The 136538-nt window shown below is 60.7% G+C and overlaps 4 protein-coding genes and 2 pseudogenes across 10 annotated transcripts; 2 read left to right on the top strand and 4 right to left on the bottom strand.

The window, feature by feature from the left end:
- Positions 1-147: 147 nt before the first annotated feature.
- Positions 148-25744, bottom strand: MICALL2 (MICAL like 2). 2 transcript variants are annotated; one of them, XM_009202482.4, is made up of 17 exons: positions 25431-25744; positions 16205-16253; positions 14554-14695; positions 13467-13657; positions 12221-12336; positions 10658-11440; positions 8443-8735; positions 6771-6864; positions 6101-6261; positions 5140-5295; positions 4590-4654; positions 4398-4521; positions 4191-4281; positions 3668-3741; positions 2550-2664; positions 756-797; positions 148-372 (listed from the first exon to the last, which is right to left on the bottom strand). In XM_009202482.4, the coding sequence occupies exons 1-17, from the start codon at positions 25571-25573 to the stop codon at positions 165-167; spliced, it is 2847 nt and encodes a 948-aa protein (XP_009200746.3). In that variant the 5' UTR covers positions 25574-25744; the 3' UTR covers positions 148-164. The 2 variants fall into 2 exon arrangements, with proteins under 2 accessions (XP_009200746.3, XP_003895696.3); XM_003895647.5 differs by having other exon boundaries at positions 187-372; positions 751-797; positions 25431-25743.
- A 10665-nt stretch (positions 25745-36409) lies between these two features.
- On the bottom strand, positions 36410-74774 carry INTS1 (integrator complex subunit 1). Its single transcript, XM_031665877.1, has 49 exons — positions 74671-74774; positions 70360-70804; positions 69944-70042; positions 68942-69232; positions 65926-66122; positions 65640-65777; positions 65233-65392; positions 65016-65121; positions 64736-64922; positions 64459-64604; positions 64111-64252; positions 62824-63000; positions 61699-62088; positions 61172-61344; positions 60608-60706; positions 59568-59725; positions 58841-58937; positions 55516-55607; positions 55272-55332; positions 54068-54265; positions 53628-53757; positions 53230-53409; positions 52896-53045; positions 51881-52060; positions 51689-51793; positions 50688-50855; positions 50478-50589; positions 49172-49333; positions 47812-47958; positions 47309-47407; positions 46828-46952; positions 45992-46246; positions 45284-45443; positions 44924-45064; positions 44359-44542; positions 44156-44279; positions 43410-43534; positions 43184-43271; positions 42885-43111; positions 42602-42725; positions 41047-41180; positions 40497-40689; positions 39880-40007; positions 39462-39574; positions 38489-38602; positions 37728-37798; positions 37290-37381; positions 37007-37116; positions 36410-36847 (listed from the first exon to the last, which is right to left on the bottom strand). Exons 3-49 carry the CDS (start codon positions 69999-70001, stop codon positions 36732-36734), a joined length of 6927 nt encoding a protein of 2308 aa, XP_031521737.1. The 5' UTR covers positions 70002-70042; positions 70360-70804; positions 74671-74774; the 3' UTR covers positions 36410-36731.
- Positions 74775-100552: 25778 nt separating this feature from the next.
- MAFK (MAF bZIP transcription factor K) lies at positions 100553-113050 on the top strand. Of its 2 annotated transcripts, none has more exons than XM_003895649.5 (3): positions 100553-100740; positions 109239-109318; positions 110002-113050. In XM_003895649.5, exons 2-3 carry the CDS (start codon positions 109283-109285, stop codon positions 110434-110436), a joined length of 471 nt encoding a protein of 156 aa, XP_003895698.1. In that variant the 5' UTR covers positions 100553-100740; positions 109239-109282; the 3' UTR covers positions 110437-113050. The 2 variants fall into 2 exon arrangements, with proteins under 2 accessions (XP_003895698.1, XP_009200749.1); XM_009202485.4 differs by lacking the exon at positions 100553-100740 and adding an exon at positions 105662-108543.
- LOC103882717 lies at positions 103867-104582 on the bottom strand (annotated as a pseudogene).
- On the top strand, positions 110588-113050 carry LOC103882716 (annotated as a pseudogene). The gene has a single exon (XR_644651.3). The product of XR_644651.3 is annotated as an uncharacterized LOC103882716 (transcript).
- A 3714-nt stretch (positions 113051-116764) lies between these two features.
- On the bottom strand, positions 116765-127594 carry TMEM184A (transmembrane protein 184A). Of its 4 annotated transcripts, none has more exons than XM_009202489.4 (9): positions 126848-127594; positions 126066-126284; positions 121400-121565; positions 120891-120981; positions 120708-120783; positions 120455-120546; positions 119148-119317; positions 118282-118479; positions 116765-117715 (listed from the first exon to the last, which is right to left on the bottom strand). In XM_009202489.4, exons 2-9 carry the CDS (start codon positions 126282-126284, stop codon positions 117486-117488), a joined length of 1242 nt encoding a protein of 413 aa, XP_009200753.1. In that variant the 5' UTR covers positions 126848-127594; the 3' UTR covers positions 116765-117485. The 4 variants fall into 4 exon arrangements, with proteins under 4 accessions (XP_009200753.1, XP_003895699.1, XP_009200755.1 ...); XM_003895650.5 differs by having other exon boundaries at positions 126905-127594; XM_009202491.3 differs by having other exon boundaries at positions 126811-126887.
- Positions 127595-136538: the final 8944 nt, after the last annotated feature.

The raw sequence follows: 136538 nt of genomic DNA, 5'->3' as shown, positions 1-136538 counted from the left end.
GCCAGGCCCCGAGACAGTCAGCTCCTGCCCGAGGCCACAGAGCACGTCCGTGCTGCAGGCAGAACTGGGAGGCAGCTGAGACCCCGGGCAGGTGCGGGACCGCCCAGGGGCACCGAGGCAAACACAAGGACGCGCAGGAGGCCGGGGCCGTGTGGTCCGTTTCTTTATTGAGGCCACAGACGGTAGCGCAGGTCCCTGCTGTCCACATGCCCCTTGTAGGGACAGGAGGCCCTTCCTGAGTCCAAGTCTGAATGCCGGGTCCGGGCCGAGCCCACGGCCCCACTGGCCGCTACTGGGAGGTGCTGCTTTTGCTTTTGCTTTTTGGTGACCAGATCTTGGATAAGCGGAACTTGGACTTCTTCCTCTGGAGGCCTAGGGCACAGGTGGACAGTGAGGTCATGCTCATCGCCACATGGCCGCAGCCCACACAAATCCCCCTGCCAGAAACATCCTTCCCTTCCACTGGCCACAGTCTGCCCTGGGCCTCCGAGCCCGCAGAAAGCCCTGTGTCCTCCCATGTGAGAACCCGCCCCGACTGGGCGCCCTGAGGGCTGGTCCCCACCATGACCACATGGTCACCAGCCGCCCCTGGCTCTCTTAGTGGCGGGAAGGAGCTCTCACCCTCAGGGTGAACCTGCCTGTCCTGTCACCAAGGCTGAGGGGGGCCCCGACACCTGCCCCCCACCCCAAGCTGGAGGCCCGGCCCACCCAGCCAGCCAGCCCAGCCCCCAACATCCCCGGCCCAGTCACCCAGCTTCTCAATCATGTCCCGCAGCATCTGATCCTCCTCTTGTTCCCTGAAACGGGACCAGGGTGGCCGTGAGTGACAACAGCAATAGCAACGTGCTCTGGAGGGGCCACCGGACAGTCTCCAGCCAGCCTCACCCCAGTGAGTCTCCAGCAGCCGTACCCCAGCCCCGAGCTCCACCTGGACCCATGCCACCTGCCCCTTCCTGCTGACAGGCCTCACGTCGAGACCTTGCTCCCAACAATGCCAGGTCCCTGTCCTCTCCAGGGCCAGCCCCTCAACAGTGACCTGGACAGAAGGCCCGGGCCGACCACACCAGGGACCTAGACAGGAGGGCCTGGGTCAACCACACAGGTGACCTGGTACAGGAGGGCCCTGGGACAACCACACCAGTGACCTGGACAGGAGGCCTCGGCCGACCACACAGGTGACCTGGACAGGAGGCCTCGGCCGACCACATCAGTGACCTGGACAGGAGGCCCGGGCCAACCACACAAGTGACTTGGTACAGGAGGCCCGGGCCTATCACACAGGTGACCTGGACAGGAGGCCTCGGCCGACCACACAGGTGACCTGGACAGGAGGCCCGGGCCAACCACACAGGTGACCTGGTACAGGAGGCCTCGGCCGACCACACAGGTGACCTGGACAGGAGGCCTGGGCCAACCCATGCCAAGGCCCCTTCACGCTCCCAGAAGGTCTCACAGAGGTGGACTTCAGCTGCCGACCCTGCGTGCCATGTGCTGGACCCCTCATGAGATGACATAGGAAAGCTGTCGGGGATGGTCACACAGTCCGTGCAGGAGCCAGGAGACGCATGTGGCCTTGGAAGTTCAAGTTAAAAACTAAGGCTTTGGCCGGGCGCAGTGGCGCACGCCTGTAATCCCAGCACTTTGGGTGACTGAGGCAGGTGGATCACGAGGTCAGGAGATCGAGACCATCCTGGCTAACACAGTGAAACCCCGTCTCTACTAAAAATACAAAAAAATTAGCTGGGCGTGGTGGCGGGCGCTTGTAGTCCCAGCTACTCGAGAGGCTGTGGCAGGAGAATGGCGTGAACCTGGGAGGCAAAGCTTGCAGTTAGCTGAGATTGCGCCCTGCGCTCCAGCCTGGGCAAAAGAGCGAGACTCCTCTCAAAAAAAAAAAAAAAAAAACCTAAGACTTTATGGCCAGTTACAGTGGCTCACGCCTGTAATTCCAGCACTTTGGGAGGCCAAGGCAGGCAGATCACCTAAGGTCAGGAGTTCGAGACCAGCCTGGCCAACACGGTGAAAACCATACAAAAAATTAACCAGGCATGGTGGTGCGAGCCTATAACCTCAGCTACTCGGGAGGCGGAGGCAGGAGAATCACTTGAACTCGGCAGATGGAGGTTGCACTGAGCCGAGATCACACCACTACACTCTAGCCTGGGCAACAGGAGCGAAACTCCGTCTCAAAAAACCAAAAACAAAAAAAATTAGCCGGGCATGGTGGTGTGGGCCTGTAATCCCAGCTACTTGAGAAGCCGAGGCAAGAGAATCATTCGAACCTGGAAGGTGGAGGTTGCAGTAAGTCAAGATCGTACCACTACACTCCAGCCTGGGGGACAGAGCAAGAGTCCACGTCAAAAAAAAAAAAAAAGGACTTTGAAAAGTTCCCAATGGCCACATGTGGCCCCTGGCTGCTGTACCAGTCAGCACAGACGATAACCGCCTGGACAGAAAGTTCTACAGGGCCGGCTGACCCTGAGGGCTGGGAGCATGGACCAGGTGACCAGTCCTGGCCTGGCTGGGAGGGGACCCTGGCGCCTGACCCTCACCGGAGCCGGTCCTCGTCCAATGAGTCCACGATATCACTGCGGTCATTCACGGTGCTCACGTACCGCTCCAGCAGCTCCTGCTCCCGCTGCCGCTCCTGTGGGGACTTCAGAGCCTCTGCGGGGACGGCTCTGTCAGCAGGAGCCCCCCCGCCCCGCTGCCACTGCCATGACCCCACAGGACACAATGTCCCTGCCACCCAAGCGCCAGGCTCCTCTTTTGGAGGAGGAAGGTATGGTCTTGGGGACACCCGGAGCAGAATGAATGAGTGAATGAATGAGTGAATGAGTGAGTGTATGAGTGAGTGAATGAGTGAATGAGTGAATGAATGAATGAGTGAATGAGTGAGTGAATGAGTGAGCGAGTGAATGAGTGAATGAATGAGTGAATGAATGAGTGAATAAGTGAATGAATGAGTGAATGAATGAATTAGTGAATGATGAATGAGTGTATGAGTGAATGAGTGAATGAATGAGTGAAGGAGTGAATGAACGGATGAGTGAGTGAATGAACGGATGAGTGAGTGATGAATGAATGAGTGAATGAGTGAATGAATGAGTGAATCAGTGAGTGAATGAATGAGTGAAAGAGTGAATGAATGAGTGAATGAATGAGTGAAGAAAGGAACCGCCATGTCAGAGCCCGAGTGTTGGGACCCTTCCCCGACATCTCGCAGAAACACCACCCGCTACAGAGATATGGACACTGAGGCCCAGGGCATTGTTGTCCCCGCCACACAGCAAGGAAAGGACAGAGGCGGATGGCCACGGCCTGCGCCCTCAGCCAGGGCACCGGGCATCACAAGACAAATGCCCACAGCTCACCCTGACTGTTGTTATACTAAACATCTTAAGTGAATTGATGTGTTTAATCCTCACAACAGCCGTGTAAGGTGGGTACTGAGAGCATTCTCACTGTGCAAAGGCTGAAACCCAAGCACAGCAAGGTTAAGTGCCTTGGCTGAGGACACACAGCCAGGAGGTGGGAGAGCTGAAACTTGAATGCAGGCCCGCCTGGCTCCAGGGAAGGTCTCACCACGGCCCCCAGGCACTCTGGGCTCTGCGGCATCCCTGGCTGGGGTGGGGCCCCTTGGCTTTTGGCTGGCGCACAGGGGACGCACCGGGCTTGGCCATGAGCCGGCGCAGTTCGCCCTCGATGTCCAGCTGCTGCTCCTCCAGACGCTGGTCCTTGGACCTGCCGCACAGACATGCGTCTGAGGCCTGACTCTGCCGCCCCGTCCCCTGCCTGGCCCGCCCAGTCCACAATGAGGGCCTGGACCTGTCACATAGACACGCATCTGAGGCCTGACTCTGCCGCTCCTGTCCCCCACCTGACCCACCCAGCCTGTGCAAGGGCCTGGACTTGCCACACAGACACGCATCTTAGGCCTGACTCTGCCGCTCCTGTCCCCCACCTGGCCCACCCAGCCTGCACAAGGGCCTGGACCTGCCACACAGACACGCGTCTGAGGCCTGACTCACCACCCGTCCCCCACCTGGCCCACCCAGACAGCAACAAGGGCCTGGACCTGCTGCAGAGACACGCATCTGAGGCCTGACTCTGCGCTCCTGTCCCCGGCCTGGCCTGCCCAGCCTGCAACGAGGTCCTGGCCTTCGATGAGGGGCACGCGGCTGGGCTCTCACTTGTACATCAGCTCTGACTCCTGTCTCAGCAGAAGCTGCTTCTCGTGAATAAGCCAGAACCAGTCCACCATGAGGCCGTCCTCAGCATCATCTGGGGAGAGGAGCCAGCTGGGGCAGGGGAGCCCACCAGGGTTCACGGCCCCTAGCCCCAGGACTGAGGGTGTCTGTGGGAGTCGGGCTGGCCCAGGACCAGGCCGAAGCGCTCACCTCCCTCGGCTGCCCGCAGCCGCTTCTCCAGCTCCACGCCGCGGAGCTCCAGGGCATCCAGCCGCCTCTCGATGTCCTGCAGCTGCCTCTGTATCTCCTCCGGGGAGAGGTAGTCGCGGTGCAGCTGGGGATGGAGGGGCGGTGAGGATGCCGGAGGGCTGGGCCCCTGCCCGGCTCCCCACCGCTACTCACCCTGACTGGGGAGGTCACCGTCTCGCCAGGTGGAGCAGGGACATTGGCCGGGGACAAGGGTCTCCCTGGAAAAGGGGCAGGGTGAGCCTCCGGGGCCTCGGCCACCAGGCCCTAAGCGACCAGGACACAGCTTGGAAGGGTCCTGACCTCAGCACAGCTGGCCTCAGCCCTGCCTCCTTAATGACCCGCACACCCACTGGGCTGCCCTGCCCCAGCCCCACCGACATCTGAGTGGCCTCCAGGCCCGGCCCCACCCTGCACCCTGCCCTCCTCCGGGTCAGCAACACCCAACCACCCCAGTCCCTCAAGCTGCCAGGAGCAGACATTCCATGATCATCAGGAGTCTGTGACAAGGTGCTCTGAGACAGCTGGGTCTCTATTCACGAGGGAGGGCCTAGCACACAGGGCTGGGTCCTTCCTCCAGGCTATCCCTCCATTCTAGGCCCTGTGAGCTCCTATGCATCCTCCAAAGCCCCAGCAGGCATTACCTCCTCAGAGGAAGGCTCCCCTCACCTACACTCCAAACAGCAGTAGTGTCTCTGGGGCTGACCTGGTTTGCCCTGAAGGTGAGGTTTCTTCTCCTCCTCCTTCCAGCTCTGCGCTCGGGCTTCCTGTTCAGGGGGCTCCGGACGAAGCCAGTTGTCAGAAACGTCAAGGCTGGCAGGGATGGCCAGTCTCCTGCGGCGGGGTGGGGAGGGGGACCTGGCTGCCCCCAGGTGGGGAGACAGAGCCACGTGTCAGAGCAGGGCCACTGGGAGCCTGGGGTCTGTCCCGGCACAGCCAACAGCTTGCTGGGTAGCCCAGTCATCCCTGTGCCCTGGGCCCCCCGACTGGCACAGGGTTGGCATCACAAGGCCTACACCCACGTCCTGCCCAACCTAGCCATGTCTCCCCAGGGGGCTAACCCAGGGGGATGCTGGCTGCTCAGGGTCACACAGGAAGTGGCACCAGAGCTGGATATGGATCTAGGGCACCTGTGAGTGCTGGGAATACACAGAGAAATGTGTGCACACACATGCATCACACACATGAACATGGGTGCACACGAACACACATGCATCACACACATGAACACACATGCATCACACACATGAACAGACATGCACATGCATCACACATGCACACATGCATCACACACAACACAGGTGCACGCACTGACACATGCATCACACACATGAACAGACGTGCACATCACACATGCACACATGCATCACACATCAACACAGGTGCACGCACTGACACATGCATCACACACATGAACAGACGTGCACATCACACATGCACACATGCATCACACATCAACACAGGTGCACGCACGGACACATGCATCACACGAACACAGTTGCACACACATGCACACAAGCCTGCCCAGGACCACCAGCACCTCTGGCTGACCACAGCCCCTTCCCACACACCCCAGGAGGTGGCACTACAGGTCCAGTCCCGGGGCCCCACCCAAGGGGGATGGCCAGCTAGGTACCTGGGGGCCCCTGGGTCCCATCCAGCAGTACCTGGGAGGCTGGGTCCTGGGCTGGCTGGGCGCGGCATCCTCTCAGGTCTCACGGGGGTCAGGGTGATGTGGACACTCCCCGCAAAGCTGCCTGAGACCTTCCCGGGGGCCTCCCCCGCCCTCAGCTCTGCCAGGGCCCGTGGTTCCTTGGGCTTCAGAGTCCTGGGCAGAAGGCATGAGGTCGGAACCCGAGCTACCAGCCCCAGGCCTGGCCCACCTGGAGGGGCTCCCAGGCCATGTGTAGAGCAGCTCGAGGGAGCAGGTGGCCTTCTGAGCAAATACCACCTCCCAGCCCACCGACTACATCTGCTGGGACCCTCCCACAGACACAGGTGTGTGCACCACTACCTGCTGTGGTGCGAACCAGACTCCAGGCGTGAGCTCTGGGCCCCCACGGGACCCACACACAGAGAGACTCCACCCCAGCTGCAGGCGTGGTGCGTGAACCCACACGGGGGCTGCCGTGCCCAGGTGAGGCACACAGAAACACTGTCCCCAAACCAGGGAGAGCGGCCCCCATGTCCCTCAGGTGGGGTGACTTGGCCTCTGCTACTCACAGGGAGGTGCGTCCATCCCTGGATGGGCATGTCAATCGGTCGATTACATACTCACTGCATTTATTAAGCACCTATGGTGTACCAGGCCCTGGGCCAGCCCCACCCATCCCTAACCTCTCAGCTGGGCTTCTCCTGTCCACGGGCTTCAGATTCGCTCTCCATCCTGCCGGCCCATCCTCCTGGCCTTCCTGGGGGCTGGCGCTCCTGTCTGGGTGGGAGGCAAGGGGTCTGGGTATAAGGAGGGAGTGCTGGGAATGGGGTGTCTGCAGGGAAGGCTGTGCCTCCCCCTGCCATCTTCCCACAGCCACTCCACCCTCAGACACCCCCACAGCCAGCTGGCCTGTGGGCATCAGGGGCACCACGCAGGGGGTCAGGGGAAGGGGCTCCCAGCTGGGTCTCCCGTGCTGTGTCCCTGGGGGAGTCTCTCCCTGCCTCTGGGCCTCAACTTCCCCTTCTGCCAAATGGGTGGGGACATGGCAGGGTGAGCCCCATGGACTCTGATCCTCTGTCCGCCTGTGCAAGGGGAACACCTGAACCGCGGCTGCTCGTCTGCAGGCTTTCTTGGCTCCTGGGTCCTGTTCAGCAGGGCTCAGGGTGTGGCTTTAACCATGAGAACTCAGTTGAAGGGAAGGATCTGGAAAAACCCTTTGCAGCCCAGTGTGTTCTCAGCCCAGCTTGATAAAGCCGCGGGAACCTCTAGCTTTTTTCTAGGCACCCCCAGATTGCAGGGACGGCCAGTCTCCCATGGTAAAGTGGGGAAGGGGACCTCGGCTGCCCCCAGGTGGGGAGACAGAGCCATGCATCAAAGCAGGGCTGCCGGGAGCCTGGGGTCTGTCCCGGCACAGCCGACAGCTCGCTGGGTAGCCTGGCCATCCCCGTGCCCTGGGCCTCCCGGCTGGCACAGGGTTGGCCTCACAAGCCCTACACCCACATCCTGCCCAACCTGGCCATGTCCACGCAGGGGGCTAACCCCTGGTGGGCTACCCCCAGGTGCCTAGAAAAAACCTAGCTCCCTGTTCCCAAAAACATGTGAGCCCATAAAATAGGACTGTGTGGTCCAGGGAGGCCCCAGGAAGAGCTCCCAGCCCAGGAGGCACCAGAGCCCTCAGGACACAGGGCATCTTATCAGGACACCAGCCGTGGGGGACACGGCACAGGGCACCATCACTGGGACACCAGCGGGGGTGGGGGTGGGGGACAGGGCACAGGGTGCTGTCATCAGGACACCAGCCAGGGGAGCAGACAGGGCATAGGGCGTTGTCACCTGGACACAACCTGGGGGGCGGAAGGGGCACAGGGTGCTGTCACTGGGACACCACTGGGAGGTATGGGGCACAGGGCGCCATCTCCAGTACGTGGCGACACAGTGCCACAGCAACAATGCAACGTTGTCAAACAAAGCAACAGGCAGAAACCGCAAAACACCAGCGGAAAACAGGAGGCCCGACCACAGCAAAGCCAGGCCACTGTGAGCCGCCAGGTGTCACTGCCAGACTGAACTGAGTGGGATGCTGCAGGGATGGGCTGCAGGCATCTACAGGAGGTGCGGATGGGGTGGGGTGGGCTGGGCAACAGTGCCGGCGGACAGCATAGCCCTGAGGACGTTTGCAGCCACTGCACAGAGAGAGTGCCAGGACCCCAGGAGGCTGTGAGCAGGTGTCACAGAGGACAGAGACAGAGACGGAGACGGAGAGGAAGGCGGGCGGGGCTGATGGTGAAACTGGCCAGGGGAGAGTCCCAGAGCTGCAGGCCCCCATGGCCTCCTGCGTCCCAGCCCCTTACTCACCCTGCGTTAAGGTGGTGCTTTTACCCTTTGCCGTCAGCGCCTTTGGCTTCGGCCTGGAGCCAGCACCCACCCTGCCGACCCCCGAGGGTTCGGCCAAGCTCCTCCTGCCTGCCGGGGGCGACACGGATGCCTGAGGGGTGCTGCTCGTGCTCAGGGGGGCTGGTGGGTCCGTCCTTGAAGGGAGGCCAAAAGCCTGGGGAGACGTGGGCTGTAATGGCTTGGCTAAGGGACTTGCTTGTGGTGTTTCAGTTTTGGGCTGAGAACTGGGAACAGGGGCAGTGGCTGGGGAAGGCCTGTAAGTAAAAAAGCATGTATCAGGCACCCCAGGCCACCCTCTACCTCCCACCATCACCCCAGGCACCCCCTCCGCCTTCCCAGCAGCTTGCACCCCATGCACCACCCTCCAGACAGAGTCCCACCATCACCCCAGGCCACCCTCCACCTCCCACCATCACCCCAGGCCACCCCTCTGCCTCCCCGACCATTGCGCCAGGCCACCCCTCTGCCTCCCTGCAGTTTGCTTCCAATGCCCAGCCTCTGGCAGCAGGATGGACCACCCTGGCAAGGGACGGGCCACAGACACCTGTTTCTGGCATGAGCATATGCGGTGGCTGATTCTACTCTCTCGTGAAATCCAGTGTTGGCTGAGATTAAAACATCCGCCCCCGAAACACATCACACACCCAGGCTGGAAGCACCTGAGGCTTTGTCAGAGCCTGGGCCGGCCTGGGCTGCCAGGTTCAGTCCTATGTGACACAGTCTCTCCAGCCCAGCCAGACACACAGACACAGGGCCAGACACGAGGCCTCTGTGCCTTCCTGCTTTCCCTCGGGCACATGCCGGGAGTGAGGCTGCCAAAGCTGAGGTGGGGGCACCAGGTGCCTCCCCATCCCCAAGCCAGTGCCTCCATGTCCCCACCCCGCTCGACAACCAGGTTCCTTCCCCCCTTTCCCCCGACACCGGGCTCAGGGGTGACCAGACCGGCTTCCCCAGAGGAGCTGGGCTCCTCCCCAGCCACACGTGCCCCCCACCCCCCACCTAGGAAGCACTCCCTGGAGCCCCCCACACTCATCCTCAGTCCCTAGGATGCCCTGGACACCCGCCAGTGCCAGAAGGAGCAGAGCGAACTCGCTCTTCTCCTGCCTGTGGCCACCCTGGAGGCTCTGGGCACCCCCTGCTGCCCAGTGTGGGGGCAGGAGGCAGTTCTGAGCAGGGGACGCCTGCACCACCCAATACGGGGCAGCAAACAGCGTTGCCAGCCAGACCACAAGTGTCCTCACTCGTTAAGTGACTGTACTTGGTTGAATGGTGACCCCTAAAATTCACGTCCCCTGGGAAGCTCAGAGTGTGACCTTATCTGTAAACCATCTTGGCAGCTGTAATCATGTTAAGATGCACCCACGCTGGGTTAGGGTGGACCCTAGTCCAACGACCAGTGTCCTTAGGAGAGACAGAAGAGGAGAAGACAGACAGAGAGAAGGCCACGTGGAGACGGAGGCAGAGACTGGAGGGAGGCGGCCACAAGCCAAGAACGCTCAGAGCCGTTGGGAGCTGAAAGAGACAAGGACAGGTCCACCCCTAGTGCCCTGGAGGGTGCGTGGCCCTTCCCACGCCTCGAGGTCGGACTTCTGGCCTGCGGAACTGTGAGGGAGTGGATTTCTGCTGCATAAGCCGCCCAGGGAGGGGGTCTTTGGAAACTGACGCAGCGCCCCCCTCTACCCGTCCACGTCATCTGCCCAGGGTCCAGGCATGGGCAGGCGCGGGGCCCAGGCATGGAAGGTCAGGGCCCGGCTGGACTCAGACAAGGTGACGCTCAGCCTAGCCAGTGTGGGTCCTGCTCGCAACCTGTCCCTGCATCTGTGAAATGGGCGTAGGGCCCTTGTGATCCAAGGGAGTGCGGCACCGTGAGCCCTGGAGCAGCAGCGCCACCTCACCGATGATGCCCTCGAACACAGGTAGACACCAGGTTTTCCGTAAGGACCCAGCTCCCACCATCCTGACCACAGGCACTGCCGTCCTGGCTCCTCCTCCCCATTCCCCAGAGGAGGAAACAGGCGGGGGAGGTTCAGTCCCCAGGGCCACGCAGCCAGGGAGGGGCAGCGCCCCCAAGCCCTCTGGCCTCCTGGGGTCCCTCTGGCTGGTGCATAGAGGCCACACCCCCCACGCCACTCACCTGGTGCATAGAGGCCGCACCCCCGGTCCCCACGCCACTCACCTGCCAGGCGTCGGAGCGCCAGCCTCTTCCAGCGCCGAGAGGGCCTGCCTGAGGAAGTTCCGTGCCTGCTCCTTGCTGCTGTCCCTGGAAGGAGCAAGCGACGACGCGGGACCCCTGCCAGCAGGGCTGGTGCCGGGGGGCACTGCTGATGTTTGGAAAAACTTATTCCGGGCCTGCTGGGTCCTGGAGGCAGATGGGGTCCAGGCTGGGGGGTCCACGGTGGCTGCAGACGTGGAGCTTGAACTGAGCGTGGTTTGAGGAGCTGCCACTCGGGGGGCTCCCCCGCCCTGGGGTGTGGCCGGGCGAGGGTCTGGGGCACTCGGGGGCACAGGGGGATGGGAGGCGGCCACTGCTGTGCGCTGGGCAGCTGACGACCAGCCCATCGGGGAGCTGTTGGTCACACGAGGGCGGACTTTCCCCTCCAGGGGAATGGGGGCCGGGCAGCTCTCAGAGGGCCTGGCTGGGCTCCTCACACGGACAGAGGCGGCGCTGGTGCCTGGAGGGTTGGGTGTGGTCGGAACGGAAGCCCTAGCAGGCGAGTTGCCTGCAGCAGGCTCCCAGGCCGACGGTCTGGCCTTGGGCTTGTTCGCCTCCTGGGCCTTCTGCGGGGAACAGGGGGTCCTGGAATTCACAGCCATGGCCCCTGGCCGTTGGGGGACCAGACCGGGCAACTTGGGGCTTGCAGAGGTAGTTGCAGGGAGGTGACTGGTGCAGACGAAGGCGCCCGGCTCTCCGGTGGCCCTGTAGGCCCCCGAGTGCAGCGTGCAGGAGCACTGCTTGCACCTGAGGGAGGAAAGGCACAGGAGCCCCAGCTCAGCACTGCCCGCCCCGCCATGCATTCACCATGTGCTCCCAGAGCAGGCATTTCGGACTCCCGTGTCCACTCGCGAGGTCGCCGATTCATTCAACAAACGCCTCTTCTCAGGGTCCCTAACCCCTTGAGTCACAGACCCCACCAAAATCCTTGTTTGGGGTACAGACTCCAGAGAGTGCTCACGCATGTCAGCAGACACGCACCCACAGGCCACCCCAGGCCCCGCTTCAGGGCTGACCCACCCCGGCCCCACAGACTGGGGGATGGAACTGGGGGGACTGACCCACCCCAGCCTTGCAGAGCTGGGGGACAGAAGAAGGGGGAACAGCTCGTCCTTAAGAGCCCCCATCCGGTGGCAGGGAGGGGCTGGGGATGGCCACTGAGTAAAACACCCCAGTGGGATGGGCTGAGGCACAGGAGGGAGACCGAGGCAGTGCGTGTGGAAGGACACTCGGGAGGGCATCTCGACAGGGGCACTGGAGGATACTGGGGCTTAGTGAGGGGCCTCAGGCCCTGGGTGTCTAGGAACAGCAGAGCATCTTGGGCTGTCAGCAACAGAGCCCGGGGTGGGGAAGAGGGTGAGGAAGGAGAGCAGTAAGGAGAGAAGAGTGAAGAGGAAGGGGGGGGAGGAAGGGGAGGAGGAAGAAGAGGAGGAGGAGGATGCGGCTGGGTGGGAGGCAGTGGGAGCTGTGGGAGGGTTCTGGGAGGGGAGGTGCATACTCAGGCACGCGGGTGGACAGCAGCCCCACCTGAAGCAGCTGCGGTGGTAGAGTCTTCCGTCGGCCAGGTGCCGCTGTACCAGGTGCACGTGCTTACCGCAGATCCCGCAGATGCTGCTGACCGAGCTGCCCACTGACACCTGGTCCTGGGGAGGATGCCAGCACCTCTCAAAGCGGCCGTCCACCCAGCCCTCCCTCCTGGCGGCAGCCCACAGGAGGCCAGAAGAGCCCATCTTTTTTTTTTTTTTTTGAGACAGAGTCTCACTCTGTCGCCCAGGCTGGAGTGCAGTGGCGCGATCTCAGCTCACTGCAAGCTCTGCCTCCCGGGTTCCTGCCATTCTCCTGCCTCAGCCTCCCAAGTAGCTGGGACTACAGGTGCCCGCCGCCACACCTGGCTAATTTTTTGTATTTTTTAGTAGAGACAGGGTTTCACCGAGTTAGCCAGGATGGTCTCGATCTCCTGACCTCGTGATCCGCCCGTCTCAGCCTCCCAAAGTGCTGGGATTACAGGTGTGAGCCACTGCGCCCGGCCTGGAAAAGCCCATCTTATAGATGGAGAACTGGCCGGGAGAGGAGCTGCCAGCAGGGTGTGGTCACACCCAGGCGGGAAGCAGCCCCAGTCCAGGGACTCTAGCCCAGCCCTGGGGAGGGAGCTGGGACCTGATGCTAGTGGTCCTTCAGTCAGGGTGGGGGCCAAGAGACAGATTCCAGGCCTCCTGCCCCGTCAAGGGGCATGGATCCCATCCAATTCCCATCATCCTGGGAGCCTGGAGTGGCAGTCCAGGGGGAGCAGGGGGTGCCAACCACCAGCTATTCGCCTACCACCTTCCACCCCAACTCCACTTCTGAGAAGTGGGGGTGCCTGGATTCACTGCAGAGCCGGTCTTGGGTACAGAGCATAGCCCAGCAACCCTTCTCTCCCCAGGAGGGAGGTGTCCTGGGCCCATCTAGGTTCAAGCTCTGTCCCACCTTTGTGTCCTCCCTGGGACTCAGTTTACCCATCTGTACAAAGTGGGATCACAACCCCTGGCTTGACGGAGCCCTGGAGAGCCGGTCCCGGTGGCTCTTGCTAAGACTGAGTCCTGGACTGGGGGAGCCGCATCCCCGCCCGGGTCTCGTGGCTTAGGGGCTGTACCCCCTTCCGGGTCCCATGGCTTAGAGGCCACACCCCCTCCAGGTCCCGTGGCTTAGGGGCTGCACGTAGTCCCACAAGCCCCCTCTGCACCCGCAGGTGGAAAACCCAGGGAACCAGGGGGAGGGCAGGCTGGGAGCTTACAGTCTTGGGGGATGGACCCTCTGCACCCCCATTCCTCCTCTGGACCACAGGGTTTGTCTGGGCTGGAGATAGTGGAGGCTTCCGGGTGGGGGTAGGCGACGGCAGCGTGGCTGGCTGGACTGGAGCCTTCTTCTCAGACGGCTCCTCCTCAGAGTCCTTCGAGGCCCTCTTCACGCCTGCCATGCCCCCAACTGGCAGGAAACAAGCAGGGGTTGGGAGGGTCCCAGGCCTGGCTCTGAAAGGGTCTAGGTCCCTCCAGAGGTCCCAGTGCCCGGCACAGGCCTTGGTGCCCGGGGGAGACCTCGGGGCCCAGGGCTGGGGAGAGGTAGCCCTGAGGGCACATTTTTCTGGCACAGCCCCGAGTAGGTCCCCACTCCTTCCCTCCCCACTCAGAGCCCCAGCTGGGGTCAGGGAAAAGGGACTTTTCTGTTTCTCCAGCAGGCAAGGCAGGCCCTGTGCCCAGAATGGTTCCGGGGATTTCTAAACCCTAGAAGAGGAATGTGGGGGTGGGGGGTGGGGAGCTGAGCTCTGCACACACAAAGGCGGGGCCTGTCCCTCCCCTGCCCAGTTCTCTCTGGGGGCCCCACCCTGCCAGGCCAGCCTGGCTTCCATAGGGTCCAAACTCAGGACAGATGAAGGCAGGCCCAGGAGCTGCCCCTGGTCGGCCAAGCCACCCCAGTGGGCACAGAAGCTCAGGGGTTCAGATGGGCAAACAGGCCCAGCGAGGGGCAGGGCAGCAGGAGCTGCTGGTACACCTGCCCCTCGGGGAAGCAACAGGGGCAGCTCAGCCTGCTCTGGGCAGGTGCCTGCGTGCGTCAGGGCCTGGGGATCACCTGCAGCAGGAGGAGGGCCCCTGTCCCTTTTGGTGAACACACAGCCTGGGGCTTTGCATGGGGCTGGGGTTGGGATGGGGGGCGCCCGGCAAGGCCTCTCGCTGCTTCACAGCCAGTGCACAGCCCCGGTGCCCATGCCAGGAGCCATTCTTGGGGGGGCTGGGCATGGACCCCAAAAGGTCCACAGGCCTGGGAGCCGGGCCAAGGGTGGGGGCCTGGTCCTGTCTGGCTCGGCAGGCGCAGCAGGGACTCACTGGGGGAGCGGCCGTGGAAGTAGTTGTAATACTGGGACACGTAGGTCAGGATACTCAGCCGGTCAGGCACCTTCAGGGCCACCATGTCCTCGGCGTCCAGCAAGGCCGGGATGCCCAGGTGCTCCTCGGCCACGCGGAACGCCTGCGGGAAGTGGGAGGGGGTCAGCAGGGCAGCTGGGAGCCCCCTCCTCCTCCTCCAGGCCCCAGCTCACCTCGACTCAAAGATACAGTCTTGGAGCCCAAAGAGGCATGGGTTCGAGGCTGGAGCCAGGCTCCGCGCGTGTGGCCTCCCAGCCTCAGTTTACCCATCGGTGCGGTGGGGGTCACGGTCCCATCTGCACAGGACTGAGGTCGCCAGGCCTGTGGGCGCTCGAGGCCCTGCCCGGGTGAAACCTCAGGGGATCCTGCCCCTCACCAGGAGAATCCCGAGCCCCACCCAACCCAGACTTATCCGGTCTTGGTTGGAACAGCTCCCCGCAGGAGCAGGGCTGACACCCACAGACCGCCGAGCCCTCCCCAGGGCCAGAAGAACACAAAAGCGGCCGTACCCAGGGCTCCCAGGTAACAGGTGGGGGCTGCTGGAGGCTGAGACAGGGACATGATCCCCCGTGCTGTCCAGCCCAGCAGCCAGTGGCCAGGACCATTCCTGTGAGTATGGGAAGTGTGGCCGGCACGCCTGAGGAACTGGACTTGTTTATTTATTTATTGTTATTTATTATTATTTTTTTGGAGACAGAGTCTCACTCTGTCGTCCAGGCTGGAGCACAGCCTCACCCCACTGCAACCTCCACCTTCCGGGTTCAGGCGATTCTCCTGCCTCAGCCTCCTGAATAGCTGTGATTATAGGCACCTGCCACCACGCCCGGCCAACTTTTGTAATTTCAGTAGAGATGAGGTTTCACCGTGAACGTGTCATTTTAGTTCATTTTAATTAAGTTAAAGCTTAAATTCAAACTGTCCCTGTGCTGGCCGGGCAGGTCTGACCGTGTCTTCAGTGCTGACTGCTGGCCCTGCTGAAGGCCAGCTCCAGGGGCAGGGACGTGGCCGGGGCCTGCCTGGCACAGCACAGGACATGCCTACAGGGCGGATGGTGAGTCTGCTGGTGCCTCTGCCCACGAGGGAGCATGGAGCTTATTCTGCAGCAGGGAAACTGAGGCTGCACACAGGGAAGGGCCTGGAAGCTGAGGAGGGCAGGGCAGGACTGGAATCCTGGCAGGGCCGGGAGGCGAGTCCCATGCGGAGGGAGTGGCAGCTGGCCCACTAGAACCCATCCACAGCCCCCCATAGCTATCCCCAGACCCTTGCTCTGCCTGGGCAGACTGGGCTGAGTCCCCTGCAGTGAAGTAGGGTCCCCAGCCACCTCCTGCCACCTTGCTCCCCAACTGAGGAAAAGTGGAGACAAGTATGCCCTGGACGCCAAGATAAGAAGCTATTTCTAGAACGCTAGGGTCACCCAGCCCAGGACACGCTGCAGGGCCGGTCAGAGAGCCCCCGCTTCCCAGGCAGGACTCCCGAGGCAGACGCAGGGCCTGGCGGGGGGGTCCCTGGGTCCCTCGGTCCCTCGGACGTGGGTGGGGCTTGGCGGGCCGGCTAAGCCCGCTGTGAGGCCAGGGCGGGGAAGGAGGAAGGGGCCGGTGCGGGGGCCACTCACCAGTTTATTGTTTTCATAAATGTTTTCCTTCTTGAGAGCATTGAAGTTTCTGGAAGATAAAAACATGGTGTCCAAAGCAGCTCAGAGTCCACGAAGGGAGGGGCTGGAGGGCCTCAGAGGCCATCTTGCCCAAATAGGAAAACTGAGGCCAGAAGCAGGGCTGTGAAGGAATGAGGTGGCACAGGAACACAGGTGGGCAGAGGCCAGGGCTCCCGGCCCTGCTCTGGCCACAGTGATGCTGCTGGGACCTGGTACGGCATCAGACGGCCCCAGCTTCACCTCCTGGGCCCTGGACACGCCGCCCCTCACCAGGGCTCCTGCACAGTCAGAGGTGGCAGGAAGCAGGCCCAGGAGGTGAGGTCACCAGCCCAGGGTGGTCCAGCACAGCTCAGCTCGGAGGGGGCTCCTCCCATCACAATGCTCGGTGACCAGGTGGGTCGCAGAGGCCCAATGTCCCTGGAGGACCACAGGGAACGGACGAGAGAGGCTCCCGGGGCAGGGGATGGTGCCATACGCAGAGAGGGCCAGCCACGCTGTCCCTGAGGGCAGGACAGGCCCCGGATCCACCTCGCCCCAGCTGTCATCACTTCTGTTGTCAGAAGGCTCACTGCTGTTCACCCTTCGGTGCCCTTCTCAGCGCTTCACAAATACCAACCTAAGGCTCACACCCGATGTGTGGAGCAGACACCGGTTATGACCGCATCTCACAGAGACAGCGGCTTGGGGACCTGCCCCAGGTCACACAGCAGGGAGACAGCCGCCAAGGCCACGGAGGTTACATGGTTCTCTCTTTGGGTGATTAAGTGGCCTTCCTGGGTGCTCAGCAAGGGCCTAGCCTCACCCCCAACTCACACACTAGACCACAGGGATGCAAGCGTCCCAGGGAGTTCCCGAGGTGAGGTCCCCAGCCGGCCCGGACAGCAAGGCTCTCCTGGGGACACCAAGAGGACAGCCCCACGTGGCCTCCAGCTGGTCCTGGGACTCCTCATGGGCACCTTGGGAGGGTGCTCTGGGCAGAAAACATACCGAGATCCCACACAGGAGGCCACAGCCTAGCCCCAGGCCCTCCGACAAAACCCGCCAAGCTCCCAGCACAGGCTGCGGCTTCCGGAAGGGAGGGCTGGTTAAATCGTGATCTGGAAGCCGGGTGCAATGGCTCACGCCTGTAGTCCCGGCTACGCAGGAGGCCAAGGTAGAAGGATCGCTTGAGCCCAGGAATTCGAGGTCAGCCTGGATAACACAGTGAGACCCCGTCTTGGAAAAACAAAAATACAGTGATCATGACCTGTCTGTCCACATTGCTGCCTGTGGGGTCCTGGACAGCAGCTGCTGCCACATCAGCGTGAACTGGACTGTTCTAGAAGCTTCCTGGCCCCACAGAGGGAGCTGGGGCTATAAGCTATGTCCTGCCTCACCCCAGCCTGCATGTCTGACCCCAGCAAGCCTCAGTCTCAGGGCCTCAGTCTCCCTGTCTGAGAGGACAACCGCAGCTCCTGGTGGTGAATCTGATGGCCGTGGCTGCAGCAAACAGGAAGGCTAGGCAGGTCTCAAACGGAGAAGTGGGGACTGAGACCCCTGTGGCCACGCGGCCTGCACAGCCCTTGCCCGGCCCTGATCCCCATAAGAACGCTCCGAGGCCTGGACAGTGAGCCCATTTTACCCATTTCACAGATGGGGAAACTGAGGTCAGGCAGCTGCCATGCGGTGGGGTGGGGGGAGCGGGATGGGGGCTGCACGTTGCCCACCTCCCTCCTTAGGAAACCCCTGTCCCGTCCGCCTCCAGCCCTGCCGTCCATCAGTCCTCTGCTGGGCTCCCTGAGAACCCTCCACCGTTTCCAGCTTGGACCACCTCCCAGGTAACAGGTTTCAGATGGCAGGACCACCCGTCTGCACAGGCAGAGCTTCTGCACACAGGACAAGAGGGGGCGCGGACTCCTCCCCGTCTGGACGGATGACGAGGAGCCCCCCTCCCTGGGCTCAGTGGCAGGGAAAGGGGTTTCCGTCTCCTCGGGCCTGGGCCGATGCCTCTGTCTGCCTGGGCTTGTCCCCAGATAGGGTGTGACTCAAGGGCACGTGGGTGGCTGTCTATGCTCAGGGACTCTGCAGCCATGCTAGGCCTCAGCCTCAGCCCCCAGAGCTTAGGAGCTGGCTCTCCCTCCCTCTCTTCCCATCCCCAGCCCTTTGAAAGCTCAAGCTCTGCTGCAGACCTTCCCCAGCATCGCCGACCAAAGCGGCCGTGTCCCCGGAAACAATGCCCCGATGACCAGAAGGGCCGTGTCATTGGCGGCCAGCAGGGCAGTGTCACAAGTTCTGTTTTTTCTCTAAACAAGCAGGAGGAGGAGGAGGCCGTCTACCTCCCGCATTTGCTTCTGTCCACCCCAGGGGCCGGCAGCGGCTCTGTCCAGTGGGTTTCCTAGTAGGGCCTTCTCTCCCTCAGACCCATAGTCAAGCTCTCAGAGCTCCAGGCAGATTGGGGCACCCCAGGCCCTCTGGACACATCAGGGCCAGTGCCCACACAGTGCACAGGTCTGGGCTGCTAGTTCAAGTACCACGGCCTCAGGACGAGGTTCAAGCTGCATCCCAGGCGTTTGAGGCCTCTTCAACTGGGCTGCACCACCCTGGCCAGTCCCACAGCCACCACCTGTCCTGCCCCAAGCTCTTTCCCCAGGGCCAGCCCTCCAGCCTCCAGACCATGGCTCCACGCTCCTGGCACAGAACGGCTTTTCCCGCACTCTGCCCGATACACCGGCCAGGCCCTCCCTAGAAGCACCTTGCCTCGCCGAGCTCACACCCCCGGGATCCCTGAGCAGCTGAGCTCAGAGGCCCGATGCTGGCAGAAATCGCAACCAGAACCACCTGGCAAGCCCACCGAGATATCGCCAGGTACAGACCCCACTCGTGTCTCCAGGAGCCCGCCCGAGAAAATGACGCCCTGGAGCCCTAACCTCCAACTCCCCCCACGTGACCTCATTTGGAGACAGGGTCTTTCTGGAGGTGAGAGAATTCATTTTGTCTCCTTTGGAGATCAGAGAATTCAAACAGCGTTCTTAGCGGGGAGCCCTGGCCCCGTGACTGGTGTCCTCATAAAAGGGAAAGGTGGATGCAGACACACACTGACAGGGAAGAGGAGGTGAAGGCACAGGGCAAAGACAGCCACCCCACAGCCAAGGAGAGAGGCCAGGCACGTCCTCCCTCCCACCCCCAGGAGGGCCCAGCCCTGCCCACACCTCCATCTGGGACGTTGGCCTGCAGAACTGCGGGAGGACACTTTCTGTTGTTGAAGCCGCCCGTTTGGGGGACCTCATGAGGGCAGCTTGAGCAGGCGGACACCCCTGGCTTTGCCGGACAAAAATGCATCAGCTTCCCCCCACTCCGCAGGTGACCAGCTGCCCATGGTGAGACGGCCGGAACTGGGACACAGCCCCAGCCACCGCTACAAACCTGCAGGTTGATGGCCCGAGATATGGGACCCTCCGGGGTTTAATCTCTTATTTGAAGCCTCAGAATTAAAATCAGGTATGCCATGGCCCGGCTCCAAGACACGCACCTTGGGGCCAGGCACACAGTCGGTGCCCTATAAATGCTTGTGATGCATTTGTTCTGTGCTTGGTGAGATTTCTGTGGCAGTCACTTATTCTTTCAACACTGGCTGAATGAATGAATTTGCCGAGTCTGTGTGTCGGTCACAAGATTCGCCCTGGGCAACTCTCCGCCGTGCGTGCCCCTGCCCGGCCATGCCTGCCCCCACCACCCCTCTAACTGACCCACGGACATCAACTTCAGCCCGTGCAGTCCAGCCGGCCTCTGCCCCAGCGCCGCTGGGGGCTCTTGGGAATGTATACCCCCCTCCAAATTCCTGGGTGGCCGACATCACACTGTTTATTTCCTGGAACAAGATTCGGCCATGGAGTGGGGAGGGCGGGTCGGCGGGGTGCACGACTTGGAAGGGAAGGAGCCCCAGCCGAGGCACATCCAGCATTGAGAAGGGAGCAGAGGGAGTGGGGAGAGGCAGGCGGACGGACAGCAAGAGCTGGAGACAGAGACGAAGACCCCAGCGAGATGGTGGAGGGAGGCCCAAGAGAGACAGGGACCAGACAGCACAGTCAGGACAGCAGAGAGGTGACTTGGGCAAGGAGCAAACCTCAGAGACAGTGAGGACATGGCCAGGCAGAGCTCAGGAGAGGAGGGAGTGAGCAGGGGACGGTGACAACTGGGGCGGGGGAGGCCGCAGAGCCCCCACCTTGCACACCGGGCCTCTGGAAGGAAAGTGTGGGGCCCTGGGCAGTCCCCCTGCAGTAAGCGGACAGGCAGCCCCGTCCGGCGCCTGTCCTGGAGGGTTCCGGCCAGAGGCGGCCGCAGAGGTCTGGCTACAGGCCCTGGGGCAGGAACAGAAGGCCTCTGTCCACAAGCAGCTTCCTGCTGACCCAGCCCCGCGTGGGAGGGGAGGTCAGCCCACCCTCAGCTCCAGCCCAGGAAGCGAGGGCACTGCCTGGGAGCTTCTGAGTGGGAGCCTCTGCGTGAGTCTCTCCCCTAGCCCCCAACAATAGTGGTGTCTCGGGGAGCCCCACCACCCTCGAGAGTCACTGCCGGAGGGCTCCATGCACCGCACAGTGGCCGCCCCAGCCACCCCTACTTCCTGGCCCAGCCCTGAGCTGGCCTCCAGAGCTGCAGGGACCTGGAGAGAGTTCAAGGGACCCTGCCCTGGAACTGAGGGTGCAGCAGAGACCCAACTTCACAACACCCTCCCCAGACCTGGCCACAGATCCGACAAATGCCTCCAGCCACGACCCCCAAGAAGGAGGCCAGCAACGTTCTCCTACCCGCTGGACGGCTTCCTGCGCCACGCACGCCTGCCCTCTCTCCAGCCCCACTCCCTCCCAGCCCAGACACGCTGTACCCACTGCCCCATCTGCTCGAGGGCTGTGCCTGGAGACCTGCTTGGGCCCAGGAGTGAAAGCAGCCAGCCCATGGCTGAGCCGCTCCAGCCCCGACAGGCTGACTGGCTGAGGGAGGCGAGGCAGGAGGTGGGGCTGTTTGTTCTGGGTGGTTTCTGAGCTCACCTGGCTGCCGGGCTGCCCTGTGGCACCAGTATGGAAACAGCACCTGGGGGCAGGTGCCCTGAGGCCTGGCTGCAGAGAACCCACAGCCGCAGGTGAGACGGGGCAGGTGGGCACAGGCAGGCTGACCAGGCAGAGGACCCGTCCACCCTGCCACCTCCTGGTGGGCGTGGCTGGGCGATCCTGTTTCCTGGCTGTAAAGCGGAGATTCGGACACCGCTGTGTGCCTGTGGGGCTCCCCAGTGTGGTCACACATGGCTCAAGGATCCAGGACGTGGTACACAGGAACGCCCGGATCCCCGCCCCCTCCATCCGGGGTCAGTAAGGCAGAGGCAGAACCAGGAGCCCGGGTGCCCCACCTGGCTGGCCTGGCGCCCGAGCTGGTTCCTTCACAGCTGCTGTCCCCTGAGGGCCAAGCGGAAGCACACTCTGTGTGCAGCAGGAAGGACTAAGGCCAGACAAAGGGAAGGCCTTCCTGGTGGCAGAGCTAGAGACACAGAGACAGGACGTCCACCCTTCTGCTATCAAAGGGTCTTCACTGGAAGAGGAGGGGAATGAGGTGGCAAGGGCGGGGCCTCACACAGTATCTGACTTCAGCGCTGCCTTGAGAGGACAGCCGCTCTGTGCCTGTCCTTCACATGTGTTTCCTCCCTTCCTGAAGACTACTGGGGACAGGGGGGACAGCCGAGGGCTGCATGAGGAGACCCCCACCCCAGCCACCACCTCACCCAGAGGCACGGCAGGGAGCAGAGGCTGAGGGCACAGGATGGGGGTGATGAAGGTACAGCAGGCATGTCCAAAGAGCCAGGGGCCAGGCGTGGGGGTTCACGCCTGTAATCCCAGCACTTTGGGAGACTGAGGCAGGAGGATCACTTGAGGCCAGGAGTTCAAGACCAGCCTGGGCAATATAGCCAGACCCCATCTCAATAAAAAAGAAACAATATGCTGAGTGAAAGTAGCCAGACATAGGCCAGACACAGTGGCTCACGCCCACAATCCCAGCACTTTGGGAGGCTGAGGCGAGCAGGTGGATCACTTGAGGTCAGGAATTCGACACCAGCCTGGCCAACATGGCAAAACCCTGTCTCTACAAAAAATACGAAAATCGGCCGGGTGTGGTGGTGCACCTCTGTAACCCCAGCTACTTGGGAGGCTGAGGCAGGAGGATCGCTTGAACCTGGGAGGCGGAGGTTGCTGTGAGCTGAGATCGCACCACTGCACTCCAACCTGGGCGAAAGAGCGAGACTCCATCTCAAATAAACAAATAGATAAAATTAAATTAAATTAAAAATAAGAAAATTAGCCAGGCATGGTCCCAGCTACTTGGAGGCTGAGGTGGGAGGATGGCTTAAGTCCAGGTGTTCAAGGATGCAGTGAGCTAGGATGGTGCCACCACACTCCAGCCTGGGCGACAGTGCGAGACTCCAACTCTGGAATAAAAGCAAAGGGCCCAGGCACCTGTACGAGTGCGTGTCCCCACACCCTGGTGCACACCCAACCCCCATGACACTCCTGGTTTTCCATCAGCCAGGGTCTGCAGAGGCCCCCACACCCCAACACCTGTGGAAGCCTATACTAGCTTCCTCCTGCTGCTGTAACAAATTTCCACAAACTCCAGGGCTTAAAACACCAGGAATTGCCGGGCACAGTGGCTCACGCCTGTCATCCCAGCACTTTGGGAGGCCGAGGCGGGCGGATCACGAGGTCAGGAGATCGAGACCATCCTGGCTAACACGGTGAAACCCCATCTCTACTAAAAATACAAAAAATTAGCCGGGCGTGGTGGCAGGAGCCTGCAGTCCCAGCTACTCAGGAGGCTGAGGCAGGAGAATGGCGTGAACCCGGGAGGCGGAGCTTGCAGTGAGCCGAGATCGCGCCACTGCATTCCAGCCTGGGTGAGAGCAAGACTCCGCCTCAAAACAAAAAACAAAAAACAAAAAACAAAAACACACCAGGAATTTGTTCTCTGGAGGCCGGACTCCGACGTCAAGGTGTGGGCTGGGCCTTGCTGCCTAAGGGGGCTCTCGGGGAAGGTCTTTCCTGTCTCTTCCAGCCCAGGACACCCTTGGCTTTTGGCTGCACCTCTCTGATCTCTGCCTCCAAGGGCACATGGCCTTCTCCTCTGTCCTGTACATGGGCACCTACTAAGCTCCTATCATACCTACTGAGCCCCAACTGAAAGGCCCTTATCTGCAGAGCTCCAACCATGTGCTGGTATCTTCTGAGCCCAGCTCCAGGCACTGGGGATGCAGCAGTGAACAAAACAGAGCCCCCAGCCTCTGCAGCTGACAGTCCAGTGGGGACAGACAGATAAGAACCAAGTCAGCCACAGCTTGGGCAACTCCACACCTGCTGGAGCTGGGGGCAGAGGGCCTCCTCTCTCTCCTGCCTCCTTCCTGTTCTGGCCTCTGCACTCTCTGTAGCCACCCTGAGCTTTTATTCATTTACTTGTTCCCTGTCTGTCTCTGTGACCAGAACATTGCTCCCTGCATCTGGAGGCTGAGGGGAACAGGTACAGGACTCATGCTGGGTACACAGCAGGCGCTCAATAACTGTCAGTGCACTGAGGAAATATACAGCGCCCACTGTGCCAGTACATGCACACACATGTGCACCTGTGCTCACCCCTGGGCATGGCATTCAGGCACACCTGAGCCAGCAGGGAGTGGAGAGAAGCTCCCCAGGACTAGAGGGCCCCAAATCTCCGGCGACACCAGTGATCCATGAAGCTGGTGGTCAGCAGCCAGCAGCAACAGCTCTCCCCGCCCTGAAGGCTCTTCAGGCTGGCCCCGGCTTGGATGCCTGGGTTCAGCCACCAGCCAGCCTCACCCAGGACCCTGAACCCCCGGGGGTGGGGTCTTGCCTGCCTTCCTCCCCATTCCAGGTTTCTCCCAGTCTCCGGGTCCCTGGCCCTCTCCTAAGCTCAGTGTCAGGCTTTCCATGTGGAAGCACGTACCCTGCACCCAGCATCTTCTGCCTGCAAGGGCAACAGAGGCACGTTCCTGACGAGGGAGAGCGGCTGCTGCCCAAATGCCACATGGAGGCCTCCGACAGCTCCACAAATGCATGTCACAACCTCAGGGCAGGGGTTGAGGCTGTTGCTCAAGACCCCAGCTTCCTGCAGAGTGGGACCGGCGGGACAGTGTCCAGGGCACAGATGAGGAGCACCAGATCTGCACAACAGGCTGGGGCTGTGTGACCTGAGCAAGGATCCCTCCTCTTAGTTTCGGTTCTCTGGTCTGCACAGCTGGGGCCTGACAGAGGCCAGCATCCCCAGGTGCTGCCTGTGGCTCCTCCCAACCCTGAGACCTTCCCACCAAAAACACACCCAGGAGAATGCTTTGCCCAGAAGGTGCCTGAGCTGCAGGTGGCCTTTGAGGGCCCCCCTTCCTGAGCCTCTGTCCCCCTGCCCCAATGCACAGATCTCTGTCCCAGCAAGCCTGGTCCCAGTCATTCGGCCAAAGAGCGTTTGCTGAGTGAGCAACCGACAGAGCAGATCCAGGCTCGAGCCAAGATGCAGCAACGGGCAGGGCCAGCTGCCCAGCTACACACGCCAAGACCCTCCTGGGGGGAGACAGCCTAGTCCTCATCCCCTGCCACCTCCTGCTGCTCCCAGAGATGGGGGCTGTTCTCCATCTCCGGCCCTATCACTCGGGGCCTCAGAGGCCCAGCCGACAGCAGCACCAGGGGTCTGGGGGCTTCCTGCCCTGCACTGGCCGCTCCCCCACAGTGGCCCTGGCTGCATCCCCTCAGGGGCCTGAACAGGATGGGGGAGGGGCAGTGTCCACACGAGGGGTATCCCAGGGACCCCATCTGGTGGCCAGACCTCAGGGCAATGAGGGCCTCAGAGGGCCCAGACAGGCAGCTCTGCCCGCCTTTCCCAGGGACACAGAGGGGGACTGGACTGAAGCCAGGGCCCAGGAGCCGCCCTGAGTCACGGCTGACTCAGCTGGCGGGCGGGGGAACCCAGCTGCATTCGCTGTCCGGGCACACTGAGGCCACTAGAGACAGTCTTGGGGGGCGCACGGTGGGCTGTGCCTGCAGTGCCCATTTCCGCCCAGTCCCATGCCTCGGCTCCCCATCCCCAGCCGCCCGGGCCTCAGTTTCCCCGCCCGTGTCGGCGCGCAGCCGAACAGCAGAGGGGTCAAAGGGCGCCGGGCGGGACTCACATGAGGTCGGGCCGGTGGCGGTGCAGGATGGCGCAGAAGGCCAGGCCGTCGCGGAACGACGTGGTCATGTTGCAGATGTTCACGTCGCGGTAGCCCTCGCACTGCTGCCGGCACCACTGCTGCAGCGCCCTGATGGCCGCCATGTGAGCGCCTCGCCCGCCGCTCGGCGGAACCGCCCTCCGACACCTTCCCGCGGCTGTGCCGCGCCCGCCCGCCCGGTGAGACAGACGCTGGGGCCGCTACCGCACCGCCAGACCCGCGGCGCCCAGCCCGAGCTGAGCCGGACTGAGGGCGACAAGCGCCCGGTCCCGAGAGAAGCCGAGCCCGGCCCCGCCACCGCCGGCCCCGCCTCCTGATAGGCCCCGCCCCCAGCCGCCAAATCCTGCCTCCGCATAGGCCCCGTCCTTATACCTCCCGGCCCCGGCATTGGCTCCCGCCCAGGCAGGCCCCACCTCCCAGCAGGCCCCGCCCCCACCCGCCAGGTCCTGCCTCCCGACAGGCCCCGTCCCCAGCCGCCGGGTCCTGCCTCCTGATGGGCCCCGTCCCCACGCCTTCTGGCCCCGACACAGGCTCCCGCTCCAGGCAGGCCCCGACTCCTGACAGGCCTCGCCCCCAGCCTCCAGGTTTTGCCTCCTGATAGGCCCCGTCCCCACGCCGCCCGACCCCGGCACAGGCTCCCGCCCTGGGCAGGTCCCGCCTCCTGGTAAGTCCCGCCCCCACGCCGCCGGGTCCCGCCCCAGACAGGCCCCGCCCCCCGCCGCCTGACCCCCTACCCAAGCCCCGCTCCGCCGCTGCTGGCCCAGACCTCCAACCGGGGAAGGGGCGCGGGCTGCTTGGTGGTCCTGGCGTTCTGGACCCCTGCGGAGACCTGGGATTTTCTTTCTTTTCGCCGCCCCACCTCCTAACACCATGAAGAAGATACAGGGAAGGCCGGTTGACAAATGTGGACACTGAGGCTCGAACAGCCCTGCCCTGTCTGGGGCCTCAGCCCTGGGCAGCCCGGCCTCCCGGGGAGCAGCAGGCGCCCTGTATGTCAGGGTTTCAAACGACGTCCGCATCTGGTTTCTCTTTCCAGGCCACTACATGCCAGCGGGGGTTCCAGGCAAGGCAGAGGTGAGGCCTGGGCATTGCCAGAGGAGAAACTGAGGTCAGGAAGGGGGCCATGGAACCAGAGTTGCACAGCTGGCCTGTGCTTTCCTTCTGGGGGCCTGTGGGCAGGATCTATTCCTGGAGCAGGAGATTCCTCAGGCTGACCTGCAGGGTAGTTCCCAATTTTCCACTCTGAGATGTGACACAATAAGGAAAGTCCCTCTGGTGGGGCCTTAAATTATCCCAGACTGGCCCCTGGCCCTGTTCTCCTTGGGGAACCTTGTCTGTGGCCAGGACTGGACGAGGGCGGAATCACTGACACCAGCCATGTGAGGGGGCCCTACCCTGCTGGCTGTGGGGCCAGGGCTTGTCCGGGCAGGGCCTGCAGGAAGGAAGGTGTTTTCCCGCAGTAGCCCCTGGCAAGGAGTCAGGGCAGCTTCTCCGTGCCCCTTGGGAGGAGCAGAAACTGAGGTCTTCCAACCCCATCCACGCCACTGGTGCTGTTCCAGCTCTTTCTGAGGCTGGGCCCTGGTGAGACACCATAGTATGCATGGCTGGCTGCCTGTCAGTAAGGTCTGTGTGTAGGTGGTGAGCTCCCCGTCACCAGGGGCATGCAAGCAGCTGCTAGGCAGAGAGCCCTTGTGGCCTGGGATTGTGACTGGCCCTAACCACTGCTCCGCCACAGTCCCTGACCTGTGGATATCGTGCCAGGACAGCTGGAGCTGGTCCTGGCACCGGGTTTTCTTGACTCCCAGGGCAGCGGTTAGGAGAACCGGAAAAGCTGAAAAATAAGGGAAAGATCAAGAAGCAGAAGCAGCGGGGTAGTGGGAGGGGGGAGTTAGTGGGGGATGGGGGACACAGGGGTGGAGAGGCACTAGGGCCCAGGTCCCTTACAAGGAGTGGCATGGGAGGTGGCCTGAGTTTCACTTTCATCGTGAACTTTTAGTGCTGCACGCTTAAAAAGCCATCTCACTGGTCACCCCGTGGCCCATCCTGCACGGCCCCCCTCTGGCACCAGTGAGCTGGGAGGCAGCATTTGTGGCATTTCCCCACCAGCACCTCACACAGCACGTCCCTCCAGGGTCCCCGAAGCCAGGAGCCAGGACACCCCCAAACAAATGGCCCCTTCTCCCCACTGCCCACGGCTGCCACCCTCCTATCCAGACCTGTCCCCCCGCCTCTGCCCACAGGGCTGCCTCCTGCCCCTCTGGCCACCAGAGTCCACCCTCCCCAGCAGCCCGAGGGATCTTACTAGAAGGCCTGACCAAGCCCTTCCCCTGCCAGGAGCCTCCCAGGCTGTCCTTCGAATAAAGTCCAGGTTGCTTATCAGACCTTCAGCAGGCTTATCACGCCGCATCTCCCCGGCCGCACCCAGCCACACTGACCCCAGAGCTTCGCGCCTGCACTGGCCCCCAGCACCCGCCCCTCCTCCTCGTCCTCCAAGACCCCCACCCTGAAGCCCCTCAGAGTCACCGAAGGCTCCCAGGGTCCCCATCTGTGCTCCCCAGGGCTGCCATGTGGACTCTGTCTGCACACGCCTCCCCCATCCAACACGGAGCCTCTGCCCGGGGAACCTGCTGCCTTCCGGCCTCACCGGGAAACTGCCTTCTCTTGGGCTCAGTTTCCTCATCTGCGAAGTGACATCATAGCCCCCTTCCACCAAGGATTACCCCATGGCCAGGCACACAATAAATGCAGCATCATGTACCCAGGGGTGGGGAACAGGTAAGAGCGGTGTGAGCTCAACAGACCCCAGGACGGGGACCCAGATGGGGGCCCAGACTTCAGGCCCTTTAGAAATGATGATGACCTCAGCCTGAGACCAACAGAGAGACAGAAAAAGGGGAGAAAGAGAGAGGAGAGGAGAGAGAGAAGATGGAGCAAGAATCTCCCTAGGAAGGACCATGAACTGAGACCTGGAGGCTAAGTAGGAATCACTTTGTTGGAGAGGAAGGGGAAAGGGCAAAGGGAACAGGAGTTGCAAAGGCCCTGCGGCAGGAAGGAAGACTTGAAGGTAGGCTGGTGTCGCTGGTGCAGGGGACCAGGAGGCGGCGCGGGGCTGCGGGAGGAAGGGGTGCAGGCAGCAGGGCCCAGCCAGGCCCCTACTCCAACCTTTGCCACCAATTTCCATGCCTACATTCTCATTTGATACTTAGCCACCCTTTAAAAGTGGCTCTGGGCCAGGTGTGGTGGCTCATGCCTGTAATCCCAGCATTTTGGGAGGCTAAGGTGGGAGGATCACCCAAGGTCAGGAGTTTGAGACCATCCTGGCCAACATGGTGAAACCCCGTCTCTACTACAAAATTACCTAGGCGTGGTGGCACATGCCTGTAGTCCCAGCTACCTGGGCGGCTGAGGCAGGAGAATCGCTTGAATCCGGGAGGTGGAGGTTGCAGTGAGTTGAGATCGCACCACTGCACTCCAGCCTGGGTGACAGAGCGAGACTCTGTCCCCACCCTCCACCCCCTAAAAAACTGACTCTGGGCCAGGTGTGGTGGTTCATGCTTGTAGTCCCCGCTACTCAGGAGGCTGAGGCGGGAGGATCACTTGAGAACAGGAGGCTGCAGTGAGCTGTGATCACACCAGTGCACTCGAGCCTCAGTGACAGAGACATTAATGTGTGTGTGTGTGTACACACATACATATATGGGTGTGGGTTGGCTGTGGGTTTAAAACCCAAGATGGGCTGGGTGCAGGGGATCATGCCAGTAATCCCAACACTTTGGGAGGCTGAAATGGGAGGTTTGTTTGAGGCTAGGAGTTCAAGACCAGCCTGGGCAAAATAGCAAGACCCCACCTCGACAAAAAATACAAAAATATTAGTCGGGTGTGGTGGTGCACACCTATAGTCCCAGCTCTCTGGGAGGCTGAGGCAGGAGGATTGATGGAGGCTGAGAGGTCGAGGCTGCAGTGAGCTGTGATCATGTCACTGCACACCAGCCTGGGTGACAGAACAAGATCCTGTTTATGATCTATAAAATAGGTGGTTCTATTGATTCTGCAGCTCAAAAAACAGGTTCTGAGAGGAGAGGAGGAGAGGGGAGGGGAGAGGAGAGAAGAGGGAGGAGAGAAGGCCCCCTGATTGGCCTGCCCTCTCAGGCAGCGGCCCTGACTCTGACACCAGGTGAGGTCCGGGAGAAGGTCAGCCCAGCTGGTGTCCTGCCTGCGTGGCCACCCTGGTCCAGGACAGGACTTCCAGATCAGATGACCTCAGTTTCCCCACTTCCAGCCTCCACGTGTTCTGACCCCCTCAAAGACATGGAGGCAGGGAGAAAGGGGTCTCTCAGCCCATCAGGGTGGCAGGGCCCATGCTGAGGACCGAGGGAGGACACAGCCCGAGGCATTGTTCATTTCAGTTCAAAATGTCCACCTGGGCTTGCATTAGCTTAGCTCCTGGAGGACGCGCTGGCTGCTGGGTCCGGAGGGGCTGCAGAGGTGGGGACTCGAGCACCACAACTGGAGGGGTGGGGTGGGTTTATGAGGGGTTGACTCCTTCCACCAGTGTGGACTCAACCCTGAACATCACCTGACCAAGGCTGCTGGGCCAAGCTGGAACGGAACTGGCTCCTTGAGTCCGGGAGGCGGGGGCGGTTCGGGAATGCAGAGGGCGTGAGAGAAAGAACCAAGGGAGGTGTCCTGGCTGAGGGGCGTTTCCCGCGGGACTTCTCAGAGCCTTCATCGCCTGATCTGCACCTCCTCTCCCCTGGCGAGAGGCCACACTACACAGTGGTTCCCAAACTGACTTGCCCACAGGACCCCTGCGGACGGTCGTGGGGGACCACGTCGGCCCCACTGCAGAGCGTGGAAGGGATGTCGCCCTCCTCCCCACCCCAGAGGCTGCCGTCAACCAACGGCATCCCTACGGCCCCCGGCAGGACAGGGAGCGGGAAGCTGTGACACCCCATTTTAAGGGGCCACCCATTAATTAATTAGGGTTCATGAATAATACATGCCACCTTGGGTATATTAATAGCATATTTATATGGTGTGCTATGGGGAGTATACATTCTCGTCTGAACACCTCACAAATAATTCACGATGTGGCTCTTTCCCCAGCCTCCAGGAGAGCCTGGCCGGTGCTGCGGCTGGGGCCACTGGGCTGCTTCCCACAGCCAAACTCTACGTTTCATTATAAATGGCTTTGCTGGGCATGTCGGTAACTCGTGCATTTCCATCCACTTTATTATTAATGGCTTTCCTGAACTGTAGCAGCCCGACGCCGTGCACAATGCGTTATAAATATTTGATCCGGCATCTATGGTCTGCCATTTATCATTTATAACGGGTTACAAAAACATTATAAAACATTTACTGCACATTTATAGATCATTCTCGACTACCACCACGATGTGTTATAAATACATTATTAATCCTTTCCACGCCATTTATAGGAATCCCTTGTAACAGGGCCCAGCCCCGCCCCACCACCTTCGAGGAGCACAGGGCTCGCACGGGGGCTGACGGGTGTCGCTGGGTGGCAGGACCGGGGCAGAGAAGCCAGCCTGCCTCTTAAGTGCTGTGTGTCCTTGGCTGGATCATGGCACCTCTCTGTTCAGAGAAGAGAGGTAACAGCACAGATGCCTGGTCCTCGACACCTGCTGTGTGTCACACAGGTTGTTCACTGCCCCCGAGTCTCAGGCAGTTTTTTGTTTTTATTTTTTTGAGACAGAGTCTCACTCTGTTGCCCAGGCTGGAGTGCAGTGGCATGATCTTGGCTCATCGCGACCTCTGCCTCCCGGGTTTCAAGGGATTCTCCTGCCTCAGCCTCCCAAGTAGCTGGTATTACAGACATGCACCATCACGCCCAGCTCATTTTTGTATTTTTAGTAGAGACGGGGTTTCACTATGTTGGCCATGCTGGTCTCAAACTCGTGACCTCAAGTGATCCACCTGCCTCAGTCTCCCAAAGTGCTGGGATTACAGGCATGAGCCACCACGCCCAGCCTTGTTTTTGTTTTCTGAGACGAAGTCTTTTTCTTTCACCCAGGCTGGAGTGCAGTGGCGCTATCTTGGTGATCTCAACTCACTGCAGCCTCCGCTTCCCGGGTTCAAGCAATTCTCCCACGTCAGCATCCGAGTAGCTGGGATTATAGGCACACACCACCATGCCCGGCTAATTTTTGCATTTTTAGTAGAGACGGGATTTTGCCATGTTGGCCAGGCTGGTCTTGAACTCCTGACTTCAGCTGATCTGCCCACCTCGGCCTCCCCAGGTGCTGGGATTAGGCCTCCCCAAGTGCTACGATTATAGGCATGAGCCGCCACACCCGGTCTCAGGCATGACCTTGATGCCCATTTCACAGGTAAGGAATCAAGCTCAGAGAGGGGCAGCAATTTGTCCAAGGCCACAGTCCAGGTAGGGAGCTGGTGTCAGAACCCTGGGGTCGGTCCTGCCTTGTGTCACCCACCTGCCCGGGCCTGCAGCCACAGGCTATGGCCCACCTGACTGGACTCTGTGGACAGGGCCTCCAGGGTCCTGGCTGGAATGCTGACTGGGGATGAAAGAGGCCTAAAGGGTGTTTGGGATGCAGCAGCCCCTCCACCGTACCCCAGCTCTGGAGGCCCCCGGGCCCTGTGTCCCCAAGGACCCTGTGTCCCCCACAGCTGGGGCGCCACCAGTGGCCTGGTGTGCAGAGTACTGTGGTCAGTGCCGCCCTCACCAGGCCCCTGCATTTTCCATCTTAGGGACGGCGCGTGGCCGCCTCCCGGCTCCCTCCCCTCCCATGGCCCCAGTCTCCCTACTACAGGATGAGGGATGAGCGCCCGAGGAGCCCTGTGTGCCAGGCCTGCCCCCTGTGCCCCCTGAGGCTTACAGGCCTCTTCAGGCCTGACTCCATAGCAGGAGAGCACCAGTGAGAAAAGAGGGCTGTGGGTGCCGGCCCCTCCCCTCCACCTGCCCTGCTGGTGGTCAGCCAGAGCCCTGTGCCCCATTGCAAGTGGATGGGCCCAACTCCTCCCCACCGCTCCAGACCCACCCGCCATGCCGCCTTCCCCCAAGAGCCCTTCCTAACCCCCAGGCAGAGAGAGGGTGCCCACCACACCCTGGCACAGGCCTACTGGGGTCCAACCCTGGGTCCCCGGTGAGCCCAGCAGGGCCTGGCATGGGGTATCCTTTTGGGCCTGGCCCAGTGAGGGGGTTTGGAAAGAACTGGGATGTCTAGTTCTGCCTGCCCATGCTCCTCAGCTTCCTACAGGCCACCTCCCAGGACAGAAGGGGCCACTGTCCCCGGGGGAGGCCTCAGCCACACCCTCCTCTTCTGAAGCACCTGGAATGACCCCAACTACTGGCTAGGCCTGGGCCTAATTGGGTCAGGGGTCTGGGTTGCTCTGAGGAAGGGAGCTGGGGGAGGCCCAGGCCCCCCAAGCAGCTCCTGCCCGGCACCCTACCTGCCACGTGACCTCGGGCCACTGTCTGGGCCTCCCAGGGTGAATGGGGGAGACACCTCATGGGGAGACCTGCACTCTTGCTGCCAAGGGCGCTCATCTCCCCGGTGCCCACACTCAGCCCTGTGGCCACCACCGTCTGGCCTGTTTGAAGGTCAGGGTCCATCCCCAGCCAGAGCTGAAACTGAAACCTGGAAGCACTTGTTTTGAGACTGAAAAAGCAGGTGAGCTTGTCACTATGGCATCCCCTGGCCCCGCCCCATCCCCACCTGGAGGAGCGAGCCCCGGACTGCCAGGAACCACCGGGAGGGGCTGGCACCCTGCCTGGCCTGGCTCGGACATGCTCCTGGAAGGAAGGGAACTGTGGGGTCTGGGCTGGACTCTCTGAGTCCTGGGGCCATCTGGGCTCCAGGGGTGACCCTGGACGAGGGGCTCAGTCACAGCCACGTGGGAAGGTGCTGATCCCAGATCCTCCGCTGTTCCAGAACAGACGGCCTGGGACCTGCCCGCAGCCACCCAGCAGCGCAGGGGTCCTACTGGGTGCCCCGCATGGCTGGTTCCCGAGGTCCCTGGGCCCAGTGGCCGTGGTGAGGAACTTGGGGAACCAGAGGGAGGCAGAGGCCAGGCGTGGATCATGGCCTGACCCAGGGCTCCCTGGTCCATCCCGCAGCCCCCTGTCCACCCTGGGGTGGGCACCATCATTCCAACACCCACACTTCTGCTCACACAGCCCCTGCCAGGCGCCTGCTGCAGGCAGAGATTCCAGTCTACTCATTTCTTTGTCCAGGAGCGGTCAGGTTTCCCTCCCAGCCATCTTCCCCATCTTCCCCAGCACAGATCGGAGAAGCCTCTCACCTCTGGGACACAGAACCTGGGGTCCACCCCTGCAGCCAAGGCCAGACACGCCCCCTGGGGTTCCCTCTATGGTGGGGACAGGCCCAGGCCACCCTCTAGAGATTATGGAAGCACTTGGCCAGGTGGGGGCTAAGTTTGCCCCACAGGTGCCACAATTTTGAGCCACCAAGTCCCTGAGCCCTGGGGTCAGCACCCTGGGGTGGGTGGGGTCTCGGGCATGCCTGGCACATCCTAGCCCCAGTCGGCACACACACCAGAGCCGATATCCCTAGCCTGAGCCCTTGCCACCTGCCAGGCCAGCTACTTCCCCCGGATGCCTCTGCTTAGCTTAACCTCCGCTGCCTCCTGGGTGGGAGTGAACACAGGTCCAGGCAGCAAGAGGCCCAGAGAGGGTCCCAGGCCTCAGGATCAGGGCCCCACCCTCAGCGCCCTCCCCATCCCCCTTCCCCGTGCCTGGTCCAAGACCCCAGCCAATGTCCTGGGGCTCTACCTGTCACAGGCTGCTCTGAGCCAGACACAGGCACCCCCGTGAAGGGCCCAGGCTTGCACCCAGCTGGGACACACACACTGGCCTCCAGGCCTGGCAGCAGCATCCTTCCCTTTCCCTGTCCTCAAGCCAGGCACTGGGTTCTCAGCCCACAGAGCTCGGACCTCACTCTCCCTCTCTGATCAGACCCTGCGGCAGGCAGGCCTTGGCTGGAGGGACGTCAGGAGAGCAGAGGACCAAAGGCTGGCGGGATGCAGGAGGCTCCGGACTGTGGGGTGTGGGAAGCCAGCCTTGAGGAGGTGCCTCAGGAGCCCATAGGGGGTGTAGTGTCAGGAAAAGGTGGGCCTGGCTGGAAGGGACGCGGTGACGTGGCTCAGGTGCTGCACCTGGGGAGAAGGGTTGGGATCCCGAAGGTGCGGACTGGCAAAGGCCCCACATCCAGGACTGGGAGAGAGAGCCTGGCCCTCAGGAGGCTGGGGTTTGGGTGTGGGACACACAGCAGGCACTGGGGGCCAGCGGGCTGGGTGGGCCGTCCTCAGTCTCAGATGAGACTGGGTCATGTCCCCACCAAGCTGTAACACGCTTCTGTCCTCTAAGACTCGGGTGGACACGGGCCCTGACCTTGACCCCTGAGCCCGCACAGCCTGCACACACCCACCCCCTATGAGGATGCCTCCCTACATCCACACCCCACCCCCGGGGCCGGGGAGGCATCCAAATCCCTGCCCTGCATCTGCTGAGCCTCCCGGGCCCCTTCCCGCTGCACAAACCTCAGGCCCTGCTTCCGCTCAGCCCAGCCCCAGGGCCTCTGGGCCTCCCAGGTCCCACCCCGGGGCAGCCCATGGCTCCAGGGCCCTAGGGCTCAAATCTCAGCCCTGTCCCTTATCTGTGCAGAGGTAGGAGAGCCAGCAGCAGAGCAGAAAGGGCCTCATCCCACACCCAGGCTTGTGCTGGGCGCTCCTCACTGCTGTCCCTGTCCCTAATCCTAACACACACTCGGACCCAGGGCAGAGGTGCTGGCACCAGGGGCCTGAAGGCAAGGCACTAAGGGCAAGGGTGGAGGAGGATGGCCCCGCACAGCTGGGATGGAGGCTGCTCGGCGGCCCATAGGCCTCCAAGTCACTCCCAGAGCAGCCTCCCAGTCCCCTGGAGCCACAGGAGCCAGCTGCAGACAGGCATGTCTGGTGTTAGACCCGGCACTGGCTCACCCCACCCAGGACCTGGTCCCTGGACCTGTGCAGCCTGGAAGAGTCCGGGGAGGGTGGGCAGGAGGGCGCAGGGGCCTGGGCGGGTGGTGTGGGCGCGCAGGCCAGGGGCTGGGCTGGGCTGGGAGGCTGTGGGCCTGGAGCCCGGCTGCCCCCTTGCTGGGTGCTGTCGTGGGGCATTCCCCAAGGCCACGGCATCACTATGAACCTTGAGGCCTCGTGCTACCTAGGCTTGGAGGAGGGCCTGGGTCAGCTTCTCAGCCACAGTGGCCCAGGCAGAGGGCGGCCGGGGCGGGGCTGACCTGGGGGGACTCATAGGGAACCGGGAGAGCACGGGTCCCATCTGTGTGCTGGGAAGACCCCACTACGGTGAGGACAGAGGGGTGGGCAGCTCTAACCCCAACCGGGCCAGCAAACGGGCCCCACGCCAAGCTCCACCCTGCATGCACTAGGACCCTCCCAGACCCTCCCCTGTGAGCGGGTGCTGGGAAAGGCAGGACGAGCAGCATCGCCGGCTACTGGGACTCTCCTGGAATGGGACCCCCACTCAGCTCCCACAGGGGGACACCCACAGTTGAGGCTCTCAGGGCCTTGTTGATCCTTTTAGTGCAGGAGAGAGAGATCGGTCTGCCGGGCCAGTCCCCCACACAGCCTGACAAGGCTGGACTCACTCAACAGAGGCCGACCCCGTGAGCAGAGGACTCGAGGCCAGGCAGGGCCCAGGGCCGGCACCTGATGGGGAGACCGTGATGGTGGGGGCAGCCAAGCAGGCAGCGTCCCCTGACCCTCGACACCTGCGGGAACTGCTGGCCCAAGGGAGAGCCTGGCCTGGCCTGGCCTTGGTTTCCACCTCCCAGGACCCTGCTCAACTCCCTGCACTGCAGGGCTGGGGAACCAAGGCCAGGGTCCTCGAGGCTCCAGCTGGCCAGAGGGTGACATGGGACACCAGAGAGGACACAGAGAGTTCAGATCATTTCATTCAAAACCAGCCCAGGCCACGCCCGGTGGGATCCTGCACACGCTGGGCCACGCTGCCCACCGCTCTGCCACAGGGCTGTGGCCCGGAAGGTGAATGAGGGCTTAGTGGACGGCCCCTCATGCCAGCAGCCGGCCCAGAGCCACCCCAGGGCTCGGAGTATTATTCCTGGGCCTGCCTGGCCTCGGAGCACAGCGCCCTCACCTCCTCGGAGACCAGCAATAGCGGCGCTCCCTGGGCTTCGCCTTGAGGATCCCCAGGGATGGGACGAGCTGGGGCTTGGAAGGGGGTCGGCTGCCACAGGCTCACATCACGGCCTCCATATGCAAGATCCTCAGGGCCTCAGAGATCTGCGCGCTGGGGTCCATCTGGCCGTACATGCCCACCAGGAAGGCCCGGTGCAGCAGCACAGCCGCATGCTCTGTGGGGGAGACGAGACGGGGCCCCGCACGTCACGCTGACCACAAACACCCTGGCCGCAGTGACCAGACCTCGGGACTTGCAAGAGCCAGCTCTCAGGAGACGCGCCTCCGGCCTCCCCGGGGGCTGCCAGGGCCCCAGACGGGGGACCTGTCCTCACCTTGGCACAGAAGAGTGTACTCAGGCAGGTTCCTGAGGGCCGTTTGCACCACCTCAAAGTCCTGGCTGCCCAGGCAGTACATGAATGTGGGCAGGAAGTCAGCTGCGATGCTGAAAGAGCCACGCACTTCAGTGGGCACCTCCGCCCTGTGCCCACGCCAGACCCCCACCCAACAGGGCGAGCTGACCCGCCTGGAAGCCTGGTCTGGCCACCAGGTGGGTCAAGCAGTGACCTGGTTTAGCAGGGCCCGGTGGAGGCGGACAGAGGCCGGCGGTGGTCTCACCTGGGGCTGTTCTGGATGGAGCGCAGGGCCAGGCTGAAGGCCAGGTTGCGGCAAGACTCCTCGGCCGAGCTCATCAGCCGCTGCAGGTTGGTCTGACCGGGGGAAAGGTGGGAGGTGTGTGACTGGGGGGTCCAGCCCCCATCGAGGCCCCTTCACCTCTTGGTCTCTTGATGGCCGATGGCAATGGCAGGGACCCTAGGCTCCTATCCAAAAGGCAGGACGCATGCGCCATCAGCCAGTCCCAGCCCAGGGCTAAAGGTGGGCCTGCCCTGGCAGCAGCTCGACTGTGAATGCCTGGGCTGGGGCCCCACCCGAAGCCTGGCCTCAGAGGACTCCCTGGGGCTCAGGGCGAGCACACCCTGTTGGGGGCAGTGGCCCTGCTGAGGTTCTCCAAGGGATCAGCTCCTCCCAGCTCTCCCTCAGCCCCATCCAGCTCACCGAGAAGAAGCCCAGGATCTCGGGTCTCCGCCGGGACATCTCGTCTATGTCACTCAGAACCTCCAGCAGATCTAACACAGAGAAAGGGCCAGGCCGGAACTGAAGGGCCCAAGCAGACCTCTGCCCACCCCACCCCAGCCAGCCACCCAGAGGGGGCAAGGCCCCGAGCACCACAGGACAGAAATCACGGGAAAGCATGAGCCCAGTGATACCCGCAGCAGTGAAGCCCCCAAGCTCCGCAAATGCCCGCCCCTGCCCCCAAGCTCCGCAAATGCCCGTCCCTGCCCCCAAGCTCCGCAAATGCCCGCCCCTGCCCCTACTCGTGGTCTCCAAGGAAAGAGATTGACCCCTTGCGGCAGCCCCACATCCAAGGTGCTCTTAGCATCAAGTGGCCCCACGGCCCGACTCTACCTGGGCCACCCAGCCTTGGCTCTTCTCTGAAGGCGGCCACCAGTCCTGCCTACCCGCTGGTCCTGCCCACCTGCCTGACCTCTTCCTGCCACACTCCCACCCCCTCAGGGTGCTCCCCTGCCTTTTGCTGTTTCTGAAGCAGAGCAGCACCCTCCAGCTCCCCTGGGCCCCTGAGTTTCTAAGGCCCTCTCTGGGGTGCTCCCCAACGTGAGGAACGGCCCACCCACCCACAGCCCAGTGTGGGCTGTGCTCACGCCCCAGTCAGTGCCGGGAGAACTGCTGGTTGCTACTTGCAGCCACATGGGACCCAGGGCGCCGACCTCGAGTGGGTGAAGCAGGGCTCGACTCACCCTCCACCGTTTGGCCCCGGGAAAGCCGCTTCATGTAGGGGGCCATCTCGGCAGCGGTCAGAGGGGTGAAGAGGGAGACGCTGACCAGGGGCAAGGAGCCAGCTGAGCTCTCCTCTGGAAGACAGTGGCAGTGCTGCAGGAGGGCGGAAGCGGCAGGACGTGCCACACTGAAGCACCAGGGCCTGCCCTCCCGACAGCACAGTGGCCACTGCCCAGGCTCCCAAGGTGGCAGCACACAGCAGCGCTCCACAAACAGGGTAGAGCCAGGAGCCGGGAGCCCCCTTTGGATCCGACGCATGCACCTCTGCGAGTCTCTCCCTGCTGTTTCTCGAAATGTGGGCCATGACCCACTGGGCACAAGGCAGGATGGCCCCTTGGGACCCGGGCCTGGCACTCTTCCGGCGGCACAGGAGAGACGTGCTGCGGTGCCGTGTCACCTCAGGCAGGGAAGGACGGGAGTGAAAAGCCAATGACGAGCCCTGCCCAGTATGACCAGGGGAGGCTTCCTGGGGAGGGACACCTGGAACAAGCGCTGGTGGGTGGTGGATGTGCCAGGAGCGGAGGCGATGTGGCAATGTGCCGGGGGCGGGTCAATGTGCCAGGGGCGGAGGCGATGTGGCAGGGGTAGGGGTGATGTGCCGGGGGCGGGGGTGACGTGCCGGGGGAGGGGGCGACGCGCCGGGGGTGGGGGCGACGTGCCGGGGTGCCGGGGGGCGGGGGCGACGTGCTGGGGGTGGAGGTGATGTGCCGGGTGGGGCGATGTGCCGGGCAGGTGTGCTGATGCTCTGTCAGGCACCAGTCAGCACTTCGTCCCCGTGAGGTGGGCCAGGGGCCAGCCAGTCAGCAAGGTCCCGGCTCACAAAACCCCATCAGGACGCCTCAGACGGCCCAGGGCTGGCTGTGCAGCCGGGAAAACCAGGCCCCCAGGACTGTTCCGCAGCTGCTTCCAGCAGCCCCTGCCAGCCCCACTCACCGTCGCCCTCTTCGTCCAGGCCTCGGTCGGTCCTGTCGTCCCTGCTGGGCAGACTGAGCCCTGCAAGGAGGGATTTCAGCATCACCAGGTCACTGTTGTCGAAGGACAGGTCGCTAGGGAGAGAAGATGCTTTCACCTGGGAGGAAGACGCTGGCGGGCGGAAGGCTGGGTCAGGGGAGGCCCAGGCGGGGAGGCCATGTGTGCGTGGAACAGGACAGAGAGCTGCAGGGGTGGGTGTGGACAGCTCCGACGCAGGGTGGAGCGGCCTCTGCCCCCTGGGATGAGCACCACGCACAGCAGCCCTCTCCTGCCTCAGGAGCCGCAGATCTGACATGACCCAGCCTCCCCGGGAACACCCTCCAGACACTGCTGGACCTGGCCAGAGGCCCGAGGCTTCCCTGCAGCCCGTGGCACTCACTGGAGCGGGTCAGCGTGCTTCTGAAGGAAGGAAACGGCTGCCGCGGCATTGTAGGTGATGTACTTATGGATGAACTGCACAAACTTGTTGATGAAGGCAGCTAGGTGGCGGGAGGACTTCCTATAATTCTGCAAAGCAAAAGCGGCACCCTCGAGCTGCTCTGCCCCGCTGGGCCAAAACACAGCCTGTGCTCCCATCTGCTCCCAGAGCCTCAGGGCACGGACTCCACAGCCAACGAGCCCCCAGCCAATGAGCCCCCTCTGCCAATCACTGTGGCGTCACGGGCCCGAGGGTGGCCAGCGTGGCCTGTCAGGGTGTGGACACAGCCGTCTGGGGCACATGCCCAGATCGATGAGGGGCTCGAGGTGGCACAAGCGACACGCAGAGAGCAGCACGGAGGGTCTGGGCTGGGCTTCTGCAGGACGTGGGACCCCCAGGCACACGAGGGGCAGCAGGCAGGGGCTTCCCAGGGTGGGAGCTGGTCCCCAGGGCAGGTGGCCTGGCCTGGGCCTTGGTTGCAGGGGTCCTCCCAGTCCCTCCCCGGGTGGAGGCGGCAGGCCTGGGCCAGGGCAGAGGGAGTGGAAGGGAGCACGGGGGCAGGCAGCGGGAGCACACACCAGCAGCAGGCGGATGAAGGACAGCAGGCAGTCCCACAGCGCCCCCTGGTGCTCGCTGCGGAACACGTGCGGCTGCAGCAGCTCCAGCAGGCCCAGCACGTGCAGGAAGCAGCTCAGGTGGTTCTGCTGCCGGAACTCCTGGAAGTTGAGGTGGGTACGGCCGTGCAGGAGCGCCGCGATCATGGGCAGGTGCCTGCGGGCGCAGTGAGGGCCCAGTCAGCCCCGGCCAGCCGGCTCACGTGGCACATGTCCCGAGGAAGGCCCCACTGACTGCCCCGGGAGCCAGACCCTGGGCTGCCCACTCCGACTCCCACACCACTCCCCCCCCGAGGAGGTGGGGATGACATTGCCCCTCTCTGGGGCCCACCCAGCTCCTCCCACCTGAGGCCCAGCTCAGGGCTCTGACTTCCCTCCGTCAACCTCAGCCCATGGGAAACATGCTTTTTGTTTTTTGTTTGAAATGGAGTTTCGCTCTTGTTGCCCAGGCTGGAGAGCCGCAGAGCCCTGGTTAAACCAGCGTCTGGTGAGGGCAGCGCTTCTGAGGCAGCACCTGAGCAGCAGTAGTGGGTGCGCCACTGCCAGCTTCCGGCAGGCCATGCTGGCGTCCGCCCCTCGGTTCTCCGACGCCCGGGAGTCGCTGGTGTCCGCCAGGAGCGTGATGAAGCGGTGGATGAGTCCATCCAGCTGCAGGGAGGGGCCCTCTGAGGCTGGGGCCGCTGGCTCCCCTCACTTGCCCGCCCACACTCAGCCTGGCCGCCAGCTGTGGCCGCGATCCACCGCATGGCATGCCATGAGCAGAGGAACTGGCTCCTTAAGGCTTCCATGAGCACCTCAGGAGGGCAGGTAGGCCACAGCCAGCCTCTGGGAAAACCCCACACAGAATAAAACCAAAGCTCAACACCAAATGATACAAAGCGGGAAACAAGCCAAAACTGCACATCGGCCAGGCGGGTGCGGTGGCTCATGCACGTCATCCCAGCACTCTGTGAGGCCGAGGCAGGAAGATCACCAGAGCCCACGAGTTCAGACCAGCCTGGGCAACATGGCGAGACCCCGTCTCTGTTTTTAAAAACACAAAAAGATGGCCGGGCGCAGTGGCTCACGCCTGTAATCCCAGCACTTTGGGAGGCCGAGACGGGTGGATCACGAGGTCAGGAGATCGAGACCATCCTGGCTAACACAGTGAAACCCCGTCTCTAATAAAAAATACAAAAAAACTAGCCGGGCGAGGTGGTGGGCGCCTGTAGTCCCAGCTACTCGGGAGGCTGAAGCAGGAGAATGGCGTAAACCCGGGAGGCGGAGCTTGCAGTAAGCTGAGATCCGGCCACTGCACTCCAGCCTGGGCGACAGAGAGAGACTCCCGTCTCAAAAAAAAAAAAATTAACTGGGTGTGGTGGCACATGCCTGTGGTCCCAGCTACTCGGGAGGCTGAGGTGGGAGGATCACTTGAGCACGGGAGGTTGAGGCTGCGGTGAGCTATGATGGTGCCGCTGCACTCCAGCCTTGGCAGCAGACACCCTGCCTCAAAAACTCCCTGCAAAACTGCACATCAAGTATGATTTCAACATATAAAACAACTTATAACTGAAAAAAATCACAGGCAGAAATGATTAGAGAAAGTCAGCTGCCCTCTGTGGTACCAGCAGAAGACAGGCTGTGGGTTCCAGCCAGCGGCGGGGAAGCGGGCACGAGAGGCCCAGCCCTGCCCCCAGGGTGACTGGAGAGGAGCGGACGCAGCCGTCCACCAAGACCCATGCACGAGTCCCCAGCAGCTGTCACTGCCCCAAACTGAACGTGACTCCACGTCCACCAACAGGTGAGCAGATAAACCAACGGTCCATCCACACGATGGCAGGCTGCTCAGCGCCCATGACACCACGACTCTCCAGACTCTGCAGGATGGCGCCCCGCGAGCGAAGCGCCTGCAGGCCCCCTCGGTATAAAACTCAATGCAGACAAACCCACAGGGCCACAGGGCAGCACAGACCAGGAAGGGACAAGAGGTGAAGCTGGTGATGGCCACACAAACTGGGGCCTCTGCCCTCCCTCCCTGCCCGGCCAGGGCACCTGGGACGGCGCAGGGAGCGGCAGAGTGGTGCCCTCACCTTGCAGATGCTGCTGCTGGCAGCTCCTTCGCTGTGCAGCAGGACCTCAGGCACGGGCACCCGCAGCTCCGGCCGCTGTAGGTAGAGCTGCAGGAGGAGGTCTCGGCAGCGCCTGCCCAGCACACTGGAAGAGATGGAGCAGGGCTCACCAGGCGGACGGGGCCCCAGTGACAGGGGTGGGAGGACGGGACCAGGCGTGATGGGGAACCACCCGGGGCTGGGCTTCGACCCCCTCCATGGGGCTCACTCCCAGGCAGCATCTGGGGCCAGGGGGCCTGAGCACCTGTCTCCCCACTGCTGGATGCAGCCTGACAGGTGCTCCGTCACCTTCCTGACACCCTCATCGTCCCCACGGCAGCAGCTGAGCAGCAGGGGCAGCCGGGCCTGGATGAGGCTGCAGGCGGCCGCGTCCCCGTCCTGGCTCCGCGTCTCCGCCTCGGCCAGGATCAGCTCCACCAGGCTGATGAGCTCCGGGCCCTGCACCCGCAGCACTAGCTCCTCCCGCCGCTTCTGTAACAGGCATCTGCATCAGTCCCGGAGCGCCATGCCCTCTCCCGGATGGGCCACCCTCCCAAGACCTGCCTGCGGGGTGCGCTGGTCCCGCCCCTGCCAGATGCGAGGAACGTGGATGCAGGCCCAGAGGAAGTCCAGAGAGGCGGAGGGGTCGAACCTGTGGGGAGGCACGGGTTCCACTGAGCATGAGGTGTCTCGTCTCAGCACGGGAGATACCAGTCAGAGCCGGCGCTGGGAGAGTTCTGGCAAAGGCCAGTGTGCACGTGGCCCGGGTCGGGGACAGGGAGGCGCCCACCTCTGCTCCCGGCTCTTGCCCAGCAGGACTCGGATGCACTGGTGCAGCGTGGGCCAGTTGGACTGATGTGTGAAGAGGGTCAGGAGGTAGGGGCGGAACGAGGGCACCTGGGCCTGACCTTTGCCCTGGGGAGGGAGAAAGAAGCCCAGATAGCCTCACCGGGGCCAATGGCAGGCTCTGCTGAGGTCAGCTGATGGTTTCCCCAATGAGCCGCTCAGAGAGCCGAGGCCTGGGGTGCTGCCGGTGACACCGGCCCCATCATGTGGTGCTGGAGGGCCCCTCCTGGTGGCTGTGCAGCATCTCCCCACCTCTTCCCATGGGAGCCATGCCAGAGTGGAGGTGCCCAGGGCTCCGTGCAGCCTCTCTGGTGAGGCCATCCCTCCCCTGCGGGGCACCTGGGGAGCCCAGCACCTGCCCTCCCTTCTCCTGGCCACAGCCCCATTCCCTTTGGGAAGACGGAGGCCCCTACACAATCTACATGGTTTGGCGTGGCCAACCCTACCCCGTCCACCCGCCCCGTCCCCACATCTGGCTGGTCCACAGGCGACTGTGACCCTGGCCTGGGCTCTGCTGGGGCCAACAGGGGACCCTGCCCTTCCTCTGGGTTGCTACAGGACATGGCCTGAGAGTGGGGGGGGCTACTGGGGCCCCTGCAAGGCTCGCCCAGGCCAAGGCTGCTGCACTGCAGGTCAGGAAGAGCCCTAGACCCCAGGTGAGTCCCCGTGCTGAAGCTGGATGCCACCCACCTTCCTCCGGGAGAAGAGCAGCCTGTGCTGCAGGTCGGGACAGCTGCTGACCACCTCGGGGTCCAGCATCTCCAGCCAGTCCACCAGGAGGCCTGACGAGGGCCCCAGCCGCACGGCCTCCAGGCTGCAGGGAGAAGGTGGCTCAGGGAGGAGCTGGTGCCGCCTGCCCGCCTGCCCCGGCCGTGTGCAGCACCCCAGCTCACCCGCCGCCATCCGCATCCGGCTTCCCCGCAGCCAGGGGCTCCTCCTCCTGCAGCAGCAGGGAGCTCACCACCACCACGGGCTTACAGCCCGGAAACGGGGAGGCGGCGTCCGCAGTGGCAGAGAAGAGCGCAGTCAGCAGCTCCTCCAGGTGGGGGGACCTCACCTCCATCAGCCCCTGGAGGACTGTGCAAGGGACAGATAAACATGTGGGTCACGCCCAGGTCGGGGGGGCTGCCGAGTGGGTGTGGGCTAGCCAGGGTGGGATGTGGGGGTGACCGTGTGTAGAACACAACAGGAGAGCCCAGCCAGGGCCAGAGAGTGCAGCCGGGGCCGGGGCTCACTTTGCTGGGTGCAGCAGTGATCGGGGGGCCCCCCAAGGAGGAAACTCCAACTCATTCTCAAGAGGCTCCGCCCTCGGCCATCTGAGAGGGAACCTCTGTGGGCACTTTCTGAGGACAGTGCTGAGCAGCCACTGTCCGTCCCCCACTAGGCAGCAAGAAGCAGCCGCAGGCTTGGGTCTTCCCAAGGCCCCAGCGGCCCGAGGGGACTGGGCCAGGAAGGCACCTTTGCTGATCAGCTCGGGCTCCACGCTGCACTGCTCCCCAGACCTCAGGGTGGCGACGACGGCACGCACAGTGGAGCTAACCACCTCCAGGTCCTGACGGAAGGCCAGGGCATCGGCCAGGCGCAGGAGCCCCCCTCGCACTGTGGGAGGTCTGTGTGAGTGCCCTGTGGCTCCGCCCTCACCCCTATTGGTACGCCCCGTCCAGGGAGGCCCCATGGTAGAAGAGCTCCCCTGGGTCCACGTGGGCACGCCCCCCACAAGCCACTCCCCGGGCCTCGGGGTGCCAGGCAGCTTGGCCACTCTGTGTGAGCCCCCATCCAGTGCCCCCCAGCTGTCTGCCAGTCTGGCACGGTCCTCACCATCGCTGAGCCTGCGCCCGGCCGAGGCCTGGCCAGCAAGCATCCTGAGCTGTGCCCGCAGGGGCCCGCCCTCCACACCAGGGCTGTCCAACCACTGCAGCATCTGCAGGAGCACCTTCAGGAAGAGTGAGGAGAAGCCAGTGTCCTGCGGCACACAGCGCTGCGGGGACAAAGTGGCATGTGGCTACCCTGGCAGATGACACACAAGGACCCGGCACCCAAGGCCCAGACCGGGGCTGTGAGGCTGCTGACACCTGCCGCGACCGGCACCTGGGGCCTGAGCCAACCTCATCCCACCTCCTGCCTGAAACGGTGCCTCCCCTGCACAGGCCCAGATGACCTCGCAGAGACCCTTTCAAAACCCCCAGTTGGTGAGGGCTCCCATGTGGTTCAAGGGAAAAAATAAACACACACACAAGTAAAACACAGTCCCAGGCACCAGCAGACGGGGAAAGCAAGGCAGGGGCGCCGCGCCTGGGTGGTGGGGCGCGAACAGGCGGACGCCGCACTGCCCCACCTCCCGTCCGGGGGAATGTTCACTGAAGAAAGGGGACCCTGCCGCCGCTCCCTGGGGCACTGTCCTTTTTTGCTTAGAAACCGAGACCCAAGACCCACACAGGAGCAGTCACGACACCCAGGCCGTCCTGCGGAAGGCAGAGTCCTCACTGCCTTCCTTCCTCCTCCCACCCGAGGCCCACACCCGGGCACCTGGTACTGGCAGAGCTGGCGCATCAGCGGGCAGGCCAGGAAGTGGCTGCGGTGCATGGACATCACCAGGGCGCCGCCGTGTGGGGAGCTGAGCAGGGTGGCGAGGGCCTGCAGGACACGCACCGTGACGCCCGGCACCTCAGGGTTGCCCTGGATGACGCGGGCCAGCTCCTGGCCCAGGGCCTGCTGCAGCGCGAGGGCCACGGGGCGGGGACTGGAGCTCTGCCACCGAGGGTCCGGGCTGAGCGGGAAGATCTGGAACAGGGCAGGCCGGTGTCAGGAGGAAGCGGAGGAAGAGGAGCACAGCAGAGAGGCTGAGTGCCCGGTGGGTGCAGCTTCATGCCAGAACTGCATCCCATCAACTCCTTGTTCATTTGTGGCCCCCGCCTTGTGGCCTGAGGGGCCCAGGGCCCTTGAGACCTGTGATGGGGAGCAGTGAGGGACCCCAACACCCAGGAGCTGCCCCAGAGGACGAAGGTGTCCAGAGCCTGCCCAGGGCCCACCAGGCTCCCCATCAGGAGGTGGTGAGGCCTGCAGGATCCCCGGCTCCAACAGCCAGACCTCGGGTGAGACCTGCAACTTTGGCTTCTGCATATATCAAACTGGATGCCCCGTGCAGAGGGGCGTGCAAGGACGGCAGGGAGGAGGCAGGGTGACCCCCTTCCCCAGTGCTGGCCTAAGCCTCCATCTGAGGGCATGGGAGTGTTACGTGAAAGCAATGTGCCAGGGTCAGGCGGTCACGCATGTCAAGGCCGCTGTGCATGTGAGGCGGCAGGGGAGGCTGTACACAGGAAGAGGGGCTGCAGGTAGAGACCCACGCGCAGCAGCATCGCTACCTGGAGGAACATGCCAGCCAGGTCGTCCTCAGGGCCCAGCACCCGGAGCTGGGTCCCCGCCCGAATCCGGCCCTGGCCTGTGGGCTGCTCCGGGCTGCTCTTTGGTTTGGGTGCCTCTGTGCTGTCTGCAGAGACAGGAGAACCATCAGCGGCTGGACACTTCCTGACTGGCTTCCAGCGACAGAAACTGTGCAAGCCACGGTCAGCCCTGCCTGGGGACCGTCACCCAGGAGGAAGAGCTCAGACCTGGGCTCCATGCTCCCCAAGGACCCCAGGTCTCGCTCAGGACCACAGGGATCTCAGACTCAACGAGAACCCACATGCTGGCCAGAGGCAAACGCTGACCAAAGACCGGCCGAGAGCCTCTGTGGGGGCCCCTCTCAGGTGACATCAGCAAGTGTGCACTGCACTGTGTGGTTACGCAGGTCCCATCTCCCTCCCCAGGCTGGGTCTCTGTGTGGGCCCCGTCCCTCCCCAGTACCTCGGCGGGGCGGCAGGGAGGCCGTGAGCAGGGAGTGGAAAGTCTGGCCTCCGGAGGCGCCTCGCTCATGCTGGACCTCCACCAGGTGGGCCATGTAATCTGCAAACAGCAGCAGGGTCACGCCTGGGCGCGGCCAGGGGTCAGGGGCAGGTCCTCCCCTCTCTACAGACACCAGAGTTGGGGACACCCCCACGGTCTCCAACACTTCCCAAGGACTTCAGAAGCTGGGCAGGCTCAGTGAGCATCGAGGCCCCAACAGTCCCTCCAACCTCAGAACAGGCCCGACAGGGTGTCTGGCCCCAGGGTTGGAGCAGGCCCAGGCCTCGGTTCCCTTCTGCCTGTGCCAGCCTTGCTAGCCCACAGCTCTAAGCCTGGCTTCGAGTGCCACCCACACCCAGCTGACCTCGGATCACCCACCCGCTCACAACCAGGCCCCAAAAGCCTGGCTGGGCTGGGGCTCGGTCAGCGTGTGTGGCCCACTCCGCAGGTCCCTGGCGTCTTACTTTTGTCCATGATGTTCTGCTCCAGTGTCTGGGGGTCGTGGGCCACCGCCTGGTCCAGGAACTGGAGGAGTTTGCTCATGCTGGACACAGGGATGCCAAAGGACTGCACAAACAGCAGCAGCTGCTGCGGCTCCAGGTCCTGCAGGGCTGAGAGTGCACGTGCTCTGTAATGCCACCTGAGACCCGGGCAACAGGCACTTGGGACCCCACCCGAGACCTGGGGCTGCCTGTGTGCAGTGACCCCACCCACCCGAGACCCTGGGCCACACGTGCTCAGTGACCCCACCCAAGACCCCCAGCGGTGCACACTCTGCAGCCCCACGCGAGACCTGGGGCCGCACAAGGGGACAGCAGTTCAGGACCACCTTGCGCCCTGGATGGCAGCTGTGTGGGCCCCATCCCTGGGGGTGGGTGGACGCACCAGAGGGCCTATGGTGGCACGGCGCAGTACACCTCCCGAACTGCACACAGGGCGCCGTGACTATCTCCTCTCAATGCTCAGGATGGTGCTCTTACCCTGAAGCCATCGACGGCTCCCGCGGGCACACAATAGCCTAGACCCCTTGGCAGTCAGGGGCTTCCTGAGCCAGCCCCACTTACTCACCAAGCTGCCCCCCATGTCTCCTCACTGACCAGGCACCAGCCCTACTGACAAACGTGGGCCCAGGCCCCACGCTCATCCCCTGCTGGGGTCCCCGGCTGCAGCTTCAACCCCCAAATCCTTCAGGAACCAACCCAGAGGCCCCACCACTTCCCCTCCTCCCCTCCAACCCCAGACCACTTTCTCATCTTTCCGTCCAGGCCCCGTTTCTCACTCTAGGTCCCTGAGCCTGACAGTAAGACCCTTCCAGACGGGGCCAGCACAGGCTGCCCTAGGTCTCCTCCCAGGGGCCAGCACAGCTTGCTGTGGCCAGGACATATGATCTGCAGGATCCCCTGAGGCCACCTGGCCAGTCTTCTCCTCTGCCACGGCTGGAGACTGTCCAGGCCCACGAGGAGCAGGTGAGGGGCCTGGGACCCCCCCAAGTCAGCAGCCCCCGCCCGAGCCCAGCCTGGGTCGTACCAGCATCCACCAGGCCAAACACCTCAGAGCGGAGGAGCAGGTGAGGGGCCCGGGACCCGAGTCAGCAGCCCGCCCCGAGCCCAGCCTGGGCCGTACCGGCGTCCACCAGGCAGAGCACCTCAGAGCGGAGGAGCAGGTGAGAGGCCCGGGACCCCCGAGTCAGCGGTCTGCCCCCCAGCCCAGCCTGGGCCGTACCGGCGTCCATGAGGTGGAGCACCTCAGAGCCGAGGAGCAGGTGAGAGGTCCGGGACCCCCGAGTCAGCAGCCCCCACCACTCAAGCCCAGCCTGGGCCGTACCGGCATCCACCAGACGGAGCACCTCAGAACGGATCATGCGCAGCTTCAGCCAGTCGGGAAGCAGCAGCGCCTCCTCCGACGTGTCCACCAGGAAGGCGGTGGGCAGCGGCTTCTCCTCTGGAAACCAGATGTCCAGCAGTGCCTGGAACTCGCTGTCGTCGGCTTCAGGAAGGACAATGGGTGAGCAGCCTTCAGACCCGCCGGGAGCCCAGCCCCAAGCACAGCTGGTGCCAAGGCTAGAGGCACCTCCTCTCCCAAGGGGGAAACTGAGGCTTGGGAGGAGCACGGGGCTCCCGTGCTAGAGTACTTGCTATTCACGGATGCTCTGTGTAGGTGCACGCATTTGATCCTCACAGACACTGCAGGACGGCAAGCAGTATCACCGCCATTTTGTCTTGGCCAAGCGGACATGTGCGTGTCCCTGTCCAGCCCCTGCCCTCGAGGCTTTGCTTGGCTGAACCAGGTCCCATCCAGCTCTCTGGCTCCACAAAGCCAATGGGAAACCCCACAGACCCAGGGCCACACGGGGCCAGCTTCCCCTGCTGCCCTTCCCAAGGGTGACACCTGTGACTGCATCTGCCTCCCAGTAGGGCTCACCTCCCTGGCACAGCTCGCCCACATCCACCTGACCTCTGCAAGGGGGTTCACCACCCTGGCACAGCCTGCCCACATCCACCCGACCTCTGCAAGCGGGTTCACCACCCTGGCACAGCCCGCTCACGTCCACCCAAACCCCAGCAAGGGGGTTCCGCCCCCTTCCCCCACTGGCAGACACAATGGGGTGAACGTGGGAGCAGTTCCTGGTGTCAGCCAAGAACAAAGTGGAAGGCTGCAGCCACAGAGGGCATGGCTGGGTGGGCGCCGGATTCCCAACACTGCGCTGGCCAGAGCGTCCTCAGGGTCACATGCCCGGGCCCTGGGGAGAGGACCCGCTTGCCTGGCAGCCTCATGTCGCACCTCCACACAGTGAAACCCTGAGTTTGCCGCCTCCCAGGCACCGCAGGCCTACACAGATAGGCTGGGGCAGTGAGGACTCTGACTGCAGGCTACACCAGGCCCTCCAGCTCAGGGCTCTCCAGGCTGGGAGGACACACCACGCGGGGATCTCCCACGTGTCCACCAAGTGCTCAGAGACACGCGGAATGGACTGCAGCCTCCTCTTTAGGAGAGAAGCTAGGACACAGGGTGAAAGGGCCGGAGGGCTTCCCACCCAGAAGCAAGGCAAGGACGCGGAAGCCGCTGGGTGTGGTCAGGGCCATGGCCCGCCTGGCACAAAGCTGCCCTCTCAGCGCCCGTGGCGGCTCACCTCGCGGCGGGCCCAGCGTCAGCAGGATGACCATGGCGTGGACCACGAGGATGTGCATGGTGGCCGTCTCCCCGCTGCTCCAGCGCAGGAAGACCTGGTCCTGAGACTCCGACTGCGGGAAAGGAGGCGGAGTCAGGGCCGTGAGGTTCGGGGACCCTGGGCCAGCGCCAAGGGCACCAAGTCGGCACCGAGCGCGCTGCGCGGCCTCACCCAGCTGTAGACCTCCTCGCCCTCCTTGCTCTGCCGCATGCGCCTCACGTAGCGTGAGAAGATGGACAGCAGAGCGCTCAGCACGGCGTCCGACGCGGCACTCGGGGAGAGCTTGGAGAAGAGGTGGGACATGATGGTGGAGCGCTCCACGACCAGCCGGGCCACGTCCTGGTGTGTGGACAGGGGGGTGTCAGAGGCTCCAAGACAGCTCGGCTCTCCGGCCAGCTGGGGCGGCCTTATCGCAGGCACGTCCTCACTGGCATCTTAGGCAGAGCCCACGGCACCAGCACCAGCACCGCAGACCCTCACTCTGCCACAGGCCTCCAGGGGAGACGACCAGAGCTGGGTCGGACTCTCCAGGCGGGAGGGAGGACACGACTCTCACGGCCAAGGACAATGACCAGGCCCTGAAGGCAGACACTGCTGCCCTCTGCCCGGCAGCCACCATCTGTTCACCCATCGCTCATTCCCCAAGGACTCGGGCCACGAACTTTCACTAGGTCACAGCGCAGGCTGGGGACAGAGGACAGCAGTGCAAAGTTGGAAGATGCCCAGCGGAGAAGGACAGCACCCAGGAGAGAAGACAGGAGTCAGCGCCACACATGTAAGCCAGAGATGCTGAGGACAGCGGGCAGGTGCCCAGCGACCTGGGCCCACAGCCCAAACCCTCCTGGTGTGGGGAAGAGGGCTGATGGCTCAGATTCCACCCTGCTGTGAACAAGGCACCCTCATCCCTGTGACTTCACACCCTCAGGGACTAGGGAGAAAGGCTCCAGGGAGTGAGTGGTGACTAAGGAAGGGACACAGGTGGCCACAGGGTCACAGAGGCCCCAGCACAGCAGCCGTGACAGCCCTCCCACCCTCAATGCTTCCCTGAGGCCCAAGAAGCCGCCAGCCCAGGGCACTGCACCACTGGCCCCATACCCTCCCCAGGGCGGGGTCTCTGTGCTGCCCCCGTCCCCTCCCCAGGGCCACTCTGCTGGCTGGCTCTGCTGCCTCACCAGGGCCAGGTCGCTGTGCTGGGCCTGCTCCTCCACAGGCGTGTGCTGGGACAGGTAGATCAGGTAGGCGCTGATGGTCTGGGGGTCGGTCTCCATATGGATTGCCTGGAGGGGAGGGTGGTCTGAGCAGCACCGGGGCAGGGCTGTGGCCCTCTCATCCCCGCCCACCGCGGCCCTGGTCAGCGCCCTCACCTGCTGCAGGGCCAGGGCTGTGGTGCTCCTGACGCTGTCGAAGAGAGGCAGGCGGGGCAGGTCCCGCAGCAGCCACTGGTAGCCCTGCAGCACATCTGTGTCCCCCACATCCTCCTCCATGGGGGGCTCCTTCTCCTCCCCGTCCCGCAGGCTGCCCTCCGAAAGCACGAGCGACAAACCCTGTGGCAGATACGCGTGAGCTGGGCTGGCTTCAGCAGTGCGGGCAGGGTCTCAGCCCGGCCCCGGGAGCACACGGCAGTGCCCTCAGAGCCCCGAGGAGAATGTGGCGCTTGCTTCCCAGGGGAGGCCACAGGGAAAAGGGAAAAATGAGACTGAGCTCTTTCTGTTAAACGCTTCTGTTCACGTTCGTGAAGCCACTCTGGACCCTCCCGTCCCCAGCAGCAAAGGAACAATAGGCAGGTGGCGGGGTCTGCCTTCATGTTTCACCAGCGCATCCCTCCTACGCGGGCAAGGAACTTAAAAATACAGTCGGGGTGAACTGAACACTCATTTTATTTTTACTTTCACTTTTTAAGACAGGGTCTCATTCTGTTGCCCAGGCTGGAGTGCAGTGGTGTGATCACAGCTCATTGCAGCCTCAACCTCCTGGGCTCAAGTGATTCTCCCATCTTAGCCTCCCAATGGCTGGGACCACGGGTGCATGCCGCCACACCCAGATAATTTTTTTCATCTTTTATTTTTTGTAGAGATGGGTCTCACTGTGTTGCCCAGCCTGGTCTCACACTCCTGGGCTCAAGTGATCCTACTGCCTCGGCTTCCAGGGTAGCTGGGAACACAGGCACACACTACCACACCCAGCTAATTTTTTCATTTTTTGTAGAGATGGGGTCTCCCTGTGTTGCCCAGGCTGGTCTCAAACTCCTGGACTCAAGGATGCTCCCACCTTGGCCTCCCAAAGTGCTGGGATTACAGGCCTGAGCCACCATGCCTGGTCCCCAGCCTACTCATTTTAAACATGAAGAACGTGCGCAGGAAGACCCGCCCACCACCTCACCTTCATGGCCAGCACACGGGAGGCCACCTGGGAGGAGCCGAGGCGCCGCAGGAAGTAGTCCAGCACCTCACACGTTGTCTGCTCATCAGCCTTCGGGCCCAACAGCAGGTCCTGCAGGCGGCCCAGCAGCTGCCGCTGCTTCTGCTGCCTCTGTGGGGAGGAGGGTGCTCTCAGGGGTGCAAGTGACAGAACAGGCAGATGGGATGTGGGGTGTGGGGCGGGTGGGCCAAGGGGTGGGTGGCCCTGACAGGGGTGTGCGGTGAGAGGCGAGTGGGCTGAGGGGTGGGCAGCCCTGACAGGGGTGCGGGGTGAGAGGCGGGTGGGCAACCCTGACCTGCCGCTTCTTGGCCTTCTGCTCCTTGCTCTCGCCCTCATCGTCCTCCTCTCCGGAGGCAGCATCGTCCACAGCATCGTGCAGCAGGAACTCACACAGACACTGCACGGGCAGCACATCCAGGGAGCCCTCGCTGGACTGTACCAGGTCCGCCAGCCAGGGCATGGACTGCGAGGAGGCCTGGGCAGGTGACAGCAGCCCCCGCTCAGCGCCTTCTGGGCCCAACACCTGCCGCCAGCCCCCCGGGCGACCTTGGAGCCGGAAAGGGCAACACACAGCAGCCAGCTCATGGGCCTGGCATCCAGGTGTGTCCTGCCCGCTTCTGGCCACCAAGGCCTCCGGAAGGCTCCGGGCCTCCCGAGACTGCCATCTCTACCTCCTGGAGCCTCTGAGCTCACCTGCCGCTGGATGATGTGGAGGAGGAAGTCGGGGTTTCGGCTGCGGCACAGGAGGTGCCCGAGGCGGAGGGACTGGTTGAGGCTTTTCACTTGATCCAGGATGTGAGGGGGAGGCCTCCGAGGGGGCCCTCTGAGGGTCACAGAGGATATGATGTGTCAGCACGCCCTGAGCGGATCACCCCCAGAACACCCTCTCCTCCCATCCTTGCTTCGAGGGGCAGCCGACAGCCCGAGATAGGCGACCCGTCCTGACCTGGGATGTCCCCAAGGCCTGGCCCCACAGCAGTAAGCCAGGGACATGGGGATGGGGCTCCACAGGCCCTTTAGGATCTCCCACAGTGCAGTCGGTTCCGCCTGCTCCTTCAGCCTCTGTCCCACCCACACCAACCACCCATAGGTCCTGACGGCAGGCGTGGGGCAGGGCTGTGTGGGCTGCATACTGGGGGTCCAGGCTGGTGAGCTGCGACAGGAGGAGGCTGCTGCTCTCAGTGATGGTCTGCTTGGTAGACGCGGCTGCCAGGTGCCCCTCGAAGGCCAGGATCTCCTGCTTCTCCCGCTGGGCAGTCTGCAGCTCACGGTTCATCATCTCCGTCCGGGTCTCCTCATCCGTCAGGGTGCACGGCGGGTAGGAGTAGTTGCTAGGGCCAGAGAGAGGAGTGTGTCACCCTGTCCCCCACGAAAGGCTCACTCCCAGCGGACCACGCTCAGGGTTAAGAAGGGTCAAAACCCCTGTGGCCGCTGCTGCCTGCTGCACAGGAGTCAGGAGCACAGGGCGCCCGGGAGCATCCATAGAGCTGTCAGAGCACGGCGAGAAGCCATGGCGCTGCCCCGAGGTGCGGTCCAGCCACGGCCTCGTCCTCCACGGGCAGCATGCCGCCCTTACCAGAGCCAAGGCCGCAGCATCAGAACCCAGCCTCCTCCCGGGCCGCCTCCCGCCCACGCCACCCACGCCGGGAGCACAGCCCAGTATGACAGCCACGCAGGCTCCGCCCACCCATCCAAGGACTGACCTGCAGGGCAGGGACTCTCTGCCTTCAGAGGCACATATGGCTTTGGCGTGTTCCTATACCCAACTCCCCATGGCTGCTCTAATCTGAGCTCTGACCCCAAGGCCCCAAAGTCAATCTGCTCCTTCAGAGGTGGGGGAAGCAGTTGTGCCTCCCACCTCAGGACACACACACGCCCACTCCCCACAACGCACAGGCAGACACATGCCCGGTCACCCCAAAGCCACGGGCAGACACATGCCTGGTCCCCGCAAAGCCACGGGCAGACACACGCCTGGTCCCCCCCCCAAGCCACGGGCAGACACACGCCCGGTCACCCCAAAACCACGGGCACACACATACCCGGTCCCCACAAAACCACAGGCAGATGCACGCCCGGTCACCCCAAAACCACGGGCACACACACGCCCGGTCTCCCCAAAACCACAGGCAGACACACGCCCAGTCCCCACAAAACCACAGGCAGACACACGCCCACTCCCCACAGCACAACAGCCACACACACACCTGATCCCAACGACACACACCTGGTCCCCACGATACCTGCTCCCCGCCCCAGGCTCCCCGAGGGGACGAGAGGACTCACTTCAGGCCCTGCTCCCCGCCCTGGGCCCACCGAGGGGACGTGTGGACTCACTTGGTCATCACCATCTCCATGAGCATCTTCAGGGTCGGGTACTCCTCCCACGCAGCCAGGCCTAGGGAACCGGAGGGTGTGGGGCTGGCCAGGCTCCCCTGGGCATCAGGCGTGTGATCCCACCCTCTCCCAGCTCCTCCTCTCGTCCCCAGCTGGGTTCATCCCAAGTCCCAACAGACAAACTGCCCCAAAAGAAGGACCAGCAGGGCCATGCGTGTGCCCGCGGCGGCCAGCAGGGGCTCACCGATGTTCTCTGGGTTGAATGCCGCGACGACCAGCAGGAGGGGCCAGGCCTTCCAGTAGAGGGTGGAGATAGCGAGGTTCGGAGGCTGGTACCTGGAAGGCAGGGGCGCCCCGATCGGGTCCAGCACACCAAGCTCAGCGCCAAGGATTGGCCGGGCCAGGCGGCAAAGCTGGGGCAGGGACGGTGCTGGCTCCCAGCTCCTCTCGGGACTGCCCTCCAGTGACACCTGTCCAAGCACCTGTGTGAGCCTGGCTCTGGGCTCCCTGTCCAGGCCCGACTCCAGCTCCGTCCTTACCTTTCTAAGTCTCTGTTTCTCATCTATAAAACGGGAGCAATGGTGGTTACATAATACATGCTCATTAAGTATCAGTGATTCTCATCTTCTACATGAGATGACAGACACCACCCCGGGAACCATCGAGATGGAATTGTAACGATACAATTACATTAAAGTATGGGCCCCTCAGGTGAGGAAACAATCCTAACTATGAGACAGATGTGAATTGAGACACGAGCCACATGCGGAGGCTGCCTAGAGGGAAAGACCACACCAGAAAGCAGAGTGGGCAGCAGCTGCCGAAGGAGAGAGGCAGGAGGACCTCGACCGCGGCAGGAGGACCTCGACCGTGGCATCAGAGAGCACGCGAGGCTCGGGTGCAGCATGGGATTCCGAGGTGCATCCGACCAAAACTCCACAATGCTGCTGAAACGGTGTCAGCTCTGGATAAACGGAAACCCCTGAAAGGGTGTGGGCTCTGGATAAACAAAAACCCCTGAAACGGTGTCAGCTCTGGATAAACGGAAACCCCTGAAAAGGTGTGGGCTCTGGATAAAGGGACACCTCTGAAAGGGTGTCGGCTCTGGATAAGGGGAAACCTGCCCACGGGCACAGATCGCAGGGTGTGGCCTCACTGACACGGAGGGGCTCCCCAGACTGACCCACGATTCTACACTGTCTCAAAATCCCAGTCAGCTGTTTTGCAGAAATTGACAAGCTCATGCTGAAATTCACATGGAAATGCAAGGACCCAGAACAGCCAAAACAATCCTGGGAAAGAACAAAGTTGGAAAACGCACTTCCAAATTTTAAAACTCAGCCCTCATAGAGGATGGACACATACACCGACAGAACGGACGCGCAGACGGACAGAGCAGAGTTGAGTCGAGAGATCAACCCTCTCGCCTACACGCTACAAGAGTCCAGAGGTCAACCCTCATACTCAGGTGCAGACTGCCGAGAGCGCGCCAAGACAGCCCAAGGCGCAGGAACAGCCCTCTCAACAACAGTGCTGCAACAACCAGAATCAACACCAACAGAACGAAGCAGGGCCGCACCAAACATCACACATCAAGCGGATGACAGGCTCCAGAGACAGGGAGCGCCAAACTATAAGGTTCCTAGGAGAAAACGGGAGGAAGGCTTCGGGAGCGTGGGGCAGCCAGAGCATCCTAGGTACAACGTCAAAGCACACACAGTGGCGGCAGCACGAAGATGATTGGGCCTCCCCAAAGGTGAGCTCTGTGCCGCGTGGGTCCACAGAACGGAAGTGAGGGTCCAGGAACAACCCACATGGGTAACTATGACACGGAGCCAAAAGACCCTCATCAGGGAAAGACAGGCTTTCAACAACGGTGCCAGGACAGCTGGATGTCCGCACACAGAGGAATGAAGCCGGACCCCAGCCTCACACCATAAAAACTAAATCACAATGGCTCAAAGACCTGAATGTAAGAGCTGGGATGATAAAACCCTTGACAGAAAACACAGAATTAAATCTACATTATCCTGAACTAGGCAATGGTTTCTTAGATATGACACAAAAGCACAGAAACCAAAGATAAATAGGTAAAACTGGATTTGCTCAAAATTGAAAACTTCTGGCTAGGCGCAGTGGTTCCTCATACCTGTAACCCCAATACTTTTAAGAGGTCAAGGCAGGAGGACTGCTTGAGCCCAGGGGTTTGAAAACAGCCTGGGCAATAAAGTGAGGCTCCATCTCTGCAGACACTAAAATTAGCTGGACATGGTAGCACATGCCTATAGTCCCAGCTACGTAGGAGACCAAGGCAGGAGGATCACTTGAGCCAGGGAGGTTGAAGCTGCAGTGAACCGTGACTGCACCACTGCACTCCAGCCTGGGTAACAGAGCTAGACTCCGTTCCCCACAAAAAATGGAAAATGCAAACCGAAACCACTGTGAGATACCGTCTCACCCCGGCAGGATGGCTCTGCTGAGAAACAGCCATGAGTGCGAGCGAGGATGGGATGGAGACCGGGAATGATCATGCAGCGCTGGCGGTGATCCAAGTGGGAACTCAAGGTGGGGGCAGCCGCTGGGGAGGGTCTGACAGAGCCTCAGTTAAACACCTGGCCCAGCAACCCCACTCCCAGCCACCTGCTCAAGAGAACTGAAGACACGTCCACACAGACTTGTCCACACACGCTCACGGCAGCACCGTTTGTCAGCAGAGGAGTGGAAGCAGCAGACGTGGTCTGTCCACACAGTGGGGCACCGTCAGCCACAAGGAGGACTTTGATACTGCCTCACGCTACAGCACAGGCGACCCTGGAAACAGCACACCCAGGAAAGAAAGCTGGTCACATGAGACCATGCACGGTAGGATGCCGTTTACAGAAAACGCCCAAAAGGCCACTCTACAGAGATGACAGCAGGTGAGCGGCTGCAGTGGGAGGAATGAGGAGTGACGGCTGGTGGGAATGGGGTTCTTTTGGGGGGACCAAAGAAGGTTCTACAATTAAATTACAATGAAGATTGTACAACCTGTGAACATCCTGAAAACACGGAACTGCACACTTTAGATGACACGTGTGTGAATTCTCTCTCCATAAAGCCGTGAAACACAGAGCATAAACTCGTTGTGTGAAAAATAATACACATATGTTAAACACAGGAGAAAAAAGTATGACTGAGCTGGAGACACGGGGGAAGACAATGGGGAAACGGCCCACTGGAACCCAGGTAAGGGTGGGACTCGGGCCCAGCCAGTCAAGGCCCGCAGTGGCCTCACTGGTCTCTAGAAACAGGTCACCAGCAGACCTGTGAGGTCAGCAGGGTGCGGGCTTGTCCAGGAGGGAGAGGGGAGCGGGGCGCGGGCTTACCCGGGAGGGAGCGGAGAGAGTGGTGCGGGCTTACCCGGGAGGGAGTGGGGAGCGGGGCGCGGGCTTACCCGGGAGGGAGTGGGGAGTGGGCTTACCCGGGAGGGAGTGGGGAGAGCGGTGCGGGCTTATCTGGGAGGGAGTGGGGAGTGGGGAGCGGGGCGCAGGCTTACCAGGGAGGGAGTGGGGAGCGGGGCGCGGGCTTACCCGGGCGGGAGCTGGATGTTTTCAGGGTGATGGTAGGTGCACAGGTTCAGAACGGCGTCGATCAGCTGGGTCCTCCCCACCTTCAGCACTTCCACATCTAAGACCAAGAACCACGCACAGGTTCTGGAGCTGCTCACAGACCATCAGGCACAGGCAGTGAGGGGACAGGCCCTGCTCGTGTGGCATCGGGGTGGGGTGGGGGATGCCGCGGGATGGGGCGCAGGCCTGAGCAGGGGAGCTGGGGGAAACAGGGCTTCTCACTGGGACACGAAGCACACCTTGCTCTGGGGCTCTGGGCCACACCCGGGCTGGGTCTAGAGAGCTGGCAGGGTTGCCAAGGGAGGGTAGGGAGGTGAGGACGGGGGCGTGGCCGGCAGGGTGGGGACCCGCAAGCCTCCGGGGGAGAGCCAGGCGAGGTGCGAGCTGGATTTAAAATCACTCTAACAGCCTCCTAAAGGAGGTGATGTGCCAGTTCCAGGACAAATTCCAAAACACGGGGCAGTGACTGCATCACTGCCAAAGACACGCGCTTCTAAATTCACACGCGCTTCTAAATTCCTAAGGGACAGATGCGGAGAAGGCAGGTCCCCAAGCCTCCCAGGGACCCAGGGCCCAGCTGAAGCGCAGCTTTGTGGAGTGCCCCAGAGATGCGTGCCAGTGCCGGGGTTTCTGCAGGGACAAGGGGAGCAGAGCCCAGGACAGGGGCCATCTCCTGGAGAAGCCATACCATCCGCCTGCACGGCCGCCGCCCGCTTCACCAGGTGGTCGGCGAGCTCCATGGCATCTGCGGGCCCGAGCGGGAGCTCCCGGGACAGCCCGATGACCAGGATGCGCATCAGCGTGTCCTCCAGGATGGGCACCTCGGAGCACAGGCGCAGGAAGAAGCTGCGGGGTAGGGGGAGGCGTGACTCCCTGCGGGCTACCCACACCTGCCAGACCTGAGGGGCCGAGGTCAGGCCAGCCTTTCCCTCAGAGCCCACGGGCTGGCGGCAGAGGGCTGCTGCTGCCCCTCCAACCTGAGCCTCCCTTTGCAGGACAGGAGCCCCGGCTCTAAGTCTCGCCTGGGCAGCGGGAGAAGGGGAGGTTACCCCCACCCCGAGGCCTTTGGGGCTACACACACAGTCACTGGTTCCTATGGCCACCACATGGGAGGCTCTGCCACCCCACAGAGGCCAAGATGTTTCCTGCCATCAAGGAGCCGGGAGCCAGGTGGCAGAGATGACCCCTCCACCTCTAAAGCCTGACGGGGAAAGCCGCAGTGAAGGTGAGGAGAGCGCCCAAGGCACGAGATGGGCGCAGGGTGAACCAGCAGCAGCCCCAGGCGGGGGTAGAAGGGAGCGTAGGCCAAGAACCCACAGGGTCACCCACGGGACTTGAAGGGGGACAGAGTTGTGAGGCCAGCTGGCTGGGGAAGGACAGTGTGCAGCTGTCTGGACAAAAGCAGGGGCAGACTGCATTTGGGACCGCGTAGAGGGTGGAGTGCCTGTGGACGCCCTGGGAGGCATCTGGAAGGTGGGAGTTTGGGGGAGGCTGTGGCTGGGGCTTAGAGTCACGTGGACACAGGCAGCGGCTGAATCCTTGCAGTGGCGCAGGAACGCCAGCATAGCAGTGAGAGAAGGCACCCAGGGTTGTGGAGGAGGGACAGGATGGTGACGTGACCTTGAAAACAGCGGTCCAACTCCCACTGACCCCTCCTGCTGCAGCCAGTCAGGCACCCCCAGCCCTGCCCAGCCCAGCCCAGAGGAGCCCAGGAGGCAGTACACTCACTTGCGGTCACTCTCTGGTGGCCAGTTGTCCCACTTGTAGTAGGTCTCCGGCTGCTCTGTGAACAGCACCTTGTGCAGGCTGGGCAGGCAGAGAAGGGCCCTCAGTCACAACGTGGGTGCTCAGGGAGTAGCCTGTTAGTTCCAGGGAAGGGACCCCGCTCCCACAGGCCCAAGTGCTCAGAGGCGGGGCTGCCTGATGCCAAGTTCAGCACCTCCTCACAGCACCACCAAAGAGCCCAGGGACCACTCACGGGGCTGCCGGGCTGGACAGCACCCGACCGTCCTTTCTAAAATCGCTGCAGAGAAATGCAGGCCCGAGACTGACAGCCCCACCCCAACCAAGGCAGAGGCCCCACGGGAGGCTCCAATGTACACAGGGTGACATGCCTGCAGTGTGACGGCTTGCTCCCGGCTCAGGGGGGTGTGGGGCAGGGGCTGTGCGGGGCCCGGGCTTGTCCCGGCTCAGGGGGGTGTGGGGCAGGGGCTGTGCGGGGCCCTGGCTTGTCCCGGCTCAGGGGGGTGTGGGGCAGGGGCTGAGTGGGGCCACAGGATTGTCCAAGCTCACGGGCTGAGGTGTGGGGCCACAGGATGCGCAAGGCCACGGGCTGCAGGGGTGCCACAGGAGTCCAAGCCAGCGAGCTTGCTGATGGAGGGGACCACAGTGTGAAGCCACCAGACGGCATCGGGCTGGGTGGCGGCCATCAGGATCCAAGCCACGGGCTGAGGGGGCCACAGGATCTGCAACAGCCAGGCAGCTGAGGGGCCACAGGATCCAAGCCATGGGCTGAGGGGCCACAGGATCCAAGCCATGGGCTGAGGGGCTACAGGCACCCCTAGGGTTCCAGCTCAAGGCTGGCACTTGGGAGGGGGTAACTCAGGGCACCCCCAGCTTCTGGACCATTCCTGGCTGGAATAACACCCCAGGGAGCATGGAGTAACCCTGACACACACGTGGGTGACCAGAATCCTCGTGTAGCGAGTGACTCGCTCCGGTCAATGGCTGAGAGGGCTTCTGCAGCCCAGTCTTCCTGCAAACCCACAATCAAACACCCAGACTGGCCCAAACACCACCTCCCCTCCCCTCCCACCCACGGCTGGGGCCACCATGCCTGCAGTGTCCCCACGCTGGGCCAGAGCTGGAGCACACAAAGGACACTCAGGGAGAACAGGGCCTGATCCTGCAGCTGGGGTGAGGTCTGGATGGACAGGAACCGGGACGGCAGCTTCCAGGCTCTGTGTCCCTGAGGGGCTGTGCTGTGGGACCGCTCCTCCCGGGCGGTCAGAGGACAGTGCAGCCACAGAGAACCACCGGCCACCAGCCTGGACCTGAGACCCCCCCACCGAGCAAGGCCGGGCCACCCCCGCGTCCTTACTCCTCTTTTCTCCTTTGTCCCAGGCGATGCCAGCCTCCTTCACCTGCGCTGTGATGCCCAGCATCATGGACACCGCCAGCACGTCGGTGATGTGCACCACGAAGCGTTCCTGCAGGTACAGCACGAGGTCTGATGCAGGAAGGGACACCTGGAGCCCCACTCCACACCCACGCGGGCGCAGCACGGGGTCTGTATCCAGAATGGACACCCGGGAGCCCCACTCCACATACACGTGGCGCACACGCACACACTTGCACACGCACACACACAAGCAGGGATCCAGAGAGCGCCCAGGAGGACCAGTTGGGAGGGGTCTGACAGGAGGGGCACCAGGCCAGTGACTCAAAAGGTCCTGTCTGGCCACGGGAGGGAGGTTCAGTCAACAGAGATCCACAAAGCCCCGTTCGCCAAACAGGCCACCCCAGCAGGCTGGCTGCCAGTTGGCTGCAGGGACCTGGCATCTCTGTGATCCGCTCTCACTGTGCCTTCCAGCATCAGCTCCCTCCGCACCCCTTGCACAGTCTCCAACCCAGCCAGGCAGCCCGCGGCCCCGCCCTGCCTCCCTGCCCACACACTCGCCTTCCTCCCGGCAGCAATCCGTCCCACCCAGCCCAGGGGTTGCCGGTTTCCCCGCACCTGGTCAGCACCCCCTGGGTCCTCACACAGGAAGGAGCCCATGCTACCCTCTGGGATGCATGGCCGCAAACAGCCTCACTCAGCCCCGTACCCACGCTCAGCCAGAGCACCCGAAGGGGCGGAATGTGCGTGGGACCCAGGGCGAGGGGGATGGCGGCACGTGGGACCCGCAGTGAGGGAAAGGCGCCCCAGCGGCAGGGGCTGGCACCTTGAACTCCATCTCCAGGTATTGTGGCTCCTTGCGCTCCTGCATGAGCCCCAGGCAGAAGGCCTGGAAGTTGATCTCGTGCTTGGTCTGCTTGATGATCTCCCGCAGCAGGGCCCGCGAGGCCCGCAGGTAGTCGTCCTTGTTGGTCAGCAGGTCCTGGAACACCATGGCCAGGAACTGGGGCAGAGAGAGGCTGTGTGGGAGGCTGCCCAACGCTGCCGACCCCGTCACAGGCCCCTCCAGGAGCACACGCCCCGGCTCCTTCCCACAGCACCCGTGGGGGTGGTGCCCGAGGATGCTGCAGCGGGTCTCAGGCAGTGCCGGGCATGGGGTGGCGGGCTCCTTGCTCTACTGGCTGCCAGCCCTTGGCGAGCAGGGGCCACATCTGATTCCCCTCTCGGCAACCGGCACGTGGGGAGTTGGTCCTCGTGAAATGAGGAGAAGGATTAATTAACAGACGCTGGGGGTGTGGGACACCAAGTGGCAGAGTCATAGAAGTGCGTGTGCCATCTCAGCCCAACCACGCGCCACAGGCTGAACAGAAACCAAAGACCACCACCCGAGATCTGAAAGGATGCACCCCCGTCTCAAAATGCTGGGCTGCAAAGATGACAGCGCCGAGCCGGAGCGGCTGTGCCTGCCTCCCTCGTGTTTCGCACACCGCAGAGCCCACCGGGAGGCCTGACGTGCTAGTGGCAACGGGAGCATCTCCCCAGTCCGCTTCAAAGGACACACGGGAATCCAAGGGTCCTACAGCCAGGGCTACAGGGAGTCCTGCTTAACTGAGGGACCCACTGCACAGAAGGCAGGTCTGGGCCAGGCACAGGGGCTCACGCCTGTCATCCCAGCGCTTTGGGACGCTGACGCAGGAGGACCACTTGAGCCCAGGAGTTTGAGGCCAGCCTGGGCCACATAATAAGACCCCGTGTCTACAAAAAATTTTAAAAACCACCTTATTATCCAAAGGCCGGAATGAGCTTGAGAAATAAAAATACAAGCTGGCAGGTCTGGGTCTTAGCTCAGAAACCTGGGTGGCTTTTAAGGCTCAGTGTGGCTCCCTCCTAAATGGACAGAGTGTCCGTTTCTGAGAAAGATGCTGGGCGCTGTGGCTGCACCCACTCTAGAAATGGCTCAACCTCATGCCCAAGTGAGTTTCAAAAGCTCCTTCCCGAGCCCCAAGGGCATTCTCCCACAAAGCCCCACCAATCCGTGGGCTTCCCCAGACGCCAGGTGTCTCTCCAGCCCGTAGCCCCCCATTCAGGTGTGGAGGGCAAGGCCTAGGCCTACCTTGGGCGCCAGGTCAGAGCTGTGCTGCAGCGCGGTGTAGAGGACCTGCATGTTGTTGGGGTTCCGGGCGCTGGAGAGCTCATTGAAGATCACCAGCTTGATGGTGCTGCCCAGGTTGTCCTTGTGCGCGCTCAGCAGCTCCCTGGGTGTGGGAGCCAGGCAGGTGAGGGTGCAGGCCCCATCCCCGCTCTGCCTGCACCCCCGCTCTGCCCCTGCCCACCACTTTGCCCACACCCCTGCTCTGCCTGGCACCCCACTCCGCCCGTACCCCCGCTCCGCCCCTCACCCCGTTCCCCCCGCACCCCCGTTCCGCCCCTGCCCACCGCTCCACCCCTGCCCGCCTCGCACCTGATGCACAGCATGAAGTGGTTGAGGAGGACTTTGGGCTTGAGGCGGATCTTGATCAAATGTGAGATGACGTCCATGTCTTCAGAACCATGCGTGTTGCAGTTCATACAGACGGACATCAGCAGGTCCTGGGCCGGCCGGGTCAGCTGCGGGGCCGCGGAGGGAGCTGTGGGCTCACGGCCACCCCGGCTGTGGGACCACACGGAGCCTGCCCCCACCCCCTGCCGGGCACTCCTGCCCCACCACCCCCGCGACCCCGCCCCAGGCACCCCCGCACCTTGGGGTTCTGCAGCCACATCTCCAGCTTCTGCACCGCCAGCAGCCGCACCTCCTTGTAGCCGCAGGTGGAGGTGAGGAGCCGCAGGAGGTTCCTGGAGACGTTGTCAATGGGCTGGCGCCGGTTCAGCTGGTCCCGCAGCATGTCCAGGACGTACTCCTCCACACTCTCCGCAAGCTCTTCGTACCTAGGTCAGAGAAGGGAGCAGGGAAGGAGGAAGGCGGCCCCGAGGCACCTGTCCCAACCACCTCCCACTGGGACCAGGCGGGCACGCAGCTACCTGGGCATGAGCTGGCCCTCCTGCTCGGGGCTCAGTTTCTCCTCTGCGATCAGCAGCTCCGTCTGGCTGTCCTCCTCCTCCGTGAGGGAGGGGTGTGGGCTGCTCCCTGCAGACCAAGGAGAGGGCTCCATGCAGCGCCTCCCACCCGCCTGAACTCCCAACCCTCCCCTGCCCTGGGGCTGGACACCCGCCCTCCCCAGCCGGCAGTGTTTCTCACCCGCCCCCAGGTCGCCAGCGCCGCGGCCCGCCTCCCCCTGCAGCAGCACACTCCTGGGGGGCATTCTGGTGTTGAAGGCCGTCTGGATGTTGTCCACAAACGTCTTACAGTGAGGGCTGTCCACCCAGATCCGCTCCCCCAGGGAGTCCTCGATGTACACCTGTGTGGGAGCCACACCCTCAGCCCCGAGCCCAGCCGGGCAGCCAGGCTGGAGAATGTCTGCCTGCGGCCCAGGGACTGGGCGCCCAGGCAGCCCTCTGCAGCTTCTGGGTGCAGAGGGGACTGTGCCATGACCATCGGGGGTGTCAGACACAGTCCTCTGGAGAGAACACCCTCCTGCTTTTCTCCCACCCCCGCCCCGCCCATGGCCCTCTGCTGTCTTCACTGTCTAGGGAGAGGCCACTCACCTTGACAAAGATCTCGGGCCAGTTCTCGTCCTCCTCGTAGGCGGCCATGAGGAGGTTACAGGCCAGCACGGACACCAGGCTGTTCCCCTTGGCCTTGAAGTTGATGGAGGCGTCCCGCCGCAGGAGGCTGCACAGAGCCTGCCAGGGAGGGTGCATGTGACGTGGGAGCCTTGCTGGCCCCAGAGGCAAAGCTGGGGTGGGCCGGGCAGGACACTGAAGGGGGAGGTGAGGAGGGGAGCCGAGGGCCCCAGCCCTACTCGCCTCCAGCCAGGGGCCCGGCTCGCACCTCAATGACGCCTTCGGTGGCGAAGATGTTGGGCTTGATCTTGGCCAGGTACATGAGGCTCAGGTAGAGGGTGCTGTCGGGCTTGGCGCGGGTGACCTTCAGCTGCTTCACGGCCCCGCACAGCACGCCCTCGATCCTGTCGTCGTTGCCTTCCAGCTCGGCCGCCTCGATCTCGTCCAGCAGCACCGTGGGCAGCACTGGCCGGGGCAGGTGGTACAGTCAGAGCAGGGACAGGGCAGGGTCGCCCCAAAGCCTTGGGACACCGGTAAGACCACGAGGAACCCGGAGCTCTCAGGGTCGGCGCTGCCATGGACCAGCCATCCACCCTCAGGAGAGTTCCCACAGGGGACAAGCACCCCACCAGATGGTCCCCTCAACACAACAGGCTGCCCCACAGGCCTCAGCACTGGCCCTCCAGCCACTCCAGTCCTGGCTCCACTGTGTCCCACATGGCTACCCCGAAGGCTACAGACATTTCCCAGCAAGTCAGGCAACCTGCAGCCTTACTTTCCACTGAATCGCGGCTCCACTGAATACTTTCCACTGTGGACCACGGCACAGCAGCCCTCTCTTCACACCTGCCCCGGCTCCAGTCTCCAGCATGCTCTTCTCCCCTTTTCATCCCTCTTTCCATGGGTGCTCGACTCACAACCTTCCTCCAGATGAGTGCCTGACCCTCCCACAACCTCCGAGGAGTACCAGGGCCAGCACACACCTTTCCTCTCCTATTGTCTGCCACTGTTGGATCAGAGGTTTTCTCATTTTCATTCTGATTCTTCTCTGATCCAGGAGTTTTTAGGACTGTGTTTTAAATATCCACACACAGCCGGGCACGGCGGCTCGCGCCTGTAATCCTGCCATTTTGGGAGGCTGAGGCGGATGGATCATCTGAGGTCAGGAATTCGAGACCAGCCTGGCCAATACAGTGAAACCCTGTCTCTACTAAAAATACACGTTAGCCAGGCATGTGGGTGCATGCCTGTAATCCCAGCTACTTCGGAGGCTAAGGCAGGAGAATCACTTGAACCTGGGAGACGGAGGCTGAAGTGAGCCGAGATCGTGCCACTGCACTCCAGCCTGGGGACAGTGCAACACTTCGTCTCAAAAAATAAATACATAAGCCGGGCACGGTGGCTCACGCCTGTAATCCCAACACTTTGGGAGGCCAAGACAGGTGGATCACGAGGCTGGGAGATCGAGACCATCCTGGCTAACACAGTGAAACCCTGTCTCTACTAAAAATACACAAAATTAGCCGGGTATGGTGGCGGGTGCCTATAGTCCCAGCTACTTGGGAGGCTGAGGCAGGAAAATGGCGTGAACCCGGGAGGCGGAGCTTGCAGTGAGCCGAGATTGCGCCCCTGCACTCCAACCTGGGCTACAAAGCAAGACTCCATCTCAAAAAAAAGTAAATAAAATAAAAATAAATAAAAAGTAAATATCCACACAGACATGTGGACAGAGGCATAGTCATCCACCTTAACTGCACCTGGGACAAAGACTTGAAAGAAATTTTCTAAAGCCCTGAGATAAGCAAGGGGGAGAAGTGGGCTGCCAGCACGGAGGAACGGCCTGGGACAGATACCACAAATGGCTGGAAGCAGCCATCTCTCTGTTTTGCGAGAATAATATTGTAAAGCAATCTACCACTCAGAATATGCTTTTCACAACCACATCTGTCATCTTCAAAATCTCCTTTCTATGGGAGGTGGTGATAAAAATAAATAAATAGATAAATAAAACACCCAGCAGCCGGAGGCCGAGAACCCGGGCCGGGGTGGGGCCTGTGGTCTCTGTCCTCGATCCTCACTGGCACCAGCTGCCCAGTGACAGGCCTCATGGGACGTCTGAGACTCGACCTCCTAAAGCAGCCCCCCAGCTGTGCCATCCTGGGCTGTTTGCCCCCAGGGCTCCCTGATGCCAAATGAGTCCAGGACAAACACTGCCCACAGCGTCCAGCCTCGGCTATCACTAGCGTGTGCTGCCCAGGCCAGGCCTCCATTCCCTGGGCACAGTCCATTGTCTGCTTGGCACCTCCCTTTCCTGCCTGCCCCAGTTTCATTGCCTGTGCTTCCAGGCCTGAGCCCACACTGCAACTCCCTGCCAGGCCTCCTCCGTCCCAGGGCCGTCAGGGACTCACTCACAGGCTTGCACTGCAGCAGCCTGATCCCTCCGACGGCAAGGCCACAGCCCACAGCCCACAAGTCCCCTGGGCCCTGTCTGGCACAAAACTCAGTAATCAGAGGTGGCGTGGCTTGAACAGACACCTCACTACCAAAGTCATCAGGACGCTTGTTCTTTTTGACTACCACAAAGAAATTACCCAAAAGAAATGCTCCCACAGAAACAAAATACTGCAGACCACGAGGTTTGCTGGGGCTGGTGTGACAGCTGCCAGAGTGACTCCCAGGAAGTCATGGAGCCTTGAAAGATGGTCGTTGGGAAAATGGTGCAGAGGAGCAGGGGTGATTCTAGGCACACAGTTAAAGACATTTCTGTGAGAAGCGAATTGTGAAATTTACATTTCCTATTGATGTATTTACTGTTCTGCTGCTTTTCAACTGAAAACAGGGAACGGATGAACTCTTCCCTGTTGGTAACCAGGAGGGAAGGAGGAACCAAGTACATATCGCCTCCACTCAGGTTGAGAGAGGAACGCACCAGGGCGCACGACCTTGAGAACACGCACCTGGGGTGTCACCAGGCCCGGTTTACCCCCAGGGCTCAGACAGTGCCCATCACAAAGGGGGCGTCCAACAGAGACATGAGACAAACAACTCAACGGGGGAGTGACCCGGCTCTCGAAGGGCAGCCACTGGCAGTTCAGGACGCAGACGCACACACAGGGTAAGGGCACCTACATAAGAAGCACTTCAAAGAACAAGTCACAAACATCTGCTCTCCCAGAGGAGGTCGGCCATACGGGCAGCGCTAGGCCTGGAGGGGGCCTTCCCTGAATATCTGATGGATGGACGTGCTGAGGAGCGTTCTCAGGAGAAGTCCACAGACTCATTACCTTCAATTGGCACCACAGATGGCTCTTTAATCGACGGAGAAATGGCTCGTTTTTCTGCCACTGCAGCCTCAGCCAGGCGCCCCAGGGCACTCAGTGGGGGTGTGGAGGAGAGTTTGGGGCGTTTGGTGAGACCGGTGAGGGCCGAGGCACTGGACAATGCAGCCGCCGCATCCCGCTTGCGCTCAGAAGGCAGGCCGGAAGGGGCTGGCTTCAGCAGGGTAGATGCCGTTTTCGATTCATTGGCCTGACCCTTTGAGCCCAGAGCAATGAAGTCTCCCGGGGGAGGGTGCCCTGCAGAGAAAGGAGAGAGAAAACCAGGTACATTCCCAACACCCAAGGTGGAAAAAGACTGACTCCAACCTCCTGTTATGTCAGAGGGAATTAAACAACGGTCAGAGAAGGCAAGGAAGAAGCCAGAGCTCACTCAGCAGCCAACAGTTGAGCAGGCACCAGCAAGATATGCACAAGTGACGGTGGACAGTCACATAGCGCTAACCACAAACCAGGCCATCTCTGGTCTATCCGAAACAGTGTGCTTAGTCCCCCCCGCCCCGCCCAAGTTTCCGCAATAGGTGCCATTACCCTAACTTTACAGGGGAGAAAGGGACACAGAGAGGTTAAGCAATGTGTGCAGCGTTGCACAGCAAGTGAGTGGCAGCTTTAAGCCCGGAGGATCTGAGCTGACAGTCTGGCTGCAGACCCCGTGCTACGCTACACTGTGCTCCCTCCTGCCTCCTGGCTGGGGAGACCCTTCCAATACTGTCAGCCGCCTTGCAGCTCAGCCTGAAACGAGATCACCGGGGTCCCGGAGGAAGTCGCCGCTGTCCCAAGCCTCCCAGGGACTCTCATAGCCGTTGAGGACCGAGAGCAGTGTTTCCAGATCCAATTCCTGGAAACAGCCGCGGCTGCGGAACAACCAAGCCGAAGGCAGGCTCCGGGGCAGTTGAGATCCCCAAAGACCCTCAAAGACCCCCGGGTTGCAGAGCGGGGAGAGAGACGCACCTGAGGGTTTGGCCGCGGCGCTGGGCCTGCGCACCGTGGTGGGCTTGGCCCGGTTCATCTTGCCGCGTCCCTCGCTGCTCCCGGCGGCTGCGGCGTCACCTGCGGAGGAGCCAGCGTGCGGTCATTCATTCATTCATTCGCTCGCTCGCTCATTCGCTCCCTTACCGCACGGGGCTTGGGCGTGGGACCCGGGGACAGTGGCCCCGCGCCCGCCCGAAGGGGCGATGCTGCAGGAGCTGCAGGGACCCCGCCTCCCAGCCGCCCGGGAGCGGCTCAGTCGGGTGGCAGCAGGCGGCGCGAACGCCGAGCTGGAGGGGGCAGAACCATGAAGGACGGCCCCGAGGCCGGGCGTGGTAGCCGGGAGAACCAGGCGCTCGCCTGGCAATGAGAGCGCGCCCAGGCCGCGGCTCACTTACCTCTGGCCCATCGCGACTACAGCCCAGCCGCCGCCACCCTGCCACCCCGGAATCGGAAACGGATCTCGCCGCACTCAAGGACCCGACTTCCGGAACAACCGGAAGCAAAATAGTGCGGCGGGAAGCGGGCCCAGGGGGAGGTGCGAGAGGCTCGCTGCGCCGGCCTGATGCCTGCAGCGCCCTCTGGCGGCGGGAGTGGCGGGCCCCGCGCGCACGTGGTCTGGTCCAGGTGGCTCCGCGGCGCGGGGCAGGCGCTGGCATCTCCATGCACAGGTGGTGCTGGCGTTGCGAAGGGACACACTCCAGGACGCACGGCGGGGAGGGGCGGCGTCAGGGATCCGCGGATGCGTCAAGCGGCGGGTTCTGCACGTCCCGGGGGTCGGGGACGGCCGGGGCGCAGGCACTGGTGAGGGGGCGCAGGCCGGGGGGCCCCCGGGGAGGGACTCTGTCTCAAAAAATAATAGCAGCTTTATTGAGATGGAACTCGTGTTCCACAAAGTTCACACTTTCCTTTCTCTTTAATTTCCTTTTTTTTTTTTTTTGACCCGGAGTCTGTCTCTGTTGCCCAGGCTGGAGGGCAGTGGCGCAATCTCGGCTCACTGCAACCTCCACCCCCCGGGTTCAAGCGATTCTCCTGCCTCAGTCTCCCGAGTAGCTGGGATAACAGGCGCCCGCCACCACGTCTGGCTAATTTTTTGGTATTTTTAGTAGAGATAGGGTTTCACCATGTTGGCCAGGCTGGTCTTGAACTCCTGACCTCAGGTGATCCACCCGCCTTGGCCTCCCAAAGTGCTGGGATTACTGCCCCCCCCCCCCCCCCCCCCCGCCTTTTTTTTTTTTTTTTTTTAATAGAAACACTGATGGGAACAAAAATCAAAAGATACAAAAGATTATACAGTTGCCAGGTGTGGTGCTCACACCTGTAATCTCAGCACTTTTAGAGACCAAGGCAGGAGGATCAGTTGAGTTGGAGACCAGCCTGGGCAACATAGCAAGACTCCACCTGTACAAAAAAATAATAATAATTAGCTGGGCATGGTGGCATGAACCTCTAATCCCAGCCCTTTGGGAGGCCAAAGTGGGAGGACCACTTGAACCTAGGCGTGTGAGACCAGCCTGGGCAACATAGTGAGACTTTATCTCTACAAAAAAATCAAAAATAAATTATCCAGGCATAGTTGTGCCTGCCTATGCCCCAGCTACTCAAGAGGCTGAGGCAGGAGGACCTCTTCAGCCCGGGAGGTCAAGGCTGCAGTGAGCTATGATGGTGCCACTACACTCCAGCCTGGGCGACAGAGCAATACCCTGTCTAAAAAAAAAAAAGGCAGGGGAATCATCCAGTCAAAGGGTCTCCCCCGACCCCTGAGCAGCTGGTCCCTTCCCCTGGAGTCAGCCTCTGTTCTGATTTGTGTCCGTCTTCCCGGCTTGTCCGTGTGCGTTCAGGCAGCCACCCATGTGCCGACCTCTGCCTTGTCACCCTGCAGGTAGCGCACGGCTCCTCTTTTCTACGCCTGGCTTTTGCCACTTAACCACATTTTCGAGATCTGTTCCCAGCAGGGCACTGACTTGAACTCTGTCCCCCCACCGAGGGAGTCCTGAGTGCCGCCTGCCCGGTGTGTCCCATCTCCCCACCCAGGGACGGCAAGGCGGAGATGGTCTCCCTGTGTCCCTGAAGTTGGGTGTGGCCGTTCGACCGTGGCCTCAGTGAGGCTTATGGCCCCAGGCTGCAGCCTGAGAACTGCTGTGTGACCCTCCGCGGTCTCTTCCCACTGCTGCGGGCATCAGCCGGGTCCCTGCATGACCCCAGGGGCTCCAGGGCCCTGCACCCTGCGCTGTGTGGGCAGCAAGTCCGGAAGGAGATGTCCATGGTGCCCATGGGAGGAGAGGCCGGTCAACCGTAGATCCCTGCCGGACACCAGACCGGGGCTGTGCAGCTTCATGCCTCCACCGTTTCTCAATCTGTCCCTCAGGGTAACTCTCTAAGGTGGAGGGGAGATCCAATGGGGTAATGCTTCCTCCTCCTGTCACCTGAATAGGAGCAGCCTGCAGGGAGCTTCCTCTGCCCTGCCACTTGTCTCTCCTTACCCTCTGACCAGCATCACCGCCCCTGCATGCGGGGCCTATGCCTTCGGCAAATGCCCTCACCCAGGCCCAGGCCAGAACCTCAAGGTTGACCTTGACGACCTCCTCCTCCTCCTGAGTCAACCTTGACCACCTCCTCCCCCTCCTCCCGCTGCTCCTCCTTCTCCTTTTCCTCTTTCTCTTAAAGCTCAGGAGCCAACCTTGACCACCTCCCCCCCCTCCCCCCCCCCCCCCCCCCCCCTCCCCCCCCTCCTCCTCCTCCTCCCCCTCCTCCTCCTCCTCCTGCTCCTCCTCCTCCTCCTGCTCCTCCTCCTCCTGCTTCTCCTCCTCCTTATCCGTCTCTTTCTGTACAACTCAGGAGTCAACCTTGACTACCTCCTCCTCCCTCTTCTTTTTCTCCTTCTCCTCCTTCCCCTCTTCCTCTTCCTCCCCCTCCTCTACCTCTTTGCCTTCCTCCTCCCTCTCCCCTTCTCTTTTTGAAACAGCTGTTTTGAGTTATGATTGGCATCTGATAAACTGCAGGGGTGTAAAGGGTGGAATGGGTGCAGACTGCTGCGTGCTGACATTTGCGACATTCGCACGCACCTGTGGCCCCATCCCCCATCCCTTTCAACCCTGTAACGAACATTCCCAAACCGCCCCTGCCTTGTCTCCAGGCCGCCAGGGCGCCACTTTCTGTCCCTGGAGGGGCGCTGTTGGCTCTTCTGGGGTCTGTGTGAATGAAAGCCCACGGGGCGTGCTTCCTGGCTGGCTGCACCCAGTGTCTTTTTTTTTTTTTTTTTTTTTTTTGAGACGGAGTCTTGCTCTGTTGCCCAGACTGGAGTGCAGTGGCGCGATCTCGGCTCACTGCAAGCTCTGCCTCCCAGGTTCACACCATTCTCCTACCTCAGCCTCCCGAGTAGCTGGGACTACAGGTGCCGCCACCACGCCTGGCTAATTTTTTTTTTTTTGTATTTTTAGTAGAGACAGGGTTTCATCGTGTTAGCCAGGATGGTCTTGACCTCCTGACCTCTTGATCCTCCTGCCTCAGCCTCCCAAAGTGCTGGGATTGCAGGCGTGAGCCACCGCGCCCGGCCTGGCATCATTATTCTGAGACTCAACCCGGCGCTGTGGGCACTGGTGGCTTCTGTCAGCTGCTGAGTGTCTCCCGCAGAATGGAGTCCAGATTCCAACGATGGCTTCTCCGCTGATGGCCCGGGCAGGACCGCGGGCATTCCGTCATCCTGGGGGGTGTGCAGAGTCTGCCCTGTGCTCCTCATCGACGTCTCCCCGATGAGTAATTAGCGTTTTCTCATCTTTTTTGTCATCCATATATCGGCATTATTGGTGTCTGTTCAAATTGTTTGCTCACTTTTTAAAAATATTTTTTACGGTCAGGCGAGATGGCTCACGCCTGTACAAATCCCAGCACTTTGGGAGGCCGAGGCGGGTGGATCACCTGAGGTCAGGAGTTCAAGACCAGCCTGGCCAACATGGTGAAACGTGATCTCTACAAAAATACAAAAATTAGCTGGGTGTGGTGGCGCATGCCTGTAATCCCAGCTACTCAGGAGGCTGAGCGGGAAAATCGCTTGAACCTGGGAGGCAGAGGTTGCAGTGAGCCGAGATCATGCCATTGCACTCCAGCCTGGGCAACAAGAGTGAGACTCTGTCTCAAAAAAAAAAGTATTAAGAATGTAATTTTTAGGCCGGGCGCCATGGCTCATAATCCCAGCACTTTGGGAGGCTGAGGCGAGCGGATCACCTGAGGTCAGGAGTTTGAGACCAGCTTGGCCAACATGGTAAACCCCATGTCTACTAAAAATACAAAAATTACCCGGGCATGGTGGCCGGTGCCTTTAGTCCCAGCTACTTGGGAGGCTGAGGCAGGAGAATTACCTGAACCCAGGAGGTGGAGGCAGCAGTGAGCCGAGATGGTGCCACTGCACTCCAGCCTGGCCACAGAGCGAGATGCCGTCTCAAACAAAAAAAAAAAGAGAGAGAAAAAAGAAGATATCATCAAAAGTTCCTCCCCTGCTCAGAATTCTCCAAAGACTCTGCTTATCACCCAAACAGTAAAATAAACACCTGTGCTTGTTTCCCCACAGCAGCTCTTACAGAACGCAACAGACTTGGTGGCTTAAAGCCACAGAAATGTCCTCTCTTGCAGTTCTGGAGCCCAGAAGTCTGAAGTCAAAGTGTGGGCAGAGCTGGCTGCCTCCGAGGGCTCTAGGGGAGGACCCTGCCTACCTCGACCAGCTCCTGGGGGCTCCAGGGGTCCTCAGCTCGTGGCCACATCCCTCCAGCCTCTGCCTCTGTCTCCATGTGGCTGTCTTCTCTCTGTGTCTCTGTGCCTTGTGAAGACAACTGGATTTAGGGCCCACCCAGATCCAGGATGATCACATCTCAAGATCTTTACCTTCATTAGGCCTGTGCGGTGGCTCACACCTGTCATCCCAGCACTTTGGGAGGTTAAGGCAGGCAGATTGCCTGAGGTCAGGAGTTTGAGACCAGCCTGGCCAACATGACGAAACCCCGCCTCTACTAAAAATAGAAAAAAAATTAGCCGGGCCTGGTAGCACGCACCTGTAATCCCAGCTACTCGGGAGGCTGAGGCACGAGAATCGCTTGAACCTGGGAGGTGGAGGCTACAGTGAGCCAAGATCGCACCATTGCACTCTAGCCTGGGTGACAGAGCGAGATTCCATCTAAAAAAAAAAAAAAAGAAAAAGAAAATTCATTATATCTGCAAAAACCTTGTTTGCAAAGAAGCTCCCATCCTGTGGCTCTGGTGGACGTGGGCTATGGGGCCACTGTTTGCCCTGTCCCAGCCCCATGCCAAGGACTGCCGGGTACTGCAGGGTCTACATCTCCCTCTCGCCTCCCCCGATGCCGGGCCTCCCCACCCCACACCTCAGCCTTCTCACTCAGCCTCCGAAGGTGCCTGCCTTTCCATCAAGATTGTTTCCTGTGCCCAGAATCTCCCAGCTGGTCCTGGGGCTCCCTGTCCACCCCATTCTGGTCTTTGAGTGGCCTCCTTCCCTGGTCAGTCATCACTTCTCTCGATGCCCCAGCCCCTGCACCTGTGCCTTTTGTGTCTTTTTTTTTTTTTTTTTTTTTTTTTTGAGATGGAGTCTTGCTCAAGGCTTGGAAAGTGATTCAGTCTCAGCCTCACTGCAAACTCCACCTCCAGTCTGCTGCATTCTCCTGCCTCTCAGCCCCGAGTAGCTGGGATTTCACAGGCACCTGCCGCCATGCCCTGCTGATTTTTGAGTCTCTGTTGCCCAGGCTGGAGGTGTGGCTCAGTTCCCTGCCTCCATTGCAGCCTCCTCATGACAGCCTCCTGCACCTCCTGAGTTCAAGTAATTCTGCCTCAGCCTCGGCCAGGAGCTGGGATTACAGGCTACACCACGCCTGGCTACTTTTTGTATTTTTAGTAGAGATGGGGTTTCACCATGTTGGCTTGTAGGCTGGTTTCAACCCCTGACCTCAGGTGATCTGCCTGCCTTGGCCTCCCAAAGTGCTGGGAGATTACAGGTCAGCACTGAGATTACATGGTGGCCACCATGTTCAGCCACACCTGGCCAATTTTGAGACGGAGTCTCACAGCTCACCCAGGCTGAGGTAGGCCATCCTCGCTCACTGCAAGTCTCACCCCAGGTTCACTTATTCTCCTGCCTCACCTCGGGAGTAGCTGGGACTACAGGCGCTCGCCACCACGCTGGGTTTTTGTATTTTAGTGAGACGGGTTTCACCATGCTAGCTTGTGATGGTCTCATCTCCCACCCGTGGATCCACCTCGCCTCGCCTCCCAAAAGTGCTGGGATTACAGGCTTGAGCCACTGGCGCTTCAAGCCTACTCCGCTAATTTTATATTTTAGTAGAGATAGGGTTTCACCCATGTTGGCCAGGCTGGTCTTGAACTCCTGACCTCAGGTGATCCACCCACCTTGACCTCCCAAAGTGCTGTGTGATTATGGTGCTGAGCCACCTGCCTGGCCCTTCCTTCATGTCTTTTAAAAATGCCTTTAGAAATAGGGTCTAGCCGGGCTGGGTGGCTCAAGCCTGTAATCCCAGCACTTTTGGGAGGCCGGCGGGACGGTGGACCGGCCAAGGTCAGGAGATCGACCATCCTGGCTAATCCCCGTGAAACCCCGCCCCTACTTAAAAAAAAATACAAAAATTAAAGCCGTAGTCAAGCGCTGTGGTTCACGCCAACTTCCAGCACTTTGGGAGGTCGAAGGATCGGGATTTAGGCGTCAGATTTATCATCCCTGGAGCATCGATGAGAAACCCCGCCTCTACTAAAATGCAAATTAGCCGGGAGGAGACGCGAGCCAGTCCAGTTACTGGGAGGTTGGAGGCAGTGAGAACATGGACCCGGGAGGCAGAGCTTGCAGTGAGCCGAGATCGCCACCGCACTCCAGCCTGGGGACAGAGCAAGACTCCATCTCAAAAAAAAAAAAAAAAAAAAAAAAAAAAAAAAAAAACTAGCCGGGTGAGGTGGCGGGTGCCTGTAGTCCCAGCCACTCCAGAGGCTGAGGGTGGAGAATGGCTGAACCTCGGGAAAGTGAGCTTTCTGCAGTGAGCCGGCATCCGGCCACTGCACCTGCAGCCTGGCGACAGAGTGAGACTCCGCCTCAAAAAAAAAAAAGAAATAGGGTCTTGCTCTGCTACCTAGCTGGAATGCAGTGGCATGATCATGGTTCACTGCAGCCTCAAATTCCTGGGCTCAATCCTCCCGCCTCAGCCGCCCAAGTAGCTGGGACCACAGGTGCACACCCACCCCTGGCTGGTCTTTTCCCTGCCTTCCTGCCTGACAGAGCCACCAGCAGAGCCTGGTCTGCCCGGTCCCCTGCTGGGTCCAGGGTGGCTCGCCATGTTCATTGAGAGCCCATGGACTCTCACTGTGATAACTGTGAATTGCCTGGGGGGAGGAAGCCGGCACTAAAAGCCTCAGCTGTTAGGAGAGCTGGGCCTCACTCAGCCTGGTGGGACACTGTCGGGCAGGCAAGCCCAAGCTTCTGACTTCTACCGTCCTGGGGTCCTCTTTGCTGTGACCCCAGAGTGCAGTGAGTGCCAAAGGTAACCCTGTCCCAGCAGGACCCGACCTCGTGACCTGATTGGTGTGGCAGGTTTGGGCTCCAGGGTGCCACTGCAGCCCCCCACCACTCACCAGCACCAGGGGCTGGGGGCGGCTGGCAGGGTGGGGACCGGGGGAGCAGAGGCCCAGGTGGGGCCCAAGGGGAGACGGGCACGGTGGGCAGCCTGCAGCTGCGTGTGGTTTAACTGCCCCGTGCCAGGAAGCAGCTGCCGCTCCCTGTGCAGCCTGGGCGTAGACTGGGGGCTCCAACCTGGACCAAGCATCCCCCGCGCAGACCAGGCCTGGCCTTCCCGTTACACGTAGGGGCCCTTGCGGGGAACCTGCGGCTCTTCTCAAGTGACCCCCATCCTGAGGGCCCAGCCCCGGCCCCTCCCTGAACCTCCCTAAAGCCTTCCTTCACCATCCACCCCCAGGCTAGCCCCTGCTAGGAACCTGGGCGCCCACTTTCTCTACCCCCCACCGGCTGGAACCCCTAACCTTGTGTGGGGCTCCCATAGGGTGCAGCCCCAAAGGCAGACCCACGTCCAGAATTCCAGCTCACCCAAGGACCAGTCAGGCCAGTGGCCACTGCACTGAGGCTCGGGACGGCTGGTTTTCAGCTCAGACCTCGCTGGGCACCACATCGAAACTCAGGACGGCTGGTCTGCCAGGGAGAGCTTGCACCTTGCTGGCCACTGTGCCGTGACTCACACGTGGTCTACTGGGGAAGAGCTCAGACCCTTTGGCTTCCAAGAGCAGGGGCCAATCCCGGTTCCACCCCCCCAGGCTGCTCAGGAGAGAGGTGAACCGACAAAGAGAATCAGGAGTTGTGAGGAAGGGGAAGGACTGGGAGGCCCAGACCCCCAGAATGTCTGGTGCAACCTGCTTCGGATCTCAGGCCTTCCCTACTTCTCTCCTCCTGCGGTGGAAGCCGCCCCTGCTGGGTCTTCCCACCCCGTCCTCTGGGCCCACCCCTCAAACCTCCCGCTTCCATCGCCCCTTCCCCGGAATCTGCACTCACAGCCCTTTCTTTCTCCGCAACTCCACTTCCCCGCCATCCACACGCCTCTCCACTCGCTCCAGCCCCAGGCACTTCCCTGAAATGGGTGCTGCTCTGAGGACCCCAGTGGCTCCCCCTGGAGTGCCTGGTCCTGTGACCACATGGAGCACCAGTGTTTGTGTTTCTTGGTCTCCGTGGACACGGGCGGTCCTGGTTCTTTTTTTTTTTTTTTTTTTTGAGACTTGAGTCTCGCTCTGTCTCCCATAGGCTGGGAGCGCAGTGGCTTTATCCCCAGCTCACTGTAGCCCTCGCCTGCTGGTTCACGCCCCATTCTCCTGCCTCAGCCTCCCCGAGTAGCTGGGACTATAGGCGTCCCCACACCTCGGGCCAGCTTTTTGTATTTTAGTAGAGACGGGTTTCACCCCAGGCTAGCCAGGATGGCCCCATCTCCTGACCTCGATCCACCCGCCTCGGCCTCCCAAAGTGCTGGGATTACAGGCTTGAGCCACCGCCTCGCCCTGGTTCTCTTTTTTAAATTTCTAGAGACAGGGTCTGGCTCTATTGCCCACTCAGGCTGGAGGCAATGGGATGATCACGCTCACTCAAGTGCCTTGACCTCCTGGGCTCACGTGACCCTCCCATCCCCACCTCCTGAGCCACTAGGGACTACAGGCCTGTGCCACTGTGCCTGGCTCATCCTCCCATCCCCACCTCCTGTGCCACCGCGCCCTGTCTATCCTCTCATCCCCACCTCCTCGAGCTCGGCCAGACTGCAGGCATGTGCCAACGTGCCTGGCTCATCCTCCCATCCCCACCTCCTGTGCCACCGTGCCTGGCTCACCTTTGTATCTTTTGGTAGAGTCAAGGTCTCACTATGTGGCCTAGGCTGGCCTTGGACTCCTGGGCTTAAGTGATCCACCTGCCTTGGCCTCCCAAAGTGCTGGGATTACAGGAGTGAGCCACCGCACCCAGCCCAGGTGCCATTCCTGTTTTTTTTGAGACAGGGTCTCACCCTGTCACCCAGGCTGGAGTGCAGTGGTGCAATCTCGGCTCACTGCAACCTCTGCCTCCCGGGTTCAAGTGTTTCTTCTGCCCCAGCCTCCCGAGTAGCTGGGATTACAGGCGTGTGCCACCACACCCAGCTAATTTTTGTATTTTTAGTAGAGACGGGGTTTCACTATGATGGCCAGGCTGGTCTCAAACTCCTGGCCTCAAGTGATTCGCCCGCGTCGGCCTCCCAAAGTACTGGGATTACAGGCATGAACCACTGCGCCCAGCCTCATTTTTTTTTTTTTTTTTTTTTTTTTGAGATGGAGTCTCGCTCTGTCGCCCAGAGCTGGACTGCAGTGGCGCGATCTCCGCTCACTGCAAGCTCTGCTGCCTCCCGGGTTCTCGCCATTCTCCTGCCTCAGCCTCCCGAGAAGCTGGGACTACAGGCACCCGCCGCCACTCCCGGCTAATTTTTTTTGTATTTTTTTTTTAGTAGAGACGGGGTTTCACCGTGTTTTGCCAGGATGGTCTCGATCTCCTGACCTCGTGATCCGCCCGCCTCGGCCTCCCAAAGTGCTGGGATTACAGGCGTGAGCCACCGTGCTGGTCCCAGCCTCATTCTTTACAGGGAAACTTTATAGGTGAGGAGGGAGGGATGGAGCAGGAAGAAGCCAAGCTAAGAGGGTGCTTCTGTTGAAGCCTCCACCTGACCAGGAACTCTCTCCTGCCCGAGGCTGGGAGCGTGTGTCAGGCACTGGCAGGGTGGTGCCCCCCCCCAGCCCAGGCCGTTCTCTGGAGAAGAGGTCTGAGCTGTTCACCGACGCGGGCTGCAGCTGCGGGGCCCGTGTGTCACCTGCACGGGGAAGCCGCACGCCCACGGTATCCGCTGGAGATACTTTTTTTTTTTTTTAACATTTTGCAAGTGAGGAAATTAGAGAACTATGGAGAACGGCTGTGCCCCACACCCAGGTTGGGGTCTGGCCTCCAGGGCCTCGGGCCATGTAGCAGTAAGGGCCCAGGGAGATTTATCTGGTGTCAAGTTCTGGCGCCCAGCTCACCGGCCACGTGGTGTCGGGCAGGTTTCCTCTCCGAGCCTCAGTTCACCCACCCGGAAAATGGACGCAGCAGACGTCCCGCTCTCCTGGGGCTGCCGCAAGGGCCTCAGTGAGAAGCGGCTCTGACCCTGGTCCTGGTCCCGGACCCGGGCACACGGCTGGGCAGGTGGCTGCCACGGTCACTGGGAGTGGGCGCTCAGGGCCAGGGACTGAGAGATTCTACATTCCTCTGAATGACAAGTGGCCACAGAGGGCCTCGGGGGACTGGCCGTCGTCTCCCAACCACCCTGCCCACTAAATTTAGAAACTGTCTCATCCACACTGGAGGCTCCTCAGCACGGTGACGAGTGTCAAAGCCGTGAGTCAGCAGTTAGGAGGGCGTTGGTGCCCGTAGGGCCGCTCAGAGCCCATCAGCGCGCCCGTGGAGGTTTTGTTCTGTGCTAAACAACATTCTTATATGGAGGTTTCGAGCTGGATTCTGCCAAGAAGGTGCCCTGCGGCGGGACCCACTGGCAGCTCAGGAGGTCACAGGTGGCCCCTCGCGGGCTGGCGCCCAGCCGAACTGGCGCCCAGGTGGCCCGGGCCTGAAGCGGCCCTTTGGGGGCTGATATTCAAGAACCCACTGGGCAGTGAGCCTTCTAACCTATGCAGACCCCCGCCAGCCAGCAGAAGCTCCGGGGGAGTTCGGGGGGGCGCAGCTTCTGGCTGGAGACTGGGAAGCGCTTTCCAACAATTGTCTGAAAATAGAACGGCCGGCTCACGAGGAAATGAGTCCCGGTCACCGTCACGGGGAGGCGGGAGGAGGAAGACTGCAGCGCAGGGAGGGGGCCTGAGGCCCCCGACCCCGAGAGACCTGAGTCCTTCCGTTTCTCACCCCTGACATCCCAGATGTCCAGGAAAATGCAGCATAGAAAGCGGCCCTGGGATCATGAGGTCAGGAAATCAAGACCATCCTGGCCAACACGGTGAAACCCCGTCTCTACTAAAATATACACAAAAAAATTAGCCGGGTGTGGTGGCGTGCACCTGTAGTCCCAGCCACTCCGGAGGCTGAGGCAGGGGAATCTCTTGAACCCGGGAAGCGGAGGTTGTAGTGAGCTGAGATCGCGCCACTGCACTCCAGCCTGGGCAACAGAGCAAAACTCCGTCTCAGGCCGGGCGCAGTGGCTCAAGCCTATAATCCCAGCACTTTGGGAGGCCAAGATGGGCGGATCACGAGGTCAGGAGATCGATAGCATCCTGGCTAACATGGTGAAACCCCGTCTCTACTAAAAAATACATAAAACTAGGCGGGCGCCTGTAGTCCCAGCTACTCCGGAGGCTGAGGCAGCGTAAACCTGGGAGGCGGAGTTTGCAGTGAGCTGAGATCTGGCCACTGCACTCTAGCCCGGGCGACAGAGCGAGTCTCCGTCTCAAAAAAAAAACAAAAAAAACCAAAAAAAACCCAAAAAACCTCCGTCTCAAAAAAAAAAAAAAGAAAAGAAAAGAAAAGAAAGAAGGCTGCCCTGGGCTGCAGATGGCTGCTCTCAGATTCACTGCCTGGAGGAAAGGTCAGTGCTGGTGGCAGGACCTCTTCCCAGGCTTGGATGTGCTGGGCAAAGAACTGGCTGGGCTGGGAGACACTGTGGTCCCATCTGGCACCTGTGCTTTTCTCAGCAGGGCACCCCTTCTCTAAGCCTCAGTTTCCCTTGCTGTTCAGCGAGAGGCAAGCTGCTCTGATGTCCTGGGATTCGGCAGCCCCCACTTGGTAAGCCCCCACGTGGATCTTCCACCGCTCCAGGATCCAAGCTTGCCACTGCGTTTGGCCAGGCCCATGGCTGGGTTCAGGCTGCCGACCTATGGGCTCCGGGAGCGGAAGTAAACGCACTCAGCCTTTTCTAACTGTGGTTTAGAAAAGTTTTCTGGCTGTGGTTTCCCCATCTTTGAAAAGTCATGAACGCCAGGCACAGTGGCTCACATCTGTCATCCCGGTACTTTGGGAGGCCGAGGCAGGAGGATCCCTTGAGCCCAGGAGTTTGAGACCAGCCTGGGCAACATGGCAAAACCCTATCTCTGCCAAATAATAATAATAATAATACAAAAATTAGCTGGGTGGGGTGGTGTGCACCTCTAGTCCCCGCTACTAGAGGGGCTGAGGTGGGCGGATTGCTTGAGCCCGGAAGGTCGAGGTTGCAGTGAGCTGAGGCTGCACCATGCACTCCAGCCTGGGCAGCAGAGTGAGATCCTGTCTCCTGAAAAGAAAAATCACGACGATGCAGAATATTCTTGTCAGTCATGAAGTGCAGGGCGGATTGAAGCTGGGTACCCTTGGAGTGTGGGGAGGGGCCTGGAACCCCTGCTGGGCTCAGTGACATGGAACCCCCTGGGTTCTGGGGAATGAAGTTTGAGAACCAGTGCAATGGTGGGCAGGGACTCACACAGGCACAGGCAGCTCCTCACCCACATTCCAACTGTCTCCCTGGAGAGGCTGAGGCCCTGGAGGGGCGTTTAGTTTTTTTTTTTTTTAATATAAATTTTTTTTTCTTTTTTTTTTTGAGGTGGAGTCCTGCTCTTATCACCCAGGCTGGAGTGCAGTGATGCTCGGCTCACTGCAACCTCTGCCTCCCAGGTTCAAGCGTTTCTTCTGCCTCAGCCTCCCAAGCAGCTGCTATTACAGGCATGTGCCACCACACCCAGCTAATTTTTGTATTTTTAGTAGAGACGGGGTTTCACCATGATGGCCAGGCTGGTCTCGAACTCCTGACCTCAAGTGATCCGCCCGCCTCGGCCTCCCAAAGTGCTGGGATGACAGGCATGAGCCACCGTGGCTGGCCTAAATATAAAAATTTAAAATAAAAAGTAGAGACAGGGTTTAGCTGTGTTGCCCGGGCTGGTCTTGAACTTCTGGGCTCCAGCAATCCGCCTGCCTCAGCCTCCCAAAGTGTGGGGATTACAGGCGTGAGCCACCTTGCCAGCCTAGGCTTTTTGTTTGTTTGTTTGTTTTTGTGGCGATGGAAGCTTCCCGGGGCACCTTGTGACTGGTGAGCAATGGTGGAGAGAGGAGGGCAGAGGTCAAGGGCGTGGGCTGGGAGAGCTGAAGGTCGCAGAGGGGCTGTGTGGAGAGGCTCCCTTCTGTGGTGCAGAGCGCTTCCTCTGGAGGGCAGAGACCAAGAACCTGAGCTCCAGCCCCTCTCCCCCTTCCTGCTCCCCTCTCCCTTCCTAGGCTGGGAGGAGCGAGGTGGGCAGGCACCTGAGCCAGGACCTTATCCCGCTGGCCCCATCCAGGGCAGTCCTGCTTTTTTACCTTGTGTCACACTGTCCCCATAAACCATGACTCTCCCCAGCACTGCTGGGGATTGTACAGGGGGATTGTTCAAATTTTCTGCAATGAGCTGATATGTTATGTTGGAAAGGAGAAAAATAACCTCATGAACTTTCCTTTATTTTTATGTTTTATTTTATTATCATTATTAATTTTTTTTTGAGACCTGCCTCCCAGGTTCACGCCATTCTCCGGCCTCAGTCTCCCGAGTAGCTGGGATTACAGGCGCCCGCCACCACACCTGGCTAATTTTTGTATTTTTAGTAGAGACGGGGTTTCACCGTGTTAGCCAGGATGGTCTCAATCTTCTGACTTCGTGATCTGCCCACCTCGGCCTCCCAAAGTGCTGGGATTACAGGCGTGAGCCACCGCTCCCGGCCAAACTTTCCTTTGAAAAAAATAAAAGCCAATACATGTCCCAGAAATTCCAATCCATGTCCTACTCACAGTTCCCAGATGGCATTTTTTTCACTGAGTCGTGCCACAATAAACTCACACCAGATCATGTATCCTGACTTTTGACTCAGAAATTACAGTCGAGGACAGAGCTTCCCAAGTTGGGTTGGTGCAGGGTGACATTCCCAGGCTGGGGAACCACCAGCCTAGGGAGAAGAGGGCAGGCTCTCCAGGAGTTCTTACTCCAAGTGCAAATCAGCATTTGTCATCTGAGGGTTATTTACAATGGCCATTCCCCACAACCTCTCACGGTTCTGGCTTGACTGGGTGAGTGGGGCGGTTCTTACCCGGGGGCTTCTGTCCTGCGGGTGCAGACGACATGGCTGGGGCTGGTGCATCTCATGGGCTTCCCGTCTCAGGATTCTTGCTTAATGCCGGCTACAGGCTGGGACCTGACAAGGAGGATCTACAGATGGCATGATGTCCTTACCACATGATGCTGTTGCTTCCAAGGGGAAGAGGCCCTGGGGACAGTGAGCCATATTTCTGTGTAACACAGCACGATAAAAAATACAGGCCAGGCGCAGTAGCTCACGCCTGTAATCCCAACACTTTGGGAGGCCGAGGCGGGTGGATCATGAGGTCAGGAGTTCGAGACCAGGCTGGCCAACATAGTGACACCCCGTCTCTACTAGAAATACAAAAATCAGCCGTGTGCGGTGGCACGCACCTATAGCCCAGCTACTCGGGAGGCTGAGGCAGGAGAATTGCTTGAACCCGGGAGGTGGAGGTTGCAGTGAGCCGAGATGACGCCATTGCCCTCCAGCTTGGGCGACAGTGAGACTCTGTCTCAAAAAAGGAAAAACTACGAGCCAGGTATGGTGGGTTGCACCTGTAACTCCGGCATTTTGGGAGGCTGAGGTGGGGGAATCACTGGAGCCCAGGAGTTTGAGACTGGCCTGGGCAGCCCAGCAAGACCCCATCTCTATTAAAAAATGTGTATCTTTGCTGGGCACGGTGGCTCATGCCTGTAATCCCAGCACTTTGGGAGGCCGAGGCCGGCGGATCACGAGGTAAGGAGATCGAGATCGTCCTGGCTAACACAGTGAAATCCCGTCTCTACTAAAAAAAAATACAAAAAAAAATTAGCCGGGCATGATGGCGGGCGCCTGTAGTCCCAGCTAATCGGGAGGCTGAGGCAGGAGAATGGCGTGAACCTGGGAGGTGGAGCCTGCAATGAGTGGAGATCATGCTACTGCACTCCAGCCTGGGCAGCAGAGCAAGACTCCATCTCAAAACAAAAAACAAAAAACAAAAAACAAAAAATTAAGCCGGGCATGGTGGCGGGCACCTGTAGTCCCAGCTACTGGGGAGGCTGAGGCAGGAGAATGGCGTGAACCCGGGAGGCGGAGGTTGCAGTGAGCAGAGATTGTGCCACTGCACTCCAGCCTAGGCAACAGAGTGAGACTCCGTCTCAAAAAAAAAAAGACAAAAATTGTGTATCTTTATAGATAAATAAGGTTTTTATTCTGGGTTCCTGGCACCAGGAGTTTCCTGAGTGGCAGGAGTGTCTTTTGTCATAACAAGCCACCTGTCTGAGTTTCTGATAATGAGGTGGCTTAGGGTGGGGTCCCAGACAGCTCCAGGACAGGGGCTGATCCCCAGAGGAACCAATCATATGATTATCGTTCTTATTTTAAATAGAGATAGGGTCTGGCGTTGTCACCCGGGCTGTGTAATCGTGGCTCACTGCAGCCTCGAACTCCTCAGCCCAAGAAGAGCACGTTCCTGCCTCGACCTCCTGAGTAGCTGGGATTACAGGTGTGCACCACCACACTTGCCTGGTTTTGTTTTGTTTTGTTTTGTTTTTGAGAGGGAGTTTCGCTCTTGTTGCCCAGGCTGGAGTACAGTGGTGCGATCTCGGCTCACTGCAACCTCCACCACCCGGGTTCAAGCGATTCTCCTGCCTCAGCCTCCCGAGTAGCCGGGATTACAGGCGCCCGCCACCATGCCTGGCTAATTTTTGTATGTTTAGTAGATACAGGGTTTCACCATGTTGACCAGACTGGTCTCGAACTCCTGACCTCAAGAGATCCACCCGCCTCGGCCTCTCAAAGTGCTTGGATTACAGGTATGAGCCACCACGTCCCACCCCTAATTTTTTTTTTTTATTTTTTTGTAGAGATGAAGTCTTGCTGGGCGCAGTGGCTCAAGCCTGTAATCCCAGCACTTTGGGAGGCTGAGACGGGCGGATCACGAGGTCAGGAGATCAAGACCATCCTGGCTAACACGGTGAAACCCTGCCTCTACTACAAAAAATACAAAAACTAGGCCGGGCGAGGTGGTACTGTAGTCCCAGCTACTCGAGGCTGAGGCAGGAGAATGACGTGAACCTGGGAGGCGGAGCTTGCAGCGAGCCAGATCTGCAGCCACTGCATCTCCAGCCTGGGCGACAGAGCGACTCCTCCGCCTCAAAAAAAAAAAAAAAAGAGATGAAGTCTTGCTAGGTTGCCTTGGCTGGTCTTGAACTCCTGGCCTGAAGCAATCCTCCTGCATGAGCCTCCCAAAGTGCTGGGATTGCAGGTGAGAGCCACTGTGCCCGGTCGCCATGTGATTACTGAGTTAGAACCTTCACTCCACTCCAGCTACCCATTCCCGAACTCTGGGGAGAGGGAGCTGGAGATAGAGTTAAATCACAACGGCCAGTGGTTTAACCAGTCACGCGTACCTTGTGAGACCTGGATACTGAACTCAGAACCATGGGGCTCGGGGCTCAGGGAGTTTCTTTTTTCTTTTCTTTTCATTTCATTTATTTTCTTTTTTTTTTTTTTAGAGAGTCTCATTCTGTCACCGAGGCCAGAGTGCAGTGGTGTGATCTCCTTGTGCCAGTAGGCGAAGCTCCTGGAGAGGGCGTGGGTGCCTGCGTGTCCTACTTCCCTGCTTTATACGGTAAGTCCACATGGCTAGTCCTGAGTTATACCCCTTACAATAAACTCTAATCACAAGTCACAACCCGTGAGTTGTCCTGTGATAGCGAATTATCGCACCGGATAATGAGTGGGGAGGTCATGGGAAGCCCCGCATTTGTCTTCAGCCGACGCGAAGGCCCCCAGCCCCCATCCTGAGGTGATCTAGTAACCTGGGGACCCCTTCTGTGGCTGGCAGCTGAAGTGAGGACAGTGTGGGGGGACCAAGTCCTTAGCCTCTGGGTTCCACACTAACTCCAAGTAGTGACTTGTAGGACACCAGTTGGTGTTGGCTGTCATGGTTAATTTTATGTCAGCTCGACGGGGCTAAGGGATGCCAAACAGACAGTATAACAGTTTTTTTTTCCTTTTTTTTTTTAATTGAGATGGAGTCTCGCTATATCGCCCAGATTGGAGTGCACTGGCACGATCTCGGCTCACAGCAACCTCCGCCTCCCGGTTCAAGTGATTCTCCTCAGCCTCCTGAGTAGCTGGGGTTACAGGTGCACACCACCACACCAGGCTAATTTGTATATTCTTTGTAGAGTAAGTTTCACCATGTTGGCCAAGCTGGTCTGGAACTCCTGACGTCAAGTGATCTGCCTGCATCAGCCTCCCAAATGCTGGGATTACAGGCATGAGCCACCACGCCCAGCCATTTTTTGATACTTTTTTTTTTCTTTTTTTTTTTTTTTTTTTTTGAGACGAGTCTCGCTTCTGCCGCCCCAGGCTGGAGTGCAGTGGTCGATCTCAGCTCACTGCAAGCTCAGCCTCCCGGTTCACGCCATTCTCCTGCCTCAGCCTCCCGAAAGAAGCTGGGACTACAGGCCTCACACTCACCGCTGCTTTAGTAGAGACGGGGTTTCATCGTGGTTAGCCAGGATGGTCTCTGGGATCTCATCCCGTGGATCCTCCGTCTCTGCCTCCCAGCTGGGATTACAGGCTTGAGCCACCAAGGGCCTGCCTTTTTTTTTTTGAGACGGAGTGTCACTTTGTCGCCCAGGCTGGAGTGCAGTGGCACGATCTCGGCTCACTGCAAGCTCCGCCTCCCAGGTTCACACCTTTCTCCCAGGACTAATGCAACAGTTTTGTGGTCTCCCAGGAGGACCAGAGAGCCAGGACCATGGCCCGTAGACGTGCATGCAAGTGAAATCAGGCTTGTCCTAGGATTGTTCATAATCGCCCCAGACTGAAACCACCCAGCTGTCCACCATCTGGGAGACATGCCTTATTCCTGGATGTTTGCGGTCCACAGCCCGGGCAACAGCCAAGTCACCTTGCACGATGTCACACGTGGCATTTTCCAGAGAGAGCTGTAGCAATCTCTCCTGTCCCCATGTTTTCGTTACGGTGACCTCACCACTCTTCCAGCAAGAGGCCGAGTGAGGCCTCCTCCCCGTGAACCTGGGCCGACTTACGACAGCCTTGGCCAGCAGGGGACAATGGAGGTGATGTCATGGGACGTCCAGGGCTGGGTCATGAAAGGCGATTGTTTGGTTTTTCAAAACACCAACTGCATTAGTCAGAGGTCTCCAGAAAAACAGACGCAAGAGGACGTAGAGAGAGGGATGTGAGGAGACGTATTATGAGGAATTGCCTCACGCAGTCCGTCCGCAACCCGGAGATCTCAGAACACTGCTGGTAAAACTCACCTGTGCCCAAAGGCCTGGGAGCCAGGGGAGGCGATGGTGGAAATCCTAGTCTGAGGATGAAGGCCTGAGGGGGAACTGGAGAAAGTTCCAGATCCAGAGGCCCGAGAACCAGCAGTTCTTACGCCCAAGGGCAGGAGAAGGAGAGAGAGAGAGAATTCAGCCTTCCTCTGCCTTTTGTTCCAGTTGGACCCTCTGTGGATCGGATGGTGCCTGCTCTCACTGGGGAGGGGGGCGCCTCTTTACTGGGTCCACTGATCTAGTGTTGATGTCTTCCAGAGACACCCTCATGGACACACCAAGAAAGAATGTTTTAGGCCGGGTGCAGTGGCTAGCACCTGTAATCCTAGCACTTTGGGAGGCCGAGGCCGAAGGACAGCTTGAGCCTGGGACGTCAAGACCAAGCTGGGCAACATAATGAGACCCCATCTCTAAAAAAGTATCAAAAAATTGGCCAGGCACGGTGGCTCACACCTGTAATCCCAACACTTTGGGAGGCTGAGGCAGGCGGATCACGAGGTCAGGAGATCGAGACCATCCTGGCTAACACGGTGAAATCCCGTCTCTACGAAAAACACAAAAAATTAGCCAGGCGTGGTGGCAGGTGCCTGTAATCCCAGCTACTCGGGAGGCTGAGGCAGGAGAATCGCTTGAACCTGGGAGGCGGAGGTTGCAGCGAGCCAAGATTGTGCCACTGCACTCCAGCCTGGGCAATAGAGCAAGACTCCGTCTTAGAAAAAAAAAAAAAGACATACTCAAGTCTGGATAATTTATAAAGAAAAAGAGGTTTAATAGGCCGGGCGCGGTGGCTCAAGCCTGTAATCCCAGCACTTTGGGAGGCCGAGACGGGCGGATCACGAGGTCAGGAGACCGAGACCATCCTGGCTAACACGGTGAAACCCCGTCTCTATTAAGAAATACAAAAAAACTAGCCGGGCGAGGTGGCGGGCGCCTGTAGTCCCAGCTACTCGGGAGGCTGAGGCCGGAGAATGGCGTGAACCCAGGAGGCGGAGCTTGCAGTGAGCTGAGATCCGGCCACTGCACTCCAGCCTGGGTGGCAGAGCGAGACTCCGTCTCAAAAAAAAAAAAAAAAAAAAGAAAAAGAGGTTTAATAAACTCACCGTTTCACACGTCTAGGGAGACCTAACAATCATGGAGGAAGGCAAAAGGCACATCTCACGTGGTGGCAGACAGGAGAGAGAATGAGACTCAGGCACAAGGGGTTTCTCCTGATAAAACCATCAGACGTCATGAGACTTACTCCCACGAGAACAGTGTGGGGGAAAACACGCCCATGATTCAATTACCTCCCACGGGGTCCCTCCCACAACATGGGGAAATTATGGGAGCTACAATTCAGGATGAGATTTGGGTGGGGACACTGCCGAACCATATCGGCCGTCTGGCCAGGCCCTTCGGAACAGTTTAATGAAGGAATGTCGAATACCTGACCCAGTGACAGGCACCCAAAAGCAACTCAACCTCGGCAGCTCTTCACTTGCTTCTTGCTGTTGTCTGAGCATGAGGGGAAGGCTGTCATAGAGGGACTTGGGCTTCCCGGGAACAGGTGTCCCAACCCCAGTCTGTGGGGTGGAAGCATCTTTGCTCTGGGTCTGTCCTGTTGCATGGAGGTGTTGACCAGCCTCCCCGGCCCCCACTTACTCCACGCCAGCAGCAACTCCCTGTTAGAGAAAAAGAAAACATCATTCAGTGATGCCTGTGAAAGATGGGAAGGCAACCGGGTGCTGTGGCTCATGCCTGTGATCCCAGCCCTTTGGGAGGCAGAAGTGGGAGGATCGCTTGAGCCCAGGAGGTCAAGGCTGCAGTGAGTGATGATCATGCTGCTGCACTCTAGCCTGGGCAATAGAGTGAAACCCTGTCTTTCTCAACACAAAACTTAAAATTTAAAAAAATTAGGCCAGGTGCGGTGGCTCATGCCCGTAATCGCAGCACTTTGGGAGGCCAAGACGGGCGGATCACAAGGTCAGGAGATCGAGACCCTCCTGGCTAACACAGTGAAACACTGTCTCTACTAAAAATACAAAAATTAGCCGGGCGCGGTGGTGGGCACCTGTAGTCCCAGCTACACGGGAGGCTGAGGCAGGAGAATGGCGTGAACCTGGGAGGTGGAGCCTGCAGTGAGTGGAGATCGCACCACTGCATTCCAGCCTGGGCAACAGAGTGAGAGTCCATCTCAAAAAAAAAAAAAAAAAAAAAAAGTGGAGGCCAGGTGCAGTCACGCCTGTAATGCAGCACTTTGGGGAGGCTGAGGTGGGTGGATCACCTGAGGTCAGGACCAGGAGATCAGCAGCCCAACATAGTAAAAACCCGTCTCTACTAAAAATACAAAAAAAAAAAAAAATGGCTGGGCTGGCCTGGGTGTGCTGTTCCAGCACCTGGATCCCAGCTGCAAGGAGAGCTGAGGCAGGAGAATGCAGCTTGAACCCAGGAGGCCGGAGGGTTGCAGTGAGCAGAGATTAGCGCCACTATGCTCCATCCTGAAGTGACAAAGAGTGAGACTCTGTCTCAAAAAAAGCGGCCCGAGGCGGTGGCTCAAGCCTGTAATCCCAGCACTTTGGGAGGCCGAGACGGGCGGATCACGAGGTCGGAGATCGAGACCATCCTGGCCAACACAGTGAAACCCGTCTCTACTAAAAAAAAAAAAAAATACAAAAAATAAGGCCGGAGTGGCAGGTGCCTGTAGTCCCAGCTACTCAGGGAGCTGAGGCAGGAGATGGCTGGGCAGGGAGGCCAGGCTTGCAGTGAGCTGAAATCCCGACCCGCCACTTGCCTCCAGCCTGGGCGACAGAAGCTGTCCGTCTCAAAAAGCAAGAAAGGCCATCTGAGATTAGGGTTTGCTCGGGGAGAGAACCTTGGTCACCTCCCCTACCACCGGTATGACAACCAAGGATACAGGAAGCTGTCCAGGTCAAGGGGCCCCCAGAGGCCAGGTCACCACTGGGTAGAAACTACTGTGTTTTTGTTTGGTTTGAGTTTTTTTGTTTTTTTGGAGACAGGGTCTCGTTCTGGTGCCGAGGCTGGAGTGCAATGGTGCCATTGTAGCTCGCTGCAGCCTTGACTTCATGTGCTCCCGTGATCCTCCCACCCCAGTCTCCTGAGTAGCTGGGACTACAGGGGTGTGCACCACCACGCCTGGCTAATCTTTGTATTTTTAGTAGAGTTGGGGGGTTTCACCATGTTGGCCAGGCTGGTCTCGAACTCCTGACTTCAGGTGATCTGCCCACCTTGGCCCCCTAAAGTCCTGGGCGTGAGCCATTGCGCCCTGCCAGTCTTTTCATTTGAGAACGCTTTGCAGTTTACAAAGTACTTCCCCATGTCTGGCCCTCAAGTTGATCCTGTTCCTATTTTAGGGATGAGGAGCAGGCCCAGGATGGTGACCATGCCCCTAGGCCGTGAGGCTGGACAAATGGTGGAGCATTGGCAGGTCAGATCCCCCCTCCTCCCTCTCCGGAGCACTTTGCGCCTCTCCCAGATTTGACAGGCACAGGGACCCCTTTTCCCTCTGCTCCCCCGACAGGCAGAGGTCCCTGGCCATCCCGACGGCCCCAGCCCACCACTGCTTCCTGGGAGGAGCCTGAATGCTGGGACCCAGCTGGGGGCCCCCACACTCCTGGGAGGGCCTCTGCTCAGGTAGAGCCTTCCAAGGGCACAGCACTGACCCAGCTGGGCCCAGGACGGCCGTGAGCGTGCAGGCGGACCAGGTCGAGGTGCGGCCCTGCCTCTGCTGAGAGAGTCATATCCCCCCTCCTCCTCACGGGGGCAGGGAGTACTGGAGATGGATGGGTGCCGCTGAGCCCCGCCATCATGCAGAGAAGCGTGTATCATGTGTGTGGCGGTCAGCAAGCACCTGCCTGCAGAGGCTGTCCCTTCCCGAGGCGTGGGGTGCAGACACTGGGTCCCCTTCAGCTCCCAGGGAGCCATGCTGAACTTCCCGAGTTGGAGGTGGGATGCAGCTGGGGGTCCTGAAGTCCAGCCTGTTTCAGGCTGCAGTCTCTACTTTTCTGGGGTCTGAGTCCCTGGGGAAGAGTCTGTGGGCATCCTGAGGGTAGAACTGCCGGGGCCACCTCCCACCCTCCATGCTCAGGGCTCCTGCCTGTCTTCTCCCTGCAGTAGAATTGATCCTGGTGGACTCCGTGTCCCTCCCTTTCCCCGACCTCAGCCGAGGCCACCCGGCTTACCCTCCATACCTCCAACTCTCAGGAAGAAGCGAGGGTAGGAGGGATCCCACTCCTCCCAGGGCGTCCCGGGCTCAAGGTACAATTGAACTCATCTCCCTGCAAGAACTAGCCCTGAGCTGCTGTGGTCCCAGGGCAGGCCCTGCTCTGTACCCCAGTCCCAGAGCCCCGGCTGTCACACAGCTTTTCCCGGGGCAAACAGGGACAGCCTATCTGGGCGTAACCAAGGACGCCTCTGCCATAAAGCCGTAATAGGGACATTCACCAAGGTACGGGGCAAAGGTCTGCACAGCCCCTTCGAACCTGAACCCACACAACCACTCCATGAGGCAGGCATTCTTTCCTCTATTTCACTTTACGTTTAATTGTATAATTTTGAATATGTGGCCTGACAGCAGCCAAAAGGACATAAAACGGGTTTTCCAGAGAGGTCTGGTTTCTCACCCTGCCCTGTGCACCCCACCAAAGGCACCTGTTTCTTTTTTTCTTTTTTTTTTTTTTTGAGATGGAGTCTCGCTCTGTCGCCCAGGCTGGAGTGCAGTGGCCGGATCTCAGCTCACTGCAAGCCCCGCCTCCCGGGTTTACGCCATTCTCCTGCCTCAGCCTCCCGTGTAGCTGGGACTACAGGTGCCCGCCATCTCGCCCGGCTAGTTTTTTGTATTTTTTAGTAGAGACGGGGTTTCACCAGGTTAGCCAGGATGGTCTCGATCTTCTGACCTCATGATCCGCCCGTCTCGGCCTCCCAAAGTGCTGGGATTACAGGCTTGAGCCACTGTGCCCGGCCCAAAGTCACCTGTTTCTACTGGCTTCTTTTCTTTTTATTTTTAAGAGATAGGGTCTCGCTCTGTAGCCCAGGCTGGAGTGTAATGGCACAATTTTAGCTCACTGCAGCCTCAAAGTCCTGGATTCAAGTGATCCTCCCACTTCAGCCTCTTGAGTAGCTGGGACTACAGGTGAGCACCATAGCACCCTGCTAATTATGTTTTTTGAGACTGAGTCTTATTCTATCACCCAGGCTGGAGTGCAGTGGTGCAATTTCGACTCACTGCAACCTCCGCCTCCTGGGTTCAAGCAACTCTCCTGCCTCAGCCTCCTGATTAGCTGGGATTACAGGTGCCCTCCACAACGCCTGGCTAGTTTTTTATATTTTTAGTAGAGACAGGGCTTCACCATGTTGGCCAGGCTGGTCTCGAATACCTGAGCTCAAGTGATCTGCCTGCCTCAGCCTTCCAAAGTGCTGGGATTACAGGGATGAGCCTAGCTATTTCATATTTTGTAGAGACAGGGTCTTGCTCTGTTGCCCAGGCTGGTCTTGAACTCCTGGGCTCCAGCCATCCTCACACCTCAGCCTCCCAAGCAGCTAGGACTACAAGCACGTGCCACTATGTCTGGCTAATTTTAAAATATTTTGTAGATATGAGGTCTTGCCACGTTGCCTAGTTTGGTCTTGAACTCCTAGCCCCGAGCAATCCTCCTGCCTTGGCCTTTCGAAGTGCTGGGATTACAGGTGTGAGGCACCGTGCCCGGCCTCTATTAGCTTCTTCTTTATCTTTCCAGTCTTCCTTGTACTGGTGCAAACACGAATCTACGTTTTTCTCTCCTGCCCTTTCTTACACTCAAGGTAGCATATTATACACCAGTTCTGCACCTTGCTTTTTCATTAACAATGTACCCCGGAAGACCTTCCAAATCAGCATGCAGAGGTCTTCTGCTTTCTTTTTCACAGCTGCATAGTATTCCACTATGTGGCTGAGCTAAGTGACTTAGCTAGTCCCTCAACAATGGCAACTTGGCCGTTTTCAGTCGATCACAATGACCGTCGATGTCACCGCAGTGATCCTTGCACCTGTGCCTTTCACACATGAACAAGCAGATCAATGGCACAAGTTTTAGAAATGGGATTTCTGAGGCTGAGTGCTGTAGCCCATACCTGTAATCCCAGCACTCTGGGAGGCCAAGGCAGGAAGATTGTTGGAGCCCAGGAGTTCAAGACCAGCCTGGGCAACATAGGGACACCCTGTCTCTACAAAAATATATATATAAAAATTAGCTGGATGTGGTGGCACACACTGGTGGCCCTAGCTACTCAGGAGGCTGAGGCGAGAGGATCACTTGAGCCTGGAAGTTCAAGACTGTGGTGAGCTAGGATTGCGCTACTGTACTCCAGCCTGAGCAGAAGAGAGAGACTTTGTCTCAAAAGAAAAAAGAAGGAGGAGAAGGAGGAGAAGGAGGGGGAGGAAGAGTGAGAGGAGGAGGAGGAGAGGGGAGGGGAGGAGGAGGAGGAGAAGAAGAAGAATAAGGGGGAGGAGAAAGAAGAAAAAGAGGAGGAAGAGGAAAAAGAGGAGGAAGAAGGAGGAGGAGGAGGAGAAGAAGGAGGAGGAGGAGAAAAAGGAGGAGGAGGAGAAGGAGGAGGAGGAGAAGAAGGAAGAGAAGGAGAAGGAGAAGAAGGAGAAAGAAGTAGTGGGATTTCTGTGTTCTAGCACAAATCGGGGCCATGGTCTCATGGACAGTGTGGCCAGACCCCTGCCCAGGGGCTCGGCTGCCTGGCCTCTCCACCAGCAATGTGTCCGAGGGCTCTCCCTGAGCCGTGCCAATGGGGCATGAGGTCTGATTTGGAGATTCCCCTGGATGAGAAGCAGAACTGCAATGTCTTTTTCTCTGATGTGCATTTCTCTGATTATGAACATCTTTTTTTTTTTGAGACGGAGTCTCGCTCTGTCGCCCAGGCTGGAGTGCCATGGCGCAATCTTGGCTCACTGCAAGCTCCGCCTCCCGGGTTCACGCCATTCTCCTGCCTCAGCCTCCCCAGTAGCTGGGACTACAGGTGCCCGCCACCGCGCCGGGCTAATTTTGTTTTTGTATTTTTAGTAGAGACGGGGTTTCACCGTGTTAGCCAGGATGGTCCCGATCTCCTGACCTTGTGATCCGCCCGTCTCAGCCTCCCAAAGTGCTGGGATTACAGGCATGAGCCACTGCACCCGGCCATGAACACCTTTTCACGTGTTTGTTCTGTGGATTTCTTTTTCTGTGGATGATCTATTCACGTCCTTTGCCTTCTGTTTTTGGTTGTGCTCTCGCACACACGTTTAGGATCCCTTTGCCTGGTAGATCTGAGTCGCAGGTATTTTTCCTAGTGTGCACTTTGTGTTGTGACTTGACTTGCGAGGATTTTTGCCTCGAATCTGCTTTATGGTATTTAGATGTTTAATCATGATTAGAGAAACCTTTTCCCACTCTAAAGTTATGAAGAAAGTTACACAAGTTTTCTTCAAGGCCAGGCACAGTGGCTCACACCTGTAATCCCAGCTCTCTGGGAGGCCGAGGCGGGCGGATCATGAGGTCAGGAGATCCAGACCATCCTGGCTAACACAGTGAAACCTCGTCTCTACTAAAAATACAAAAAAAATTAGCCAGGCATGGTGGCGGGTGCCTGTAGTTGCAGCTACTCGGGAGGTTGAGGCAGGAGAATGGCGTGAACCCGGGAGGTGGAGCTTGCCGTGAGCCGAGATTGCACCACTGCACTCTAGCCTGGGCAACAGAGCGAGACTCTGTCTCAAAACAAAACAAAACAAAACAAAACAAAACAAATATAAAAATTAGCTGGGCACGATGGTGCATGCCTGTAGTCCCAGCTACTTGGGAGGCTGAGGCAGGAGGATCGCTTGAGCCCAGGAGGTCCGGGCTGCAGTGAGCCAGGATCGTGCCACTGCACGCCAGCTTGGGTGGCAGAATGAGATCCTGTTTCAAAACACACATACACACACACACACACACACACACTTTTTTTGTTTTGTTTTGTGTTTTTTTTTCTGAGATGGAGTTTCCCTCTTGTTGCCCAGGCTGGAGTACAATGGTGCAATCGGCTCACTGCAACCCTCACCTCCTGGGTTCAAGTGATTCTCCTGCCTCAGCCTCCCGAGTAGCTGGGACTACAGTTGTGCACCACCACACCCGGCTAATTTTGTAATTTTAGTAGAGACGGGGTTTCTCCATGTTGGTCAGGCTGGTCTCGAACTCCTGACCTCGGGTGATCCGCCCGCCTCGGCCTCCCAAAGGGCTGGGATTACAGGCATGTGCCACCTTGCCCGGCCAGAACTTAACATTTTTTTACAAAAGGAACTGCTAAATGATGAACAATTTCTGGAGATGGATGATGGCAATGTTTGTACAACAACATGAATATACTTAACGCCACCGAACTGTACACTTAAAATGGTTAAATTGGCCTCGTGTGGTGGCCACCGTGCCCAGACTAATCACCGAATCACACCTGGGATCCTAGCACTTTGGGAGGCTGAGGCAGGAGGATTGCTTTTTTTTTTTTTTTTAGTAGAGACGGGGTTTCACCGTGTTAGCTAGGATGGTCTTGATCTCCTGACCTCGTGATCCACCCGTCTTGGCTTCCCAAAGTGCTGGGATTACAGGCTTGAGCCACCGCGCCTGGCAAGGAAGATTGCTTGAGGCCAGGAGTTTAAGACCAGCCTGATCAACACAGCAAGACCCTATCTCTGAAAGAAGATTTTTTTTAAGTTAGAAAAAAAATAGTTAAAATGGTAAATTCTACATGATGTATACTTTACCATAATAAAAAGTAAACTTTGGGCTGGGCACAGTGGCTCATGCGTGTAATCCCAACACTTTGAGAGGATGAGGTGGGAGGATCACTTGAGCCTAGGAGTTCAAGACCAGCCTAGGCAACAGAGCAATACCCTGTCTCTACAAAAAAAAAAGGAAAATTAGCTGGGTGTGGTAGCACCAGCCTTAGTCCCAGCTACTCGGGAGGCTGAGGTGGGAGGATCACTTGAGCCTGGGAGGAGGAGGCTGCAGTGAACTGTGATTGCACCAGTGAACTCCAGTCTGGGTGACAGAGTGAGATGCTATCTTATAAAACAAACAAATAAATAAATAAATCAAAATTTTAAAAATTAGGCCGGGCGTGGTGGCTCACGCCTGTAATCCCAGCACTTTGGGAGGCCGAGGTGGGCGGATCACCTGAGGTCGGGGGTTCGAGACCAGCCTGGCCAAAATGGTGAAACCGTTTCTACTAAAAATACAAAAATTAGCCAGTGTGGTGGCTCATGCCTGTGATCCCAGCACTTTGGGAGGCTGAGGCAGGTGGATCATTTGAGGCCAGCAGTTCGAGACCAGCCCAGTCAACATGGCAAAACCTCGTCTCTATTAAAAATACAAACATTGGCTGTGTGTGGTGGCTCGTGCCTGTAATCCCAGCACTTTGGGAGGCCGAGAAAGCCGGATCATGAGGTCAGGAGATCCAGACCATCCTCGCTAACACAGTGAAACATCATCTCTACTAAAAATACAATTTAAAAAAAAATAGCCGGGCATGATGGCAGGCACCTGTAGTCCCAGCTACTCAGGAGGCTGAGGCAGGAAAATTGTTTGAACCTGGGAGGCGGAGCTTGCAGTGAGCCAAGATTGCGCCACTGCACTCCAGCCTGGCAACAGAGTGAGATTCCATCTCAAAACAACAACGACAACAACAACAAAAAACTAACCATATGTGGTGGTGGGCACCTGTGATCCCAGCTACTCGGGGGGCTGAGACAGGAGAACCACTGAACCCGGGAGGCAGAGGCTGGAGTGAGCCGAGATGGTGCCACCGCACTCCAGGCTAGATGACAGAGTGAGACTCCGTCTCAAAAGTAAATACGGCCGGGCGCAGTGGCTCACGCCTGTAATCCCAGCACTTTGGGAGGCCGAGGTGGGCGGATCACGAGGTCAGGAGATCGAGACCATCCTGGCTAACACGGCAAAACCCCGTCTCTATTTTAAAAAATACAAAAAAATTAGCCGGGCGTGGCGGTGGGCACCTGTAGTCCCAGCTACTGGGGAGGCTGAGGCAGAAGAATGGCGTGAACCGAGGAGGCGGAGCTTGCAGTGAGCTGAGATCGCACCACTGCACTCCAGCCTGGGCGACAGAGTGAGACTCTGTGTCAAAATAAAAAAATAAATAAATACAAATTAAAAAATTAAAAAGATAATATAACTGTGCGATTAGTAACAAAAGCCTACTATGGAAAGAATGCAGTTGGGTTAGAGCAGCGACACCATGAGTAACGTAAAGAGGAGACGCCCACAGCTTCTCTGGAGGCTCCCAGCGCATCCCAGAACCCCAAGTGCAAAGTGTGGGCCGGGACAAGGGAAGCAGCTTTCCCATCCCCCGGGGATGTCTTTCTGCAAACATCCTGGGGACGTGGGACATTGTCGCTACTGCTGCTATTTCTTGGCACCTGTTTCTGCAGCCAGGTTGCAGGCATCACTGTGTCTGGCTACCCCAGACGGCCGCGTGGGCCTCAGCAAGGAGGCGCCTCCCAGGTGGTCAGAAGTGGGGGTCAGAGATGGTCCAGGAGGCTGCCCCCTCGCTCCACAGCAAGAGGCCACTGGGCGGCTGCCTAAATCCCCAGGCACGCGGTGGTAAGGATGACACCCAGAAGATGCACAGACCTCCCTGTCCTTGCTCCTGAGTCCCACCTGAGCCGAGAAACAGGCTCCCGAGTCCCACCTGAGCCGAGAAAACAGGCTTCCCAGAACCCTGGGCAGATGCCGTGGGTGCCCTGGTTGGCCAGGCCTGAGACTCCTTTTCCCGCAGCGCTCAGAGGAGGGCGGAACTTGGGGACCAGAAGCTTGGAAAGGGGCTCGCCCTCCCCTCTGAGGGACTCTGGACGGGTCCCCACTCCAGCCTGTCCTCCACCTGTGACAGGAAGCAGAGGCAGCTCCCTCAGGGACTGGCTCCCACCTGAGGATCCCTCACAGGACTCCTTGGGCCAGTGGTGCCCTAACCCCATCCTGGGCCTGCTGTGGCCCCCTGGCAACCAGCAGCTGGGGCTTTAGAAGGGGGCTGGCCCCACTCACAGAAGCTGTGACCAGTGACCAGTAGCCGCTTATCCCCATTTTTACATTGCTGGTTTGCTTGTTTTGTTTTGTTTTTTGAGACAGGGTTTCACCTTGTCACCCAGGCTAGAGTGCAGTGATGAAATCATGGCTCACTGCAGCCTCCACCTTCCAGGTTCAAGCCATCCTCCTGCCTCAGCCTCCTGAGTAACTGGGACTACAGGCACATACCACCACGACCGACTACTTTTTGTAATTTTTTGTAGAGATGGGGGTCTCACTATGTTGTCCAGGCTGGTCTGGAACTCCTGGGCTCAAGCGATCCTCCTGCTTTGATCTCCCAGCGTGCTGGGATTACAGGCATGAGCCACTGTGCCCAGCTGGCCTTAATGTTTTTTATGTTTGTAGAGACGGGGAATGGGGGAAGGGAGGTTTCGCTATGTTGCCCAGACTGGTCTTGAACTCCTGGCCCACAGAGATCCTCCCGCCAGGCCTCCCAAAGCGCGGGGATTGCAGGTGCGGGCGGGGCCCGCGGACCCCCGGGCGGGAGAGGAGGGCGTGCCCGCGGGGGAGGGAGGGGGCGTGGTCCCAGGGGGGCGGGGCGGCGTGACGCGCGCGCCGCGGAACCCGGAAGCGGTGTCAGATGCTGGGGAGCCGGGCGGGCGGGCGCGGTGGCGGCGGGCGGTGGGGGGGGAGTTGTTGTTCTTCGTGAAGTCGGAGCCCGAGCGCCAGGCGGCGGCGGCCGAGGGGAGCGCGAGAGTGAGCGCCGGCGCGAGGACAGCGCGTGCCCGCGAGGAGCCGCCGCGCGCCCGCGCCCCCCGCGCGACGCCAGGTGAGGGGCGGTGGAGCAGCGGGGACCGGGCCGCGGCGGGGACGGAGACCGGGACGCGGGGCTGGGGCCACCTGGCCGCTGAGTCACGGCCGCCCGGGGGCGCGGGCCGAGGGTGGCGGGGTTGGGTGCGCAGGGCCCGAGACCCCCATGCGGCCCCCTATGCGGCCCGCGCACCTGCCCAGGTGGGCCCAGCCCCGCAGGCCCAGGGGGCTTCCCCGGGACGCGAGGCTCTCTGCCCTGCACGTGCCGCCCGGGCCATGCTTGCTAAGCCCGGGGCCCTGGGGCGTGGACCCCAGACCTGGGAACACGGGAGTCCACGCGGGTCGGCGGCGCGCATTGTGCCCGCGCCTTCACACCTGCGGGGGGCGGGGCGGGCGCCACGTGCGGGCCGCGCGGGGAGGGCGCGGGCGCGTGGATTCCCCGTGCCTTCCGCCCCAGAGTGGCTTCCGCGTGCGGCCCCGGCCTGCCCCCCTCGCTTCCTCCCGGTGACGGGCGGCGCTGCGGCCCAATGGTGGGGCCCACGCGTGCCCGTGGACGGGGTGGGGGTAACCGAGTCTCCCCACAGGCAGGATCCTGGGACTGGTGTTGCTCTCAACCGCCCACCTGCCAGGGTTGCTGGAAGGAAGGCCGTGGGGAGGCAGGAGGGGAGCAGGTGACAGGGGCCCCAAGGCGCGTGTCCCTTTGCTCACATGTGGGGCAGGGGCTCAGGCCTCTTCCCGCTCCCACTGCATGGGTTCTTCTGTGCCTCTGTCAAGTTCAGGAAACTGTGTTATGTGCCCGTGACGCTGTGTGTGTGTGTGTGTGTGTGTCTCTGTCTCTGCACAGCCTCAAGATCCTGGGGGGGTGGGTCGAGGCGCCGCGGAAAAACCCAGAAAGCCAGGACCCCGCCTGGCTTTGGCCCTTGACCTGGGTCCCCCTGGGGCACAGCAGTGGCCCTGTGCTGCATTCTCACCCTCACACCATGTGTGTTCATGTTTGCGGGGCCTCCTGTGTCCCTCTCCCCGTGTCCTGTATCCCTGAGCATGCTGTTTCTTGCTTCTTAGGCGGCTCTTGTAGCTGAGGCAGAAATCAGATCCACCATTCATTCACCAGGTGACCCACAGGCAGCCAGCCACTCTCTGGCCAGGTGCCTGGCCTTGGGAAGATCCTGGGACTCAAAACGCCCCCCACCGCGGGACACCGTGGACTAGGGGATATTACTGTGGTTCGGCTCCGGCACTGCCCTTCCCACCCCTCTGATTCTCCAGGGTGGGCTGTCAGGTCTCTACTGGCACTGAGGTTTCACTATCACAGTGTGTTGTTGTAAGGGGGTCTCCAACATGGAGTGGGATGCCCTGTGCAGCTTCTCCAAGCCCAGTGTCTTCAGGGATGTGGAGTATTGAAAGAGCTGTGGGCGGGGTCTGGAGAACATAGGTGGGCTGTGCAGGTGTCTGGGACACACCTACACCCTATTTGGGCGTCCAGTGCCATTTAAGAGAACATCTCCCCTTCTTAGGTAACCCAGTAGGAATGTCTGAGTTTGACCTTGGGAGAGGGAGTCTGCTTTTTAAAACTAGACCTTTCATTATTCCAAAATAAGACATTTACTAAAGCAGAAAAACAAATCAGGTTTCTCCTGCCTTTTATCCTTGAGCTGAGCCAGGGCTTTGAGGGGCTGGTTCCCTGCGGCATTGATTCCCCAGGTGCTGGTAAACCCGGGAGCCAGCGTTTACCAAGGGTTGGGGCTCTCGGGGCGCCAGCCTTTGTGTGCACCCGGGAGGCCGCTGTTAAGTGAGACCGTCTTCCGGGCCACTCTGCTGTCTACAAGGCGTGCGCTTTCACCCACGGGGCTCGGCGATGGCTGCGTTTGTTTACAGTCTCCAGCAAAGCTGTTTGCCACCCAGACCGAGAAGAAGTTGTGCCTGTTCCTGTCCCAGCTGTTTCTGAGTCTAAAGGTTTCTGGAGTGGACTTTCTGGGTTTCGGGTCCAGTCCACACGGGAAATGGAAATCTGGCCAGCTGGGAGAAGGCTCCGTGTGGCTGCCTCTCAACAGTAAACAGTGACTCACCGCTCCGTCCCCACCCTCCCTGCTCTCCGCGAATGGAAGATACCTTTCCCCGCTATTTATTTTTGCTTTTTATAAGTCACAGACTCCGTCATGTTTCCGCTTTCCTACAGTTTCAGGAAACTGGGAGTGTTGTCTTAAAATCATAGAGTTTTAGAGCAGGTACAAATGAACCTGAGCGGTCACACGCCCCACCCCGACCGGCCGCTGTAGATGAGGAAACCCAGGCCGTGACGTCTGCTGGCCTGTCCCAAGGGCCGGTGGGGTCTGGTGTAGAACCTGCCTGCTTGTCCGCACTGCGCGTCGGGCGTCCTGGGGAAGGTATTGGGGTGGAGACTGCCCTCTCGCTGCCCTCCCGTGCGGGGCCGGCTCATCTTGTACAGCGGGAGGCTCGTATGGGGTGTAGGGAAGACATGCTCCCTGCTTGCGAGGAGCTCATCACACCACGGGGAGGGCCCCGTCCCCAGAAGGATCTAGAACCAGGCCTTGGTAGAGGGTGCTTGCCTACGCGAGGAGAGCAGTGGGGAGCGTTTCTGGAAGAAGCAGGGCTTGAGGGGGCAGGGGGCCATGTGCTCTCTGCAGATGGGGGTGATCAGAAACCTGAAACGGCGTTGGGGTGAGGGGGTCGGGGTTTGGGAGGAACCCCAAAACTTTTGACTGCCTGTGGGGCTGCGTGGGGGGCACCAGGATCAGGGTGAGGGCATCCCTTTGGCAAAGCTGTGGTCCACACGGGAGAAGCTGGAGGCCGGAGCCTGGGCAGGTGCTGTGGGTTCGGGCGGGAGATGCTTGAGGGCTGGGATCAAGCCCGGTTGGAGCGTGGACGAGGAAAAGAGACAGGGGTGGGGGCAACTCCGGTGAGTGATGCGGTTGGGGGCTGGGGGGCATCTGGGCCCCCCGGAATGCCCCTGGTTGGACTTGGAAGCTGGGAGCAGATTGAAGCCCCAGGGTGGCCAGGGAGAACAGGACGCTGACGGGAAGCTGGAAGCCGAGGACAGGAGGATGGTGTGTTGGGAGCCAGGGCAGGGACTGGAGGGGGTGTGGTGTGTTCTGCAGTTTGCTCTCTGCTGCTGCAGCTGCCTGAGTCACCTCTGGATGTAGCGGAATGACACAGCTTCCTCAGACTGCAAATGCAAGGTGACCAGACGTCCTCCAAGCCAGGCGGACAGTCGTGGCTTGCTGGAGGGCAGCCAGCCAGGGCCAGGCTGCCGGCTGGTGCGGGCCGGGCTGGGGGGTGCCAAGTGGGGTGCCTCCCGCATTTCCCATGTCCAGGACAGCCGGACAGTGGGTCCTCATCCTCAGTAGGAAGGGTGTCTGGCTGGTCTCTGGGACCAGCCGGGCTGCAGTTAGTCGGTTGACACCTGTTTGACAGGTGCCCACTGGGTACCAGTGCCACAGTGGCCCCACCTACCCTTGTGGCCCCCTGTGGAGGGTGCCTGGCTTGGGGTCTCTGGCAGAAAGGCTCCTGGGAGAGGCAGGTACACCCTGGGCGGCCTCTGGTTTTGTGGATTGCACCTGTCGTGGGAGTCACTGGTGAGGGAGAGCGGGAGGGTGCTTACTGCTGTACTCCTGGATTTCTAAACCCGAGTCTCGCACACAACTCCCGTCCTCCGTTCCTGGTCTTCCTCCCACCCCTCCTCCCTCTCCCGCATCCCACAGCCTCGGAGACCCGTGGAGGATAGAAGTGGAAGGGCCGCTCCGTCTCGGTCAGACCGGCTGGGTGGCCGCGGGGGTGGGGCGTGGGGTCTGCCTTGTCATTCACCCCTTGGGAGAGAACAAGTGACCCATCCAGAGCCCCCATGCCGGCCTTGGAGAGCGAGCAGCGGCCCTGATGCGTCCTCTCATCCGGGAAGAATCAGAGCCCTGAAGCTGAAATCCCCGTTTCTCCATGGGCATCCACAGCCAGGACTGTTCAGAGGGGTCATCCAGCCATCAGCTGTTCAACTCACTTTTGCACTCTCTTTTTTTTTTAAGAGACAGGGTCTTGCTCTGTCACTCAGGCTGCTGGAGTGCAGTGGTGTGATCACAGCTCACTGCAATCTCGACTTCGTGGCTCAAGCAATCCTCCCACCTCAGCCTCCCGAGTAGTCGGGACCATAGGCATGTGCCATCACACCTGGCTATTTAAAAATTATGGTTTTTTCAGGAGATCGAGACCATCCTGGCTAACACAGTGAAACCCCGTCTCTACTAAAAAAATACAAAAAACTAGCCGGGCGAGGTGGTGGGCGCCTGTAGTCCCAGCTACTCAGGAAGCTGAGGCTGGAGAATGGCGTAAACCCGGGAGGCGGAGCTTGCAGTGAGCTGAGATTCGACCACTGCACTCCAGCCTGGGCGACAGAGCGAGACTCCGTCTCAAAAAAAAAAAAAATTATGGTTTTTTTTTTTTTTTTTTAGAGATGGGGTCTTGCTATGTTGTCCAGGCTGGTCTAAAGCTACTGGGCTCAAGCATTTGGCCTCCGAAGGTGTTGAGATTACAGGCAAGAGCCACTGTGCCCAGTCCCAACTTTAAGGAGAAACTGTTCCCTCCTGGACCCCAGAGCAGGTCCTTCTCAGCTTGTGCCAGCACAGCAAGAGATGCCAGGGCTGCCAATCCCCCACTGAGCAGGGCCAGACCCACAGGTGACCAGTGAGTATTAGCTGGGACTTAAAAAGTTAAAAATGGCTGGGCATGGTGGCTCATGCCTGTAATCCCAGCACTTTGGGAGACTGAGGCAGGAGGATCACTTGAGTCCAGGAGCTCGAGACCAGCCTGGGCAACATGGTGAGATCCCGTCTCTACAAAAAAGTTTAAAATTCTCTGGGTGTGGTGGTGCCCACCTGTAGTCCCAGCTGCTCGGGAAGCTGAGGCAGGAGGACCGCTTGAGCTCAGGAGGTCTGCAGTGAGCCAGGATGGCACCACTGCATTCCAGCCTGGGTGACAGAGTGGGACCTTGTCTCTAAAATGAAAATTAAAAGGGAAAACATGATCCTCCGGGAGCTGAGGTCGCTGCCTGGGGCTCAGCTGCTCCCGAAAACACAGTTCTGGGCGGCTGACCCTGGCCTGCCTGCCCTGCCACCGGGAGCCCCGGGCTCTGGATCGTCACCCTCTGCAAGGTGCCTCCCTGGGCGGAGCTGCCCTGCCCTACGCTTTATGGAGCCCAGGCCATCGGTCTGGATCCTAGAAGGGGGCACCCAGCGTCCTGGCTTCGTCACTTATCCCCAGCTGCAGCCGCAGGAGTTGCCTCCATCTGAGGCTGCTGGCGGTTCCTTTTCCTTGAGAGGAAATGATTCCCCCGCTGAGCCTTGTTTAGTTGTGCGTCACGTTGAGGTGTCTGGCCTTGGGTTGAAAACACTACGTCTTCCATCAGAAAACCGGTCACCTAAGAGCTGTTCCAAGTTATAGGTGGTGCCGGAGAACTTTGCTGCCCAGCGCTGCTCCAGGGACATGGGGCGTGAGCGCTGCAGCCTTACCTAGGTCGGCGGTTGGGGCCTCACAGCAGAAACTCAGACCAGACCTGGCCACCCAGGCCCCCCGCTGTGGCGCGGAACACTGCACTTCTCTGGTGACTCCACCAAAACTCAGAGGAGCTCAGGGGCGCCAGGTGCTTGTGCGTGGCGATGCTGGCATTTTGTTGGCTGGTGGGTGTGAGACAGAATGTGAGGGCATCGTTCCTTGGGGGCTGCTGGAGAGGAGCTTGGCTGCAGTGCTGACCAGGTGCTGATGCGGTAGCCCCTGCCTTGGGTCTGGGGTAGTGGGAAGCCGGCGTCACGGGCGTCTCTGGGACCCCAGGCACACTCTCCCCCTGGATGACACCCTAAGGCTGCGTCTCTGGTCCTGGGGAGGTGGCCATTTCTAAGTGTGCTCTGGTGGCCCTTGAGGCCGTGTGAGGTTGGACAGTTCACAAAACCCTGTTTAGGGCAGTTGTCATTTTTAGATCAGTCGCTTTACAAACTTTTTTTGCACATACAAAACTCTTCTCTGAATCTCCTTCCAAAAGCAAGCTGTCATCTTTCTTGCCTCTGATGTTTAGAGCGACTTTAGGTTAATGCTGCTTGGGTTTATTTTGTGCATGGTGGGGAGTGGTAGGTGCCAGCACCATCCCATCCCTTGCTGGGTTCTTGAGAGAAGCTTTGCCACTTGGCAGGGCCGTCCCTGCTGCTTCGCCTCTCGGGGGGCACGTGGATGGTCCAGGCTTCCTTGGCGGAGCAGAGTCGTGACCTGCCCAAGGAAGTGGGGGGCACGCTTGTGAGCACAGCATGGGGGCCGCCCAGGACCCCAGCTTCCCCTAGGTCTCTGGTTCCTCGGAGGGCCCCAGTGCAGGTGTGCCTCGAAGGACTGGGGTTTTGAGATGGGCACAGGCGTGCTCCAGCAGCCCTGGCGACCTTGACCTTGTGGAATTAGTCAGCTGCCCCTCCTGGGGTCGCCCCCGGCTACCGTACGCCTCCATGACGTCACAGGGCATCGCGGGAGGCATCTTTTTAGTGGAAAGATCCTCACGCTGAACTCTGCCCCTGGCACCCCGCACGTCACCGTGGCTCTGGCCAGACGGCCCTGTCCCCTAGACCTTCCTTTTCCGCCCAGCTGTGCTACCATGGCGGGCAGTGGGCCTGGGGGCCAGGGAGCGGGTCCTTGCTGGGTGGGAGGCCCGGGTGTGTGGGAATGTGCGCGCGGCTCTGTAAACATCTGGTGACTCACCGCATAGCTATGTCGTGGCCGGCCTGTGCACTGACGTGCTCACGGTGGAGCTGGAAGCGGTGCCCGCGGCCCCTCCCTCTGACATGGAAAAGTTTCTCATGGTGCTTCCAGCCGCCGGCATTTGCAGGTCCCCACGGTGGCGGAGGCAGCTGGGCCCCGGCCTCTCCACTGTCACCCTTGCCCCAGGGCGGGGTACGGAGGAGCCTGGAGTCCCCCTGGCCTTCCCTGGGACCGGCTGGTGCCATCCTGTGCCATCTACATTAGTGCCCTGAGAGCAGCCGGCCTTGGCAGAGGCAGCGGACCCAGCAGCCTAGCGCAGGACCCTGTCTCACCTGTGCGGCCCTCTGGTTGTGGGGGTGGGTGGGCTGTGGCGGGGGCCCCCCATCGGAGGCAGGGCTGGAGGGTGGAGGGATTTGGGCCGAGGGCTCCCTGGCCCAGGGTGTGGGGAGGGTCCTGGGCCGGCAGGGAGGGCGGGATGGGGTAACCCGCCCCGTGGTGCCCATGTCCGGTGGAGGTGCTGACCAAGGACACCCCCACCACCGTGTGCTGCTCTGACATTCCTGCGGGAACCCGTGCTGGTATTTGGGGTATGGGAGTGGGTGCTGTGGACCGGTCCCGCAAGCTTCCCGGCGCCTGCTGCCTGCCTGTCCCAGCCACCGGGTACAAATGGGTTTGTTGACTGCCTGCTGGCCTCGTGATGTCTGCGCAGACTGACCTGAAGTCAGGATCGCGTTTGGGCTTCTCGGTTTCCATGACGACCGTGGGGGCTGGCTCGGTCCCAAGGTCGTCATGGCAACTATCGGAGGGCTCATGCCGGGGATGCTTTGGCTGGGTTTTTCATGAATGATTAGAATGTGTGACACAATGCAGACGTGAGGACGGCGGGGGCGGCGGCGGGGACGACTCCCGCCAGACGGTCGAACGCTCGGCAGGGCGGCGGCTCCCCCACCTCCCTGGTCTCTGACTGCGGCCCCTGGACCTGCCGCCCCTCAGGAACCCCACACCCCGTTGGGCTGCAGGGTCCTCGCTCGGGGGCAGCTTAGTTGGAGGTGGTGATGTCACAGCTGCAGCGGCCGGGGCCGTGGTAGGTGTCCCGTGACCTGTGGGGAGGGCGGGGCAGGAGGGTGGCTGGGGCTCCACCCAGGCCCACCATGGGGGAAGCTGGTGATGGCAGGGGCTCCCCAGAGGCCCCCTCTCGGGGATCCAGGCTGGGTCCGGAGCACCAGAGCCTTTGCAAGGGTAGGGTCGCTGTCCAGCGGGGCCCCACGCTCCTCGGGGCCAGCACAGCTGCCTTGTGGGAGGGCGGTTTCGCCACCAATCGATTTGGTCCTTGGGACGGAGCACCTTGTGCTGTGCAGGTGCAGACGTCTTCTCTGACCTCAGGGAGAGTCAGAACAGGAAGCAGCCACTGCTGGTGCCTGCTGGTCACCCTACAGCGCCGGCAGCTGCAGCCCAGGTCTTCAGGGCAGCAGGGGGCTGCACCTGGCTGCCAGGCCCTGGGGTGGGAGTCCCAGCTGCTCTGTGGACTGTGCTAGACTGTGAGGTGCAGCCAGACCTCCCCCTGGACCCTCGGGCAGAGACAGAGGCCGGGCCAGGATGCCCCACCCCCTGGGAAGCCCCCCAGGACGGGCTGGGCCGGGACAGTGCCCCATCTTGTTTTCAGGGTGCTGTGACCATCCACCCCAGGCTGAGGAACGTCCCTGCATGGGAGGTGGCCGTCCCTTCCGGCGCTGCTGGCCCTGACCTGCGCTGGCTTCTCTGCTTGCCCGTGTTTTCCAGCTACGAGTTCCAGGGAGCTCTGTCCTGGTGACTGTGCCCAGGTTATGACGACTAATCCCAAACCGAACAAGACATTAAAGGTAAGGCTGGCTCCAGGCAGGCCCCGTCTCAAGCACAGGTGTGGGAAAGGTCCCCCCATTCCCAGGGCCGTCCTGAGCCTGTGATGGAGGCCTCCCTGTTGGCAGGAGAAGGGGCTGCTGTGGCCGGGGGATGTTCACAGGAGAGGTGGGGCCAGGATCGGGGACTGTGGTTCCAGGAGATGACTCCCAGGCTCAGGGTGTGGCAGGGTCTGTCCGCCTGGGCTGTGTGTCCGCCAGGCGCTACTGCATGAGCTCACCCCCCGACTCCAGGCGTGGGCAGACTGGCCTCTGGTGAATGGGATGCTCCAGCTCCTAGGGCCTGGGCCCACCTGTGCCTGGCGCTTGCCACCTCTGCCATGGGGCATGCCTGTGGGCTGGCTCAGTCCCAGCAGCAGGACCCATGTGCTCCAGGTCCTCGTGGGCTCTGAGGCTGTCGGTAACCAGGAGTGACCGATGTCACCGCTGGCTTCTCCTGTTCAGAAAGGGTCCTGTGGGGCCACAGCTGTCACGTGGGCTGCCTGTGTGCATGGTGTCCTGTGGTCCCTGGTGCGGACGGCAAAGGCCAGCCCCAAAAGAGCATGGGCATGCAGGGGCACCCCTGGGTCCCTGTCCACCCCCGTGCCGGTCCCAGGCAGACACCCCACGTTCTCCCGCTGCTGACCCCGTGCTGTGGCTGCCCCCAGGTCAAGAAGGAGGCGGGCGAGAACGCTCCGGTGCTCAGCGACGATGAGCTGGTGTCCATGTCGGTGCGGGAGCTGAACCAGCACCTGCGGGGTCTCACCAAGGAGGAGGTCACCCGCCTGAAGCAGCGTCGGCGCACGCTCAAGAACCGCGGCTACGCGGCCAGCTGCCGCATCAAGCGGGTGACGCAGAAGGAGGAGCTGGAGCGGCAGCGCGTGGAGCTGCAGCAGGAGGTGGAGAAGCTGGCGCGTGAGAACAGCAGCATGCGGCTGGAGCTGGACGCCCTGCGCTCCAAGTACGAGGCGCTGCAGACCTTCGCGCGCACCGTGGCCCGGGGACCCGTGGCGCCCTCCAAGGTGGCCACCACCAGCGTCATCACCATCGTCAAGTCCGCTGAGCTCTCCTCCACCTCCGTGCCCTTCTCGGCCGCATCCTAGTGCCGGCTGGGGGCGGGGAGCGGCGAGCAGGCGGGCGGGGGCGCGCCCCTCGTACCTGTCACTGGGACGCAGACTCTCGACATCCTAGTCCAAGCGCAGGCCCCTCAGGCGCGGGCAACTCACACCAGGATGAGACTGTGGTGCAGGGTGAAGAGTGGGCTCCCCTGGGCCCAGAGCTGCGTGCCGGTCCACACACACGCCCGCCCCCTGCTCCCCACAGGATGCGTCTGTGTGTGGGAATTGGCATCTTACACCCGTGGGAGTCGGGAGTATAACGGAAAGGCCCTCGGGAAGTTCCGCCACCCCCGCGGGGGCTGCCAGAAGACACGGCCCCAGGAGTCAGGCCCCTGTGGTCAGGTCAGCGTGGGGCTTGTTTTCCACTGCAGCTGGGAGCAGCCTTCGACACCTGCCCTGCTGTGGCCTCCCAGCTGGTGCGGGAGCCCCTCGCTGCCCTGACCGACTCCGCAGACCCTGGGAGGAGCATGGATGGTGCGTCGGCAGCTCCGTCCTTCCAGCTGTCCTGTTGCAGTTGCCCGTGACCCGTGTCTGCCTTAGCAGGGGCCTGCGCAAGTGGGCGCGGTGTGGGAGGCCGCCTGCGTGGGGTGGTGTCTGTGTGTGTGCACGTGTGTGTGTGCAGGCCCGTCTGCCATCACAGCACCAGGGCTGAGGGGGCAGGTGTTCACCGGAGGAGGGCCTGTGGGCACGTGTGGCAGAGAGAGTGGCTCATACGTCGTGAGGTCTCCCGTGTGCTCTGGTGACCCGAGGAGGTCGTGCAGCACAGCACACAAGCCCCACCCACGGGAGCTGGCCCCCCAGACACCAACCCCGCAGGCCATCCTGGACCTCAGCGGACACGGACGGGAGCGTCCCATCATTTGATGGTGAGCAGGACTCAGGCTCTGTGTCCTGGAGCTGCTTCTCACCAGCTGTGGTCAGTGCAGGGGGAACGAGGAGGTCTTTTGGGGGCCTAGAGGGGAAGGGCCGCTGCAGTCTAGGGAGAGGGGGTGCAGCCTGGGGGACGTTGGTAGATGTGGACGTGGAGGTGGGAGGGAGAGGACGTTGCATTGGGTGGTGGGAGGAGGCGGGAGCCGTGTGCGAGAGCTGGTGGAAAGGCTTGAGGGGCAGGACCAGGATGCGGCTGGCTTATACAAGAGCTCAGGAGTGAGGCTGGCACTCCGGAGGGTGTGGTGGGCGGGGAGGCGGCAGGCACCAGGCCAGGAGAGCCTCGTGGATGTGGCTCCCACGTGCACACCCCCAGGAACACAGCCACGGGCTGCAGGTGTGGCCTTGGCACTCAGTCCTCGCCTGGAGCCTTCGCCTGTTCCTCCTTCCCCGAGCACCGAGGCACTGGTGGGCTTGGCACTCCACCTTGGGCTTCCTTTTCCTGGAGTGCCACCTTGAGGGTCCCTGCTGTGACTGGGGTATCTGCAGCGGGGGTCGTAGAGCCCCTGCCTGGGGGAGCTGGCGGAATGTGAGCCACTGGCCAGGGGCCGCCACCTAGGACATGCAAGGTGGTGCCTCGGCTCTCTCTCGGCTGCCCCTGCCCATCCAGTAACACCCCCACCGGCTACAGAGCCCAGGCTGGTGCCAGCCACGCTGGGAGGGCGGAGGACAGACAGCCCCGGGGCGGCGACTTGGTTCTGTGTCTACTGTTAGAAGTGAGTGGGAAGCTGCAGGCCCGCCAGGACCACTGGGTCCCTGTGGAGCAAAGGCCTGCGAGTTCCCAAATAGCCGTTGCCCCCGTGGCCATGGTAGGTAATCCATATTGGATGTCATAAGGACCAGGGGGATATTTAAAGAGAGAAACAGAAACTATATAGAGATATAAAATTATATTCACAGTTTATCTACAGGTTTTTCGTAACAATCTTTCTTTTCCAGTTTGATACTGTAAATCTATCAGAGCAGAGCTTGGGGGCACGGGCACAGGTGGGAGTTGGGAGCAAACCGGAGGCCCGGGCTGCCCACCGTCCCCCTCACCACGGAGTGCACCAGGCTGCTGGGCCCCCACAGGACAGGCTGCAGCGGGTGGCCGGTTCTGTCCCATCTTGGGGTTCTTGGTGTCCACGTCTTGTGGGCCGTGGGCGACCACCTGCCCTCGGCCTGTGGTGCTTTGCCGGAGAGGGGACTCCCCGGCCCCCAGGGTGGACGGAGCCGCTGTCACCGCCCAGAGCCGGGCCGGGGAAGCATGGCACGTTCTGCTTTTCTTTTCAGATCGTTGAAATTTCATTGTCATGATTTAATATATGGATTTTTTTTATTTAAGAAAAAGACGAAGGCCTCTTTGCCGCGTGGGTTTGTTTTCTGTCTCTGTGCCTCCGGCTTCCCAAAGAGATCCAGGTCTTTGCATTTCCAGGGCGTGGGGACCCCTGCCCCCCACGCCCCCACACCGCCTCACCCTGGCCTCTGTGCTACTTGGCAGTTTCATTTCAATATTTATTTTTGTGCTGCTTTTTATCATGATATAAATTATTGAGAACAGATCACATGTGGGCCCGTGTCTGGCCGCCGCCGCCCTGCCCCGTCCCTGCGGCCACCACCTAATTTATTGCCGTGCGTCCTGCTGCTGTGACCGCTTTTGTACCTTTGCAATAAAGAATTTTCTGGTTTCAGACCCTTTCGTTGTGCAGTTGGTGCTTTTGGCTGGGGCTTTTTTGGGCCAAGAACCACACACCCCCCATCCCAGGGGACCCCACCTGTCCCTCACCAGGGTCAGGATCCAGGCACCATGTGTAAGTGGCTTTCACAGACTGCTGGCCCGTGACCGTGATGCTGGGACAGCCACGGGGGAGGTGCTGGTTAGGTGGCCACGTCCCGGGCTCAGTCTCCGAGGGTCAGGCCACAGTCCTGAGTGTCGCCATCTGCCCCACCCACAGCCCCCTGTCCACGCAGCCTCTCCCAGTGGAAGGAGCAGAGAGCACCATGGCTGTCAGTGTCCTCCTTCCCCAGGAGATCCCTCACCCAGCTCTGCTGGACTCTCAGAGGAGCCTGCAGGAAGCCGTGAGCAAGACAGGGTCTGTCTGGGAGCAGAGAGCAAAGCGGCCCTGCACAGTGGCTAGAAGCCTGTGGACTCCTCTGAAAAGCCAAGGGCCTGCCCGCATGCCGTTGCCGCTCCGCCTGGCCTTCCGGGAGAGCAGCCCTGGCACACCCGGCCCCATTTTTGGGGCTGAGCTGACCGAAGGGTGAATGCCGTTCAGTGCTGGACCACGCAGGGTGAAATCCAAGCTGGATTTTTTTGAGACATCTTGCTCTGTCACCCAGGCTGCAGTGCTCGTGATCATGGCTCACTGCAGCCTCAACCTCCCGGGCTCAAGCAATCCTCCCATCTCAGCCTCCTGAGTAGGTGGGACCGCCGGCATACACCACCACGCCCAGCTAATTTTTGTATGTTTTTGGAGAGATGGTGTTTTACCATGTTGCCCAGGCTGGTCTCGGACTCCTGGGCTCAAGCAATCCACTCACCTTGGCCTCTCCAAGTGCTGGAATTACAGGCATGAGCCATGGCACCTGATCATAATCCCACCTCTCAGCATCTGTGTGGCCTGGGGCCAGTTCCCTCCTTCCCAGCCTTGCTTCCTGTGAGGTGGGCGTGGAGGTGACTGCAGCAGCCGGCGCGTACCGCGGTGAGGGTTGAATCTGTGCTGGGGCCACAGCAGCCTGAGCTTGTCACTAGCAATGGCAGGGATGGCACTTTCCCTAGCTAAGTCAGACCTCCCCTGTGGCCCACCCTGCGGCTCTGGGCCCAGCCTGCTCCTCCTGGGGGAGCTGGTGGGTGTGAGTTGGGGGCACAGAGCCCCAGCCCCGTGTGGGGCTCCTGGAGGCCACGGACAGACAGGGAAGCTGTGAGAGGAGACGCCACCCCGCCCAGCCGTGCAGCCTGCACCCGGGCCAGGCCAGGGCCCCCAGGGCTTCTACCCTTTCTTGTGGATGCTGGGGATTTTCAGCTGGACCATCTCCCAGACGAGGACACTGAGGCAGGAGAGGTTAGAGAGGTTGGTGGGGGCACTGGGCCAAGACACGTGGCTCCTGCCTGCCTCGAGGCCCACTCCTCTGTCGGGGCCTGTCACCGGGAAACCCCTTTTTCTGCAGCGATGATGACACTGGAACCACGCTGGTCTCCGTCCTTCCCCCTCTCATGAGCCCACGCTCCCTCTCGAGGCGGGTTGAGCCCTGGCCTGGACCGCCCCACACTGCCTCCGTCCACGCCAAGCGGGCTCAGCCCTTGGGGCTTTCCTTTGAGTCGTGTTGGAAAGAAGCAGAGCAGCCTCACCCACGGGCAGAGGCGTCTGTGAGGCTCAGGAGGCAGCGGGGAGAGAGGGCCTCCGTGGAACCGGCTCCTGGTGTCCGAGTCCCTGCTCTGTGACCCCAGCCTCACCTGCGGGCAGAGGCGTCTGTGAGGCTCAGGAGGCAGCGGGGAGAGAGAGGGCCTCTGTGGAGCCGGCTCCTGGTGTCCCAGTCCCTGCTCCGTGACGCCAGCCTCACCCGAGGGCAGAGGCATCTGTGAGGCTCAGGAGGGAGGGTGGAGAGAGGGCCTCTGTGGAGCCAGTTCCTGGTGTCCGAGTCCCTGCTCTGTGACCCCAGGCAACTTGCTCCATCTCTCTGGGCTCAGTCGCCGTCCCAGCTGGCGTGAGCGCTGAGCGTGTCAGTTTCCTGGCACAGTCCTTGGCTGGTCCAAGTGGGCATTTGGCGGAAACTGACTTCTCCCCTGTCCTAAACCGCAGGCCTGAGGGGCTGCTGACATAGGAGCTCAGCCCCCAGCACCTCAGCCTCTGCCGCCGGGAGCCCACGTGGTGTCTGGGTCTCCAGAAGGGGAGCCCTCGGCCACGCACCCTCCAAACACAGATTTCAGCAACTCGATCTCTAATGGGGTGGCCTTCCCCAGGGCAAGGGGAGAGCAAGTCTAGCGTCTGGCCAGTGCCCCCCAGCCTCCAGAAACTGGCCCTTGGCAGCAGGTCCCCGGGGAGCACCACGCCCCCACCTGCTGACAGAGTGAGACACGGGGGCTGCCTGGTGGGTCTCTCCCTGTGGGGGTCCAATAAGGCAGGTGGGCATCTTTGCAGCCACGCAGGGAGGAGCTTGGCCTATCAGGCAGCCTGGCCGGGCCCTGCAGACCCACTGGCCTTGGATCCCCATGTCCCCAGCCCAGGAAGCAAGAGGCTGGGAGCTGGCCCTCTGTTGCCTGGACCCCACTGGTCCGTGCCCGCCTTGCTGAGTCCCTCAGAGACTCCAGGTCCTGCTGTTCCCGGTGGCCGTAGCCATGGGTGGGGGCAGCACAGGTGGGAGCCGCGGTCCCCAGGTGGTACCCACTGGGCCTTCCTGTCTGCTCTCCATGCCCAGTGCCTGAGCCCCCCAGGCCTTGCCCACTTCTGCTGCCCCTGCCCCAGCCCCCACCCAACCTGTGCTGTGGGCCCCAGATACACAGAACTGACTGCCACCTGCAGGCCAGGTCACTGCACTGTCCCCTGAGGGGCCCTGGGCCTGGAGGGTGCCCTGCAGTGACACCCCTCGCCCTGGGCCAGCTGTGTGTCCTTCCAGAAGCCCCCTTAGTTCCTCGGCGGCTGTTGTTCTCGCCGCCAGGATTTCCAAGGCCTCTTAGGCGCCTCCAGCTTCCTGAGGGCAGGGCACGTGTCTGAAGCTCGGCTCCTCAAACCCAGGGCCCCACCTGGCACGTGGAGGAAGAAGAGAAGGGGAGGAGGCAGGTGCCCAGGCGGGAGCCCCCTCTGTGCCCCCTGGGAGTGCCCCCCCAGGTACTCAGGGCCCTGCTCTCACGGCCTTGTCCCCTCGCCATGAGTGGGGCTGGCACAAGGCCCATTCTGGAGGAAGCAGAGGCTCCCAGCAGAAAGGCGGCAGCTGTGATCTCACAGCCCAGCCTCTGCCCTGCACTGCCCTGGGCCACGAGTCTGCCCACCCCAGTCAGGTGGGACCCCTTTCCCGCATGCAGACTCTGTGACCCCCACCACATCCTGCTCCTCAGGCTCAGGCTCTGCGGGAACAGAAGCCAAGACGCAGTAGAAAATCCAAGGTGTTTAGGCCAGGCGAGGTGGCTCACGCCTGTCATCCCAGCACTTGGGGAGGCCGAGGCGGGCGAATCACGAGGTCAGGAAATCAAGACCATCCTGGCTAACATGGTGAAACCCCGTCTCTACTAAAAATGCAAAAAATTAGCCGGGTGTGGCGGCGGGCGCCTGTAGTCCCAGCTACTTGGGAGGCTGAGGCAGGAGAATGGCATGAACCCGGGAGGCGGAGCTTGCAATGAGCCGAGATCGCGCCACTGCACTCCAGCCTGGGCCACAGAGCAAGACTCCGTCTCAAAAAAAAAAAAAAGAAAAGAAAATCCAAGGTGTTTAAATATAAATAAGAGCACTTCCCACAGCCCCGCGGTGCTGGCCAGCCTCATGGGCACCCGGTGGTTCCACGACCCATTCCAGGCACACGCTCCCCTGGGTGGGCGCCTGGCCAGGGCTCCCCTGTGGCTGGTGTGTGAAGACATGTGGGCCCTTCTCCACTTGCCCACGATGGCCACAGCAGGCTCCGAGGAGGCCCAGCCCTGGCCAGCTTGTGTGGACCTCACCGGTCTGCGGCACCCGGAGCTGCTGACTGTGTCAGGGCCCGGCTGCCCAGCACCCCGGCGCCCCTCCCTCCAGCTGCCCAGCCTGGGATCCGTGCGCTGTCTGTCTCCTGAGTCAGGGAGTCTGGCCCACTCATAGCTCCCGTGGGGCCCGTACAGCCTAGGCCCGGCAGCCATGCTGACTCCCTGCCCCACGGTGGCCCCTGGGGCTGATGGCCAGGTGATCCCGGGGTCCCCAGGCTCTTCTGATTGGCTCAGGTGCCCTCTCCTTGGGCGGCGGGCCCACCTGGGTGCCTGGCAGGGCCATCAGGTGCCCTGACCCCCGGGCTGGAGGGAGGATGGGAAATGGGCTCCGAGGGCCTCGCAGGAGGGCTCTCAGGAGAGGCCCCCACCTTTTGCAGGGTTGATGGGTGGGGGGCCCTGTTCTTCCCCAGAGGCGTGGGCAACCTGGGTCCCTAAAGCACCAGCGGCCAAGGTCCCCCTACAGGTCCTCCGAGGGGATGAGCATCCGCTTCTCCAGGCTCCGGCTCTTCCTGCCCCTGCCAGAGCTGCCGCCGGGGTGGGTGCCCGGCCTGGGCACCTCCTGCGTGGCCTGCTGCGTGTAGTGCTGGTAGGTGGGGGAGAAGTTGTGGATGGCGTCCTGTACAATGTCCTGGGGGCTCACTGTCTCCCTGAGGCCACTGGAGATGCTCTGCATGGGTGCCGGGGGTGCTGGAGGAGGGCAGCGTATGAGCCCCACCATTCCCCACTGTGCTCCAGCCCCCGCCGGACAAGCCCCCTCAGCCCCGCCTCCCAGGATGCCCAGGGCTGTGGCTCCTGCATGTCCAGGTCTGGCCTCAGCCAGCGGAGGGTGACCCCAGACCCCTGGACCCCAGCCCAGCTTGCTCCACCCAGCACCAGGCCTATTCCTGGCCAGACCCCTGCCAAGGACCACGTCCCCTAGAGTTTCCGAGGGGCTCCAAGCAGCGGAGTACGCCTTTGGCTGGCCTGGGGTGGGCACCCTGGTATCTCCACAATGACTGATGAGAAGCCAGGCAGGCCACAGGCTGTCCCCGCCCTAATGGGGGGCGTGCCTGGCAGGGGACACCCATCCCCCATCACCATCGGGGTCTGGGCCCATCTGGACCCCACACAGCCCAGGTCCCTGTCCGGAGCCGGATGCCCTTTGGCTGTCTCCCTGCCCAGCGAGCTGGCATTCCTGGGCCTTGAGAGTGGCACGGACACAGACCCGGTGCCCAGGGCAGGGCTGTGCGCCCTGGCTGGAAGGCAGAGCGTACCTGGTGAGTTCTCCTTCTTCTCTGCGTACACCTGGCAGGGGAAGGCATAGCGCAGGGCCACGGAGGCAAACAGCATCTCCACGCAGATGATAAAGTTCTGGTAGCCAGCGGCCAGTGTGCCGGCCCCCAGCCTGTTCCCACCGCTGGTCTCCACCTCTGGGATGACCCCGCACCGCTCCAAGACGGCCAGCAGCAGCCCTGCGGATGCCACGGCTGCTCAGCCCCAGCCCCGGATGGGGTCTGCAGGGGAGGAAGAGGCCCCGGACCCCGCAGTGGTTCCTCTGACAGGCGCCGTGACCCTGTCCATGTGGTCTCGTCCCACCCCAGGAGACTGAGGTTCGGGGGGCAAGGCGCCTCCAAAGTCGGGGGTCCTGAACCTCGCAGCGGCTCCTCTGACAGGTGCCGTGACCCTGTCCGTGTGGTCTCGTCCCACCCCAGGAGACTGAGGTTTGGGGGGGCAAGGTGCCTCCAAAGTCGGGGGTCTCAGCACAACAGGTGCTCAGGAGCTCTCCTGGGCCCGCCCTGCCGCTCTAGCCCCAAACCTTGGGCCTGTCCCCAGCTCTTCCCTGTCTGGTGGCCATCCTCCTCTGCCAAGGTGGGCTGTGAGTTCCCTGGCCTGGCAGGGACCGGGACTCAGGAAATGCCAGTGTGGCCTCTGTGCGACCTCTCCCCACTGACTGTGGGCCCAGACCTGCTGGCAGGACCTCCCCACTCCCCCGTGCCCGCAGGCTCTACCCTGGCTTCCAGCTGACCTGTGCTGCCACTGGGGAAACTGAAGCTCGGGGGAGCTGGGGAAGGGGGCGTGAGGTGACCCCAGGCTCTCTGGACTGCAGCCCCCGCCTCGGCAGCATCCCTGCCCCACACACCTTGCCAGAACGACAGGAAGATGACGGCTTTGATGGTGAGGAACTTGAGGACAGGCTGGAAGGGCCGCAGGAGCTCCCTGGTGGTGAAGTAGAAGAGGAACAGGGCGTAGAGGGCGAGGCTGACAGAGGCATTGTAGATGAGGGTCACATAGAGGTAGCCGCTGCGGACACTGGGACAGACGGGAGCTGTGGTCAGGGCAGCCCCACAACCCCGCCACCCTCCCCACCCTAGAGCCGCCGCCGCCACCGCACCCTCGGCCTGGCTCCCACCCTGAGCTTGGGAGCATGGGCCCTGCAGGGATCCTGGCCCCGATCTGATCCTCACTTCAGGGCCTGCAGGAGAGTGTGGGGAGCTGGGGGTGGCTGGGGGGCCTATGCAGGGGTAGGGCAGGGACACGCGGCCATTCTCCCTACTGGCCCTGCTCCTCCTTGTCCCAGGATCCCATCCTCTGTGCAGGCAGCATCCAGGCTGCCTCTGCCGGAACGCTGCCTCCCAACCCTGTCCACCTGGCCACTGCCTGAAGGTCCTCTATGTGGTGGACACACAGGTGTCATTCCTGTGTGAGTGTGTGCACATATGTGTGTGTGCACAGATGTCGTGTGCACATGGTTGGGGTGCATTGTGTATGTGCACACATTGCGTGCATGTGAGTGTACATATGTGTGTGGTTGTGGTGTGTGCATGGTTTGCGCACATGCTGTGTGCATGTGTGAACATGTGATGCACCTGTGTGATGTGTGTGCACAGGTGAAAGCACATGTGTCCGTGTGTGAGCATGTGTGTGGTGTTGGTGAGCATGCATGTGGACCTTGGCAGGGGTCCTTCCTGTGCTGGGTGGCTGGCTATCTGCTCAGACAACAGGTCGGGGTGGACCTTGGCCCCGTTGGCCCAGGTGTCTTTAATACCAAGAGTGCTCAAGGCTGGGCGGGGGCTGGGGCCATCACTGCCTGGCCAGAAGCCCTGAGGTCCTCAGCACAGACGCTGGCACAGACGCCAGACTCACCCCGGCCATGTCCTGTGAGGGGAGGTCCAGGCCCCTGGCCTTGGCAGGCACTGAGGTCCTTGTGGAGAGGAAGTGGGTACCTGTCTTGGGTGGGGTCCCTAGCCCAGCTGGACGCCAAGCCCGCCTCGTTGGGCCCCATTGCCGGGCCCTGGCCCAGTGCCCACCTCATGCCAGGCACCCCTGAAGCTCCCACCTTACTTGAGCCCAGCTGGACGCCAAGCCCGCCTCGCTGGGCCCCACTCCTGTGCCCCGGGAGACCCAGTGCCCACCTCATGCCAGGTGTCCCCGCGGCTCCCGCCTTACTTGAAGTCCCCGTCGTGGTATTTGCCAAATGCCTGGAGGATGATGGTGGTGACGGCCATGACGGGCTTCACCAGGCAGAACTGCAGAGTGGCCTGGGGGCGATGGCACCCGGTGGGCCTGGGGCCAGGTCCCCCAGGGGCCCAGGAATGGGGGTTGGGGCAGCCAGCAGTGAGCAGCCCCCTGACACTGGGTAGGGTGGCGCTGGGCTGGCCAGGTGGGAGGAGGGCGGGCAGGGCTGGACGGATCCCCTCACCTGCTTGCAGAAGCGCAGGAACCCGATGGAGTAGGTCATGCCCCGGAGGCAGCAGGTGCCGTAGAAGCAGCTGGACCTGCGGGGGACATCCCTGAGCCGGTGCGGGAGAATGCAGCCCCAGTGCCGCCCAGGCGCCCAGTCCCAGGTGTGTGGGGTGTGTGGGCTCTGGGGTGAGACGCTTACTTGATGGGCTTTCCACGAATCTCAGCCATGATGGCACCCTCGCCTCCCAGGTACTGGAAACACAGGCTCAGGAAGCTGTAAATGACAAAGGCTGCCGGGAGTGCACAGGGGGACCGGCCGTGAGTCCTGAGCCGCACCGGGACCCCGTGGCGCCCATCTCACCAGGACAGGAGGAGGCTCGGGAGGGGCCAGGCCTGGCAGGTCACACATCAAGAGGCTCCTGATGGGCCCCATCCCCAGCGGGGCAGCCTGAGAGGGTCAGGGTGCTCCTTCAGGGGCCCTGCTTTCACCCCAGGCCAGGGCAGGTCCACCGAGCCCCTTGCACGGAGGCTGTGGGTCATGGGTTCCAGGCCTGCCAGCGCCACTAACCCCAGCTGTCCTGGCAGCCCCTCCAACAGGGGCAGGGAGAGTGGGGTGCCCTGGGGGCTGGCCACGGAAGTGTGTCCATGCATGCAGGCCCCGGGGAGTCTCTCCCTCCGCTCCCCCGACGGATGCCACCCAGCGCCCACCTTCATAGCAGTCCCGCACAGAGTCAAAGTAGACGTAGTACTGGTGGTCTCCCAGGAGGAGGAGGCTGAGCCAGGAGTCGAAGGCATAGATGGGCACGATGAGGAGCAGGCGGATGATATAACGCTGTTCCTGTGGCACTGTGTAGGAGCGTAGGTGCAGGTAGATCTGGGCGCAGGAGGGTTCGGGTGAGAGCCGGGCCTGCCCGGTACCCTGCACCAGCCCAGGTGAGCCGGGAAGGAGGTGGGGTGGGCGTGGGCCACCAGGCACCTTCTATGTTTGCATTTTCTAGTTTTCTACAATGGGCATCCTTATTACAATTAGAGAAAATAAATTATTTGCCTATTGTAATCAGATGCATACTTTTATACTTATTTACTATAAAAGTTCATATAAGTATGAATGTGTAAGTATACATTAAATACATATTTCTGATTACAACTAAAAATAATACACATTTTAAGAATTTACTTTTTATGGCTGGGCGTGGTGACTCACACCTGTAATCCCAGCAGTTTGGGAGGCCAAGGTGGGTGGATCATTTGAGGTCAGGAGTTCAAGACCGGCCTGGCCAACATGGTGAAACCCCGTCTCTACTAAATATACAAAAATTAGCCAGGTGTGGTGGCGTGCGCCTGTAATCCCAGCTACTCAAGAGGCTGAGGCAGGAGAATCACTTGAGCCTGGGAGGTGGAGGTTTCGGTGAACTAAGATTGCGCCACTGAACTCCAGCCTGGGCAACAGAGCGAGACCCTGTCTCAAAAAAAAAAAATAATATTTTTTTGAGAAACATAGTCTCGCTCAGTTGCCCAGGCTGGAGTGCAGTGGCACAATCATGGCTCACTGCAGCCTTGAAACTCCCAGGCTCTAGTGATCCTCCTACCTCAGCCTGCTGAGCAGCTGGGACTACAGGTGTGCACCACCTTGCCTGGCTAATTTTTGTATTTTTCGTACAGACGGGGGTCTCACTGTGTTGCCCAGGCTGGTCTCAAAGTCCTAGGCTCAAGCGATCCTCCTGCCTCCGTCTCCCAAAGTGCTGGCAATACAGGCATGAGCCACTACACCTGGCCTAAAATTTATTTTTTAAATTGGCAAATCAAATTTGTATGCATTTACAGTGTGCAGTGCGATGTCTGATATGTGTGTTCGTGGGGAATGGCTGAGTCAAACCCATTAACATCTCCATTATCTCCCATACTTAGCATTTCTTTGCAGGGAGGACATGTAAAATGTACTCTTTTAGCAATTTTCAAGCATAGAATACATTGTTATTTATAGTAGTCACCATGTTGTACAATAGATCTTTTTTTTTTTTCTGAATGACTTCCTTGGGCATGAGTGAGGGTCCTGTTTGTTCCTAGCCTGGGAAAGGGAACTCTCACTCATTCCTTCATTCAGCAGGCATTTCTGGAGCCCAGTTAAGTGTCCAACCCGGGGAACGGGGAGGGGACATGTCCTGGTCCTGGGCTGGGCAGACTCTCAGAAGGCAGGTTGGCTTTTGCTGTGGGGGCATCCAAAGGACGTGCACCCTTTGATTCCTAAGAATTTGTCCCTCCCTAGGGGCCGGGCACAGTGGCCCACCCCTGTAATCTTAGCACTTTGGGAGGCCGAGGCGGGCGGAGTGCCTGAGCTCAGGAGTTCGAGACCAGCCTGACCAACAGGGCAAACCCCATCTCTGCTAAAAAATACAAAAATTAGCCAGGTGTGGTGGCGGGTGCCTGTAGTCCCAGCTATTTGGGAGGCTGAGGTGGGAGGACGGCTTAAATGCGTGAGGCAGAGGCTGCAGTGAGCAATGATTATGCCGCTGCATCCCAGCCTGGGCCACAGAGTGAGATCTTGCCTAAAAAAAAATGAAAGCCAATCCCAGCACTTTGGGAGGCCGAGACAGGTGGATCACGAGGTCAGGAGATCGAGACCATCCTGGCTAACCCAGTGAAACCCCGTCTCTACTAAAAAATACAGAAAATTAGCTGGGCGTGGTGGCAGGCGCCTGTAGTCCCAGCTACTCGGGAGGCTGAGGCAGGAGAATGGCGTGAACCCAGGAGGCGGAGCTCGCAATGAGCTGAGATCCGGTCACTGCACTCCAGCCTGGGCGACAGAGCGAGACTCCGTCTAAAAAAAAAAAAAAAAAAGGAAAGCCTGGGAAAAAATATGGGTGATTATAATGTTTGCCTTTAAACTTTCTAGATTTTCCCTGTATTTATTTATTTATTTATTTATTTATTTATTTATTTTTTAATTATTATTATTATTTTTTATTGAGACAGAGTTCTGCACGCCCAGGTTGCAGTGCAGTGGTGCAATCTCAGCTCACTGCAACCTCCCGGGCCTCCTGGGTTCAAGTGATTCTCCTGCCTTAGCCTCCCGAGTAACTGGGATTACAGGCACGCACCATCATGCCTGGCTCTTTTTTTTTTTTTTTTTTGAGACGGAGTCTCGGGCTTGTCGCCCCAGGCTGGAGTGCAGGGCCGGATCTCAGCTCACTGCTCCGCCCCGGGTTCACGCTTCATTCTCCCGCCTCAGCCTCCCGAGTAGCTGGGACTACAGGCGCCCGCCACCTCGCCCGGCTAGTTTTTTGTATTTCTTAGTAGAGACGGGGTTTCACCGTGTTAGCCAGGATGGTCTCGATCTCCTGACCTCGTGATCCACCCGTCTCGGCCTCCCAAAGTACTGGGATTACAGGCTTGAGCCACCGCGCCCGGCCCATTTTTGTATTTTTAGTAGGGACGGGGTTTCCCCATGTTGGCCAGGCTGGTCTCAAACTCCTGACCTCAGGTGATCTACCCGCCTTGGCCTCCCACAATGCTGGGGTTACAGGTGTGAGCCACTGTGCCCGACCAATTTTCCAAGTTTTCTGTGAGGACACAACAAAGGGTCCTCCTGTCTGAGGACCCTTTCAGACAGGGTCAGCCGAGCCTGGGAGCTGGGTGCACGGGGGCCCGTGTGGAAGGCTTTCTGGAGGAGATGCGTGAGCGGCGGCGGGCAAGCAGAAGCGACATGCACCTGGCTGCTTGGGGTGCAGCTCAGGGAGTTGGGGGAGGTTGGCGGCAGGAACGGACTCTTATCAGTCACACACTCCCCGCTGGTGCCTGGGAGGGACGGCATGACCAGCCATCAGGAGACCTCTCCCGGGGCTGGCGCTGCCTGGCTGGGTGACCTTGACAAGCCACTGTCCTCTCCGGCCCTGGTCCTCCCATGTATAAAGCAAGGGGGATCCAGCCACTCTGTGTCCTGCCTGGGACTCCTCACTCGAGGGTGGCTCTGGAGGTGGGCTCAGGGGTGGGACAGGGCCTGAACTCCAGCTCGAGGGGGTTTCCATGAGCCCTGTCTTGACTGCGAGGCCCCATGAAGCTGAAGCCACACTATAGCCGCACACACACAGCCGGTTCCCAGGATTACAGTGCAAAGACAGCCTCCTCCAGGAAGCCCTCTCTGATGGCCTTACAGGAAGGGCCTGCCTCGGCACCACCTCTGCGGCTCTGCACCCTCCAGGCCCACACTCATACACGTCTACCTTTGGTTCTGGTTATCTGGTCACAGCTCACTGCAGCCTTGAACTGGGCTCAAGCGATCCTCCCACCTCAGCCTCCCTAGTAGCTGGGACTACTGGTGCAGGCCTCCATGCCCAGCAAATAAGCAGCTAATCAGCTATCACGGAGATGCTGCCTCAGAGGCTTGTGGCCATCGGGGTCCCTGCCTGCCAGTCTCCTGATGGCCCCCTGCCCTGGCTCACCTACAGATCCATTCCCTACACCAGTGCCCTGTGCACCCGGGGAGCAGCTCTGCTCTCAGCCCAGCCCTCCACAGCCTTCCTGGGCTCCCAGCACCCCGTGAAAGCTGCCTCCCCACACTGGGGTCAAGGGCTCTGGACAAACCCCTGCAGCTGTGTGACCCTCGCTGGCCTGTACACGCCTTCCCACCCCACCCCTGCACACACTGCCCTGGCCTCTCTGTGTATCTGAGGCTCTCAGGTGGGTCCTGTCCCTGACCCTCTGCCCTCTCTGCCCACCCCCTACCCTCGGGCACCACTTCCTCCTTGCCCTTGCCTGGCCCTTCCTTGCCACCGCGCCTGGCCACTTCTCTACCTGGGGGCTGTTCTATTCCCACCTGGGGACTGCTGCGGGTCGGGGGCTGTGTATGTGGCTTGGGGCTTGAGGAAGTTGCTTCTCGCCCGTCTCCCACACAGGAGTTCCAGTGCCTCCAGCCAAGCTGTGACCTTTGCTCCCCAGCTCCCTACAGAGTAAAGTCCAACCCCCTGCCAACCCCCCACCAGCCTTCTCCAGGGTGCCACACCTCTGGAGGGAGAAGGCCCCTTCCCCTTTTCAACTACGTGAGCTTGGGAAAGGCCTCTGGTCTCTCTGAGACTCAGTCTTCTTGTCTGTGAAATGGGACCACACTGCTGACCTCAGGGAGCCGGGTGAGGAGCCTGTGAAATAGCCAGGGATGCCTGGTGGGTGCTCTGCCCTCAGCCTGGCAGAGACCTCCCTATTTTCAGGCCCAGCTCCCACACGCCACGTCCTGGGGAAGCTCATCCCCTCCCCCGTGCCCTGGCCAATCCCACTTCTGACAGCATCTGTAGCAGCAGCACCCAGCAGGGCCGGGCTGAGCCACGGCCACGTCCCGTGGAGACCGGGGTCCTGAAGGAGGCTTGGGGGCGGGAGGGCTTACCTGGTGGCAGGTGAGCACCAGGGCAGTCCACACGAAGATCCCTGAGACACCTCGGGCCAGCGTGGAGGTGAGGAAGAGCCAGGGGGCCCCCTGGGAGCCGTTCCCCGTGTGGTCCATCTGCGGCCCAGCTGGCACAGCCGGCGGGGGGTTGGGCTGCAGCCAGGTCGCTGACACCAGGGGGACACCGGCTGTCTCCAGGATCCCTGAGACATTACTCATCTGCAGAGGGAGGAAGGACACACACCGGGAGGAGTGAGGGCAAAGGTGCTGGTTCCCGGCAGCAGGAAGCAGCCGGGGAGGGAGGAGACAGTGAGAGGCTGAACCACCCGCCAGGCCGCGCCCCGCACAGGGACACCAGCGCCAGGCCCGGCTCCCTCCCTGCTCCAAGCTCAGCCACCCAGGCTCACCCCATCAGCCACCTGTGACCTGAGGGCCCCACCTCGGTTCCCCCTTGTAAAACCAGCTTCCACCTCCAAGTCGCAGGTTTGCAGGGAGCCTGCTTCTTAGGAGACAAAGACTGTCTTCCAGTGGGGTGGAAGAGGGGAACCCCTGCCGCCCTGCCTGCCCGGGAGGTCTGGGGAGCAGGCGCAGACCAGCACTGCCTGCCCCGGCAGAAGGTGTGCAACCAGCCCCATGGGAGGAGCGGCCCTCACTGGTTCCCCGGCACCTGCCCGCCCGCCTGGGAGCCCGGCTTTGCTGGGGTTCTCGGCAGCCGCAGGTGCCTGTTCTTCCGTCTCCTACAAACCTGCTGGGGTCCTGAGTTCACCCTCTCCCACACTCACAGCCCAGTCCAGCCTCCTCCTCTCCCTCTGGTCTGCGGTCACAGTGCCCGGCTCTACCTTTGCTGGCAGGAAGCACCTGGCCCAGTCTGGGGAGGCCCAGCCTCCAGGGAAGCCTAGCTGGTCATTCTCATGGCCACGTGGCCCCCACTGGTGGCCCCACTGTGGGTGGGGCAAGGCCGGGATCTGAAGGGCTGTGCCAGGCTGGGGCGGGGCGGCCAGTGCCTCATGTCCCCAGTGGCCCAGCTGGGCCCCAGGCTGCAGGCCTGTCTCCTCCTGTCCCCTCCCACGGCTGACACTCTATCCTCCTGTCTGTTTGCTGGGTGGCAGCTGGCTCCCAGGAAACTGCTGACCGCCTGGCGCCCTCACCTGCCTGTGCCAGATGGCCAGGCAGTTGCCACCCGGCAGGGACAGGTGGGAGAGGTCTGCGGCAGGCCAAGAAGGGGTGGGCTGCAGGAGGAGAAGTGGAGAGCTAATGGTACAGGGTTTCTCTTGGGGGGTGACGGGGTCCCGAAATGAGGTAGAGGCGGTAGCACACAGCACTGCGGATGGACTTACTGCCACCGAATTGTTCACTTAAACCTGGGTAAACTGATGTTATGTGAACTTCATCTGAATTGAAAAAATAAATCCGTGCCCCAAGAGGTGTGTTGAAAACATTCAAGTTTTCTGGACCGGGCGCAGTACCTCACGCCTGTCATCTCAACACTTTGGCAGGCCAAGGTGGGCGGATCACTTGAGGTCAGGAGTTGGACACTAGCCTGGCCAACATGGTGAAACCCTGTCTCTACTAAATACACAAAAATTAGTCAGGTGTGGTGGTGCGCACCTGTAATTCCAGCTACTCAAGAGTCTGAGGCAGGAGAATCGCTTGAACTCAGGAGGCGGAGGCTGCAGTGAGCTGAGATCACACCACTGCACTCCAGCCTGGGGACAGAGGGAGACTCTGTCTCAAAAAAAAAAAAAAAAAGGAAATATTTCTAGTCTTTGTGTGTCAAGGCAGGACTCGAAGAGTGACAGCACAGTCCCCGGACCCTTCGGAGTCTGGCAAGGGGTTGGGGGCCCTGAGGGTCCCTGTCACCCCCATGCAGAGGCCCCGGTGGAAAAAACTCACCCACCCCAGCTCCTGGGAGAGGGATGTGGGCCCTCAGTCCTACCTCTTGTCCTGTTCTGGTTACGCTTGGGCTCATGCCACCAGGGCCAGCATTACCAAGTCCTGCTCCGTGCCCGCAACAGATCCACATGCTCCTTGTCCTTCGTCTCCTACCCTCCCACAGCCCTGGGCAACAGGGCTCAAGGGGTCAAGCCTGGAATGACTGGAGCCACTGTTCTCCTTTTATTTTTAATTTATTTCTTTTTTGAGACGGAGTCTCACTCTGTCGCCAGGCTGGAGTGCAGTGGCATGATCTCTGCTCACTGCAACCTCCACCTCCCGGGTTCAAGTGATTCTCCTGCCTCAGCTTCCCGAGTAGCTGGGATTACAGGCGCGCACCACCATACCTCGCTAATTTTTGTATTTTTAGTAGAGATGGGGTTTTGCCATGTTGGCCAGGCTGGTCTTGAACTCCTGACCTCAGGTGATCTGCCCACCTCAGCCTCCCACAGTGCTGGGATTTCAGGCATGAACCACCGTGTCCGGCCTGTTCCCCTTTTAGAGATGGGAACGAGGGGCACATCCACATGTCCAGCATCCTCGAGGGGTCCGTGCAGGGCCCAGGCTGAGGCCCATCCATCCCTGGAACACCCTGCCTGCTCTCCCCAACCCCTCCACCGACGCTGTCCCTCCAGGGAGCCTTTCAGGTGGGGAGCAAGCTCAGGAAGTCGTGCCCAGCTCTCAGGCCCGCCCTGCCTGACCTCCCCATCAGTGCCCGCCTGGGCCTGGGCCCAGAGCCACAGCGTGCACACCCTGGCTGGGCCCTCCCGGAGCCCGCCTGCTCCCCAGGCTGGGACCTTCTGAACCAACCAACGCTGCTGTCCTGCAGCCTCAGGTGTCACCCCTGGAGAGACCATCCCCGCTGTCCCATCACCGTCTTCAGTGCGTGTGCGACTTCCTGTCCACCTGTCTTGTGTTTGCTGCTGGTCCTCCCTCTGCGGGAGCTCCAGAGCCTAGAGCCGTGCCCTGTCCATGCTCGGGGCACGGGGGTTGCGGTGGGGGGCTGTCCGGCTGAGGCGGTGGCCCTGTGGGCTAAGGTCTCTCCTTGGCCAGGCAGGGGTGCTGGAAGGCGGTCCCCAACTTCCATCCAGCTGCGTTCCTGCTGCAGCCACAGGTACAACTCCCCCCTCCCCCACCTCCCCGCCTCCCTCCCGCCCTGCAGAGCCCCAGGCGGACGGCTCAGCGCGTGCGGATGTCGCCCTCTGGCTGTAAGTGTCGGGATCACCATCTCGGACAACTATGAAGTCAGGATGGCTGGGGGCTTTGAAGGGTGAAGACTTTGGTGCCTGGGCGTGCACAGAGCTGGAGGGACCCAGAAGTACTTTATCCAACTCGCTCATGCTACAGGCAGGGACACTGAGGCCCCAGCCCCTGCTTGATTTGCTTCCAGCCCCAGGCCCCTCCCCAGGCTGATGGTGAGAATGGCTGTGCAGACAGCAGGAAGCACTGTGGTTAGATGTCAGCAGGACCTTTCTGGCTGGAGCCACCAGAGCCAGGCTTCTGGGAGGGCTCTGGCTTTGGGGAGGCTCAGGGCTTGGGCCCGGGACACAGATCGAGGGACCTCCAAAGCTCTGCCTTCCGCCAGAGGCAGATCCTCTGTGGGAAAAGGTGGGGTTTTCTTACAAGGCCAGCTGGGCACTGGGCAGGGAGGCCTGTGGATCTCCTTGGCCCACAGCTGTGCCAGCGGGGAGTGTGGGTGCAGGGTCTTTGGTGTCAGCCTGAGCTGGTTCATGGCTCCTGAGGGTCCCTGACCCTTAGAAGCCCCTTCAGTCGAGGCTGCCCCCTGCCCTGATGGTGGGGGCCAGGTCCAGCGTGGTTTCCTCATTGTTCTCACAGCCGCCCTACCCTGGCACGTCCTTGTTTAGCTGCTGCCTCTAGGAAGGCGTCCCGAGAGCCCGGGCTCTGGCCCTGAAGCCAGGTGCTCTTGCACACTTGAAGAAATGACTTTGCCTTGTCAGGCAGCCTTGGCTGTATCCCCTCTCCCCAGTACTGGGCCTCACAGGCCTTTTTAAACCTGAAGCTCTGAAAAGAGAGGAGACCTCTGCCATCTCCACTGACCCTTCCTTCTCCAGCTTTCTGACCACGTCACTCAGAGACGTCCTCGGCCCTTGGCCCTTTGTCTTGCCTATGGCCTTGGCCAACTTGGCAGGCGTCTTTGCCTCTCTGGGCCTCTGTTTTCTCATCTGTAAAGTGGGTTTACTGATCAAATCCTGGCCAAAGCAGGATTTGGTCAGCGCTGGCCTGCCTGCCCATCTTCTGGCCCACACTCCCCACCTGGCCTGCCTGTCCCCGCCCCTGCTGTCACTACCCTGGTCCTGGCCCCGGCCCCACCTTTGCTGTCCCCACCCCAGCTCTCTCTCCATCACCTGCCCACCATCTTCTGGCCTACGCTCCCCACCCGGCCTGCCTCTGTCCTCGTCCCTGCTGTCCCCACCCCAGCTCTGTCTCCATCACATCTGCCTCTTTTGTCCCCACATCCAGGCAGACCCAGGCACTACCAAGGTTTCTACCAAATCCCTGCCCGAGGTGCCCGATCATTCAGTAAAGCGAACACTCAGGGTTCCTGGGTGTGAACTGCAGCCCCGCCGTTCCCCAGTGTGCACCCCTCAGCCTCCATGTCCCCACCTGGGAAATGGGAGCAGTAATGCCTGCCCTGTGAGGCTGCTGAGTGCACACAGTGAGACCCACAATGCGGGCACACCGTGCTGAACTGTGTGGCTTCCCTCTCTCCCCTACCCAGTGACCACCTGCCTGGACATGTGAGTCCTCCCATTCCTGAGCCCCTGGGATGGGTCCTGCCCTCACCCCCCTGGCTCTCAGCAGGTTCTGGCCCTGCCAGTGTCTACGGGTGGCTCCAGGGTCTCCCCAGCAGGTTCCAAGGCTCTCTGAGCCCTGCACTGCAGCCCCCACCTCCCTCCCCTGCCCCCGCCCAGGCCTGGCCCATTCTGGGCACACTGAGGGACAGCCTCGGTGAGAAAGGGTCCCACGGAGCAGCCAGTCCCCTTCCTCCTCCCCAGGGAGGACACCGGCCCCAAGTCCCACAGAGAGTTTGCGGGGGGCCTGGCTGGAGCCTCTCTGCACCCCACGAATGCTGGTGGATCGGTTGGTTCTGACCCCCTTCCACTCCCTGTGGTTCTGAAATGTCACTGAAGTAATTCCTTGAAGAGTGTCACACAGTCCCGAAGGGGGACAAGTGGGGATGGGACCCCGAATCTGAGGCCTGGCGTCTCCCTTACCCCCACCCGTCTCCATCAGGGCCAGCCCTCCTGTGAGGGGCCTGCCTCGTGGGTATCCGGAGCCAGCACAGAGGCTGGACCACCATTCCCAAGCCTCGTGGCAGCCCCCCAGGCAGGGACTTGCCGCAGTCCCCAGCAGGTAGAGGGCAGAGCCAGACCACGGCTTGTAGTCCCATGTGCCCCCCGGCCAAGGCCTTGACCCTCGGCCTGCAGCTGAGATGTGCCTGGGTCTGGAGGTGAAGGGTCAGGCCTGGCCAAGGCCTTCACATCCCCGAAGCAGAACCCGCACTCCCGTCCCATGGCCAGGCGGGCAGACCTCATGGCACTGCCCGGAGAACATGGTTCCCCAAGAGGAAGTGGGTCTTGGCTGAGGGCCCCTCTCTCCTCCCGCCCTGGTTGGCCACCGCTGGCTTTAATGAAGGGGGGGCGCCCTGAGGGGAGGTGCCCTGTGAGGAGGTGCCCTGCGGGGAGGTGCGGACCCCCTTCCACTCCCTGTGGGGGTTGCAGGGCCTTTGTGGGGACGGGCGGGGCTTCTGCTGCTGACTTCGTTCTGGTTTGAACACAGGTCCCTGTGGTGGTGCAGGGCCTGGGACCGCACCCCCTACTTTGCCTTGCCCTGGGGTCTGGGGAGGGCTGGTCTCCACATGGTCCTCCCAGCCTCCAGCACAGGACCTCATGCCAGGGTGCGGCCCGTGTCTCGCCGGGTAGGCTCGTGGAGCAGGAAAGAGGGCGAGAAGAGCCGGATGCGCCAGCTCGGGCGCCGTGGACCAAGGGTGCTGGTCTGGGGACATCAGGAGCAGGGCCTGGTCCCCAGGGAGGGGCAGTCGGGAGGTTGATCACTCTGCCACCTGCCCACGGGGCTCTCTGGCTGATGGAGGCCTCACCTGGCACTGGTGTCATGGCCTCTGTGCCCAGTCACAGGAGGCGGCAGGGCCGGCTGGGCCTGATTTTCCTGGTGGGGGCTGAACACTGACCAAGCCCATTGCAGGACAGACCTGTCTGCCCAGATCTGGGCGACGGGGCCCTCTGACCATTGTTCACTGTGTCCAGGTGTCCGGAGCTGTGGGGAGGCTGAGACGCCGCCCAGCCAGTCCCACACCCTGGCCCTGGCACAGCCACCTCCTGCCCTCATGAGAAACCCGGCTGAGGTCCTAGGCACTGCTCCCCAGTTCCGGGCCGGCTGCTCTGCTGGTACCCACCCCCTTAACCCCTGCCTGCCCATCTCTCTGCAGACGCAGACAGGTACGGCGTACCCCCTGCCTGCCTCCTTCACTGTTGGGTGGAACTCGGGGTGCCTGGGAGCTGCCTCCTCAGGGCTGGCTCATTTGGTGTCCCAGGCTGAGCTGCACACCAGGGGGAAGAGGTGACCGGTGGGCACGCATCTCTGACACCCGGCTTCCCAGGCCTGCCCCACCCAGTCCTGTGGCCCTCCCCTGGGGGCCCTGGCCAGCAGTCCACCCACACGGCAGCCCCGGGTGTGAGCGGGAGGTGACAGGGATGGGGCTCCACGTCCTCCCAGCTCTGCTTCTGGGATGCCCCCGGCTCCTGTCCACGGGCATGGCCTCCTGGGAGCCAAGTGGGGCGGGCAGGCAGTGTGGCCTCCTGGTGATCCACACGCCCCCTCCTCACTGGGACCGGGGAGCAGCCCCTACAGCCAGGAGGAGCAGGCCCTGGGCCAGACGCCACAAGCTGGGGCCTGGTACTGGCTGTGTATGGTGTCTGTGACCTCAGGCAGAGCCTGTGCCGGCCTGTGCCTGTCTCCACCGGCACGAGCTATGTGGCAGGTCACGGTGGCTGGGCCAGGGCCTCAGGTTGGCCTCCCTGTCATCTGCCCTTCCAGGGACACAGGCTGCTGCATGGGAGAGCCAGGCTGGCCAGGCCCTGGGACTCAGAGCTCCACTCTCAGCTGGCCTGGCGACCTGGCAGGCAGGTGCAGCATGGGGGGGCCCTTCCCTCAGCTTCTGACTCTCGAGCAATTCTGCTTTGCCTGAGCCCATCAGCCTTAGACCCTGGGGCGGGACCGTCCCAAGGATCTGCTCTCTTCCTCCCATAGGTCTCCTGTCCTGTCTTCTGGGGCCCAGCCCCTGCCTCCCTGCTCCCGTCCCTGGTCCCTCTGTTGCCCCCATCCCCAGAGAGTCACCCAGGGCCTGCCTGTACTTCCCTTCACCTGAGGGAGCTGCCAGCCCTGGGTGTGTACGGGTTGGGGGCACCCTTTCATCTGGAGCCAGGGTGGGGGGTGCTGGTCTGGCCGGGACTTGCCAGGCTGGCCAGAGACCCTGTTTGTTTGGTGTCCAGGTGCCATCCTGGGGCCCATCCTCTGGGGTGGAGGTGGGGCTCAGGTGTTGGGGAACTGTGATTCTCAGAATTTCAATACATTTTTCTTTCTTTCCAGGAGCCCCCACCCCATTGAAGTGCACAGGCCCAGCTTGGACACCACACCCCTCTGGTGTGCACCACACACACACACACACACTCTCGCACTCCCACACCCACGCAGCTCACCTCCCTGCTGGCGCTCAGCCTGTCAGGCAGGTTGGCTGACGGTCTCCAGGCCTAAGAGGGGCAGCCAAGGCAGGGTGGGCCTGAAGCTCGGCCCCCGGCCTCTCGGCCTCTGCTGCCCCCTCCTCACAGCGGCGGGCTGCCTGGGTCCCTGAGAGATGATTACTCCTGAGCACTGGCCTCTCCCCAGACCCAGGAACTCCTCCCAGCCCCACCCCCACCCCACCCAGCCGGCCCTACCTGCCCGGGTACAGCTAGAACAGACCACACCCTCCACCTTCCCCCTGCCTGGATTCTGGGACCCATGTCTGTCCACGTGCCACCCCTGCCTCCTGCCGTCTCAGCGGGTGTGAGCCTGGACCAATCTCCTGGTCCGGTGGACTTCAGACGTGGGACCACGCGTGGGCTGGGGTCCTGATGCCCCTTCACGAGTGACGCAGCCCCTGCCTCCCCCTCCCTTCTTTGGGCCCTCACCCCTGAAAAGTCCCATTCGGGAGCCTGAGGGTGTTGGGACACGGCTTGTCACCCAGCTCTGCCCCGCCCACGCACGCCTGCTACCTGCGTGACTGGGGCGTGAGATGCACGCACGCACTCCCATGAGCCTGGAAGCTTGGGTCTCCTACCTGGGTGGGGCAGGACGAGCCCCCATTTGATGGGGGAAGCTGAGTCAGGAGCTGCAGGCCCCTGACTAGTGGGTGGGGGCAGGGCTGGAGCTGTGGTTTGTTCTGCCTTCCTGGGGTGAGCCTTGGGTGGGGGGCGTCACGCATGGCCCCGGACCTCGATCTTCCCACCTGCGAAGTGGCCTCCACGACGCTTCCCCTCCTGGGTGGTCGGGGTGAGGTTGGACGGGCAGAGCAGAGCAGGTGCGTGTCCCAAGTCCTGTCTGCGAGTTCCATGGAATTCTGCTTAGGAACAGCGCGGCCGGCTTCCTTTTTCTTGCAGACCCCTCCCTCCCTCCCCCACCTTTCCTTCCAGACCCCAGGCTTCCTCCGGTACCCCCTCCCATCCTGTGTCCTAAATCGTGCCCAGCCAGAGGCAGCTGACCTCTGCCCTCCTCAGCCTGGCACCCACCTTGCCAGTGAGCAACTCCCAGCCCAGCTTTGCATCTTCAGGTGCCAGGGCTTGCGGCTCCTGCAGCCTACTTCGGGGTGTTCTGGGGCCCAGGAGAGCAGAGTCTTCATCAAAACATCCCCAGCTGTGTGCTTCTTTCTTGCTTCTTCTTTTTTTCTTTTGGAGACAGGGTTTTGCTGTGTCACCCAGGCTGGAGTGCAGTGGCATGATCTGGGTTAACTGCAACCTCCCTGGCTCAGGTCATCCTCCCGCCTCGGCCTCCCAAAGTGTTGGGATTACAGGCATGGACCTTGCGCCCGGCCTTATTTCTGAAAATGACTCCGAATCCCCAGAGCTCCGGCGCCTCTGGTCTTCTCGCAGTTGTTTTGGAATTTACGCACCCTCTCGCTGCCTGAGCCGCCCTTCACCACACGCAAGATGGGTTTTGTTGTTTTTCTCGCTGTGATGCCAAACTATAAAACCAGCGTGGCAGGGCGCCTCTCTCAGTCATTTTCACATCATGCCGGTGTCTCTGGTTCATTCCCATCGGTCAGCCCCTCATTCCAGTCACTTACCGTGGTTCCTGTTCCAATTCCATTCCCAGGTGCTCAACAAGATAGCCGAGGCTGGCTTACTCCGCTGGTCCCCGTGTGCCACTGTCTCCCTCCGTGGGTCATTTGTCATCATCCATCCACGTGGGCCCAGGGCTCTGTCAACCCCCTGGAGAAGCCGCTTGAAACGACAGCCAAGAACAGGGCCCCCACTGGCTCTTCTTGACCTCCAAGGCCCCCACGTCCACTTAGGAAAAGGGTGGTGGGGAGGCTTGGGGAGGTTCCCTCACAGCTGAGCATAAAACAGTGCTGGACATCACACTGTGTGGGTGCAAGGGCATTGCTTTAAAGAGTGAACAGTGTCCACTGTCTCGGCCGCAGAGGCAGACACGGGCCCCGTGTTCATTACTCACAGCGTGCCGTGAGTTTCTGGGAGCTGCAATTACAGCTGGATCTCTGGGTGAATGCCACAGGTAGCTTGTCCTCCTAAAGCAGACGGCCCTGGCTGCGACCACGGTTGGCTCCACATAGCTCCTCGCTGGAGCAGGGGCCGCTCCTGAGTTATGACGTTGGGAGCAGGCCCAGAAAGCAGAGGGCCAGGGCCCTTCCACAGCTGCTGCCATCTGACTTACAGCAGAGGAGCTAGCCAGATGGCGGAGGTGCTTAGCCTCAGTCTACGTTGTAACCGGCTGCCAGGTGGCTGTGAAGGACCTCGGGAGGGCACTGGGGGGCCACTCTCAATGACATGCCCGTTTCACACTGTCTTCAAGGCAGGTGGCCGCAGGCCCCTGCACATAACATGGGGCAGAGCTGTGTGGACATCCCAGGAGCCTCCAGGCAACCTACCCGCCCCTCCTGAGCCTTCATTTTTCCATAACCTACCTTTATTTTTTTCAATGAAATTATTTTTTTTCTTTATATGCTTTTTTAGAGATAGAGATGGGGTTTCCCCATGTTGCCGAGGCTGGTCTCGAACTCCTGGGCTCAAGCAATCTGCCTGCCTCAGACTTCCAAAGTGCTGGGATTACAGGCTCCCACCTCCACGCCTGGCTAACTTTTTGTACTTTTAGTAGAGATGGGGTTTCATCATGTTGGCCAGGCTGGTCTTGAACTCCTGACCTCAGGTAATCTGCCTGCCTCAGCCTCCCAAACTGTTGGGATTACAGGCGTGAGCCACCACGTCCAGTCTCCATGGCCTACCTTTG

The sequence above is a fragment of the Papio anubis genome, chromosome 4, assembly GCF_008728515.1.
Source record: "Papio anubis isolate 15944 chromosome 4, Panubis1.0, whole genome shotgun sequence".
NCBI lineage: Eukaryota > Metazoa > Chordata > Mammalia > Primates > Cercopithecidae > Papio > Papio anubis.
The sequence above is the reverse complement of the archived record's forward strand: the minus strand, read 5'-3'. Positions and strand labels throughout refer to the sequence as shown.

Excerpts from the sequence above, each read along its gene's own strand:
- MAFK (XM_003895649.5), top strand. The coding sequence starts at position 109,283 with ATGACGACTAATCCCAAACCGAACAAGACATTAAAG. Across the intron at positions 109,319-110,001 it reads AACCGAACAAGACATTAAAG|GTCAAGAAGGAGGCGGGCGA; the intron begins GTAAGGCTGGCT and ends GGCTGCCCCCAG.
- INTS1 (XM_031665877.1), bottom strand. The coding sequence starts at position 70,001 with ATGAACCGGGCCAAGCCCACCACGGTGCGCAGGCCCAGCGCCGCGGCC. Across the intron at positions 47,959-49,171 it reads GCTCCGTCTGGTGGATGCCG|CCCTGCAGGACCTGGAGCCG; the intron begins GTACGGCCCAGG and ends GTGCACTCTCAG. Across the intron at positions 44,280-44,358 it reads CCGGATGCGGATGGCGGCGG|CCTGGAGGCCGTGCGGCTGG; the intron begins GTGAGCTGGGGT and ends TTCTCCCTGCAG.
- TMEM184A (XM_009202489.4), bottom strand. The coding sequence starts at position 126,284 with ATGAGTAATGTCTCAGGGATCCTGGAGACAGCCGGTGTCCCCCTGGTG. Across the intron at positions 120,547-120,707 it reads TCCTGCGCTTCTGCAAGCAG|GCCACTCTGCAGTTCTGCCT; the intron begins GTGAGGGGATCC and ends CATCGCCCCCAG. Across the intron at positions 117,716-118,281 it reads GAAGAAGGAGAACTCACCAG|CACCCCCGGCACCCATGCAG; the intron begins GTACGCTCTGCC and ends GCCCTCCTCCAG.
- MICALL2 (XM_009202482.4), bottom strand. The coding sequence starts at position 25,573 with ATGGCGGCCATCAGGGCGCTGCAGCAGTGGTGCCGGCAGCAGTGCGAG. Across the intron at positions 6,865-8,442 it reads AAGCACCACCTTAACGCAGG|ACAGGAGCGCCAGCCCCCAG; the intron begins GTGAGTAAGGGG and ends CCTCCCACCCAG. Across the intron at positions 373-755 it reads CTGCGGGACATGATTGAGAA|GCCTCCAGAGGAAGAAGTCC; the intron begins GCTGGGTGACTG and ends CCTGTGCCCTAG.